Source organism: Hyperoodon ampullatus (genome assembly GCF_949752795.1).
Source record: "Hyperoodon ampullatus genome assembly, chromosome: 2".
Classification (NCBI taxonomy): domain Eukaryota; kingdom Metazoa; phylum Chordata; class Mammalia; order Artiodactyla; family Ziphiidae; genus Hyperoodon; species Hyperoodon ampullatus.
Genome location: NC_136915.1, coordinates 141,941,632 through 142,085,810, shown reverse-complemented (window position 1 = coordinate 142,085,810; position 144,179 = coordinate 141,941,632). Strand labels below are relative to the sequence as shown.

Here is a 144,179-nt window from a genome sequence, read left to right as displayed (position 1 = left end):
CTGCTTCTGTGTCTGGTAGGCGCCTTGGAGGGAGGGGCGGGGGGGAAATTCTGCTCTCCTGGAGGCACCAGCCCTCCCTGGACTTGGGGAGGATGATTACCTGCTGTGGCATGTGCCTTCTTCCCTCTCACTCTTTTTCCCCACTTCTGCCTCCCTTGCCTGAGCACTAGCTGGGCTCCCCTCAGACCCTTTGTTAACTTTAAGCTCTTCCTCTCCAGTGACAGGATTAACACTTGACAGTATTTTTAAAAAGTCGTCTATAGTAGATTATCTTTTCCTACAACCACATTCATTTTTCCAACACCCTGGAAGGTAACTGCTACATGATTTCTACCTTCAGGAACAAAATCCCTGGCGCAAAGTGAATCCTGGGGAATATGCACTCTTTGTCAGGAAAGATGTCATGGTACCTACAAGGGGGCATGATCTGCTGAAGGGAGAGGATGTGTGGGTTGATTAGCACCCAAGGCCAAGAGGAGCTGTCCTCCAAACACAACCAACACAGCTGGGCTCAGGCTTCAGGGTCAAACTATTACTTCCATTCGGTGTAGAGAGAATCATGACTGAATTGGCTGGAATAGACCAAAGTTTGTAGAGTGAACTTTCTCATACCTCATACCTAATCCATCTCTAAATCGCCTCTAAAATTCTGAGTTGAACAATGGCAGAGAAGATATAGGGAATGAATGTAAGAAACTCTAGATAATCTGCATGGTGGGCTGGCTAATTTCCATTCCAGGCTGACCTCTTGGATATGCTTCTCCGTCACCTCTCCTTGTTGAGCAGCTGGCTTCTAGTCAAAGTACACAAGGCCATTTAATTATTAATCTGAGCAAAACAGTACTAGGAAAGTTAAACTGTTGAGTGTGTGTCTATGTGTACACATGTGGATACTTTCTGGATTATCTGGCTGTTTTGTTTTTCTGTTTACCTTTCTGGGCCCCTGTTCCTCTCCATTTGTGGAGATACCTGTAAGGTGACTATGACCAACAGTGAATTCTGAAGAGCTTTTTGGTCCCCCACTCCTTGGATGTATGTGGAAATGTTTGTCAGCTGTAGAGGGCTCATGGACACAAGAAGTGACTGACCTCAACCTTTGATCGGACTGTGTATCTGTGACCAGGAAAAAGTTCAGTGTTTGTGTTTGATGATGGTTTTATGCCCTGCTGTCGGTAGAGAGTACTTTATAGGGCTTGCCGATGGCCCAGGGCTCCAAGAACTATCATGATTATTTAGCCAACAATTTTAATGAATCTATATAAACTCACTCTATTTTTATATTAATAACAGGGATGGAGAAGTTGGAAGATTAAATATAGAGGAGAATGGGTTTTAGTTTCACCGCTCAGGGCCACTGGGAAGTCTTTTACTGAATTAGATCCAGCCTATTCTCATTATTTCCTTCTTCCTATGGCTGTTATTCTTTCTTTTTCTTCCTTCCCTTCCTTCCTTCCTTCCTTCCTTCCCTCCCTCCCCCTTTCTTTCTTCCTTCAACATTTATTGCATGCTTAGTATGTATCAGACACAGTGTTAAGTGCTGGGGATACAGAGATGAATAACACATGGCCCCAGCTCTCCTGGAACTTGGTTTAGTGGGGAGGCAGAGACACATCATTTCAATACAATGGGACAGGATAGAGGTAAGCTCAGTGGAAAGGCCCTAAATCCAGCTTGACTTGGGAGAAATGGCAGAAAGCTTCCTAGAAGAGAAAACTGGATGATTGATTAGGAGTGGGGATGCGGGAGAAGCAGGGCCCAGGACCTTTACCTGGCAGGCCAAGCCATTCATGTTGTTCAGGAGCACTGGACAAAAGAATTGGGATGAAGGACTTTGGGGCTGTGGGTTTTCCATGGATGGATGACAACAGATTTTGATGTCACTGGGTATGGTTAGGACCACGTGGGCAGGGTAGAAATGATGCCTCCTTCTACTCTGGTAAAGTACAGGTGACCCACGCATGAAGTACTGGATATGATCCAAGGTGCCTGCTCAGATAGCTGACCCCAGAGAAGCCTGGCAGACATGAGAGCTAAAGTGAAGGAAAGATCACCGTTGAAGGCCAATGCTCAGGAGTGAAGAGTTGTGTAAGGGTAAGTGGGCAGGGTAAAGAGGTATGGATGAAGATCAGTGCTCACCAGGGCAGGACAATGAGGGTTGGAGAGGTGGAAGAGCACTCCTGGCCTCCTAACAAACAAGGCCTAACTTGTGCTGTGAGTTTTACTGGGAGCTCAGGGCACAGGAGGAGTTCTTCTGGCCAGTAGTCAGGCAAGTGGCCACCACAGTTCTTCTGCTCTCCAAGGGCAGAGACCTATATTGGCTGCTCCACAAGATACAGAAAGCAAGAGAGCTTTTATAATCTCAGAAACATGAGAGGCAGTCAATTACAGGAAATTGAATTCCTGCTTCTTGGAGGTCTCAGCCTAAGAGTAGAAAGAGCACTTATAAGCCAGAGAGCTATAAGTATCATGTCCAATAATATCAACTGCAGTGATATTAATACCACTGTTGTAGTCAGTGTTTCCTCTGTGGCAGAGTGTTTCATGTATATTTAATTTAACCTTCACACGATTATAGAATGATATATAATGATAGAAGGTATTATAATTCACTCATTTCATAGATGGGGAAACCCAAGTTTGGAGAGGTCATAGGCAGGGCATCATAGAATCACATTCGAACCCAGATCATTCTAATTCTCGAGCCCTGATCTCAACTGCTCTCCTTACTGTGAATAAATATTCCATGCAGCCCATCCTTGACCTGACCACTGGACCACAGCCCATCAGAAATGGTGAGGTAGAGAGACCCTAGAGACTGGTGACCTGCATTTCTACAGCACTACTGGTTGTTATGAAGATGCATAATTTTTATTTATTTATTTATTTATTTTTTTGCGGTACGTGGGCCTCTCACTGTTGTGGTCTCTCCCGTTGCGGATCACAGGCTCCGGACGTGCAAGCTCCGCTCATGGGCCCAGCCGCTCCGTGGCGGCATATGGGATCCTCCCGGACCGGGGGCACGAACCCATGTCCCCTGCATCGGCAGGCGGACTCCCAACCACTGCACCACCAGGGAAGCCCAAGATGCTTAATTTTTAAATTTCAATTTCTTTAACTAATATAGTCTTAGTACATTAAAAAAATTAGTATTAGCCAAAAATATATGACTTAGGGGGGAAAATATGGATTAGAAAATGGACTCTATAGATTGTGTCCCCACAAGATTCATCTGTTGAAGTCCTAATCCCCAATGTGATAGTAACTGAAGGTGGGCCCTTTTGGGGGGGTAACTAGATTTAGAGGAGGTCATGAGGGTGGGGCTCCCATGATGGGATTATCACTCTTATAAGAAAAGGAAAGAGACACCAGAGTGTTCTCTCTCCTTTCTCCCTTTCCTCTCCCACACCCCTGTACACTGTGTAAGGACACAGTGAGAAGGTGGCCATCTATAAGCTGGGAAGACAGACTCACCAAGAACTGAATATGCCCACACCTTGATCTTGGACTTCCCAGCCTCCAGAACTTTGAGAAAATAGACATCTGTTAAGTCACCCAGTCTATAGTATTTTGCTATAGCAGCCCAAACGGACCAAATCAGAGGTTGATATCAGCAGTTGGGTGGACACGCTCCCTGTGTGTGTGTCCATGAACTAGATCCTCTTAGAGGGTTGTTGGCTGTATCTCGAGACCCCTCACTCTCCACATGACATTTGGCTGTTCTTTTTCTCATTGGTATTTATGAATAATTTATGCAAAAATGACTTTTCAAAACCTTCTAGGGAAAGTATGTGAGTTGCCTTATGATTCTTCAGCAGATGAGATGCCTGCCATCTGTAGCCCCCGAAGAATGAACGGGGAGATATGCAGGTGGTTCTCACCATGGAGGGGAGATCTGCACAAACCACCAGGCTGCCTGCCTGGCTCCTTGCTCTGGGTGTCTTTGATGGGCCTGAGGGAGGCACACCTCAAGTGTATTGCAGCTGCAGTCCCTCTGAACACACACCGGACTCCCAAGCTGTGTGGTCTCCCAGGAGTTTGCCACAAGGAGTCTGGTGTGTGTTCACAAGGACTGCAGCTGCGGTCCCCTTAAGGTGGTGGAGAAACGTGTCCTGTTAAAATAGATGAGTGGAGAGCTGTGGCTTGGGAGGGGAACAACAGCATGCCTCAGACTTCCTTAGCAGCCTGGTCCCCCCTCGCAGAGGGACCACACTGCTTCTCAACTGGGGTGGCCCATCAAATCCCCAAGTAGGAGGAACTTGCAAAGGTCATTCAGTCCAGCGCTTCTCAGTCTGTTAGGTACAAGTGTTTCATCTGGGAATTTTGTCAAAGGAGACATGCTTACTCAGTAGGTGGAGGGTGGGACCTCAGAGCCTGCATCTTTAACAAGCTCCCAGGTGAGGCTGATGCTGCATGTCTGGGGACCACCCTTGGAATAACAAGGATTTACTCTTTTCCTCTGTGTCAAGGTAGGATGAATTTCAGTGACCATCTCAGTCTAATAAGAATCTATCCTGCTGCAGAGAAGGAAATTCTCTTGTTCAGCAGCTTTCTTACCTTGTGGAAGTTCTTACTTAGCAAGGCCAAATCCCTTTAAGCAAGTCCTTTGAGGCCCTTTTGCCAAGTTCTGCTCTCCGTGGAGATGGAGCTCCAAAGTAGCCCTCTCTCGTATCATAATTCTTGGTTATTTAAAGGCTACTAAGTCAGACCTATTTTTAAAAGCACTGCTCCTCTCTCTGTTCTTAGGAAAGAAATTATCAGGGCACTTTTTGTGGTGGAATTGGCGTTTGGAAAATTCATGTAGCTGCCCATCCAGCTAGAACATCCTCGCACACCTGAACGCTATCCACTCCCAGTTTTCTCTAATAAAGAGGATGGCAGATGTTATGAAAGTCAAAGCCTGAAAGGAGAATAAAAATCTCCATTGAACCTGGGTACTCCTGTGTACTCCTGTGTACTACACCTGGGTACCACACTTATCAGAACCTGATCATTGTGTTGATCACAGGTAACAAAGACCTAGTTTGGGTTTTCTCTTTTCTCCCTGACTTTATATTTCCCCCCAATTGAGAGACCTGGAAGGAAGCAAGGATTTAGCCGTCTACCAGGACCAACCAGAGGAGTGTGAATCACCCACAGTGTGAATGAGAGTAAGTAGATTGTATTTTAAGTACCCAATAATCTGTGAATGGAGCCAAGCCACTGCCACCTCTGTTATAAATCCCTCCGAACTCTGTTTTCTTTCTGCCCCAGAAAGGTCTGCCATCAACTTTTTGTACTTTTGTGTGCCTTTAAATCAATGTGTTTCCTCTCTTATGGGCACTTGTATTTTTAAACCTTTTTCTGTGAGTAAGGAATGAGAAGATGTGTCCTTTGTGAAAGAGGCTAATGGTCTCCTGGTGACAGGTTGTGTTATGTACCCACCTGGAATGGCAGAGTGGGGCTGCTCAGCCATTGGCTGTGATAAAGAAGCCATGCCCCTTACAGGTTCACACTGATATCCACGGGGAGGGATGGACTCTTCCAGTAGAAAGTGAGGCTTCCAGGAGAGCCTGTGCAATTTGCAGGTTTCCAGAGCACAGGAGTACCCAGAAGTGTACTATTAACCTGACCCCACCCTCTGCAGAATATCCTTTGTCATTTCAAGGAGGTAAAATGAGACAACCAGAGGAGGGGAAGAGATGGAGACTTCTCCTGGTTTATTCTGACAGCCAGTGTGTAGGGTGCTCGGTGTGGGGAATATGACTCACCAGCCTTGGTCATGACTCTGGGCCCAGGATTCACAAGTGTTCCAAAATTAGCAATCAGCCTCGTACACCCACATAGTAAGACACTTCCCATTGAAAACACTCAACCAATGAGCAAATACATGGAGAAATGGAAGGTTAAAAGAGCTGTAGATTATTATAGCTCTTTTGGTTAACCTGGAAAATCTTTCTGGAGAACATAGTCCTCTTTGTTTTACCATTTATTACCGCTTCATTCATCCCTTCAAGAATTTTTTTTTTTTTTTGCTGAACATCTTCCCTGTGCCCAGCACTGTTCTAGACCTGAGGGAGGCAGCAATAATAAGGCAGTCCTTCCTCGTGTGGAGTTCACAGTTCAGTGGGGGACCCTTGGGCAAGTGATTTAAACTCTTACAGTTTCCTCATCTGTAAAAGGGGGATAATAATGTACCTGACTCATTGGATTCACTGGGTAAGGTATATACAGCACTCGTCAGAGAGCCTAACACTTAGCAGGCATTTAACTAATGTTAGCTGTTAGCTCCTGCTAAGAAACAACTGGTGTGGGACTCAGATTATCAGTGTGCTGATATGCCTGTTGGTGCCATAGTCAAATCTTCCCTCCCGGGAGCTTAGCACCTCAGCAGTGCCACAGCTAGAAACTTAGCTCCAGCGGGGATGGGACCACAAATGCTGACTTCGGCATAAGCCTCCACTCCACTGGACAAACCTCACCCTGACTCACTTGATCTAAAAGGAGCTGGGTAACCTGTTAGGGCTTGATGGTCATGATAATAATGCTGATGATAAAGAATCTGTATAAAGTATAACTCAAATGTATAGTCATTCATCTTATGAACTCGATTTTATAGTCATCATTCATTTCCTCTTTAGTATGGGGAGCCACCCATTCAGACAGCTGCACAATGAAATACAGTCTGGGAATGTCAAGGTGTGTCACAGGTCATAGTCCCATGCTGGAATGGGGAAAGTCAGATTGTAAAACCAGTGTTGCCTGCCTTCAGCTGATAAACACTGCTGCCTTCCAGGCCTGCAATTTCTCTAGGCCTCAGTTTTTTCCCTGGGTGTCCTCCTTGGTGATGTTTCTGGACACCTGCAGGCACTGATAGTTTCTGGCTGGGGTGTAAAACTTCTTACAGGCATCTGTTAACACAATCTCATGGTATTATCATTATGTGCATGTGAGTTTTTCAATAGATCCTAGTTCTTTCTATATTCCTGGTGATCCTTCCAAGGACTCCTTCTAGTTAGAAAAAGACAGAGTGGACCCCCCGCCTTCCCCAGTGAGGACCTAGCAGCTGGAGGTATGAGGAGGAGGTTGGCAGGCAAAGCCGTTTTGAGAAGGCAGCTTCAGCGTCAGCTTCCATTGTATGATTCCAGACAAGTCCCTGAAATAACTCTACCACTAGCCAGCCACTGAGCCCCATTGATAAGGGGCAAGTCTTCTTCCTCGGTCAAGGAAAAAAGGTTTAAACATACAGTGAGTGGTAAGAGTTGCTTTAATTAGCCTTGACAAGGGACATTAGATCATCTCTAAGATTCCTTCCAGTTCTGCAATTCTGGAATCTGAACAATCTTAAGCTGAAGAGAGTTTGAAGTGGGTTTGAAAAATCCCAGTAGAGAGAGGAGAAAAGAAAAAGTATTAGATGGCTTAGAAATTGAGGAGGGAGAGTGAGAAAAGCTTTAAGATTTTTCCATTTGGAGATCTGGTGCATTTAGAGTCATTTTTTCAACTCTGCTGGGTTCACCTTTCTAAAAGGCATGCCACTCTGAGATTTAAATCAGCTCACCTATCTGGCTAATGGTGTGGCTTGAAAGTGGCAAAAGAGCAGGTAATCCAAGGTCTGGCTCCTTTGCTGTGCCTGATACAACCTCCAGCAGACCCAATCTGCACATCCCTAATCTTTGTGATCCTGCAGTGACCTCCTTTCCAAAGCCCACTGAACAACTCCCTGTCCTTTTCCACGGTCTTCTCTCTATATCATGGTGTCATGGAGTCAGATAGGCCTGGCCTGAATTCCACAGATAGTTAGTTATGTCACTTGAACTGAGCTTCAGTTTTCTTACCCATAAGATGGGACCACCTTAACCTATAAGCTATTACAGAGTTACTGTGAGAATCAAATGTGGACAAACATACATGATCACACTTAACCGTTAATTGAAAAGCTTTTGAGTAGGAATTAGGTGCATGTCCAAGTGTGCCATATAGTAGCTGTGAGACCTTAAGCAAGTTACTTAACACCTCTGTGCCTCAGTTTCCTCATCTGTAAGATGGAGATAATAACACTACCTACTCCATTGATTTGAGGTAAGGATTAAATGAGTTGATATGTGTAAAATGCTTGGAACAGTAATTGGCAGGCGGCATGTGCTAACTGTTAATATCATTGTTATTATTATGCAACACACATGCATAATATCTGGCACAGAGTAATGCTAAAAAAGTACGAAATCCCTGTTCCCTGACACCTTTATTACTAAACTTGCTGCCGGTCTTCTGGAACTCCTTCCTCTCTAGTTGTCCTGCTTAGCTAAGCTTCTCTCCACCTAATAGGAAGCTGGGGCTTCAGGAGCTGCTCAGCAATCAGGCATTTGAGAACCATGTTTGGTAGCCCAGGTAAGTCAACAGGTGTGTCCAAAGGAGACCAAAGGGGTGAGAAGGTCCAACACATTTCACTGCCTTTATTGCATTATTTGTCCAGGGCTCTAGCCTCAGGGACACCCCAGAAAGGGAAACCAGAGTGTGTGACTTAGACTACCTCTCAGGAAGCAAGCAGGTGTGCTGCTTTCCTGGAGGGAGGAGTCCCCAAAGCAGATTGTACCCATGCATTTTGTCGGCTCTTGGCACAAGCCAAAGGAGGCTCTGGGTGAGCTTTGGTGGGGATGTTTTGCTAAGCCTGCAAACTGAATACAAGAATTCAAGGGACTAGGATACGAGATTCTAGCCCCAAGAATCTGGCTCTGCACACAGCACTAGGCTTCCACTTGGCAGCAAGGGCTGCTGGCGCTGGGCCATCCAGGGAGAACTGCTTCAGGAAGGCTGCGGTGGGGGAGGGGGAGCTGGGCTGCTAGCCCACTGACTACTACACTCGTCCAAACTGACTGTGCTGGGGCTGCACAGAAAACGCTCTCTTGGGACTTCCCTGGTGGTGCAGTGGTTAAGAATCTGCCTGCCAATGCAGGGGATACAGGTTCAAGCCCTGGTCCAGGAAGATTCCATGTGCTGCGGAGCAGCTAAGCCTGTGAGCCACAACTATTGAGCCCGTGTGCCACAACTACTGAAGCCCGTGCACCACAACTACTGAGCCCGCGTGCCACAACTACTGAAGCCCGCACACCTAGAGCCCGTGCTCCGCAACAAGAGAAGCCACCACAATGAGAAGCCCTTGCACCGCAACAAAGAGTAGCCCCCGCTCTCTGCAACTAGTGAAAGCCCGCACACAGCAACGAAGACCCAAAGCAGCCTTAAATAAATAAATAAATAAATAAATAAATAAATAAATTTACTTAAAAACAAAAGAAAATGCTCTCTCACCGATCAGCAGAAGCAATCATTGATCAGGCACTTACCGGGCAGGAGGCACCCTGGAGGGCACAATGGAACCTGAGGCCTAGCCCGTGCCTTCAAGGAGGTCACGACTCTGGTGGAAGAAACAGAAGTACTTAAAAAGTAACGAAAAATAGCAGGATATCTGAAGTCATCAGCTTGTCCTTGCAGATATCAGTGACCTGTAAGACTCTATAAATTCCTGAGATTCTAGGTAGAGCAAACCCTACTAGCAGAGGCATAATAATAATAATATCTGCTCAATACTGGACACACTTCTAAAGGCTTTTATATATTATGTCATTTAGTTTTCACAGTAGCCTTTTGTAGTTGCCCTTGTCATCCTTATTTTCAGATGAGGAAACTCAGGAAAAAGGAGGCTAAGAGATTAGCCTAAGATCACACAGGTAAGAAACGATCCAGGATCCAAACCCAGGCCCTCTGTCTCCAGAGACCATGCCTTTACCCTTCTGATTAAACTACCTGGAGCTAGGGAGGGTGAGCCCGTGGTCTCACGCAAGAAGGGATTCTTTTCTCTCTCGGATTGTAGGGAACCCACTGGTTACAGTTAATGGGGTTTAACCCATGGAGCTATCACCCGGCCTGCCCCTCATAAAGAGGCCACTCAGGTGTAGTGCATTCAACACCCTGAGGGAGGATCTACCTGCTCAACTAATTCAGTCACCACCCCAGGGCAGAGGTCTCCTGCCAGGTCCCATTTGGCCGGCCTCCAGATGGCTGCCTTTGTTGGGGAGGGGATACCAGTCCAATCAGTTGTGACCAGGATGGTGGGAGGTCATGTGGTACTGAGGAATCAAATGGTTCCCTGCAGCCTGAAAGAGCTTGACTAACACATGAACCACAAGGAAGCGTGTGGATGCTCTGCTTCCCTAACCCCACGGAATTGCTACTGGCTACTCACTTACAAGTCTTTAAAAACAAAAACAAAACAAAACAAAATATATATATACACACACACACATATATATGCACAAAGTATATTTATAAGATTGTTTATAGTAATGCAAAATAATACTATCCAGCCATAGGAGATTGATTAAATAAATTAAGGTGCATCCAAACAACAGATTAATATATAACTATTAAAATCATTGCTATACAAGCATATTTATTAACATAGAAAGATGTTTTCAGCATGATGCTAAATGTGAAGATCAACTTGAAAAACAAAACAGATATTCTGATCCTGTTTTCATAAGAAAAATAAAGTACATGTGTGTATAGAAAAAAATCTCATTTATATACACAAAATATCAATAGATGCTATCTTTGATAGGAAGGATTACAGATTGTTTAATTTCTTTCCTTTTTGATTATTTGTATTTACATTTTCTATAGTAGACTTTTTTTTTCACTAATAATTTCCGTTTATTTAGAGTTTATTCTGTGCCAGGAAGCACCAGGCTAAGTTATTGACACTATTTCACAGATACAGGGATAGTCTTGGAGCGTGTGAAGAATTTGCCCAAGATTAAGAGCTAACAATTGGAGGAGCTGGGGTTTGAACTCAGACAAACTTCAGAGGTGATAGATTCACATGACAGAACATTGGGAAAAGTACACAAGCGTATTCAATAGAAATTCACCCTTTTCCCCAAGTTCCCCAGCCACATATTTCCCTCCTCCGAGACATCTGCTTTTGCCATGCTGTGGATCCTTCCAGAGAAATATTTATACCCCAACATGTATGTATCACAATTTATTGACTAATCTGTACCACTGATTTGAAGTGTCACTTTTATGGTATAATAGGATCTTATATGTATGTATATTACTCTTTTCAGAGCTGATAGTGACATTATTACATTTATAATGCAATAAACTTATTTTCAAAATCTAATGGTATGTTAGAAATAACCTTAATTTTGTAAAAAGAGTCATCTCACCTTAAATATGAGAAAACAAAATGTCTGAATTTCTTCTTCTCTCTCCTCTTTGTCCCTCCTGCTTTTGGTGGAAAGCAAATAGTATTCATTGTGGAGAATGACTCTAGGCCAGTAGCTTACATTTGAGTCATGGCGTATAAGAGCTGGAAGGGATTTTAGAGATTGTCTAGCCCAATTCCTTGTTTAGCAGATGAGGAAACTGGACCCAGAGGCTTAGCAGGTTTTCTAAGTGCTTGGTAGCAAAACCTTGGCTGGAATCCAGGTCTTTGGACTCCCAGTTCAGGGCATTTTCTACACCATCATGCCAGACCTTTCAATTTGCCCATTAACACATAAAGAGGATTGGAGTCATTTGGTGTGGAGGTGACAACTCTAAGCATAGGACAGGCTTTTATGCTAATGATGGTCAGTCACTATTTTTCATCTCTACTGAGAAGCAAATATGGAAATTTGGGTTTAACTTACTGGTTAAACCCAAATTTAATAGTGAGAGTTGACATCTTAACACTATTTTCTGGAAATCTCCTATCCGAAAAGCTTATATGTGATCCCACATGAAGGCAAAGGCCAGCCCACAAGTCTCCTCCCCATATTCCTTCCTCTTCTTCAGTAGTTGGGTCATAAATGCTGCTTGGGATATTTTCACTCTTCTTCCCACCATTTATCTTTCTGGGAAGTAGAGTAGTGATAGCAATTCAGTCAGCATACTATAAATATTGCTCTTAACCCTTTGTGAAACTAACTTTGAGAGGCTGCACTGATAACATTACTTTGTCAACTTCCCTAGGGAATTCTTGGCATTAGCACAATCATATTAGTCAAGGCTTTTGGTTGCACACACCAGAAACCCCACTTGAACTAGTTTAGGCAAAAGAAGGAATACATTAGTTCATGGAATTCAAGGAAAGTTGAGTATCCTAACTAAGCAAAGCTCAGGCAAGCATGGAGCAAGGCACAGGAACCAATAGAACCAAAGACCTCAGGGCCAGGCCTTTGTCTCTGCCTCTTGTCTCTGGTTCTCTCTCATGGTTGCTTCATTCTCTTTCATGGCACAGGCTGACTCCACTTTCCATGGCCATATTTCCATCTGACAGTCTCCTTCGCCAGGGATGAACTTTCCTGATGATCTCTCCTTGTCCCAAGTTAAGAAATCCCATGGGAGGGCCAGTGTGGGTGAGCCACAACCAGGGTGCTGGGTCATATAAGAACATGACAATTCCAATGGGAATACATTGTTTGTCCAAAAGGAAAAGCAGGTCCCAGAAGACTGGGAGGTATTTTATGAGATAAAGATATCCTTCACCCTCTCCTTAGAGATAATGAGTTTGAGGAGAAGAGACTGAAAAACTAGATGGTGAGTGAGAATCCTTAAGATGTCAAAATAAAATTCTGGGGAGTAGGATCTGCCTGACCAGGGACATCCTTTTTTACAATGATCCACATCCAGTGGAAAAAAACTGTAGTGAATCTTCCTGGACTAGGCTTCCACAGAGACACACCTGGGTATTTTAGGACTTGAGACAAGTTTCAAGACCTGTGCTCCCTGCCTCTTCCCAACTCGCTCTTCAGAGAACTAAACCACGGGGGTAACAATCCTGTAATTTTAACTGTATTTATAAATCCCTGATCCTTTATGTAGCGCTTTTTTCTACTCTGCGCTTAGTCTGAATGTTGCTATTTTCACAGAGGAAATCAGAGGAAAGAGGCTATAATTATAGGTCAAACACCAGCTCCGGAAGCAACGAAGGCAACAGAGAGCCTGTGGCTCCCTGCCGTCTTCCGGGTTGCACCCTGGACATTTCCCCCCTCTTTCCTTGGGCCTAGGTCAGCTCTTCAAGTCTTTATCTCATATCTTTACTCCCTTTTGTTTGCCACTCCAGCAAATCACGAGCAGAAAAGGGAAAGTTAGAACTAAAAGTCAATGAATTAAAAACTGCACGATGCTTGGGCAGGCCTGTCTCTTGGAGATAATTCAAATGGAAAAGAAAAGAAAAAAAAAGCCACCATTTCAGGTCACTGGCCTTTTTAAACAGACTGCCGGCAATATTTACTCCTGAAATAGCACAGTCACATGAAATAAAACCGTGCTCGGTAAAGCCTGCAAAACAAAAGGACAGTTTACAGGCTGGCATGCTCACTGAGGGCCCTCTGTGTGCTGGCTGGATCAGGGCCTCTGCTTCCTGACTCTCCGGGCCACCTTCTGCCCAAGACCTGAGGGAGATCTGTAGGGGTCAAGGTCAGATTGCCTTGGAGACCCTCCTGGACTTTTTTCCCTTCAAAGAATTTGAAAAGGTAGCCAGAGGGTTGAGAGCAGGTTTGGATGTGGCAGATGTGGCCTCTACCACAGAACCAGTGCCCGGGGAGCCCAGGATGTGGCCATCAGAGGGACAGCTGCCGGTGGCGCCCATCACCCTCCCTCATGGTCAACTCTGTTTCCTCCCTCTCCTTTACCCCCTACTTTTTTATCTGTTACCTACCCACCTTCCCTGTCTCATCCACTTTCCTCCATTTTCCCCTCACTCTTTCTTCTATTCCTCTTTTGCCTTCTCTCCCTACCTCTTAATTCTGCTGGGGCCCCTCGTGGACCTTTATTGATTAGCCCTGCTGTGGCCTGGAAAGTCTAAACAGGCTTCCGGTTGCGGTTAATGGATGTGCGGTCACAGGCCAGGTCTGGGATCATGGTGAGACTCAGACCCTACTGAGGACTCAGGGGGACCTTCTCAGCCTCATTCTTCGAAAGTTTCCCTCTTAGTTGCCCAAGATTCCTTTTTAAAAATGCCAAAAGCTATTTTTTTAAAAAAGTTCTTTATATTTGTGAGTATGTTTTCTCAAAGGCTTTTAATCTTTATACCTTGGGATGTGGGCAAAGCAATTGACGAAACAGAAAAATAAAGCTGTTTGGTAACATGCCCCAGTCAGTCAGAGAACTCTGTTCCCTGCTCCTTGGCCTTCTATGCTTCAAAAAAGACAAACTGAGACCCATTGCAGATGCCAGAGAGGGGCCCTTCCAGAATCCAGAGTGAGAAGTATAACATTGGCCTGAATCCCTGGCTTATCAAACTTGAACACTTTGTTGACCATCAACTTTGTCACCCGGAATTTCATGAAATCGATTTCCCTGAGTATCTAAGTTGCTTACTTCACATCAGCAATCCAGAAGGTACCACCTTCATTTTCTTTTGCACACGCCAAAGTACATACAGTAAGTGGGAAAGAGCCAGAAACGTGTATAATGTGCTCCATTTTTTCAAGTGTTTTATGGTTGTAAAGACAATTAGTTTTAGGACTCCAATGAAGTCTATTGATCAATCAATCAATCAATCAATCTGGATCTCTCTATCAACAAACACTGAGTCTCAGCGCCATGCTACGTGATAATATATACTAGGTTCTGATATGTTTGTGGGAAAAGGGAACCTCCTGAAAGAGAGAGTAGCAGAACCTGTGTGCTTTCACTTCTAACAGTCAGCACCTGCGTCTCTATGTCAAAGGGCTGCTCTCAGACTGCAGGATGGCCTTTGCCTGGGGTCTCTGCCAGCTGAAGGGTCTGGACTCTACATACCAGGGGAGTAGCCCTCAACCAATGACTGACAGGGGCAGGGAACACACATCCCACTCTGAGGAGTGACATGCACCATCGCTCCCCTGTGGGACAGAGCTCAAGTTCCCCCCTGTGGGCACTCACTCATGGCTTCCACACTTCCCAAGTGCTTCTTTCCCACACTGCTACTGCTTTTTCCTGGGCACATCCTAAAAAATGACTTTCACACCAATTCTTGTTTTAGGATGTGCTTGTTTTGTCTTGGGCATCTTCCCACCCTGGTCTTTAGGGTCAAAGTAAATGAGAGACATGTGAGGGAAGAAGACCTCCTTCAAGTGCCAGAGAGAGACATCATTACAAGCTGAAGGTGAGTGGGGCCTTCCTAAAGGCCCAGGGGACAAGGGCAGCTCTCAGGCAGGAAGGGAGACCATGTCCTCACGTCTGCATAGGATGTGGCTCCAGTTCTGAAAGAGGAGGACTGATGGGAACTGAATGTCGTTTGATACCTTAAGGCTAGTGTTAGGGGGTTCCAATTCGAAGAACCAGAAGACAGAACTGAGGAAGGTGAACAGTATTCTCACAGGGAACAGAGGTAGCAGCTGTGAGGCACTTCTCCCAAGTGGCTTCTAGAGAGCAGGCGTCTGTGAGCACACTTGTGCCTGACTACACGGGAACCACCATCTGGTATGCCCAGAAAAAACTGAGAAAAGGAGCAAAGTACTGATACATATGACAACATGGATGGACCTTGACAGCAGGCTAAGTAAAAGAAACCAGACACAAAAGGCTACATATTGTATGATTCCCTTGACATGAAATATCCAGAACAGGCAAATCCATAGAGACAAAGAGTAGATTAGTAATTCACAGGGGCCGAGGGAGAAGGGAATGAAAAGTGACTACTTACTGGGTACAGGGTTTCTTTTTCAGCAGTGACAGTGTTCCGGAATTAGGTAGTGGTGATGGTTGCAAAACCTTGTGAGTATACTAAAAACCACTGAATTGTGCACTTTAAAATGGTAAATTTTGGGCTTCCCTGGTGGCGCAGTGGTTGAGAGTCCGCCTGCCGATGCAGGGGACACGGGTTCGTGCCCCGGTCTGGGGGGATCCCACATGCCGTGGAGCGGCTTGGCCCATGAGCCATGGCCATTGAGCCTGCGTGTCCGGAGCCTGTGCTCCGCAACGGGAGAGGCCACAACAGTGAGAGGCCCACATACCGCAAAAAAAAAAAAAAAAAAAAAAAATGGTAAATTTTGTGGTATGTAAATTATATCTCAATTTTTTAAGAAGGAAGGAAAGAATTAGGAAACTTTGGGGTGATAGAAGGATGGCCCGAGGTCCTAATCCACCAGAGCTACAAGCTAAAAAATTTTGGTTATTTACATTAATGCGCCTTCATCTGTTACCTGAATTGTTCGTCATTAGGCTGCTGATGATTGGGATCACTGGCGTTACATAAGCATTGAAGGAGGTCTGTACAGGGTGTCTCCTCTGTGTCTATTATGTAGTGGCTCTGCTCAGTTCCATATCTCTGTGAACTTCTTTAATACTTAGGGTCTCCACTGCCCAATATAGAAGGTGGGAGACATTTTTCTAATTGTTTCCTGAGTGTCCATTTCATTTCCCTAACTGCAATATAAAGTTTTTGAGGGTAGAGATTGTGTGTTTTTAGGGAATTAGGGATCCCCTCTTCTTTTCCTGCCCTAAGCTGAGCACCCATACGTGGTCCTTGACCCAGTGACCTTCTCATGCTGACTCTAAACTGGATATAGACCTGAGGCCTGGCAACAAGGCCCACCCTGTGTGACTCTTTGACTCTGGACAGGGCTCTATTCTATTTGCTGCTAATCTCCAGCTTCTTCTCCAAAGGTGTGGATGGTTCAGGGGTCCAGAGATTTTCCTGATTTCTATCCTGATACTTGGCATCATTTGTTCCCTTCAATGGGAAAGTGGGATTGATCTCTAGGGGTCATATGTCACCTGCTTCTTGGGTCACAATACATGCCAATGTGGAGTAGGCGGATTATGATATTTGATATTAAACTCTAGCAAAATTGAGGCCTAAGCAACGAAGCCAGTACAAAAGTCACTACAAGTTTTCTCTATTTTTTTAAATTATCAGTATTTTTTATTGAAGTATAGTTGATTTTAAATGTGTTAATTTCTGCTATACAGCAAAGTGACTCAGTTATACATATAATTCTTTTTTAATATTCTTTTCCATTATGGTTTATCATAGGATATTGAATATAGTTCCCTGTGCTATACAGTAGGACCTTTTTGTTTATCTATTCTATATATAAAAGCTTACAAGTGCTGCGGCCTTAGGAGTGTGGGCAATGTTCTCTATCTTGGTCAGAGTACGCTCACTATGTAAAAGTTTATCAGGATTCTTGAGATCGTGCACTTCACTGAATGTATGATAACTTAATTTTTTAACTTACAAATAAATACTAAATAAGTCCTAAAAAAAAAAAAAAAAGCTTACATCTGCTAACCCCAACCTCCCTCTCCATCAAATTTTCCCTCTCAGTGGAAGAAAACAGAAATTCCAATTAAAGTGTAGAATTTATCTCCCTCCATCCAGCTCCTCCTGTACTTCCTAAACTTTCTGGAATAAAAATAAATCATTTCTGACAGCAGTTAGTTCCCTTCTGCTCTGGGAAGCCCGGTCAGGAAGGTAGTTATGTCCCAGCAGTCCTTTGTGTGCTGTGCTGTGCACTGCAGCCCTCTGCCTCTCACTCCTCCACCTGAGAAACAGACTAGTACAGCTGGGCCTCCCCTCCAGGACCTGCACTTCATAGGGGTCTTCAGACACGCAGGTTGGCTGTTTACTGGAAGGCTGGGATGAATAGGAATGCCACTTCCTTGTTCCAGAGCTGGCAGATTGCCTGCCCCTCCTACTGGCTAAAAGCCAGCAATGGCCTGAGGTCTACACGTTCTCTCTGCAGCCACATTCTCAGCATCCCTGCAGCTGGGGTGCATCAGGACTCAGTGTTTCTGCCTCCCGAGGGAGTCTGTGTGTTTGTGTGCTTTATGTGTGTATTTGTGGGGTTTGTATATGTATATCATGGACTGGAGTATTTGTGTGTATGTATGGGTGTGTGTATTTTGGGAGTTGAGGTGCTAAGTATATGTAAAAATCAATATTTATTGTAAAACAGTCTAACAATAAAGAAAAATATAAGTTAAAAAAACCACTCAGTATCACCTTAGTGAACATTCTCCCATGTATCTCTCTCTCTCCGTACACACACACACACACACACACACACACACACACACAGATGAAATTTTCCATAAGTGGTAACCATATACTGGAAGGCTATTTTCTAAGCTAATGATAATAATTGTGAGTTACTGAGGGCTTGCTATGTGCCAGGCACCATGCTGGTCCCTTAACATGGACTAATCTCATCTAATCCTCATAACCATTCTATGAGGTCCATACTATCAATATCCCCATTTTACAGATGAGGAGACTTAGCCATAAAGAGGGTTAATAAGGTTAGCCTCCAGTTAGTGGTCTCACAGCTAGTAAGGGGGCAGAACCTGGATCTGGACTCATCTGATTCAGGAACTCTGCTCTTGACCATAGGGCCCAGCAACAGTAGGTAACAGAAGCCAGCAAGGGAGTTCATTCATTAATTCAACATTTACTGAGCGCCCAACATGGACTAAGTCATGAGGGTAAAAACATGAACAAGACACAGATCTTTTTGAGACTCAAAGTCTTGTGAGGGAGAAAGATGTGTAAATGAATCATTGCAACTCAGAGTAATGAGGCAGATTACAGAGAGAACAAAGGGGAAGCCATTAATACTATCTGGGGAAGTTATAGAGGTGACATTTTAATTATGTCTCAAAAAAAGAAAAAAGAGAAACTATTTGCAAGAGAGTTAAGGTGGGGGAGAGATAAGGGGTAAGGCTATTTCAGGCTGAGCAAACAGCATGTGCAAAGGTACTGGAAATCTCAAGTCCACGGTGTGACTGCAGGTAGAGTGAGGAAAGGGGGCTTGCAGATGGGAATGCAAACTGTAGAGGGTGCTCCACCGAGGAGTTCGGCCTTCATTGTATAGGCAGAGGGGAGATACGGGGGCTGTTTGATCACGGTGGTGTTTTAAATGGACAGCTCGACAGTGTCCTGCAGGAAGGTTCAGAGTGCAGCGGGATGGGAAGCAGGGATGGTAGTTATGTGTTGAGGCAGAAAAGCAGTGGTTCTCAACACTGTCCAGGAGCATCACCTGAAGAAGGAGCCTGGAGCTCAAGAGAGAAGTCTGGGCTGGAGAGATTTTTGGGAGCTATGAACATATGGGTGGAAAGCTGAAGCTATGGAAGTAGATAATGTTTTGATTCAGTTGGTCTGGCGTGGGGCTGGAATAACGTGAGGCTTTGAAATCTGCCCAGGTGATTCTAGTGTGCCCGCAAAGTTGGGATCACGTTAGTACAGGGTAGTGGTTATGAACAGAGGCTCTTGGCTCTACCACTTACCAGCAAGCAGGGAGCCTTGTGCAAGTTACTTGATATCTTTAGGCCTTCAGAAATTTTCTCATCTGTAAAATGGTAACTACCTCATTAGTTTGGGGGTTTCCCTGGTGGTCCAGTGGTTAAGACTCTACGATTTCATTGCAGGGGGTGCGGGTTCAATCCATGGTCAGGGAACTAAGATCCCATATACCGCGAGGTGTGGCCAATAAGTAAGTAAGTAAATAAATAAATAAATAAATAACGACCTCATTAGCTTGAAATTAAATCAGATAAGGTATATAAGGGTTTGAGCACTGTTCCTGGCACATAGTAAGAATTCAATACCTATTAGCTGTTATTATACTGCAGTGATTCTTGCAATTGCAAGAGAATTGGAACTAAGCCAAAGGAAGGAGAGATTGCAAGAAGAATATGAATTATAAAGACATTTTATAATCAGGGGTAGAAAGATGCGGCTTGATGAGCAATTAGATAGAGGGTGCGTGAAGAAAAGAGAAGAATTGAAAAAACTCCCCGATTTCAAGCTTGAACACCTCAAGAGATGGTGACACCATCTCTGAGTTTGGGAATGAAAGAGGAACAAGAATAGGGTACAAGGCAAGGGGAAGGGATAAGCAAAGTGTTGGGATGGAGCCAACAAGCTGGATTAGACATATTGAGTGCGGTGCCTGTGGACCACGCTGTAGAGACACACCTGGCAGGAAGTTGGAGCTATGGTCTGAAGTCAAAAGAGAGGTCTGGGCTGGAGATGTTTTTTGGGAGCCATAAACATATGGGAGGAAAGTTGTGGTGAAAGAAGTAGATAATGTTTCTCAGGGAGAATATACGAGTGAGACGAGATGAGGGCCAAGTCTAGAAATTCAAACGCCTGCATTTAAGGGGCAGGTGGTAGACAAGGTAGTCTGTCCCCCAAGAATGAGGTAGGGGTAGAAAGAATAAAGTAACAGGAATTATCATAAGGAAAGCACTAAGAAATAGCTGGCTGCAGGGAAAGAAATAAGCCTGGAATGGAAAGAAGTCTGGTTGAGAGTACTGAGCAAAATAACAAAATTTTTTATCTGGTCACTTTGATTCTAGGATGCTCTTAAAAGATTTTCAAGTTCTCTCACTTTGCCCACTCCTTTCAAAGGCATCTTTTCCTTCCAAATCGGGATGGCAGACCCTGGGGCAGGAGCAGTGGCACAAAGCCTTAGCCACGTCCTGCCTGGCGGCTGACCCATGCGGGGCTGCTATGAATCACTATACAGGGCACAGCTGCAGGCACACATTTTGTACACGGAGGACGTAGCTTGAAGCTCTCAGCATCCAGCCTGGGGAAGGCCCCTGCGGCCCAGCACTCCTCTACAGCTTTCTGAGACTCACAGAACCTAGCTGACCCTTTCCTCTATGTCTCTACCCTACAGTCAGGCCCCCCACTCCTCTCCCTCCACCAGGAGAATGTGTTTTCAAAGTAGCTCCTCCCCACGAAAGGTTTAGAGAACCAGATCACTCACTGAGCCCAGAGAGAGACCTCAGAAGTGGGCAGTGCTGGAAATCAGGTCTGTGTAAACGGCCGGTCCACCAAGGACTGTGGGAAAACTTTCTGAAGCTCTTGTCTGATTTTAGTGGTTCTCAAAGTTTGGACCAGCAGGATCATGTGGGAACTTGTTAACAATGTAGATTCTCAAGCTCCATCCCGGACCTACTGAGCTGGGAACTCTGGGTATGGAACCCCGCAATGCCCTCCACGTGGTTCTGATGCACGTTCAAGTTCGAGAGCCAGTATCCTGCATCATTAACAGAACTGGAAACACAAAGGTTAGGAATCTGTCTCTTTCCTCTGTCTCTCTCTCCGTAGTACACAACGCTGCAGACAGTAGAGCATAATAACTACTAATCAGCAAGTATTTATTGAGGATCTGTTATGTGAAAAACTCTTCATTACACTGAAGCCAAACACAGCACATGACACACACACGCACACACACGCACACACACACACACACACACGGAATTTCTCTTTGGGAGCTCGTACTTCCACTGGGAGGTAGTGGTACATACACATACAAAAGTTAGGTCAGGGACAGGGTAAGGCAAGGTGTAAGAATTGAAATGAGTGGGTTTAGATGATACCACAAGGAAGCAATTGGCCAAATGCAGAATGTGGGACATTCTACAGGACCTGGTTTGTTTATTTGTTTACTTAGGCAATGGCATGGGGGGAAAGGTGGAAAAATTGGGCTATTCTAGTTTAAAAGGAGTTTAGAGAGATCTCACAGGCATAACCAATGATGATGAGTAAGTGTGACCTTCTCTGGATCCTGATTAAAACACACCCAACTCTAAAAATGACTTTTTAAGGACAATTTGGGAAACTTGAATATAGACTGAGTAATAGATGATAAGAAAGAATTATTGTCCATTTTATTAGGTGTGATAATGGCATGCACAAAAATGTCCTTTTCCAAGATGCCTGCTGAAGTATTTGTGTATAAATTCACACCATGTCTAGAATTTGATTTAAAATGGTCCACCTTCCCCCCACACACACCAGCAAAACAAGGATAGATAAAATAAATATGGCAAAACTTGATGGCTGTTAAAGCTGGCTGATGAGTTCATGAGTGTTCTAGATGTGTTTGAAAGTTTTCATAATACAAGTTTTTCCTTGTAAATTGTTTAGTGAGTGTTGTAGATCTGAATGGATGAGAAGTTCAGATCTGGGTGCTCCAGGAAAGATTAGAGCCCTTGGAGACAGATTTGTGGAGGGGACGTTGCCAAGCACTTCCTTCCTCCCTGCCTCCCTCTCTCCCTTTCTAGGAGTTAGCATCTCCCACATACCAAGTGGGGTGTGGTATTAAAAGCAGCCCAACGGGAGCAGTGGGTGTCCTTTGGAGAGTGGGGAATTGCTGGGGAAGTCAGCAGCCAGACTGCAGAGGAATGTGGGGAATGCCAAGCTGCATGTCTGGCTGGACTTTGTGCTATAGGCAGTGATGAGGTTTCTGTGCAGAAAATGTAGTGATAAAATCTGTGCTCTGGGTGGATTAATTTTGACATGCTGCGCAGGATGTGAGCTGGAGAGGTCTGGTGGGGGCTGTTACCGAGGTCCAGGCATGAAGAAGTGATAAGGGCTTGGACTGTACAGGAGTGACGGTGATGAGGGGCCAGTCGAATGACATTTCCAGATGAATCAAGGGACTTCCCTGGTGGTGCAGTGGATAAGACTCCATGCTCCCAATGCAGGGGGGCTGGGTTCGATCCCTGGTCAGGGAACTAGATCCTACATGCATGCCGCAACTAAGAGTTCGAATGCCACAACTAAGGAGTCAGCGAGCCGCAACTAAGGAGTCCGCCTGCCACAACTAAGACCCCACACAACTAACTAACTAACTAAATAAATAAATAAATAAAATTTTTAAAGATTCATCAAGAAGCAGCCAAAGGCTTCCCTGGTGGCACAGTGGTTAAGAATCCGCCTGCCAGTGCAGAGGACACGGGTTCGAGCCCTAGTCCGGGAAGATCCCACATGCCATGGAACAACTAAGCCTGTGCGTCACAACTACTGAGCCTGCGCTCTAGAGCTCTCGAGCCTCAATTGCTGAGCCCATGTGCCACAGCTGCCGAAGCCCGCGCACCTGGAGCCCGTGCTCCGCAACAAGAGAAGCCACCTTAATGAGAGGCCTGCTCACCACAACAAAGAGTAGCCCCCACTCGCCACAACTAGAGAAAGCCCGTGCACAGCAATGAAGACCCAACGCAGCCAAAAATAAAATAAATAAAATAAATAAATTTATATAAAAAAAAAAAGAAGCAGCCAAGTCTGCTGGTGATTATTTAGGAAGTTAGCAGGTATGAGTCAAAGATTAACTTGAATGACTGGGTAAATGGTGGTGCTGTTTAATAGAAGTGAGGAAACTGGGCTGATTTTGGAGATGAGGACGAAAGGCTGATTTCAAATGTGCAAAATCTGAGGTGAGGATAGAATAACCGAGATGAGATATATCAAACGATAGACTGTTCTAAACAATAGGCCGTTTCATGGGGAGGTAAGGAGACTGAGAGTCAAATAAATCGCCTGGTTAAGTAAATAAAGCCTGATGAAAGTTTGGAGACTAGAGTCTGAAAGAGAATATGGAAAAGTGACTGGCTGAGCAGAGATAAGAAGTGAAACTATGGGGAGAGTGGGTGGCAAGTGGGTGTTCCCAAGGTGCTAAAGAAACCTTGCTTTCGAAATCCTGCTCTCCTATGACCTTTGCTTCCTGTTTGAGATAGGAGGCCCTTCCTAGGGTTCCATCCGTCAGGCATGGCTCTAGTGGGGCATTCAGTCTGCATCTCAGTTGGATACTGATGGCTGAAGAAGGACACAGGGCATTAGGCTAGAAGCTCCTGGAGGGCAGGGACCCATTCTATTACTCCAGTCCCAAGCACCCAGGACACAGCATGCGCTTTCTGGAGATGCCACGGTAGCTGCTGGTGGGCTCCCAGGTCTCTGCCTCACAGAACTGGGGGACTGTTTGTCATGACTATTTAATTACTGGGCTAACAAACAAGAAAAAGAAAAGCCACACAGGGCAGGATTTCAAGACCAGAATTACTTCAGCTGCCTGTGGAAATAACACCAAGTTGTGCAACAAGACTTTTGGGGTGAAAACCACACATTTGATCTTGGTCTGACAGCCTGGCCATTTGTAAAACACAGCCCATTTTTCCTTTTTTGGAGTTGCAGATAGGACAGTGGTAAGACTGCTCCCTGGCCAAAAAAAGTCAAAGAGAGAAAGGCCCGATATTTTGTGACACTCCAGAAGCTTTGTGTTGGGTTCTCTTTCTGATTCTTTGTTTCCAGAAAATGACACCAAGAAGCCAATAAGACACAAGGTGGATTATCTTTTTTCTCAACTGCCTTCCTTCCTGCTAAAAACCTCTGTAGCTCATCCCCTCTTCCTTACCCTGCCCTTACCCCATCACAAACCCACTTCCGCCCCAGAGTCCTAGCCTGCCCACTAAACCCCAATTCTCCTCTGCCTCTGTGCTCCTCCTCCCACAGCTGCCAGCCCAGGGGTCACACCCAGGCAGCACGATCCTGGCCCAGATCCTTACCTCACTCAGCAGCCCTGGCCGGAGCTGGCACGGCCAAGATGGGTTACCTTGGGAGAAGGCAGGCAGCAGTGATTGGGGTTGTGGCCTAAGAGCACAGCCCATCTGGGCCCCGTCTTGCTATAATCATTTTAAATATGACTTCCTATTATTATTACTCTTAATATTCTTAATATACGAAGAAGAGCAACCATTGAGTGAGTACCTAACTACATGCCAAGCACCTTACAAGCCTTTTCTCACTTACTTAATCCCCCGGCAAACACATAAAGTAGGTGCTATCACCGTCCCCTTTTTAACCATTCATCTGTTGATGGAACTTAGGTTGCTTCCAGGTCTTGGCTATTGTAAATACTGCTGCTATGGATGCTGGGGTGCATGTATCTTTTCGAATTAGAGCTTTTGTCTTTCCTGGATGTATGCCCAGGTGCGGGATTGCTGGATCATATGCTAACTCTATCACCATCCCCTTTTAAAACATAAGGAAATAAGGTTCAGAGAGCTTAAGCAACTTGCCAAAGACTGGATAGCAACCAAGTGGCCGTGCTGGGATGCAGACTCAGATATGCCTAATTCCTGATCCCCTGCTCTTAAGCATCATGACACGCTGCTTGAAAGGCATTTAGCTCAACTTATTCCCACCCACTGAAGTGGGGAAGACCATTTCAAACAGGAAGGTATTTTGGGGAGGAAGCTGGTCACCAGGGATCTGGGATCAGACTGCCCCAGAAACCATAGGGACCTGTAAGTGGTCATCTGCAGGGAAGCTTGCTCTTTCTCAAGTTTGCAGTCACCATGCTCCAGCTTTGCCAGGCCTCTGGGCCCACATCCTACTTGGGCGAGTGGTAATAGGGCCAAGGTCACAAATCTGATTCCTTCGTGGGCCAGTTCACTTCCATCTATCTTGTGGCCACAGATGGTACTCTGAACTTGGGCCAGCATTTCTAAAGTGTACACCACTGGATGAAATGAAAGTGGCTTAATATAATCCTCTATTTTAAAAAATAAATCATAAAAGCATATGCCTTACAGATGGATGGTCAAAAGTTACAGCCTTATATAAAGATAGTTTTCTATTTGCAATAGAGACCTCGCATCTCAGTGAATCCCAATCCCTGAAAGGCCAAGCTCTAAAATTTACTCCTTTTCCCCTAAAAGGTATACAGAGAAATTATAGAGGTGTTCTAACCCTGTTGAGATATCAAATTTTGTTTAATTGTTCTGAGCTTGTTGAGGTCATGACACACCACCTCCTGACATCCCAGAGACAGAAGTGAAATCTCTAGTGTTCAGTAACTCAGCACAGATCTGGTACGGGGCTGGGTATACAGTGGAAATGAATAGCTACAGAGAAAGCCATACAAGTTGGCCTCTTGCAGCTATGGCTGGAGACTGTGGGGACTGTGCGTTGCCAAAACAGGCTCCAGACTAGCGAAGGAGGTGAACTCTACTGTGTACACAGCACTACAGTGGGCTTGGTGGAGAGCCAGGGCCATCTTCGGAACCTCAGCCTGAGTAGGGGAAGCAAAAATAAACATGGAAACATGTACCTCAAAACATAGCGCACACAATGATGAGGGGGGCAGAGATGAGAAGGGAAAAGAACCAAGTGGGTTTAAAAAAGGAACAGATTTCCAAAAAGAGGTAGAGCAAGGAGCCTGGGGTTGAAGAGTTCCAGCCTAGATGGAGAGAATAATGTGCCCCTGTAGGTGGACACAGGGCCTAGGTCAGAGAGGGCTTCTGGAGCTCAAGGCTTATACCCAGGGGAGCACTGGAGATGAAGTCAGCTGTATTCTGTGGCACCATGCCAATGCCAGCTGGTGGGCATGGTTTTACCCCCAATCTATACCTAATTAATTAGTTCATCAATATTTATTGAGCTTCAGTAAGTGACTGGCATTGTGCAAGACACCAGAAATATAATCATGGCTAATACATAGTCTTACCTTGTAAGAGCTTATGGTCCATAAGTCTAGTTAGGGAGACAGTAAAGCAAAGAGATGATTACAGTATCTTGTAATAGAGACAATGATAGAGATATGCCTGCGTGCTCAGAGATAACAGAGGACAGAGACCAAGCTCAGGGGTGTGTCAAGGATGGTGGCACCTGAGTTATCTTAAAGAAAAAATAGAAAATGGAAGTGACGAAGGTGGGAAGGGGCATTCTGAGAGAGAGTTCAGCATGGGCAATGCTATTGAAAGGAGAGAGCGCATGGGGAATTAGAAGTATTTAGGTGTGGCAGGGAGTGTTGGGAAATGAATTTGAAGATACAGGCAGGACTAAATGTCAAATCAAGTGTGCAATGGTAAGCATCTTGGGATGAAAGATTTTAAGGAGGGAAATAATGGTGTTAGATTTAATACTTCAGCAGTCAATAGTCATGGAGCTAGAGTGAGAAGATAGAATAGTTTTACGGAGAATAACTATAGCACCTCTGGGAATCCCCTGGCGGTCCAGTGGTTAGGACTCTGCGCTTCCATTGCAGGGGACATAGGGTTCAATCCCTTGTCAGGGAACTAAGAACACACATACTGCGCAGCATGGCCAAACAAAATAAAACAAAACTACAGTGCTTCTCCTGAATGCCCACTGGCTCTCCCAACACCCTTACTTCCCCCTCAACATTTCTCTTTTCCTTTTCCCCCTGTACTATTCAGTGCACACACCAAGAATGTTGGGAGGGTGTCCTGATTCTACTCCATTAAGGAACACGAGCAGGCCTGGTGTCGAGCTTACAGGCCTCCACGTGAAGGTCTAGAATTCATTCCAAGGTGCCCTTCAAAAGTACCCAGGAGACTGAGAAGCAATTTGCTAGGAAGATGCCTTCCAAAGTCTTACAGATATCTCTTACTTGCTGCTCCAAAATCCCAGGGAAAAGGCAGGCTCTAGGAGACAGCATGTTCATGATATTTTTGATATTAGTTCAGAACAATCTGAGAATAGGTAGTATAGGTAGATGGATGGATGGATAGATAGATAGACAGATAGATAGGCAGGAAAGCAAGTACTACTTTCGGTATCACAATCATATCCTGCTACCACTTTCCCTTTTCAACAGCTACCCTCTCTGCTGTAAGAACTTTAACCTATTTACATCTAATTATTTTTCCTCTAAAATGGTTAAAATGCCCATTTGATTTCTAAGACAAAGTGGGTATTGGGGGCATGGACTAACTTTTTAAATGGGCCTATTTCTTTCAAAACAGGAAGTAGCACTGGCCACGTTCATTACAAATCAGCATCAGAGAACACTTACTAAGTGCTTAATTATGTAATCAGATTTTGGCTTGGGGGCTGGAATAAAGTTAGAAAGAAAGAGAGAGAAAGAGACTGGCTGTACCTGTGTGGGTGAAAAAGAGAGCATGAGCAAGTGACTGAGATAGCTGCGTCCCTCTCCACGCATGCTGGCCTCTGTTAGTCCCAAGTCCTTGAGCCTGGGGGCCCAAGGTAACCAGCCTTGAGATGTCATATTTCCCCAAATCCAGTGATTAGGGACTCTTCCCTGGCGAGGGTCAACCTCCTTCCAGGAATGATTGTCATTGGGGGATCATGCCCAGTGACAACAGTCTAACTTTAGAATAATAGAATTTTGAGGAGGGAAGGCACCCCTGTATTTTGCGAACCCATGTGAGTTGGTACCCAAACTCATGCTGAAGTTAATGATAAGGCCTGAATCACGCCTATACTGTCTTCCACCATGTTGCCTCCCGTTCTCCTTGCCAATTCACCATCACCTTGGAGCCACAAAAATGCAAAACAAGCTGGAACCTTGTGTTGAGAGCTAAGCCCATGAGTCATAGTTGAACAACAGCTTTTTTCTCTCCACATTAGCTGTGTTTTTCCTCCACTGTAGCCCAAACAAGAATCAACCATGCCAACCATTAATGTCATTAGAACGACATTGGTTCATTCAATGGTAATGGAGTGCCTGTTATGGAGCAGGCACTGTTTGGATTCTGCAATGACCCAGCTAGTAAGTTGTCTTCTCCTAATGGAGTATCCAGGGGAATTTGTGAATGCAGAAGGCACCTGACATTCACTTTCAGGTGGTCAGCAAAGACTAAGGTGGAGGGAAGGATTTCCAAACATCTTAACTACCTGGGTGTAGTGAAGGCTCCCAGGGCAAGAGGAAGGAATTTCTGGGAATAAGCTGTCTGAGATCAGCAAAATAACTGATTGGTGAAAAATATATAGTTTTTAAAATTAAAAATTCAGAGGATGGGATAATCTTTACACCTGAAATAACTGAAAAGTGAATTAGTAAATTATATTTTGGTAGCAAGTAATTTGCCCAGAAGCCAGAAGGAGGAGAAAAAAAATTAAAACTTGTGAAAGACCATTTAAGAATCAGGGTGGATGGTTTGAGAGTCTCCAAATTTAGAGGCTTATGGAGATGTAGAACCTCTTATTAGAGATTCCAAAAAGAAGGCTGGATCAACTAAAGAGCAGTATTTGTACATAAATATACAAAAGTTTTCTTTCCATTATCACAGAAAAATGAAAATCCTAAGTTGAAAGTGCTCTGTAAGTATTCAGGAGCATAAATACAAATAAATCCCACACCTGGACAAATTTTAGTAAAACTGAAAAATATGACTTTCAAAAGCCAGTAGAGATAAATGGTAGCGTAGCCTAAAAAGAAGTGACTATCAGACTCAGAGCAGATTTCTTATCAGCAACAAAAGTTAGTAGAAGACCCTGGAAAAACACCTTTAAAATGATGAGGAAAGATAATTGTTAATATAGAATTTTATTCCCAGATAAACTACCATGCAACTTTGAGCAAAATAATTATATTATAAAACATACATTAGGAATGTTTAACATTTACAAGCAGTCTCTAAAAGAACTAATAAAGGATTTATTCCAGCAAGAGGACATGTGAATTCAGAGGAAAGGCATGAGGCAAAGGAAACAAAGCATTTGTTTTTCTTGTCAATGAAAAACAAGTGACATTGCTGTGGTGGTTAAGCTGTACCACTTTCAAAAATGCCAGATGCCCTTGAATTCAGTAATCTTAATATTTCATCTCATACTCCCTACTTTAATATACTGTTTTTAATTTCACTAAAGGAGAAAATTATATTTTCAAGTACAGAGACCAAAAATTTTTTTGGCAAGAACATGCTTATAGAAATTTTAAATGACCAGAATAAATCAATTATATATAGACACAATGTACCAAGGATACAAAAACACTCTTCAAAAAAATAGTTATAAAACATCAGGGTTGCGGGGAGGAGGTAGAGGAAATACAACCATCAAAAAACTGAGAATGGGGAGAACTGTTGTATCCTGGACCCTGCTCTGTCACAAAACCAAGATCACTTTAACTGCTTAACCTACAAAATAAAGGTTTGAGGGACATCAACATTCTTGATCCTTGACCAAAGGAGTTTTTAATCTAAAAGATCATTAAGGTATCTTTCTGCTCTATTATTTAGCAAAAATTATATAGCAGCCACAAGTATAAAATCTTAGCCTTGTAATATATATGAATTAAAGTTTTAACTGTTCCAAAAAAAAAAAAACTGATTGGAATGAGAACTTGTGTCACTTTCTAAAATTGGACCTGGCTAAAAATAGCTGTTGGAGGGACTTGGGAAAGAAGGAGCTTTACCTTGAGTTCTAGGAATGTCCCACAGGGTGGGTTTCCACTTTGCTTCCTGACCTCTGCTCTGTCCTTAGCTACCACCTCTGCCTTTCTCACTCCCACACCACTTCTGTTCTGCGTTTTCATGCTTATCGCAAACTTTTGCTTAAAACTTCCTCTCTCCAGTGTTGCTCTTTGTTCTTTGTAGAGGATGCTTGAGTCTCCTGAGTCCAAACTCAAAAAAAGTTTCCCCTAATTTTTTCAAATGTTCCCACTTGTTGACCAAATATTTTTTGAGCAACTATCATGTGCTGTTGGGGAATTCACAAATTATTAAACATTCACCCTGCATGATTAGTTTAAACAATACAAAGTAATATATGATTCAATGCCAAATACACACAATGGGTGGGGGGTATTTCAGGAATTTAGAGGAGAGAGAGAGATCATACTGGAGCTGGAGTCCACAATGAAGGCTTCATAGAAAAGCAGGCCTTCAGTCTAGATGGTAAGAGGGTGGAACTAGGGAGGTTCAAAGTAAAGCAAGCTTAGGGAACAAATACTCGCAGGAGGAATTTCATGGTAAAGAATAATAAAAATATGGGACTTCCCTGGTGGTTCAGTGGCTAAGACTCTGCACTCCCAATGCCGGGGGCCCAGGTTCTATCCCTGGTCAGGGAACTAGATCCCACATGCTGCAACTAAAGAGTTAGCATGCTGTGGACAGGAATAAAGACACAGACGTAGAGAATGGACTTGTGGACACGGGGAGGGGGAATGGTAAGCTGGGACGAAGTGAGAGAGTGGCATGGACATATATACACTACCAAGTGTAAAATAGAAAGCTAGTAGGAAGCAGCCGCATAACACAGGGAGATCAGCTTGGAGCTTTGTGACCACCTAGAGGGGTGGGATAGGGAGGGTGGGAGGGAGACACAAGAGGGAGGAAATATGGGGATATATGTATATGTATAGCTGATTCACTCTGTTATAAAGCAGAAACTAACCCACCATTGTAAAGCAATTATACTCCAATAAAGATGTTAAAAATAATAATAATAAAATAAAGACTTAGCATGCATGCCGCAACTGAAGACCCCACGTGCTGCAATGAAAATCCTGCGTGCCGCAGCTAAGATCCAGCTCAGCCAAATAACTAAATAAATTAAATATTAATAAAAATAATAATAATAACGTTTAACAACTAAAGAGTACTTTATGATTTGCAACTTCTTTCATGCACACACTATTGAATTTAAGAGCGGTGAGTTGATACAACAAGGTCCTACTGTATAGCACAGGGAACTATATCCAATCACCTGGGATAAACCATAATGGAAAAGAATATTTAGAAAAGAATGTAGGGACTTCCCTGGTGGCGCAGTGGTTAAGAATCCGCCTGCCAATGCAGGGGACATGGGTTCGAGCCCCGGTCCAGGAAGATCCCACATGCCACGGAGCAACTAAGCCCGTGCGCCACAACTACTGAGCCTGCGCTGTAGAGCCCACAAGCCACAACTACTGAGCCCACATGCCACAACTACTGAAGCCTGCGCGCCTAGAGCCTGTGTTACACAACAAGAGAAGCCACTGCAACGAGAAGCCTGCGCACTGCAACAAAGAGTAGCCTCTGCTTGCCGTAACTAGAGAAAGCCTGCACGCAGCAACCAAGACCCCATGCAGGAAAAATAAACAAACAATAAATAAGTAAACTTATAAAAAAAAAATTAAAAAGAATGTATATATGTGTAGAAAAAAATCTAAAAAAGATTGGATTTATGTATATGTATAACTGATTCATTTTGCTGTACACCCAAAACTAACACAACATTGTAAATAAACTCTACTCCAATTAAAAAGAAAAAAAAAAAGAAACCTAAAAAAAAAAGAGTGGTGAGCTGAGCCACATTATGAAACTTCTGAACAACAGCTAAGATGTGGAAGATTCAGCAAGCTTGTGGTTGGGCAGTCACCTCCTGTCAAATAATTCTGCATACCTTATCTCATTTAATTCAGGAACTAAACTTGTGAGGTAGATGTTTTTATCACTATTTTACAAATGAGTAAATTAATGGTTAAGAAACTTCTCAAGGTCACATAGTTAATGAAACAACAATAGCTATTACACATGGTAATTACTATGTGTCAGATACTATTTAACAATTCTTATAACAACTCTATGGGGTAGAAACTATTGTTATCCCCATTCTTCAGATGGGAAAAACTGAAGAATGGAGATGTTAAGCAACTTGCCCGAGATATATAACTAAGAAGTGTCAGAGACTAGACTTGAATTTAGACTATCTGGGTGTAGAGCCCAGTCTCTGAAGCCTCTACTCTAGAGCAGAGCTGCCAATAGAAATATAATGAAAGACACAAATGTGAGCCACATATGTAATTTTTTTTTGACTGTGCTGCATGGCTTGCAGGATCTTAGTTCCCTGAACAGAGATTGAACCAGGGCCCCTGCAGTGAAAGTGCCAAGTCCTAACCACTGGACCACCAGGGAATTCCCTACATATGTAATTTTAAATGTTCTAGTAACCACATTAAAAAAATAAAAAGAAACAGGTAAAATTAATTTTAATAACACATTTTAAACCAAATATTTCAAACTATTATCATTTCAATATGTAATCAATATAAAAATTATGATATATTTCACATTTTTATGTGAAATCTTCTAAATCCAGTGGGTTTTTTCTAACTTAGAGCACATTTCAATTCAAATGTTAAATTTTCATCAGAAATATTTATTCTGTAATTATATTTCATAAAATTTATAGTTAAAAAATTAGAGTTGTATACCCAAATTATTCCTAACTTACTGAAAAGTTTTCCAATGATTGAACTGAGTTCCAAACACCACTCTTTTAATATTTTCATCTGTATTGTCAGACTTGGTTTCTTTATTTTAGAAGAAATGATCTGACTTTGAAGCAAATCCTATCAGTTTCAATTTTTATCTAAGTTGAGTAATTCACTAACTCTTCTGTCAACCCAGTATTATTAACATTAAATTCAAAGAAGTATTGCATAAACTGAAAAGCAACTATGAATTCATTGAAATTAATAGTGTTCTTCATATTTTTATTTTCGGTTTTGTAGCTAATTTACATAAAGCTCTTGATTACAATGAAACTCTTCTGTATATTAATTCATGTTTGAAAAATGTGTTAAATTGTTATTATTGATTATTACTATGGAAAATTTCAATTTCAACATAAACTCTTGTACATTCTAGCTAGATCACAAATACATTTTTCCTTTCCTTGGAACTTCAAATTTAGCTCATTTATATGCAGTATGATATCAGTGAGAAAACATAAATCACACTACTATCTTTTTGTCTTTGATTTTGAATATTTGGCAAGTATTCCTTTCATTTCAAGAAAATCTTTAACTCGAATTAACAGTACAATCAATCTTTGTAAAGGTCCTCCACTACTCAACCAAAGAGCATTGGAAAACAACATGATCATTACATTCACTTTCTTCTATTTCTCTCTACAATTCTATAAGCTGATGATTCATAGCATAACATACATAGAAAAATTTTAACAACTATATCCATGGCACTGTTCAGAAAACTGAACACAAATATCTTCATATGTATCATATAGGAGGAATGAAGCAATAGAAGAAAGATCCGTTCTTTGCTTTAAAATTTCAATAAATCCAGACTTCCAACATAGTTGGAGAACTTTTCATTGTAATGGAAACTACATTGTTCATACCTGGCTGAAGTCTTTCTTCAACAGTTGTAAAAGACTCAACAGTATCTATACCAATGAGTTCAGTTTTTAGGCTGCAAAATAAGGCTTTTTTTTTCATGAGTTTGAAAATCTTTTGAGATAAAACACATCCAAAGTATTAACTGTGCAGTATCTCATATCACAATTACTTTAAAGCTGAAGAAAGCCCTTGCAATTTTTCAAAAATTGAACCAATTGAATTTTTATATGGTTAGAAAGATTTTGTATTCAACAAGCAATTATTTAGTACCTTAATTGAATAGATTTCACTTTTTGTAAAGAATATCTTTTCAAGTTTTTTTCTTATATGAAAACAAAATTTTTTAAAACTAAAATAATAATTTATTTTATTATCTCTCCATATAAAAATAGTTTTAATTTCTGTGCAAGAATCCAAGTCATCTTATAGCTGGCCAAAATTATAAGCTCAGATTCTGCTAAAATTTGTTTTTAAAATGTTTGTTGGACATTTAATTTTAATTTCAAGCAACTAATATTAATTCTCTTTGGTCTGTTAAGAGGAAACAGTTTATCAAATTCACTATGTATTTCATGAAAATATGTCTTAATATTGTCCACTTTATTATCTTTAAAATTATTTTTTACAAAACGAGCAGCTTTTTCATTTGCTTGGCTGCAGCAAATTGCAGTTGCCATTCATTTCAAAATCTGCAACATACCTTCTTCCAGTCTCTTTTTTTCTTTACTATTTTAGTCGGAGTACTTACTAGCTTCTGCATCTCTACTCAGTTGTGTGTCAGTAGTATGCCATCATTTTAAATATTAAAAATTTCCCATACTTATTTTTAAATTAGAAACAATTTATTATATCATAAATAAAATTAAAATAAGTATTTCAATTTCAATACTACTTATGATTTACATACATATTACTGTAACTTCCACTGTCTGCATAAAATAGTCAAATAAACATAATCTTACTTTACAAAAATCATTCAACACAGTCAATCCATCGAAACCAACTAGATCAGAGGTATGTTTATGTGTGTAACTAGGCACACACCCAACACATACACTATAACAATATTTTCCACAATATGCTTAATAGGAAAATGATTTACAGTGCCTCAGGTTTTAAATTAAAATTAAATAAAATTAAAAATTCAGTTCCTCAGTCACGCTAGCTACATTTCAAGAGCTCAATAGCCACAGGTAGCTAGTGGCTACCATATTGGACAACACAGCTCTAGACTGTCTCTCAGCAGCAGAATCAGACTTATGATTCAAACCCTAATTTGAAATCCAGTATGCCTTTATTAACCCCTTCTTGCCTCTGAAGCCAGGAGCTCTTGGCTGCAAGGAGACATCCTGTGGCCTCTCAAGTTCAAACTTGGGTTAAGAGAGCCAGCATAAGTTTTGAACAACCAGGACTACAGGCATGTAAGAGGCTGAGGGAACAGGTGTGGGTCTATTTGGAAGCAAAAGGAAGCAAATGAAGCATAAAGCACTTCTAATGGTCCTCGTTCAGAGACCCAACAGAGAACTGGGCTCAATAAAAGCAAGATAAAGTAGGGAATAACATGAAGCCCTACACATAGGAAGCTTTGGGAAGCTGAGGGCCAAACTCACATCTGTTTAATGGTGAGGAGGCATGATCCATCCCTGTGGCAATCTAACATAAGGGCTACTTGGATACCAATTTCACTAAAGATGTCTGTCAGAGGAGTGATGAGATTCTTGGATTTAAGGAAGCCACTCTGGAAGCAGTGAACTTCAGGATAGACTGGATAGGGAAAAGAATGGAGTGTCAAGGGAATTCCCTGGGGGTCCAGTGGTTAGGACTCTGTTCTTTCACTGCTGAGGGTACGGGTTGATCCCTGGTCAAGGAATTGGGATCCTGCAAGCCGTGTGGCCAAAAAAAGAAAAGAGGGAAAAAAAAATTTTTTTAAGAAAGTTTTTTGTTTGTTTGTTTGTTTGTTTTGCGGTACGCGGGCCTCTCACTGCTGTGGCCTCTCCCGTTGCGGAGCACAGGCTCTGGACGCGCAGGCTTAGCGGCCATGGCTCACGGGCCTAGCCTCTCCGCGGCATGTGGGATCTTCCCGGACCGGGGCACGAACCCGTGTCCCCTGCATCGGCAGGCAGACTCTCAATCACTGCGCCACCAGGGAAGCTCTAAGAAAAAATTTTAAAAATAAAGAAAAAAAATTTTTTTTAAAAAGGAGCTTCAAGCCCAGGTCTGAGATGATTGTCGTCAAGAAGTAAGGTATGGGAACAAGGAGACTAAAAAAAATTTTAAAGTGAAGAAAGTTGGAGATGCCACTCCACCCTTTTTTATTCTCAAGAGTTCCTCTTCTTACTCTGTGATATGTCTGCATCTTTGGTATTTGGGTTCTCCAGAGGGCCCACCTCTTCTCCTTTAATATGTTTCTGTGTTTGTGTCTCCTAGGCTGGTTTCTACTTTCCCACATCACATTGTACAGTTTCCTCCAATTTACAGATCTTTCCTCCTCCTCCCTGGACTAAGCCTTCAGGTACTGGTCCATTCAGAAAATCACTCCATTATTGAAAAAATTCAGAATGCATTTTCTATCTCAATTGATTTTTACCCTTCTTGGGGTTTGTTGAATTTCTTGAATGTATGGGTTTGTGATTTTTATCAATTTTGGAAAATGTGCCGCCATTATTTCTTCAAATATTGCTTCTGCTCTCCCCACACTCCTTTGGGATTTCAATTACACTGTCTTACACCATTTGATATTTTCTCATGGGTCACCAAGGGTTCCAGGTTTCTTCTCTGTAGTATGGATAGTTTCTGCTGCTATATTTTCAAGTTTATGATCTTTTCTTCTGCATTGTTTGAGCTGCTGTTAAGTCCATTTGGTAAATTTTTCATTTCAGATATTGTACTTTTCAGCTCTAGAAGTTCCATGAGGTTCTTTTTTATAGTTTACATTTCACTCCTCATTATTTTCATGTTTTCCTTTAAATTACTGAGCACATTATAGCTCTTTTACAGTTTTTGTCACCTAATTGCATAACCTCAGTTTGATCTTTTTTAAGCTTTGTTAGGGAAGATCTAACCCTTACTTTAGGGCTTTACTTTAGGGCTAGTTTAGCCCTACTACATAGGCATGCTCCCTCTAGGGTCTCTTCTAAAAGCCACAAGAGTTCAACAAGGTCTCTCCATTCTGCCTGCTTAGAACTTGAGTGTTTCCCAGCTCAGCCCAGGAATTTGTTTAACTTTTAGCAATCTAAGAGTTCTCTTTCCTGAGTCTCATAGAGTTATACCTTATGCAGCTTAGTATTCAGCTTAAGACTCAAGGGGACTCAACATTTCTTTCTCTGTATACCTCCCTCTTCTCTGGTACTCTGCCTCAAAAATTACTGCCACCTCAGCCTGCCCAAACTCTGATCGTTTTGCCCTCATTTTAGCAAGACTGTTTTGTCTGCTCGGATCCCCCCTTCTTGTGATCTGGAAAGTGCCTCTAAGCTGAAAGCTAGGAATATTGTACATATCACTTCATTTGTTTCTCTTCTCCCAGGAATCACAACACTGCGCTCTGTGTTGTATGATGAAAACAATTATTTCACGCATTTTTGCCCAAACTTTTTGTTTACTGTGACGGGGAAATCCAGTTTCAGTTTATTTTCATGTCTGGAATTGCAGGTTTCTTCATCATGATTTCTTTTTGCACTGCTAAAATTGCTCTTGCTTAAGTCAATAAAAATATTTTTCTGTACAAGTCAAACTGTCTTCTAACTTTCCTCCCTGATGTCACTGACAGCCTATTACTTCCTTTCTCCCCAGGGATCTAAGGAATTGCATTTCCCTTGTTTTTGTTTTAGCAACCCATCTGTTCTTCTAGTTTTTACTCTGCTGGTGCTACGTCAGTGTCACTTTTCCTGTGGGTGGACATCTCTAGAGTGGTGGTTGAGGCTCTTTTTCTTCCCTCTAGCTCCTTTTGGGGGATCCTTACTCTGGTGCATGAAGGGTGGCAGTCTGTCTGCTGGCTGGATCTAACACATGTTGCAAAGGATTCTCTCCATGTCTGGATTTCCCCTTTTATAAGTGCCGAAGTATCAGCTCAATCTCACCATTTTCAAAATACAGAGACCCTACTTTGTTCACTCTGAAATTAAAAAATACATATATATAAATATATTATTTACTATGTACATACTGTATAGAGAATAACATAAACACCCACCAACCCAATATCCAGCAAAAAGGATGTATAGATAAAGCTTTACAGATATAGGTATAACCCTCACTCTACCCCTCCCAATTGTGTTCCCATTCCTATCCTCCTTCCAGGAAGTAAGAAGCTTCTGATTTTGATGTTTTTAATTCTCATGAATATAATGCTATTTATTATTTAGGAATATAGATAGATACATAGATAGATATGGCATGAGTGTTTGTATATATAACTACATATATACTCTCTCCATACCCCTAAACAATAACATTTTACATGTCTTTAAGCTCTACTCATTCATTCAGAGTTATAGCTTTTCTGAGCTGCAGTGTTTGGACACAGCAGAAAAAACAGACACTCAACAGAACTCTATTTACCAGGGGCTAAGAGGTCTCCCAGTAGAGTGGTTACCTTAAGGGACAAAGGAGCCAGTACAATTGCTTGACCCAATACACAGCCTTGGTCATCTTGGGGGAGGGCCAATTCTGGCTACAGCAAGGGTTTGCCATTTGGTTTTATTTCTTGAACTCGTGGCAGAATTCTGGGGAGAAAAAAGGGTTACAAGGAAGAACCGACAGTACAACTACTACTGATGCTACCACCACCACAAGTACCACCACCAGATCTGTCCCACATGCCTAGTATTAGTCAGGCACTGTGGTAAGTGTTTTTCAAAGAATTATGTCTAATTCCCCAAGCATCCTCAAAGTAAGTTTTTTTGTCCTTGTTTTACAGATGAAGAAACTCAGGCTATGAAGACCTTAACCATCCTGAACACAGACAGACCCTCATCCCAAGCTTTAATGAGCATCTTCATTTGGAGAGTCCACAGACATGTTAGACTCAACATGGTCAAAATTTCTCTCTACCTGTAGCCTCCTTTATTCCCTGAGTTATTATTCCCTGAGTTAATAGCTGGAGCAGTAATCCTCTTACATCCAGGTTTGATCAATCACTGCCTGCTCCTAAGTCTTCAATAGTTTCTCACCCTGCCATTCAAAGTACTCTACACTAGGCCCCCAACCTATGTTCCAGCTTTATCTCCTGTTACTCTATACTCCAGCCAGACTAAACTACCTGCTGTTCTCAAATATGCCACACATTTCAGCAACTTTGCTTATGCTTCTCTTTACCAGAATGTTCTCCCCCTTTCCTCTACATATCTACCCATTGAAATTCTGTGCATTTTTCAAGGTCAGTTTTTTTTTTTTTTTCTTTGCGGTACGCGGGCCTCTCACTGTTGTGGCCTCTCCCGTTGCAGAGCACAGGCTCCGGATGCGCAGGCTCAGGGGCCATGGCTCTCGGGCCCAGCCGCTCCGCGGCATGTGGGATCTTCCCGGACCAGGGCACGAACCCGTGTCCCCTGCATCAGCAGGCGGACTCCCAACCACTGCACCACCAGGGAAGCCCTCAAGGTCAGTTTTAAATGTCCTGCTCCTCCCTGTCATCTGTCCTTCACCTCCCCGCAGGATGTTATTTTTCCTCCTTTAATTCTAATTGCATTTTTTCTGTACATCCCTCGTCATGACTGATTCTCTGTGCATTGGACCTTTCTTCCCCATGAAAGCGTAAACTCCAAAGAAGCAAAAGCTATGTCTCCCTCATCTTTGTTTCCCTAGCACCTCCTAGCCCATAGAAGGAGACAGTGCTGTAAATCATTGAATTGATAGAGTTCTTTCTCTCTGAAGAAGACCAGTACTCAAAGAATTCATGTTGAAATATGGAGTCTAACATGTGCAAGGACTGGAATTGCATCCTCACAAGGTTGTGGTCATTCTCCAGTCCTATCCCATATCCTTGACCCTCCGTAAGCTGAAATACAATCACTAATTCAGTGTGAGGGAGTGGGACTGAGCTCCTTAGGGCAAGAAGAGGTCTTAGCCAGTCAAGAGGCTGGAGAAGCTGGAAACCTTACACAGGCTTTGCTTCAAGCTGGAGAGATCCTCAGTTGGTAGATAGATTTCTTCCTCTGTAAAGGTATCATAAAGAGATTTTGTCATAGTTTTGTGATTAGGATGGTGGTTAGGAATTAAGGACAGTGTGTGTGTGTGTGTGTGTGTGTGTGTGTGTGTGTGTGTGAGAGAGAGAGAGAGAGAGAGAGAGAGAGAGAGAGAGATGGTGTGTCCAGAGGAGTCACTGAGCCCTATTTGTGAATAGCAAGGGCTGCCTCATTCCTGATCCCTGACCCTCTGCCACAGCAGGTACAAGTGGCTGGGCCCTGCTTCTCTCCTGTGCACTCCTCCTGTGCGTTTGGCACCAGAGACCGCTGAGACACATGACAGGCTACACATCTTTTGCCCATTTGTTTCTGTCATGATTTTTTTCTCCTTAAAGAGGAAAAAAGAGGCTTGTGTTGTTTGTGTAACTTCCTTCTTTGCTCTGGCCTACTCCAGGCTGTCAGCCCAGTCTAGTCTTCATCTTTCCCCAAATTAATATACAACATGTCATCACCTCTTTTTAAAAATAAAGATCCAGCTCTCCACCTCAATGACCTTAAAGAACTATTAACTCGACGTGTCTAACCTCAGCGTCATCTTTGCTTCCCCTTTCCTTCCTTCCTCTGGCACTCCTTTCGTCTCCCTCCCACAGAAGAAAACTGGCTTAGCTTTTGAACCTTTTGGTTAAAGGCCCATGTTGTCAGCCAGTTCAAAACCTTGGCACCCTTTGTAATTCTTCCCTTTGACTTGCCACCCCCCATTCATCAAATCTCTTGGGTGTTTCCTTTGTAATGTCTTTCATATCTATTCCCAGGGCCATTTTTAGTTTAAGCCAGTGATCATCAAGGAATGGGGGATGGGGATGGGTGGGTGGGGGTCTGGATTGTCACTTGGAAATTTTTTCAAAATACCGTATAGCTTAGAAAAGCTCCACAGGTGCTGACACACACTGCTCAGCACCACTCAGTCAAGTCCTTCTCCTGGACACCTATCCTCACCTCCAGCTAATCTTGCTGGCTTCCACTTTACCCACCCAGTACTCTTAAAACATTGCTTTCCACGTGACATCTTCCATTCAAATGTGCTTTGACGTCTCCCCACTGACCTCAGCATAAACTCCAAACTTACAGACACTCCATAATCTGGTACCATCTTCTTTGTCTGCTGTTACCTCAAAGTTTTCATACCAAACTCCCTTCACCTTCCTGATGTATCCCCTTCTCTCAGGGCTCTGTACCTTAAACATCTCCTTCATGCTTCTTGAAATAAATTCCCCTTTCTGGGTTTTCCTGACTAACTCCTTTTTTAAAATTTATTTATTTATTTTTGGCTGCATTGGGTCTTTGTTGCTGCTGAGGGGTTTTCTCTAGTTGCGGCGAGCGGGGGCTACTCTTCACTGCGGTGCACGGGCTTCTCATTGTGGTAGCTTCTCTTGTTGTGGAGCACAGGCTCTAGGCACATGGGCTTCAGTAGTTGTAGCACACAGGCTCAGTAGTTGTGGCTCGCGGGCTCTAGAGAGCAGGCTCAGTAGTTGTGGTGCAGAGGCTTAGTTGCTCCGTGGCATGTGGGATCTTCCCGGACCAGGGCTTGAACCCATGTCCCCTGCATTGGCTGGCGGCTTCTTAACCACTGCACCACCGGGGAAGTCCTGACTAACTCCTTATGTTCTTCAATTCTCAAATCTAGAACCTCTTCCTCCAGAAAGGCTATCTTGCTCCCCACCCCATAGATTCTGCTTTCTTCCTCTATGCTTACCTTTGACACGGCACTTATTATACTGTCTATGGTGGTTTGTGAGTTTTTTTGTTTTTATGTTTTCATTTTACTTTCCTTTCCAGACTCTCTGAGGGAAAAACCCGTTGTTGTTGTTTTTTCTATCCCCAGAACCTAGAGCAGAAAATCGCCTATAATAAGCATTAAATGTTTGTTGAATGACTGAATGAATGCACCTTTTCCAGCTTTCTCTCCCATTACCCCTCCAGAAATCACCTTCTCTAGGAAAGACATCTAAAACCCCCTGTACATGCCTGTACTTCCCCACCCGTGTGCCTTCACACCCTTCCTTCACTGACTGGTGGGCGGCAATATCAAGTAGTGGGGGAGGAGGAGGTGGGCATAATAAGCTGGACACTTTGTGCTGGAGAGATGTGTAGTAAGTAGCTGGATGGTGCTCTCCCCTAACACGTCTACTTTTCTTTACTTAGTTAATTATTCCCAATCCTCTGGATCCAGCTAAAATCCCATGTCTTCCACCTCAGCATGAGCATCACCTGTGAACTCCCTTGGACTTCGTTGTCTTGGCTCTCATCAAATACTGTCCCAAATGAGAAGTTATCTTTCCCTGGGCTTATGCCTCATCTCTTCCCCTAGAGCTCGTGCTCCCTTAGGGTCAAGACCACAACGTTTAGCCATAGGCCGTGTTCATAACAGGCCTCATAAATTGGTGATGGTGCTTGTTTGGTCCATAGCATGACCAACCCTCCTGGTTTGCCCATACATGTATGCAATAATACCATGTTTCCTCTGGTGCATATTCCCTGCTTTGTTTCCATAGTTGAAGTTTAATTGATGTGAGCTCTCCCCACTGACGGTGAGCTCCATGCAGGCAGCCTTGTGTCACTCATGGCTATTCGTCAATCACCTGGAATGAATCAGGCATGTTATAGGAGATTAATGAATATTTTTTGAGTGAATGAATAAGAAACATTGGGCACCATTATATCTCTTGATAATCTAATTTTCCTTCTAGGTAACAGGACTTCAGAGCTCTACATATACAAAAATTTTAAAGTGCTGGGCATCTTATGGCAGTGACAGTCCAATCCATTCAATTTCATTTTTGGTGAATGTCTTTGTACAGAGTGAATAAAGAGAGCTTGAATTTTCACTGATGTTTACCAGAGAAGAATAGAGGACCCCAGAGATGCTAGAATACAAAAAATTGCTCCTGGACATGACAGAAGTCACTGGGACCAAACTCCCAGGGGAATAGAGAGGAGTGTCACACAGATGAGAGGGACTTTAATAGAGAATCTTGTTTGATCTCTTTTTGCCAGATTCTTTATATGAATAATGCTTAGTACACAGTAGGTGTTAAATTTATGGTGATGATTATATATACACACCCAGAGACACACACAGTTTTTTTAAAAAAACTGTATCCTCTGGTATAGAAGTCAAAGCTTAGCATCTGAAAACACTGGAGAGTTTCCAGTTCAATAATTCCTGAAAATCCCATAGTACTACTAGTATTGCTTCTTCAAAGCATAGACACCTCCTGATATTGAAGATACAAGGTCAATTTCTTAGATTTTCAAATTAATTATTTTCGGCAAGTTTGAGCCAAAATAACAAGCCAATAAGAGAGAACGTATTGCTGGCATGCAGCCGCTAGGTATGTTAAGACAGGGACTGCTTCGAAGCTTACTACGTGCTTCCTCCAGGCAGGTGAAAGAGGAAGACCACTTATAGGTTTATATAAAATCTGCCTATGAGTGGAACATTAAAGAGCCATACAGTAGTTTTGTAATCACTGCCCCTCAGTATATACCCAAAGAGCAGTCCTGTGTTGAATTTAATCTTTGCTTTTCTTTGCCCATTCACCTCCAGGTCAAATTCTGACAAGGTGTGGCAAAATATATTCTTCTGTTGCAATGGAATTTTTTCTTTTTCTTTTTTTTTTGGTAACATATTGTGTGAAATAAGTAAATTCATTGACTGAGATACGGAAATCTTTTTTTTTTGGCCATGCACCTTGCAGGATCTCAGTTCCCCAACAGGAATTGAACCCGGACCATGGCAGACCACCAGGCAATTCCCTGGAAATCTTTTTAGTGATGAAGAAATGTGGGAAATTAGTTTCTTGAATGGCAAGTATTCTTTTCTGTTGTTGTTCTTATCCATATGAAAACTTCATTTTGTTTCAAGGTTCACTTCAAGCATTACTTTTTCTGTTAAATTTTCTCTGACTCTCTCTTCACAAACCAAATTTGCTCTTCTTTCCACTATGTTTACACAACACTGTAGGGAACATTTAGGGTATAGTCTTTGATTTGTTATGCTGTCCGTCCTCACTAACTTGTAAGGTCCATGCTTTATTTATCTCTTCATTCCTAGTGTCTGGCATATTACCTGGCACATAGAAGGCACTTAAAAAATACTTGCAGCGTTGAATTAAAGAGTGGAGAGTTCGCCAGTATCAGTCTTTTAAATCCCACTCTGCAAGGACAAGAGGATACTGCATGAGCTGAGCCCCTTCAAACTATATCTTGGTTCCTCATCTCGTATACAGGTAGGATTGGGCACACCAGGGGTTACTGAACATTTATGATTGCAGCCCACTTAAGATGGGGCAAAAGATCTCACAGCTGTGGAAAAAGGATTCAGAGATAATCATAAAGTATAAGTGTACCAGCATGTTTTGGGGGGATTAATAATACCTCTGCTGTACCAATAGCTCACATTCAATCATTCTGCAAGTCCTATGTAATCCTCCTCTAAAAAAGTCTCCAATCTAACCATCTCTACCGCCACTGACCTAGTCTAAGTTCTTGATTGACCAAGACAATAGCCTGTATAATAGGCAGCAACAAACCGATTTAATAATAACAAGCTTAACTGAAAGCAATTTATAATTAAAAGCAAAAATGGCAGCAATTGAAAACCATGACTACGGATCTTGTGCTGTTAACAAAGGACCCTTCCTGAAAATTGCAGGAATTCCAGTCATCTCAGTGTGTACTTGTGCTTGAACAGTGGCCGGAAAGACAACACAGAATTAGAGTCCCTGAAAAAATCTAGAAAAACGCTGAGTTTAGTTTATGAACCAAGTGCCTATAAGCTTTGACAACTTGCATAGTAAGTTATTGGTCAGAAGATCTCATTGTACATAGAAACAAAAGTCTCCTGTAAGATATATAAAAAAAAAAAAAGGACTTTCCAATTTGGATCAGTTTGAAGGAGGACCTTCTTGGTCTACCTGGGGTCAGGTACCAACTTGACTTGATTAGCATCTAAGGTCCCTTCAACTTTCATATTTTGTTGATGCATAGCATGTATATATAAATATCTGTTACATGATGAATTAATGAATAAATTAATGAATGAATGAATAGGTATGAATAAACCTGTAAGAACTCTGGAAGGTTCATTGATGGATAGAGTAGTGGTTTTCAAACTTCTTCAGGTGATAACTATAAATCATGTAGCTTTTGGTGGAACATCTAAAAATGTGAATTTATTAAACCTTAAGGAAGTAAACCTATTCTATCTCTGGAAGCACATATAAAAATCTGATAGCATTGATTCCCTCCCAGGAGGGGACCTGGATTTTGGGAGACAGAAATGGGAGTGAGACTTTTCCTGTTACCCTTTCATTCTTTCTGAATTTTACATAATTTGAATGTATTTAAATAAAAAGGAGTGACATATTAAAAATTAAAATTTTTATGATAAATCAGATACTACCTTGATTTAGATTCCAGTATAGTAAAGCAATAGAAAAGAATCAAACTTTTAAGAAAGATGTAAGGAAGAAATTTTATTTTATTTTATTTTATTTTTTTAAATTTGGAAAAGACCACTACTATTTGATTCTGCAGATAAAACACATTTGTTTGGTGTTCTGTTGGAGCACAGTTTGGGTATTATGGCTCTTAAGGAAAGAGAACGTTGACAGCCAAAACTTTACTTGGACATGCTTTAGAGAATTTCACAGTGATTTGAAAAGAATACTCTCCCTGATGCACTCTTTAAAAAAATATTTCTTCTATTATTCTTGAAATTTAAAGCATAAATAATATACTCAGCCAACAGAGGTGCTGGAATTTTTTTTTCCCCCTCGGATGCACTCTTTAAACCATTTAAAGACTGTGCTTTTGCTTTGTGGATATTGTTGTCTCACGAATTACTTATTTTCTCCAGCAAGCTAGGTATTGTGAATAAAAGAATGAGATCACTAAGCATATTTATGCTTATGGACTAAGGAATTCAAGTCATGCGGGGGTAAAGTAAACCAAAGAATTTGCAGTGATGAAGCCTTGACCTCTGAATCACGTATGGGTCTTCACATATGGGAAAAGGCAGGAGTTATACAGCATGGAATCATCCTTGACACTCTTCCTGTGTCAGAATTACATACAGATCAGCACTGAGATTGCAGTTTTCTGTTAGATGATTATTAGTGAACAAATCTCTATTTAGGACCCAGATACCTTATTTACTTAAGATAGTAAACGGAAAATAAATGTTCAATAAATACATTGTCTATAAAATTATCATGTGCAAAATATTCACTTTCCCAAGTGCTTTGTTTTATGAATCACATTTAAAACTCATGTCAGCGTTGTAAAGAAGGCTGGTTACTTATTTTTTTCTGATAAACAAATGTGGAAACTAAGACTCGGAGAGGGTGAGTGACTTGACTGGCCCAAACTATTGATAATTAATAAAGTCAGGCCTTTTGATTCTTTGGCTATGGTATTTTCCATCTCCCCCAAAATGTTTGGTGACTTCAACATGGAATGCCATCCTTCTCTCTTCTTAGGGTTTGACTCACTCTTTATTTAAAATTTTTCTCAAAATTCTTCTCCAAGAGGCTCTTTCAGAAAGCCCTGACAGTTATGCTGGTTCCAAGCCTCCCAATAATTTGTTTCTAGTATCTATTTGCTATCTGTTCTATTTGGTCTCTATTTTCCATTATTTATTATCTATCATATTCCAGTATGAATTTTAGCTTTATTGGTGTGCTTTCTGCTATTTATTTCCCCTTCTTATCCTATATAAATGATCTTTATTATAAATAGTACTACCCTTGACTTTTAGACATTTATAATCTATCCTAAATAAAATCCAGGTGACTAGAAAATAGTAGTTTCAAACTTTTGTGTGCATAAGAATGACCTAGGGAGCTTATTAAAAGTAGATGTCTCCGTGTTTTTCCCATAGGTTCTGATTCTGTGTGTCTGGGATCTGCATTTTAAATAAGCACCAGGAATAAGCACCTCAGAGGATTTTGATGCAGGCGATCCAATGATCATGCTTTCAGAAACCTTGTTCTTGAGAACTAAAAATTAGACTGTTACATACTGCATGTCTATCCTTTGTTCAGTAAAAGATACAGAGGTATAAAATAACTGAGTTCTTCCTCTCTTAGTGTTTACAGACTTCCAGGGGAGAAAGAGCAGAGTGCCTGCCATCTCTGACATTATATGATGACAGACCGTGTGAGTGTTATAGATAATAAATGCTATAGGAATGTAAAGAAGAAAGGCATCCCTTTTGACCAGATTATCATGAATGGCTTCATAAAAGATAGGGGTTGAGCTAGGGTTAGAAAAAAGTTAGGTCTCAACAAGATGGGGAAAAAAGTGGATTATTTCAAGATGTTGGAGCTGAGGGTCAAGGAAGCACTATACTTTTAGGGTATCAGTATGTAGAATGATGTGTCTAAATCGAAAAAAGAGTTTGTGTAGGGACATGGCACGATTTATGCCTGGAAAGATAGCCACGAGTTAGATTGAGAAGAGCCTGGAATTGGAACTTTATTCTGTAGGTACTGGATGGTTCTTCACACGTGCCAATAAGATAAATGTGGCATTTAAAAAGACGGATCTGGAAGTGAGTTTGAAAGCCCTGAACTATATTTGGTGGGTTGGTTGTGCAAATTGTAAGGAAGGCTTGGTTTGAACGTTTGTGAAGATAGATTCAACACGATCTGGAACTTGATTTGATGAGGAAGGTGTCAAAGACGCTGCTGAGGTTTGAACCTCCTTGACTAGGAGGCTTGTGTACGATTTCACCACTCAGTGAATGTAAGGAAGGAAATATTTTAAAGTAGTGTTTGGTTTTAGATCTGGAATCCAACTTCCTACCCAAAGTTGGCATCTTCGGTACATACGCATCAGATAGTTTTGCTTAAATATATGTCAACCATTTTAATTTTGTAGAAGGGAAGAGGTCTGGGGCTCGTGGGAGAGAAATGGAGATTGGGGTCCGCCAAACCGCAGAGAAGACAGACTGTTCAGCTCACTTATTTTTATTAAGCATCATTATACAGAAAGCGCCACACAAAAAAACTAAGATGACCAGCAGTCCCTGTCCTTAAAAAGTTTAAAATCTGGATGGAATCTACAGGGGATCCCAGTAAGAGTAAATGGCAAGCCCTCAAATCCACAAACCACAGATCAGCCAATTTTTACTCTTTCTGTTGGAGCAGCTGAAGGCCTCCAGCTGAAGAAGAGTGAAAATTAGTAAGATACTAAATTGGGAATGAGAAATCTCTTCCTGCAGGGTGTGGATCTGGGAAACTCTTTTCAGTAGTGGACGCCAGACTGCCCAAACTCGCGCTAGAACAGCTCTCAGGAACTGCAGTGCTACAGCCACCAGAGAGCTATAAATTTATCCCGTTAACTTCCAAGTGCGCGGCTTAGGGCAAGCGAGGCTCCAAGGCCCGCCCACAGAGGCCAGCACCTCGCTCTGATTGGACAAGTTCATTTCCTCGCCTTCCTCCGCGGGACTACTTCAGCCATCAATCACACTGCTTGTTCCACCCCTACCAGGCCTTTACTCCACCCCTTTTCAGTGACGTAACACCTGGCGCTCTTTCGCGCCCCAGCCCTCAAGCGCTCTACCAGTCGCTTCAGTTCCTCATTGGCCAGTAGAGAGGGGAGGGAAGGATGGGCGCAGTCTATTTTGTTCTCTAGACTCCCTCCTCTAGTTTCCCGGTCTTCTCATAGGCTGTCAGGAGCGCAATTATAGCCTGGAGCTGTCGCGCAGGCGTGCAAAGCTGCTCGCTGGTGGAGGAGCACCTCCCCTCAATCCTTAGAGAGTTTGTTACACTGTTGTGACGTGAGAGTGGCACTCCGCTTGTCATCCTCACTAACGATTGGCTGTGGCCGAGGTCCGTCATACAACCACGCCCCATTCCTCTGCCTAACCTCCCAGTTTGATAGCCCTTGCAGGAGGCCAAGCTTCACCCCGTTGCTGCCGCTTAGCCCTGCGATTGGCTGAGGGAGCTGGCATGCTTTCCCACCCCTTACTCCTTCCCGGGCCTCCGAGAGGCTGGCGGGACCCCGCGGAAGTTGTCAGTCAATCTCCTCCCTCCCCATCCCCCGAGCGGTCCCTCCCCCTGGCCGCGCGCCCTAGCGCGCGCGCACACACGCACTCACACTCCCCCCTTGCCTCTACCCAGCACCTTCTCAAGTTGTAGCGGTCGCCCGCCAGGGGTTCTCTGTTGGCTGCGGAAGGGCGCGTGGGGGAGGGGGTTCGGACTGCTCGGCGCTTCGAGGAGCGAGTGTGTGTGCGCGCCCAGGGCCGGGGCGGCGGTTCACCGCCCCGGGATATGAGGGGTCGGCGCTGACAGGGAAGAGCGGACACCGCGGCGGTGGCGACAGCGGCTCGGAGGGGACCCGCGATGGCAGCGCCTCGGGAGGAGGCTCCAGGCAGGGCGGGCTGCGCTAGCTGCGGCCACTGAGGTGCTGGCGGGCCGGCCGGCTGGCGACCCGGGCTGCAGGGAAGAGAGTCGCTTTCGACGTCCGCACCCCAGTGTCCTCGCCTCAGTTGTCTAAACTTCGGGCTCCCGTCCACCAGCCCTCCGAACTCGGAGTCAACAACTTCTTCACCCCCCCCCACCCCCGCCCTCGCCTCCGTCAGCCCCGGGAGCTCGCCGCGCGTCGGGGACCAGGAACCTCCGGCATTGAGATGTGGCCGTGAGGCGTCGGTGGGCGGCGAGGAGAAGCTCGGCGGCGCCCGGGAGCGGGAGGGCAGTGCGGCCGGGGGAACGGGGCGGAGGGGCGCGAGCTCTCGGCGCCTCTCCCCCGCCTTCTCCTCCTGCCGCTGCCCGTTCCGTGCAAGCAGCAGCCGGAGCTGCCAAGCGCCAGGGCCGTGGTGATGTCGTCGTCGTCGCCGCCGCCGGCGGGGGCTGCCAGCGCCGCCATCTCGGCCTCGGAGAAAGTGGACGGCTTCACCCGGAAATCGGTGCGCAAGGCGCAGAGGCAGAAGCGCTCGCAGGGCTCGTCGCAGTTCCGCAGCCAGGGCAGCCAGCCGGAGCTGCACCCCTTGCCCCAGCTCAAAGGTAACCTCCGAGGGCGCAGCCCGGGGAGGAACGCGGGCGCTCGCCTCCGCGCCGCCAGAGTCGTTTCTTCATTTCTTTCTGGGGGTTTCTTCTGCCCAACTGGGGCTCGGAGTGTGTGAGTCGCGTTCCCCATGCTTCCTTGGCGTCCTCCCACCCCCTTTGATTCAAACAGGTTTGCTGTTAAGAGCCTTGCTTTTCTCACTTCTGGGTTCACCTCAACTCTTCCGGTCTTGGAGGAGGTCAGCACCCCTCCCCACCTGCGCGCTCTTTTAGCTGCCCTTGCGACTGGAACTCTCCTCTTGCGTCCCGAGGGGTAGAGTTCTTCACTCTTCTTCCCCGAGCCTTGCCCTTCCCCATCTTGCTTTAACAACCTGTCTTACGTTCCGACCTTCCCTTTCTGAGACCGGCCTCCTCCTTTCGGCCACCCTTAGCCAATCCTTTACTTTTCCAACTGTAAAGCGCCTGTACGCACTCTCTCCCTAACTTTCCTTCCCATTGATAGTTCCTAAGAGTCTTACAGACCAGGAATCCTAATGCAAACACCGGTTAGGAGTTACCTGGCCTTCAGATTTATTTATAAAGAAAAAGCCTAAAAAATCTGACCAGTGTAGTGTCTTACTTACTGGGTCATTAGATTGAAATGTTCCCTTTAGCCCAAAGAATAGAAAGACTTAAAATACTTTATCGTCTGAGAAGATACACACGGTAAACTTGGAGAGGTGTTAAGGAGTAGATAGTGTCGCTTTGCAATGGAATGGGAACTTAGTTCGCCAAGCAGTGATTCCAGGGACTTTGTAGGTTTGTACAGTAATTCAGATTGGTATCCGTGTCAATGCCTTGCAGGAGAACTTGGCACTCCTTTTGGCTCACTCCTTTTTCCCACTAGGTTTAGAGGATTAAAAAAAGAAAGAAAGAAAGAAATTGGTTCCTGGTGTTCTAGTTTATTCTTTGTGGATTACTGCCTTTTAATTTTATAATTTTAATGTCTTTGCTTTTTATGAGATAGGCATCATCATGGAACAAGATGATAATGGTCCTAAACATTCGAATTTTTTTTTCGACAAAAGAAACCTGATAGAAATCTAGATCATCTGTTTTGCAAGGCCAGGAAATGAAAAGTTCATACTGAAATAGATAAATGTTCAGCAGGTTTTTCTATCAGTTTGAAAAAGCTCCAGCATCCCCTTTAAGGCCAGTCTGGTTCTGATTTGTCTTTGGGCCTATGAATCCAGTCTTAGTTTGGCTAAGAGTCTAAAGAAAACCCCAGCTCAAATCACAGTTGACCTGCAATAGCTCTGGAACCCCATTCAGATCCTACACTGCCCTGCCTCTTGGGGTGCTTCTAAATTAAAGACATCCCACAGCCAGAATCAAACTGACTTTTTTTTTTTTTTTTTAAATATTTTCTCCCATTCTTTTTTTTTTTTTTTTTTTTTTCTTTGCGGTACGCGGGCCTCTCACTGCTGTGGCCTCTCCCGTTGCGGAGCACAGGCTCTGGACGCGCAGGCCCAGCGGCCATGGCCCACGGGCCCAGCCGCTCCGCGGCATATGGGATCCTCCCAGACCGGGGCACGAACCCGTATCCCCTGCATCGGCAGGCGGACTCTCAACCACTGCGCCACCAGGGAGGCCCCAAACTGACTTTTGAAAGAAGGTTTTATTTAAGATGTGTAGCCTGTGGTACTGCATTTATCATTTGCTATTTAGCATACAAAAATTGTGAAAATTTACATAGCATAGTCAACAGTAGACCACAATGGTAGGCATTGCCAAGACTAATTCTTGAGTGATGTCATAGCTATAAAAGAATATCGTCTTACCTATTAGGACATTGAACTACTATTCATGAATTTTAAATTTTAAACTTAACTAAAACATAGATATTTTCACCTTTTTAATTTTTTTTCATTAAATTGGCAAATTATTTTTGCAATTTGAAGGTTTGGTGCTAGTGTTTTTCTTTCATGTTTCTTTAATTTGCTTTTTAGTAAGATGTTCCTTATATTGTCTTTTTAATATAATATTTACTTATATTTAATAAAAATAATTGAATATTAGATATATGGTTGCTTCAAGTCAGGAGATGCAATTTGAATATATTTTGTTTTTAAAAGCCTAGCAAAAATATGCAGAGTCAGTATTCATCCAGGTTTCATGGTGTATAGTTCAACAAGTTGAAGGTGCCATTGAATGTTTTATTTATAGTATGTTGCTCACTAGTAGAGAAAAAAATAAAATTGGAACTTTAATTTTATTCTATGTTTTACATGAAAATATAGTATTCTTTATAAGGAAAGTTACGTATTCAGGATAAATTTATGTAAATTTAATTGAGGAATAAGATTCTTACTTAGATTACCCACTAGGAAAAACTGGTTTTACTCCAGATGCCAAAATGCTTGAAAAGTGGTTTTTTAAAAATTCAGTTGCTTCACTTGGTACTTTGGCAGTGTCTTTGATACCACAACGTTGAGTGCTTTTTCTGTCAGTAGTAGTTTTTTCCATTTGTGGCCTTAACAAAAACCAGTGGAAAGCCCTGTAATACATGTATGAAAGAGAATTTTTCTTCCTGCTCTGAAATATAATATTGCTATGGAGTGATTCAATGTCTGTAGCCATCCAAAATCTTTTAAGTGTTTATGCCAACCTGCTTATGTTACACTTTGTCCACATGAATCTAAACTGGAAAGGTGTCAGCTATTTTCCTTAAAGCATGCTATGGGTAAAGAGTAACAAAATAATCCCACTTTTTAATCTATAAGAAGTTTATTCGTGTGAAATAATTTAGTAAGTGGGTTGCAGGATTTTAATGGTGAAAATGTTCAGAGAAAATTCTGTTTTATTACAGAAACTATTTAAAAAACAAGCCTTGTTAAAAGGATGTTTTAAAAATGAGAAACTGTTATGTGGGTCATCAAACTTAACTATCTTATATTTTATAGCTTAAAAAATTTTTTTTTCCAAAATACTTGAAATTTCTTATGTTAATTCCGTAAGTTCCTCTGAGAACTAGGTATTAGAAAATAAAGGTAGGAACATTCTGTCAATCATTTTTTTCTGTATTTAAATTTACATTAGTATAGTACTTAATTTTTCTACCTTAAACTTTTCCTCTGGTAACCAACAGTTAGGAGACTTCTAACTTTTAAAAAAAATCAGTTAATTGGAAGCTTTTCAGTCTGATTAACCTTTTTTGTGTAAGTCTCTAGAAGGATTGGTTTGGTAAAATAGTAGATGCCATACAGTTATATAACATTTAGCATTTACAAATTAATTTACACTTTTCTTTATATTTTTAAATTACAAAAACAGTATTGCTCATAATAAGTGAAATAGTCCAAAGTTGTGTAACATCTTATCCCCGATATCCCTTGCTTTTTCACACCTAAGGTAATATTATGACAATCCATAGCTCAATGTATTTTTACAAAAATTATATTTCATTGTGTTATCCCAGCAACTCTGTGCAAGACCAATATTGTTCCCAGATGAGAAAGCTGAGGCTTAAACAGCTTAGTTTCAGGCCTGTGATTACTTATCTGGATGGTGTTGCACCTGACACCGGTACCCAGGTTAAATGATTTCAGTATTTTTGCTGTTATCCTGCTTTATGAAATTTGGGCAGTATGATAGAGTTGGGTCATTGGGGTCAGCCCTGGGTCAAAGGTAAAATTTTAATCTTTCTGAGTTGCTTTCCTTATCTGTAAAATGGGGATAATACCTTCTATCTCCCCAGGATTTGGGGGATTAAGTGAAATAATGTAATTAGTGCCTAAAAATAGGCAAAGAATGTTAGTTCCCATTCTCTTTGATATTTGAAAATCCAGATCAAAGGTATTTTCTAAATGAAGGATTCACATAAATTGTAAACTTTGCTAGTGTACTTAATGTATAATTTGTTTATAATCAGTTTTCACATATTCTTTATGCGAAATGAGGTGAAGCTGTAACATCAGCATAAGTGTGGATGTGGAAATAGGGTAGAGTGACTATTTAAAATATTGAAAGTTGTAGTTAGAAGTTTTTTATCAAGCAGAGAAATTGAATTAACCAGTAAAATTGTATAGATGTGCATTTCTTATGGGAGACAGCCAGTAAATGGCAAAGAATAGAATGAAACTGGATTTGAGATTGAAGTCCCCTTCAGATGAGGTAAAGAACTTACCAAGTTTCCTCAGTTTCTTGGTTGGTATATTCTTAGAAGCTGGGTCCCACTGGAGGTATTGAGTCCAGTAACAGTGGTGCTCATTTGAAGTGCTTTGCTTACCTATAGGGAAAAATTTTTTTTTGTTTTTCTTGATGTATGTGGTCTTTTAGGGTATCTGGAACAAGAACAATGACACGACTTGAAATTTCATAACTAACTTAACTTTTTTGTGCTGGTGAGGGACACTACTGACTCAACTTTTAAGGTTTATAGATTTCTTTCAAAATTAATTTCATTCCATCTAAACCCAAAACCCGTTTTAGTAATTGGGGTGGCAATAAAGGAGAGTTGAAATTCGTCTGAATATGTTAAAAATGTTTGTTTACAAAGGGATATAACATTTTACCTATTTTAGGACTGTCTTCTGGAAGTAATATTATATTTCTTCTGGTAGACTTACATTTAAATTTTTAAAAACTTTTTAAGGATATACTTCTAGAGAAATTAATATAGTGTCTGTTGCTGGCCTTCACATGAAGGAAAAACTTCCATTTAAGTCTAACTTAACATCTTCAGAATTCCTATTTAGGGTCAAATTTCTTTTTCCCCCAATGTTATTACCTCCTCTGATTCTTAATTGAATTTTGGATCCTTTTATGAAGTGCCTGTAAAGTGAGAATCCAGTAAAATGTATTTAAGTAAAATAGTGTGATCACTGGGATAGAGTACCATCCTGTAAATAGTACACTTAAACTGTCTTCCTGTATCATTGATGAGTCACAGTTGCTTTGGGCTAGTTGTTTAACCCCTTTGGCCTTCAGTTTACTCATTTTTACTTGTAAGAATAATATTTTCCCCTAATAAAATCACAAAAATGAATTAGTCTTTAATGAGGTATTGCCTCTCTTTGGATGACAAAGACAGGTTTATCAACAAAAATCATAGATTTGGGAAATAATAGATTTTCGTGTGTTTTTAAAATTTTAACTTTTTAAATTGTAAAAAGCTGGGGATATAAAGTAGCTTATTTTTATTTTATGTGTTTAACAGTGTTCTCAACCTGGCTGTGCACTTAGAGAGTTTTAAAAAACATCAGTGCCTGGGTCCTACCCTCAGGTGATTCTAAATAAATTGGTCTAAGGTAGGATGCAGGCATTTGTATTTTTGAAAGCTCCCAGGATGATTCTGATATGCAGCCAGGGTTGAGAATCACTGGTTTGGCATTATCTGTCTATTGATTTAATTCATTAATTGAGACTTTGTCCTTTTCTCTGGATACTCGCGGCTCATTACCCAGCCTGTTAACATTTCCTGCCCTCACTTCACCTCGTGCTATTTACTTTTCACTCTCTTAACTTTACTGCCCCCTATGGCTAATCAGCTACTTTCCTGAAGGGGGATAGTGCTCTTGGATTCTGGAGTTTTAGGTGTGATGAGTTGATTCTATTGGATTTTACTGTAGTTATCGTAATTAAAACTCAGCTATTATCCTTTGATACAAGGTGGTCAAGTTTTTTTTTTTCTCTCTGTGATTTTCGGAGCTGTGGCTGAGCTGTCAAGTAAAAGCGAGAACATATGATAGCAGTTTGCCTAGTTTTAATCCCATCATTCAGAAATGTAAAGCTGATATTTGCTATATGTTCACAGCGTTGTTCTGCCTCTTGAAGATTTAGAACTAATATTACTAGTGTATATGTTGACTATTAGGTGTTGAACAGATGAGATATTGTTGATCATAACTGTTTTTGGTCATGCCTTGTATTTATTTAGCATCAAGTAATGTTTTTCTTGTGGTTGCTTTGACAGCACATATCCTAAAACTGAAACTATTGAAGATTAGCATGATTCCTGCACAAGGATGACACACAGATTTGTGGAGTATTCCAGATTTTTGCAGAATAAACAGGGCATTTTAGAAAGAAAAAGAAAAAGAAAAAAGAAATGTTTTTCGTCAGAGTGTTTTTACATCTATCATCTTAATCTTGACCACAGTTTTTTACTGAAGGTAGGGCAGCAAGGACCTGGGGCCACTTATATTCCATAACTCTCTTTTGTCTTTGGCCTTTCTGCTAACCAGTTTGAATGATACCTGTATTTGTTGATTTGTTGTGCTGAGTCAGTGTCAGTTATGAAGTGATGTTCTCCCTCCAGAATGAGATGGTAAAATTTTTGTGAAAGCAGAAGTCATCTGTGTTTTCATATCCTATTATAGTACCAAATACAGTGTCCTGTGCATAACAAGTGTGGTCATGTAGGCGGAGTCACTGTTTTGATTAAGAAATTACCTGTTGGCCCTCCCTCTACACACATTCCCCATTATTGACTATGCTTCCTTCAGTGGTGTTCCGTGCTATCTACCACCAGGTTGGTTCTCTTCTGTTTTGTGTTTTGTTTTAATATATTTGTGCCTAAATCTGATTCAAAGTTATGTATTTTGGGTTTTTAATACCATGATAATAAATAGTAAATGTAGGTTTGAAACAAAGGATTGTTTGCTGCTGTATTTGTGCTTTGCCAGTGACTGGTTTAAGTGACGTGTAACATTATTGATAGATTTATTTCTAGGAAAGGTATTGTGTAAGGTCTGTGTGGAAAAGTAATACTGGGTTGACTTCCAGATGTGGACAACTGTATATAAATATTGGGTAAACTGAAATAACTAGTTTCCAGTAGTTTCTAAATTTGAGGCTCAATTTTTATTTATAAGGATGTCCTTGAAGGAGATGAAAGGAACAGATTTTAAATATATAATTACTTTCAGTGCATTATTATGTAATAGGGAACCTAAATGCTTTACTGAAAGAGTTTTACATGACAGGCTAGGTTTATGTGAAATAAGCTCTGCTTGTCTGGGCAGGATATTCACTAATGAGCAGTTTCAAACCACTTTTTATATATATCTTTTTGAACTTTTCCTTGAAGGAATTTGTTTATGTGGGTTTTTCGTGTAATGGTGAATTTTAGAAATCCTGCAATTTTGATCAGATTTCTTAAATCTATTAGGATTTTTTTTTGTAGTTTGCCAAATATGATAGGTTCACATTGTAAAATTCAGAGAACCTATTTCTAACTTGGATACTGAAGGCAAGGGATTTCCTGGGAACTCACTCCTCCTACTGGAATGGTGATGCTAATTGCATTTACTGTAACATTATTGTGATGTTATATCTAGTTGAGCCTTCCAGTGCTGAATGGGACCTCAGAAGTCATTCTGGTTTAGCTTTCATTGGGAATGAGTTTCACTCTTGTTCTAAATAAATAGCCATCTTGTCATTTCATCAGAAAAGCTTTCTTTAAGGTAGGGAGAAGAAGTACAGGGTTTTTAAGCTCTTAGATACTCTCTCAGATTTTGCTTAGTTAGTGAGGAAACTGCATAAACAATAGTTAAAAAGATGTTAGGTGTATGAAACTAGAATTTCTTAATGACTGGGCTTAACTTGTAGTACAGGATAATAAAATATTAAATATAGCTTCAAAAATGATACATTTTCTCTTTTTAATTGGATTTGCATTTGATTCTCACTCATTGATAACGGATATTCTAGAATTATAGCTGTTACCAGAAGATGATGATTATTTGAACTCATAGTTAATCCTGTGCCTCTAAATTGATAAAGTCAAAAGGATGAGACAGTTTTTGTCATAAGCTCTGAATTTTGATTTAGCAAAACTGGGTGTTTTTTTAAAGCACAATTTTCCAAACAGACTTTTCTAAAGATAAACATCTGTTGAAGTCATAAGTAAAATAAAATATAATTTCTATAGGAATATATATTTGCTTTTTTTTTTTTAACTTTTACTACTGTTCTTCTTATAATTAGCCAGAGGAAAAAGATTTTGTTTGCCTGCTGTGAAACTAGATACATACATTGCTTTCAAAGTCTAGTACAGAAATATTTTCCTCTTTGATGTTCATCATGCTTAAATTTTAGGTGAACCATTGTAGAGATTAAAACTTTTACTCAGTAAAGTGAATAAAATGATGAATGCTTTTTCTTTCGAAATTAAATGTCTTTAGGGGCTTAGAGTCTGGTGGGATAAATATAGACATGTAAGCCAGTGGTTTCAATTAGAGACAAGTGCTGTGATAAGAGTAAGCAGTGAAAGCCTAGGGGAGTGTGTGAGGGACCCAACTCAGTTTTGGTATGTGAGGAGAGAGATCAGGGAAAGCTTCCTGGAGAAGGTGACAGGTAAACTGAGACCTGAAAGGCCAGAGGTGTTAGACCAAGACACATGGGTTCTAAGAGGTCCACCTAAAGGACAGTATGGGCAACCCCAGAGGTAGGTGAGCATAGCATATGTTGGGAACTGCCAGCAATATATGTGGCCGTGATAAAGAATATTATAATAGGGAACTGGCCAGACAAGAGACTGGAGCAACAATTAGTGTCTAGGTAACAGCCTTGATGCCATGTCCTGCACTTATTCCTGACAGTTGTGTGAAGAGTGTATTGGGAGATGAGAGTGAAGAATACCAGTTAATGCTGGCACAGTAATCCAGGCAAGAGATGATGGTGGCCTTATCTAAGTGGGGATAGGTGGTATCACAGGGGGACTTGGTGAGAGGGAAAAATCAGTGATGATACATTTCTAACTTGTGCAACTAGATGTATGGTAGCAATTTACTGAAAGGGAAAAAGAGTGGAAGATCTGATGTGGGAGAAGATAATGGTTCTACATGTGGGACAGGTTGAAGTGCCTGTGAAAATAGAAGTGAAGAGTCTAGTAGGAAATTAGATATTTGGGTCTGGAGCTAAGTAGAAAAATCTGGGCTAAAAATAAGAATTTAGGAGCTTTAGATTAAAGGTGGCATTTGAAGAGATGCAACTGCTTACTGAAAATGTATATAGAATGAGAAGAGGGCAAGGAATACCATCATTTAGAGGATGATCAAAGAAGAAGGAGCAACAGCTTGAGTGGAAGACAGGAGAGAGTAGAGACAAGGCAGTCAAGGGAAGAAAATATGTTTTTAATTGGGAGTGGGGTGGGGCTAGTAACAGTGAGAAGAGCTGCTAGCAAGTCAAATAAGAATGGAAATGTTTCCATGGGTTTGGTAGTCTTCAGGCAACATTTGTGACTCTAGAGGGGTTTCAGAGGATTGATAGACTTGAAACCAGACTTCTCTAAGGAGAAGTGAGGAGTGAATGGAAATTGGGAAAGCCAAGTCAGTAAGTATGGACATCTCTTTCAGGAAGCTTGACAATTAAAAAAAAAAATGTATCACTAGCTGCTGGGTGGAGAATGGATTGTAGCAGAGCAAGATTATTAGAAGGAGGATCAGTTAGGAGGTTGTTTTAATAGGCTAGATGAGGCATGATATGGCTGGGGCTAGGGTGGTAGCAGTAAAGATGGAGAGAAAGAGATGTATTCACAATATAACTAAGCCACGACTTGTTGATGAATTGTTTGGGGGAGATGGACAGGCAAAGGTAGGAGCCAAAGATGTTTCCCAGGTGTTTTAGCTTGGACAGCTGCGTTGCATAGGTCTACCACCACTGAGAAGGAATACATTAGAAAAAGAACCAGATAAAGAGGGAAAATCCAGAGTTATATTTCAGAGATTTTAAGTTTGAGATGTCTTTTGGAAACCTAGGTATAAAGACTTTTGGATGTGTGAATCACAGAGTGCCCATTGGTAATTTCTATGATTTCTAAACATTCATTAAAATATTTTCAACGGGGCTTCCCTGGTGGCGCAGTGGTTGAGAGTCTGCCTGCCGATGTAGGGGACACGGGTTTGTGCCCTGGTCTGGGAAGATCCCACATGCCGCGGAGCTGCTGGTCCCGTGAGCCATGGCTGCTGAGCCTGCGCGTCCGGAGCCTGTGCTCCGCAACGGGAGAGGCCACAGCAGTGAGAGGCCCGCGTACAGCAAAAAAAAAAAAAAAAAAAAAAAAAAATTTCAACGTTGTTTATTAGAAAATGTTCATAGTTTGGGATGCTGGCCACTTGGTCTTTTGGGCAAAATGGGATTATATATTCCCCATTCAGTGGAATGTCTGTGTATAAGACATTGTGCAATGGTAAGATGTCCTTGGTATATGTGTGAGGTGATTACAGAATTTGTTGGGACAGGTTCATGAGTAGGGTTAGTTACTTAATCGGCTGTTTTCTGCCTTTAGACTATAAGTTAGTTGGGACAGGTATGAGTAGGGTACTTAATCGGCTGTTTTCTGCCTTTAGACTATAAGTTAAGTGCACCAGGATCTGAGATCCATATCTCCTTCCCAGAATTTAGGCAGTCAGTACTTGTTTTTTTTTTTTTTTTTTTTTTTTTTTTTTTTTTTTTTTGCGGTACGCGGGCCTCTCACCGTTGTGGCCTCTCCCGCTGTGGAGCGCAGGCTCCGGACGCGCAGGCTCAGCGGCCATGGCTCACGGGCCCAGCCGCTCCACGGCATGTGGGATCTTCCCTGACCGGGGCACGAACCCGTGTCCTCTGCATCGGCAGGCGGACTCTCAACCATTGCGCCACCAGAGAAGCCCCAGTACCTGGTTTAATATTTATTGAATGAAATAATGAAGCAAATGCTATTAAATTGATTTAAAGAAAAATACCGTTTTGTGTCATGCAGTAATTCACAAATGTATAATGATTTATAATTGAGTAATAGTTTACATACAACCCCAAATTTAGCATTTTGTTGATGAAGAAACCAAAACAGGTAGGTTATATTCTTGCGCAAGTCATTTATAGCTTCATCTTCTCAATTGATTCGTATTGTCTGCACTAAAGCAAAATTAGCATGTTATTGTCTAACAGTGCAAAGGAGAAATATTTGTAGTTGAGAGCCTTACAAGAGAGATAATGATTTCTTTTAGGTCCTGGGCAGGTAGGCCAGTACTGAAAGTAGGTTTTTCTAAGACCCTGTAAAGCAGAGCATCTTTATTTTTTTAAGTCTTCTGGTATAAAAATGCTTCATTGATCTTTGCAGGTCTCCCTTTTAGCACAATTCTTCCCTTTTTTTAAAGTAATGTAAAGTTTTTCTGAAGAAGAAATTGGAGAACGGTTGTTTTATGAATGAGTACTGAGAAACAAGATGAAATGAACTTTTAATCACTCCGCACATTTGTGTCAGAGCTAGATTTATAATTTGGAGTCTCTACTCACTTAAAGTTATAATGATATGTAATTAGCAGCGTTGAGGAATTATGGAATTATTATGGAATATCAAGACTGATTAGATTCTACTTATTTTTGCTTCTCTGTTCTATACACAAGCTATGTACACACAGTTTTTGAAAACTTTTTTTTTTTTAAACTATGACCACATTAACAAAGCACTGTCTTCCTGATCATTATTTCCCAATTCAAGGGAGGAAAATAAATTGGGGCAAGATAACTGAGACTTGGATATAAAAGTCAATTGGGCCAATTCATCTATCACTTTACTGATTTTATTCTCCTGAAAACTGAGAAAAACTGAAATTAGACAATATGTCATCTAAGTAGTTTTCTACATACATTTGTGACTAAATTTGAATCCAAAGTGGAAATAAAGTAGCAAATGTAACAATGAATGCTTTTAAGGTGCATTTAATTTTCACAGTCATATTTCCTTCATAAGAAATTTCTATCATTCATGTAGGAGAGGTAAAATATAACCCAGGTTTTACTTAGCTACCAGATACCCAGGCACTGATTTTGGTATTTCATATATTTTGATAATTCTGTTTTTAATTTGAACCACCTGTATAAGCTTACACATAATCATATTTTGATATTTTGAGAACAACTTTTTTTTTTAAAAAAAGATCTAGAAAAGTAGCTTCTCCTGTGGAATAGGAATGACTGTTTTAGGATACAGTGCTTGCTGTGAGTCATGAGTGAGTCTCAGTTTTCATGGTTTTCCAAAATAAAGTCATTTAAAGACTATGCAGTGAGAAATGTCATATTCTTAACTACCCTATTTCTTGTATAATGGATTTATTATTTTTGTAAAAACTTACAGACTCACTCTTAAAAACAAGTCAATAGAAAGTAAAAATCCCCAAGCAGAGGAAACTTCTAAAATTTTGAACATCTTCCTATATTTTCCCATTAGTGAGATCATATAATGTATGTTGTTCTATAACCCATTACTTTCACTTTAATGGAATGCTATAAATAGCATGTTTCTGAAAGAAAAAAATCTATTTAGAATTGTTTCTGATTAAACTTTTTTTTTTTTAAATTTATTTATTTATGCTATGTTGGGTCTTCGTTTCTGTGCGAGGGTTTTCTCTAGTTGTGGCAAGTGGGGGCCACTCTTCATCGCGGTGCGCGGGCCTCTCACTATCGCGGCCTCTTGTTGCAGAGCACAGGCTCCAGACGCGCAGGCTCAGTAGTTGTGGCTCACGGGCCTAGCCGCTCCACGGCATGTGGGATCCTCCCAGACCAGGGCTCGAACCCGTGTTCCCTGCATTGGCAGGCAGATTCTCAACCACTGCGCCACCAGGGAAGCCCTGATTAAACTTTTTATTTTTGGAAATACTGAGTGAAATAATTTTAAACCTTGATTATGAAAATTCATTATGTTAAAAGGAGAGGAAATAACTTCTAAGAGTACTGGTGTTTAATTTTAGGGAGATTATACATGGATCTCCTAGAAAATCTGATTAAAGGAATCCATCATCTCAGAAAATATCATATACAATATTTTGTATATAATTTCAGGGTCCTTGGATTTGTAGCACCACCGGCATGCTGAAGCCCGTCTCTGGTCAGATGGAGGAGGGAAGTGGGTGGGTTGTTTTGTGGCCCTTAGGCCCTGCTCTAGAGACTTGAACCACCTTGTTAAAGTAGGTAGTCCTTTTCCTAACACAGTAGCAGGTGTTGCTTAGGAGTTGCAGGTAGAGTTAGCTGCAAGATGGAACCTCATCACAGCTATGGAAACCATCTATAAAGATCTGTTTTAACACTTCTTGTTCCCCAAGGGTCCCAAATGAAACGAAGATGCTTCTAAAAACCTTTATTTAATGAATAGATTTTATATTCAAATTGAATTAAACAGATGACACAATATTCCATTTATTCTTCTAGGAGACTTTTTCAGTATTCTGCTTCTCAAGGTTCTACATTCCAAGAAATCCATATAACATGCCCCACTAGCTCATCTTCATTTCTTGTTCTTACCTTCTTTAAAGTGGTTTTGATAACAAAAGGTAACATAATTTTTTGAAATAAAAATTGAACAGTATATTTTAACCCTTTTGTAGTATAGTAGTTGTGAATGTATCTGCATTTGAATGGTAATTGAGTAAAGCATGTAAATATTTATGCTCTTTAAAGTTTTAGATAGTACTCTAGGGGTTTTCTTAAAATGGTCTACATTTGCATATTAAAATGCATTATCAAACTGGTAGGGTTCATGTATTCAAATTCCTAAGATGTGATATCTACAATTTTTCCCACCATTTTCAAGTTTAATGAAATCATAGACCCTTACCTAAGTCATATTTAGTTACAATGCTGTGAATCATTTGTTAATAAACGTTTCCTTTGTTACCTTATAAAAGCTTGATCCTCTAAAGTTTCAAATAAAAGCTGATTTTAGACTCTTAGTTATTAATGTTCTAGGGGTATTGCCAAAAAAAGCTGCATGTCCTATATTCTGTGCCAGTTTCTTAAATTAGAATCTTGGATTGCATCCTCAGCGTGTCACTGTAGTGGTATTGCTGGGTTGCTATGATACGGTGCTTGTTCTGTAATTTGTAGCATGAATCTTATATGAGAGCCTACTTTAGATTTCAAATATGTGAGCAACAGTAATTGGGAATATGTTATCTTTTTTCTTTAAGGAAAATTATACCTATAAAACTGTTATTTCTGTTACAAATTATGATATCTAGTACTTCAAACTATTCTTAGATGTAAAATAGAGGATTAACAATGAACAACTTGAAATAATTTGGTTATCCCTAAGAAGTTTAGTTTATCACATTGACTTTTATGAAAATGGACAAGAAATGGAAGGCTTTGTGATAATGAATATTTTAAAATTTTAGTGTTCTTGATACTTGAGGTCTTGAGAGAAACGAATATAGACTAGATTTTCTGGTAAGATTCATTTGAGACAGTACTAGCAAAACTATATTACGAGGGAAAACTCAAAATTATCTTACTGTACTGAATTTAATATTTTTTATTCAATGAACTGTTCTTAAAACCAATACTACATAACCATGTTAATAAACTATTATTATTATCTCTTTATAAAAAAATTTTATTGAAGGATAGTTGATTTACAATATTGTGTTAATTTCCACTGTACACCAAAGTGAGTCAGTTATACATATATATATTCTTTTTCATATTCTTTTCCATTATGGTTTTTTTTTAACATCTTTATCGGAGTATAATTGCTTTATACTGGTGTGTTAGTTTCTGCTTTATAACAAAGTGAATCAGTTATACATATACATATGTCCCCATATCTCTTCCCTCTTGCATCTCCCTCCCTCCCACCCTCCCTATCCCACCCCTCTAGGTGGTCACAAAGCACCAGAGCTGATCTCCCGGTGCTATGCGGCTGCTTCCCACTAGCTAGCTAGCTATTTTACGTTTGGTAGTGTATATATGTCCATGCCACTCTCTCACTTTGTCACAGCTTACCTTTCCCCCTCCCCGTATCCTCAAGTCCATTCTCTAGTAGGTCTGCATCTTTATTCCCATATATGTGTTAGCATACGGTATTTGTTTTTCTCTTTCTGACTTACTTCACTCTGTATGACAGTCTCTAGGTCCATCCACCTCACTACAAATAACTCAGTTTCGTTCCTTCTTATGGCTGAGTAATATTCCATTGTATATATGTGCCACATCTTCCCTATCCATTCATCTGTTGATGGACACTTAGGTTGCTTCCATGTCCTGGCTATTGTAAATAGAGCTGCAATGAACATTTTGGTACATGACTCTTTTTGAATTATGGTTTTCTCAGGGTATATGCCCAGTAGTGGGATTGCTGGGTCATATGGTAGTTCTATTTTTAGTTTTTTAAGGAACGTCCATACTGTTCTCCATAGTGGCTGTATCAATATACATTCCCACCAACAGTGCAAGAGGGTTCCCTTTTCTCCACACCCTCTCCAGCATTTATTATTTGTAGATTTTTTGATGATGGCCATTCTGATGGGTGTGAGATGATATCTCATTGTAGTTTTGATTTGCATTTCTCTAATGATTAATGACATTGAGATTTCTTTCATGTGTCTGTTGGCAATCTGTCTATCTTCTTTGGAGAAATGTCTATTTAGGTCTTCTGCCCATTTTTGGATTGGGTTGTTTGTTTTTTTAATGTTGAGCTGCATGAGCTGCTTGTAAATTTTGGAGATTAATGCTTTGTCAGTCGCTTCATTTGCAAATATTTTCTCCCATTCTGAGGGTTGTCTTTTAGTCTTGTTTATGGTTTCCTTTGCTGTGCAAAAGCTTTTAAGTTTCATTAGGTCCCATTTGTTTATTTTTGTTTTTATTTCCATTTCTCTAGGAGGTGGGTCAAAAAGGATCTTGCTGTGATTTATGTCATAGAGTGTTCTGCCTATGTTTTCCTCTAAGAGTTTGATGGTGTCTGGCCTTACATTTAGATCTGTAATCCATTTTGAGTTTATTTTTGTGAATGGTGTTAGGGAGTGTTCTAATTTCATTCTTTTACATGTACCTGTCCAGTTTTCCCAGCACCACTTATTGAAGAGGCTGTCTTTTCTCCACTGTATATTCTTGCCTCCTTTATCAAAGATAAGGTGATGATATGTGTGTGGGATTATCTCTGGGCTTTCTATCCTGTTCCATTGATCTACATTTCTGTTTTTGTGCCAGTACCATACTGTGTTGATTACTGTAGCCTTGTAGTATAGTCTGAAGCCAGGGAACCTGATTCCTCCAGCTCCGTTTTTCTTTCTCAAGATTGCTTTGGCTATTCGGGGTCTTTTGTGTTTCCATACAAATTGTGAAATTTTTTGTTCTAGTTCTGTGAAAAATGCCAGTGATAGTTTGATAGGGATTGCATTGAATCTGTAGATTGCTTTGGGTAGTAGAGTCATTTTCACAATGTGAATTCTTCCAATCCAAGAACGTGGTATATCTCTCCATCTATTTGTATCATCTTTAATTTCTTTCATCAGTGTCTTATAGTTTTCTGCATACAGGTCTTTTGTCTCCTTAGGTAGGTTTATTCCTAGATATTTTATTCTTTTTGTTGCAGTGGTAAATGGGAGTGTTTTCTTAATTTCACTTTCAGATTTCTCATCATTAGTGTATAGGAATGCACTAGGAAGGAAATTTCTTTCCTTGTGCTAACTTTGGGGGTTTTTTGTTCTTCTTTCTCTAGTTGCTTTAGGTGTAAGGTTAGGTGGTTTATTTGAAATGTTTCTTGTTTCTTAAGGTAGGATTGTATAGCTATAAACTTCCCTCTTAGAACTGCTTTTCCTGCATCCCACAGGTTTTGGGTCGTCGTGTTGGCATTATCATTTGTTTCTAGGTATTTTTTGATTTCCTCTGATTTCTTCAGTGATCTCTTGGTTATTAAGTAGTGTGTTGTTTATTCTCCATGTGTTTGTATTTCTTACAGGTTTTTTCCTGTAATTGATATCTAGTCTCATAGTGTTGTGGTCGGAAAAGATACTTGATACGATTTCAGTTTTCTTAAATTTACCAAGGCTTGATATGTGACCGAAGATATGATCTATCCTGGAGAGTGTTCCATGAGCACTTGAGAAGAATGTGTATTTTGTTGTTTTTGTATGGAATGTCCTATAAATATCAATTAAGTCCATCTTCTTTAATGTATCATTTAAAGCATGTGTTTCCTTATTTATTTTCATTTTGGATGATCTGTCCATTGGTGAAAGTGGGGTGTTAAAATCCCCTACTATGATTGTGTTACTGTCGATTTCCCCTTTTATGGCTGTTAGTATTTGCCTTATGTATTGAGGTGATCCTATGTTGGGCGGATAAATATTTACAATTGCTATATCTTCTTCTTGGATTGATCCCTTGATCATTATGTATTGTCCTTCTTTGTCTCTTGTAATAGTCTTTGTTTTAAAGTCTATTTTGTCTGATACGAGAATTGCTACTCCAGCTTTCTTTTGATTTCCATTTGCATGGAATATCTTTTTCCATCCCCTCACTTTCAGTCTGTATGTGTCCCTAGGTCTGAAGTGGGTCTTTTGTAGACAGCATATATATGGGTCTTGTTTTTGTATCCTTTCAGCCAGTCTATATCTTTTGGTTGGATCATTTAATGCATTTACATTTAAGATAAATATTGATATGTATGTTCCTATTACCATTTTCTTAATTGTTTTGGGTTTATTCTTGTAGGTCTTTTCCTTCTCTGTGTTTCCTGCCTAGAGAAGTTCCTTTAGCATTTTTTGTAAAGCTGGTTCGGTGGTGCTGAATTCTCTTAGCTTTTGCTTGTCTGTAAACGTTTTAATTTCTCCATCAAATCTGAATGAGATCCTTGCTGGGTAGAGTAATCTTGGTTGTAGGTTTTTCTCCTTCATCACTTTAAATATGTCCTGCCATTCCCTTCTGGCTTGCAGAGTTTCTGCTGAAAGATCAGCTGTTAACCTTAGGGGGTTTCCCTTATGAGTTATTTGTTGTTTTCCCCTTGCTGCTTTTAATGTTTGTTCTTTGTACTTAATTTTTGATAGTTTGATTAATATGTGTCTTGGCATGTTTCTCCTTGGATTTATCCTGTATGGGACTCTCTGTGCTTCCTGGACTTGATTAACTATTTCCTTTCCCATATTAGGGAAGTTTTTAACTATAATCTCTTCAAATATTTTCTCAGTCCCTTTCTTTTTCTCTTCTTCTTCTGGAACCCCTATAATTCAAATGTTGGTGCGTTTAATGTTGTCCCAGAGGTCTCTGAGACTGTCCTCAATTCTTTTCATTCTTTTTTCTTTATTCTGCTCTGCAGTAGTTATTTCCACTATTTTATCTTCCAGGTCACTTATCCGTTCTTCTGCCTCAGTTATTCTGCTATTGATCCCTTCTAGAGAATTTTTAATTTTATTTTATTATTTTTTTTTGCGGTACACGGGCCTCTCACTGTTGTGGCCCCTCCCGTTGCGGAGCACAGTCTCCGGACGCGCAGGCTCAGCGGCCATGGCTCACGGTCCCAGCTGCTCTGCGGCATTTGGGATCTTCCCAGAGTGGGGCACGAACCCGTGTCCCCTGCATCGGTAGGCGGACTCTCAACCACTGCGCCACCAGGGAAGCCCTTCTAGAGAATTTTTAACTTCATTTATTGTGTTGTTCATCACTGTTTGTTTGCTCTCTAGTTCTTCTTTAAACGTTTCTTGTATTTTCTCTATTGTATTTCCAAGATTTTGGATCATCTTTACTATCATTATTCTGAACTCTTTTTCAGGTAGACTGCCTATTTCCCCTTCACTTGTTAGGTCTGGTGGGTTTTTACCTTGCTCCTTCATCTGCTGTGTGTTTCTCTGTCTTGTCATTTTGCTTAACTTACTGTGTTTGGGGTCTCCTTTTTGCAGGCTGCAGGTTCGTAGTTCCCATTGTTTTTGGTGTCTGTTCCCAGTGGCTAAGGTTGGTTCAGTGGGTTGTGTAGGCTTCCTGGTGGAGGGGACTAGTGCCTGTTTTCTGGTGGATGAAGCTGGATCTTGTCTTTCTGGTGGGCAGGTCCACGTCTGGTTGTGTGTTTTAGGGTGTCTGTGGCCTTATTATGATTTTAGGCAGCCTCTGTACTAATGGATGGGGTTTTGTTCCTGTCTTGCTAGTTGTTTGGCATAGGGTGTCCAGCAGCTTGCTGGTTTTGAGTGGAGCTGGGTCTTGGTGTTGAGATGGAGATCTCTGGGAGATTTTCGCCGTTTGATATTACATGGAGCTGGGAGGTGTCTTGTGGACCAGTGTCGTAAACTTGGCTCTCCCACCTCAGTGGCACAGCCCTGATGCCTGGCTGGAACACCAAGACCCTGTCCTCCACACGGCTCAGAATAAAAGGGAGGAAAAAAGAAAGAAAGAAAGAAAGAAGATAAAATAAAATAAAGTAAAATAAAATAAAATAATTAAAATAAAAAATAATTATTAAGAAAAAAATTTTTTTAATTAAAAATTAAAAAACAATTAAGTTAAAAAACACCAAAATTATAATTAATAAAACACCAAAAAATTAAATTAACACCAAATTAAAAAACACCAATTAAATTAAACACCAATTAATTAAAAAAACACCAAAAACGGACAGACAGAATCCTAGGACAAATGGTAAAAGCAAAGCTATACAGACAGAATCACACACAGAAGCATACGCATACACATACACACTCACAAAAAGAGAAAAAGGGGAAAATACATATATATCATTGCTCCCAACGTCTACCTCCTCAATTTGGGATGATTCGTTGTCTATTCAGGTATTCCAGAGATGCAGGGTACATCAAGTTGATTGTGGAGATTTAATCTGCTGCTCCTGAGGCTGCTGGGAGAGATTTCCCTTTCTCTTTATTTGTTTGCACAGCTCCCAGGGTTCAGCTTTGGATTTGGACCCGCCTCTGCGTGTAGGTCTCCTGAGGGCGTCTGTTCCCTCTCAGACAGGACGAGGTTAAAGGAGCAGCTGATTCGGGGGCTCTGGCTCACTCAGGCTCGGGGGAGGGAGGGGTACGGATGCAGGGCGAGTCTGCGGCGGCAGAGGCTGGCGTGACGTTGCATCAGCCCGAGGTGCGCCGTGCGTTCTTCTGGGGAAGTTGTCCCTGGATCCCGGGACCCTGGCAGTGGTGGGCTGCACAGGCTCCTGGGAGGGGAGGTGTGGAGAGTGACCTGTGCTCGCACACAGGCTTCTTGGTTGCGGCAGCAGCAGCCTTAGCGTCTCATGCCAGTCTCTGGGGTCCGCGCTTTTAGCCGCGGCTCGTGCCCGTCTCTGGAGCTCCTTTAGGCGGCACTCTTAATCCCCTCTCCTCATGCACCAGGAAACAAAGAGGCAAGAAAAAGTCTCTTGCCTCTTAGGCAGCTCCAGACTTTTTCCCAGACTCCTTCCCGGGTAGCTGTGGTGCACTAGCCCCCTTCAGGCTGTGTTCACACAGCCAGCCCCAGTCCTCTCCCTGGGATCCGACCTCCGAAGCCCGAGCCTCAGCTCCCAGCCCCCGCCTTCCCCAGCGGGTGAGCAGACAAGCCTCTCGGGCTGGTGAGTGCCGGTCGGCACCGATCCTCTGTGTGGGAATCTCTCCACTGTGCCCTCCGCACCACTGTTGCTGCGCTCTCCTCCGTGGCTCCGAAGCTTCCCCCCTCCACCACCCGCAGTCTCTGCCCACGAAGGGGCTTCCTAGTGTGTGGAAACCTTTCCTCCTTCACAGCTCCCTCCCCGAGGTGCAAGTCCCGTCCCTGTTCTTTTGTCTCTGTTTTTTCTTTTTTCTTTTGCCCTACCCAGGAACGTAGAGAGTTTCTTGCCTTTTGGGAAGTCTGAGGTCTTCTGCCAGCGTTCAGTGGGTGTTCTGTAGGAGTTGTTCCACATGTAGATTTATTTCTGATGTATATGTGGGGAGGAAGGTAATCTCCACGTCTTACTCTTCCGCTATCTTGAAGCTCTCCTCCTCCATTATGGTTTATCACAGGATATCGACTATAGTTCCCTGTGCTATACAATAGGACTTTGTTGTTTATCCATCCTGTATATAATAGTTTGCATCTGCTAATCCCAGACTCCCAATCCTTCCCTCCCCAACTCGTCCCTCCCTCTTTGAAAATACAAGTCTGTTCTCTATGTCTGTGAGTCTATTTCTGTTTTGTAGATATGTTCATTTGTGTCATATTTTAGATTCCACATACAAGTGATATCATATGGTATTTGTCTTTGTCTTTCTGACATACTTTGCTTAGTATGATAATCTCTAGGTCCATCCATGTTGCTGCAAATGGCATTATTTCATTCTTTTTTATGGCTGAGTAATATTCCATTGTATTTTATATATATATATATATATATAATATATATATATATATATAACACATCTTCTTTATCCATTCATCTGTTAGTGGAGATTCAGGTTGTTTCCATGTCTTGGCTATTGTAAATAGTGCTTCTATGAACATAGGGGTGCATGTATCTTTTCCAATTATAGTTATGCCAGGAGTGGGATTGCTGGATCATGTGGCATTTCTAGTTTTTTGAGGAGCCTCCATACTGTTTTCCATAGTGGCTTCACCAATTTACATTCCCAACAGTGTAAGAGGGTTCCCTTTTCTCCACACCTTCTCCAACATTTATTATTTGTAGACTTTTTAATGATGGCCATTCTGACCACTGTGAGGTGGTACCTCATTGTAGTTTTGATTTACATTTCTCTAAAAATTAGCGATGTGCCTTTCGGCCATCTGTATGTTGTCTTTGGAGAAATGTCTAGGTGTTCTGCCCATTTTTCAATTGGGTTGCTTATTTTTTTTGTTATTGAATTGTAGGATCTGTTTGTTTATTTTGGAAATTAAGCCCTTGTCAGTTGCATCATTTGCTAATATTTTTTCCCAGTCCGTAGGTTGTCTTTTTGTTTTGTTTATGGTTTCCTTTGCTGTGCAAAAGCTTATAAGCTTGATTAGGTCCCATTTGTTTATTTTTGCTTTATTTCTATTGCCTTGGGAGACTGACCTAAGAAAACATTGGTATGGGCTTCCCTGGTGGCGCAGTGGTTGAGAGTCCGCCTGCCAATGCAGGGAACACGGGTTCGTGCCCCGGTCTGGGAAGATCCCACATGCTGCGGAGCAGCTGGGCCCGTGAGCCATGGCCGCTGGGCCTGCGTGTCCGGAGCCTGTGCTCCGCAGCGGGAGAGGCCACAACAGTGAGAGGCCCGCGTATAGCAAAAAAAAAAAAAAAAAAAAAAAAAAAAAAAAAAAAAAAAAAAAAAAAAAAAGAAAACATTGGTATGATTTGTGTCAGCGACTGTTTTGCCTGTGTTATTATCTCTTATGTGATGGTTTTGAATTTTCATTTACATGTTCCGTGAAAATTTCTAATTTAGTATTATAAATTAGTATAGGCAACATAAAGACAAAAACGAGGGTATTCTAAGCATCCATTGTATATATTGTACATTTATGGTGGAATGAAGTTTATGTTATTTTTATGTGTATTTGATCTTTAAACTACAATTGATCTTTAAACTTTTACTCTCTTTCAATAATGTCTTAGGTATTTGATATGAAAGTATTTTAGAGACCAGGACTGGACTAAATTTTTAAAACACATTTAGTTAGATATAATTTATGTACCATACAATTCACCATTTAAAGTATACAATTCAGTGGCTTTTGGTATATTCACAGATATGAGCTACTATCACTACAGTCAATTTTAGAACATTTTCATCATCTCAAAAAGAAATGCCGTACTCTTTAACTATTACCCCCACTATCCCCTCATCCCTCCCACCCCTACCCTAAGCAATCACTAATCTACATTCTGTTTCTATAGATTTCCCTATTCTAGACATTTTACAATAATGGAAGCCTATAATGTATGGTCTTTTGTGACTGCTTCTTTCCACTTAGCATAATGTTTTCAAAGTTTGTCATGTTGTTGTGCATATCATTACCGCATTCCTTTTATGACCAATTAATACTCCCTAGAATGGCTTTAACACCACATTTTATTTGTCCATTCATCAGTGGATGAACATTTGTGTTTTTTCCTCCTTTTAGTTATTATGAATAATGCTGTTATAAATATTTGTGTACAAGTTTTGGGGTAGACATATGTTTTCATTTCTCTAGGGTATACCTACACCTAGGAGTGGAATTGCTAGGTCATGTGGTAATTCTGTGTTTAATCACTTCATAAACTGCCTCACAGTTTTCTGCTGCAGCCCCACCATTTTACATTCTCACCAGCAGTGTATGAGGGTTCTGATCTTTCACATCATCACCACACTGTTATTCTGACTTTTTGATTATAACCATCCTAATGGACATGAAGTGATATCTCTTTGTGGTTATGATTTGCATTTCTCTAATGACTATTGATGTCAAACATCTTTTAATGTGCTTATTGGCCATTTGTTACACCTTCCTTGGAAAAATGGCTCTTCAGATCCTTTACCCAATTTTTTAAAAATAAATTTATTTATTTATTTTTGGCTGTATTGGGTCTTTGTTGCAGTGGGCAGGCTTCTCATTGCGGTGGCTTCTCTTGTTGCGGAGCACGGGCTCTAGGCACACGGGCTTCAGTAGTTGTGACACATGGGCTCAGTAGTTGTGGCTCGCGGGCTCTAGAGCGCAGGTTCAGCAGTTGTGGTGCACAGGCTTAGCTGCTCCATGGCATATGGGCTCCACACACATCCCAGACCAGGATCGAACTCGTGTTCCCTACATTGACAGGCGGATTCTTAACCACTGCGCCACCAGGGAAGCCCCTTTGCCCAATTTTTAATTGAATTGTATGTCTTTTTATCATTGAGTTGTAAGAATTCTTTATATATTCTTGATATAAGTCCCTTTGTCTTTTCACTTTCTTGCTGGTGTCCTTAGAAGCACAGATGTTTTTAATTTTGATGAAAACTCCAAGTTAGGGGCTTCCCTGGTGGCGCAGTGGTTGAGAGTCTGCCTGCTGATGCAGGGGACACGGGTTCATGCCCCAGTCCGGGAGGATCCCACATGCCGCGGAGCGGCTAGGCCCATGAGCCACAACTACTGAGCCTGCGCGTCTGGAGTCTGTGCTCCGCAACGGGAGAGGCCATGATAGTGAGAGGCCCGCGCACCGCAATGAAGAGTGGCCCCCGCTTGCCACAACTAGAGAAAGCCCTCACACAGAAACGAAGACCCAACACAGCAAAACTTAGTTAATTAATTAATAAACTCCTAGCCCTAACATCTTAAAAAAAAAAAAAAAAAAAAAAAAAAAAACAACTCCAAGTTATCTTTTTTTTCCCCTTACTGCTTTTGGTGTCATATCTAAGAATCCTTTCTAAATCCAAGGTTATGAAGATCTACCCTTATGTTTTCTTTTAAGAATTTAATGGTTTTAGTTCTCACATTTAGGTCTTTGACCCATTCTGAGTTAATTTTTGTATGGAATGTGATGTAAAGGTTAAAATTTACTCTTCTGTGTGTGTCCCAGCACTATTTGTTGAAAATACTATATGTTTTTCTCATTGAATGGTCTTGGTTCCTTTGTTGAAAATCAGTTGGCACATGATTTTATTTCTGGACTCTTAATGATATTCATCTGTCTATCTATCTTAATCAGCACCACACTGTATTGATTACTGTTGCTTTGCAGTGTGTTTTGAAATGGGGAAGTATGAGTCTTTCTACTTTATTCTTTTTATGTTTTATATCTTGCCTTCCCAACCTGCCTCTAAACTCCTGAAGGCAGTAAATCGTCTCTGACTTTCAGAATTAACCCCAAAGGATTGGTTTTCAAGATTGTTTTGGATATTCTTGGTCACTTGCAATTGCAAGGCTTAGGTTATTGATTTGTGATCTTTATTCTTTCTTATATAGGCATTTACAGCTATATTTGTCCCTCTAAATACTGCTTAAGCTACATCCCGTATGTTTTGTGTCTTCATTTGCATTTGTCTCAAAGTATGTTATGATTTTCCTTTTGATTTCTTCTTTGATCGACTAGTTATTTAATGCTGTGTTGTTTAATTTCCTCTTATTTTTGAATTCCCCGAATATTCTTTCTGTTTTATCGAGTTATAATTTTATTCCATTGTGGTCAGAGAACATGCTTTGTATTATTTCTGTGTTTTTAGATGTTTTGAGGTTTGTTTCATGACCTGGCATATGGTCGGTCCTGGAGAATGTTTCACGTGCACTTGAGAATATATATGCTGCTCTGATAGGGTGGAGTGTTCTATAGTAAATAAAAATTCTGTAGTGTTCTTTAGAAGTCTGTTAAGTCTAGTTGGTTTATAGTGTTGAACAAGTCTTCTGTTTCCTGTCAATTTTCTGCTTCAATGTTCTATCCATTATTGAAAGTGAGATATTGGACTCCCCTGGTGGCGCAGTGGTTAAGAATCTGCCTGCCAATGCAGGGGACAAGAGTTCGATCCCTGGTCTGGGAAGATCCCACATGCCTCGGAGCAACTAAGCCCATGCGCTGCATCTACTGAGCCTGCACTCCACAGCCCGCGAGCCACAACTACTGAGCCTGCGTGCTGCAACTACTGATGTCCGTGCATCTAGAGCCCATGCTCTGCAACAAGAGAAGCCACCACAATGAGAAGCCCATGCACTGCAAGGAAGGCTAGCCTCTGCTCGCCACGACTAGAGAAAGCCTGCATGCAACAACGAAGACCCAATGTAGCCAAAAGAAGAAAAAGTGAGATACTGAAATCTCCAACTATTATTGAGTTGTCAGTTTTTTCTTCATGTATTTTGGCATTGTGTTAGTAGGTGCAAATATCTTTTTAATTGTTTCATCTTGCTGATGAATTGACCATTTTATCATTATAAAATGGCCCTCTTTGTTTCTAGTAAATTTTTTGTTTGCATTAAAGTCTGTTTATCTGATATTAGGATAGCCACTCCAGCTTTCTTGTGATTGTTTGCATGATATATCACTTTACATCCTTTTACTTTCAATCTGTTTATATCTTTGAAGCTAAAGTATATCTTTTGGAGACAGCATATAGTTAGGTCATTTTTAAAAATATCCAGTCTGACAATCTCTGCCTTTTGATTGGATTGCTTAATCCATTCATATTTAATGTTATTGATATGGTTGGATTTATGTCTGCTATTTTATTTTTTGTTTTATATATACATCATGTCTTTTTTGTTCTGTATTTTCTCTTTACTGCTTTCTTTAACATTAAGTTTATATTTTCCAAGTCAGCATTTATGTTTGTTTAATTTTTTTTCACTGTATCTTTTTTAGCTTATTTTTAGTGATTGCTCTTGGGCTTACCATATGCATATTAATTTATTGGAATCAACTTCAGATTTATATTAATTTAGTTCCAGTGAGATAATAGAATCATTACTCTATATTCCTCTATTTCCTTTTCCTCCTTTTTGTGGCATTATTGTTATACAGTTACATTTATTGATGTTACAAACCCAATCATACATTGTTATAATTATTGTTTTACCATAAGTAGTTATTTCTTTAGCCCAGTACAGTTTTGCTCCCACCCACCTCCTTTGTACTGTTACTGGCAAATATATTAGGTATCTATATGTTAATGACCCAACAATACATTGTATACATATTATTTTATACAATTTAAAATATCAGTTAAGAGGGACTTCCCTGGTGGTGCAGTGGTTGAGAGTCTGCCTGCCGATGCAGGGGACACAGGTTCGTGCCCTGGTCCAGGAAGATCCCACATGCCGTGGAGCGGCTGGGCCCGTGAGCCGTGGCCACTGAGCCTGTGCGTCCGGAGCCTGTGCTCCGCAACGGGAGAGGCCACAACAGTGAGAGGCCCGCGTACAGCAAAAAAAAAAAAAAAGAAAAAAAATCAGTTGAGAGAAAGAAAAAATATGCATATACTGTCTTTTATAATTATATAATTACCTTTACTCTTGCTCTTTGTGTGTGTGTGTGTGAATTTGAATTACTTTCTGTAGTCACTTGCTTTCAGCCTGAAGAAATTCCTTTAAGGAAGGTTGGCTAGTGATAAATTCTCTCATTTTTTTGTTTATCTGGGAATGTCTTTATTTTGCCTTCATTTTTTAAAGAGAGCTTTGCAGGATTTTTGGTTGATGGCTTTTTCTTTGAGCAGTTTGAATATGTTATTCTGCTGTTTTCTGGCCTCTACTGTTTCTGCTGAGGAGTCAGCTGTTAATCTTATCCCTGTACAATCTATTTGTTTTTCTTTTGCTGCTTTCAAGATTTTCTCCTGTCTTTAACTTTCAGCATTTTTACTATGATATGTGTATTTGTGGATCTCCTTGAATTTTTCCTTCTTGGAGTTTGTTAAGCTTCCTCAATGTGTAGGTTAGTGTTATTCAATAAATTTATTTGTTAATCAATAAATGTCAAACCTGAAGATGTCCCAAGAAGCTCTGTTCATTTTTCTTCATCTTGAATTTAAGCTTGAACTTTCCCATGCTCTGTTGAAAATGAAGTCTTTGGAAAGAGACATGGCTTGCTTCCCCCCTATCCCACTGCCCCAGGCAAAATCTCTGAGCCAGGGCTCTGGAGCTGGTGGTGGGGAAAATGACAGACTTCTCTCTGAGGGACAACACACTTTAGGAGCTGAACGTGAGGTGGAGAGGGGGCAGTAGCCTGATATCTTGGCTTTTCCTCTTCCAGTATGGAACCATAGCATTACAGGCCAAGACTAAGGTAATCGGGGCTCTAGTATTCTCAGTGAGTGGTTCTTCACCAAAAATAGAGTCTCTGTCCCAGAAATACAGGTTGGGCAGAAGAAGGGAGCCCCTCTTTTCGACTACACTGGCCTGGAAATTGGCCTCAGCAACAGGTAGCTGTGGGCAGAATGAGAAATGCCAGCATTCTGCTCCACATCTGAAGAAAGCTGTCTGACTGGGAGCTGGAGGTAGAGGGAGCCTTGTGTTCTCTCTTTTTTTTTTAAATTTATTTATTTTTTACTTTTATTTTTGGCTGTGTTGGATCTTCGTTGCTGTGCGCGGGCTTTCACTGGTTGTGGCGAGTGGGGGCTACTCTTCTTTGTGGTGCACAGGCTTCTTATTGCGGTAGCTTCTCTTGTTGCAAAGCAGGGGCTCTAGGTGTGTGGGCTTCAGTAGTTGTGGTATGCAGGCTCAGTAGTTGTGGCTCACGGGCTCTAGAGCGCAGGCTTAATAGTTATGGCACATGGGCTTAGTTGCTCCACGGCATGTGAGATCTTCCCAGGCCAGGACTCAAACCTGTGTCCCCCGCATTGGCAGGCGGATTCTTAACCACTGCACCAACAGGGAAGCCCCAAGCCTTGTGCTCTTGACTGCACCTCTCTGGAGTGGAATTTCTGCCTACTGAGCTGGGAGGAGGCTGTCTTGGTTCAGATACCAAGACTGGCTTTTCTTACCAAATTTTCATAGATATTCTTGGATAGATGTTTCCTCATTTACTTTTTTGCCTTAGGACCATTTCCAGAGGCTTTAATTAAAAATGGTTTTCATCAGCTTCACTGGAGAGCAGGTCTGTGGAGCTCTTAACCTTGTCTTGCTAAAAGTTGATCTCCCTGTGGACTAAAAATTTAGCTGCTTTTATAGTGAAAATTAGTACTTTACAATTATCTAGGATTTCATAGCTTACAGGTATGTAATAATGCCAGTAAATTTGAAAACTTAGAGGAATTGGGAAAATCCCTTAATAAACAGCTTTCTCAAACTGACACAAGAAGAAACAAAAGTCTAAATAAGTCATATCTATTTAATTGAATCCTCATTAAAAACCCTGTTTTTAGGACATTATAAAAAAAGATAATTACAGACCAATATCCCTTATGAGCATAAACGGAAAAATCTTATACAAAAGTATAGCAAATTGAATTTAGCAACATATACATAGGATGATACATCATGATCATGTGGGATTTATGCCAGGAATCCAAAGCTGGTTTACATTAAAAAACGATTTGCTGAATAAATAAAATAAAATAGAAAAATCATATCATTACTTCAATATAAATAAAAAAGTAGAAAATTCCTTTTCTGTATAGTTACCTTCTCTCTAGTACTTTTCCATACAAATTCCAGCCACCTCAGTAGCCCTGATCTACACTGTCTATTTAGCTCAGTAAGGCTGCTGGCTATTTTGAAGCTATATTGCTTCTCCCTATGCTGCAATCTGGAAAGTGTTAACAGGTAGAACTGGTGCAATTATGGGACTCACTCTGTTTTCCTTCTCTCAGGGATCGAAGTCCCATACTGCCTGATTTTCAACATCTGAAAACAATTATTTCGTATTTTGTCCAGTTTTCAGTAGTTTACTATAGGAAGATTAATCTGCCAGAAGCAGAAGTCTCGCCCACACTTCTTGTCATCCTTATGCAATGGGTATGAAGTGATGTATGGCATTTCATACATAAATTCATATGTATAGTTTATATAATACATATTTACATTTTTCTCCTTACCAGTGTGGTTAAATATCTTTTCATATGTTTATTGGTCAGCTGTGTTTCATGTGCCCTTCTATAGGTTTATTTGCCTTTTTCTTACTGATTTATAGGTTTTTTTGTGTGCATCTCTGGATACCATCCAGAGTTGGTTATAAAACGCTTAAATGTTTTATAATTTTTCTATTCACTTTTAGTTCTCTTAGAATTAATTTTTATAAATGATGTGAAGGAGGGAATCTAATTTTTTTATATGAATAGACAGTGGTCCTTGCATAATTTATTTTAAAATTCCCCACTGACTTTTTTAAACACCAATTCTATTATATTTTAACCTCCTATGTATGTACACTGGCATGTTTCCAGGTGCCTTATTCACGCCCCCCCCCCATGGTCTTTTTGTCTATTCCTGCACAATACCATTTAATTTTGTTTTTTAAAAATAATTTTATATATTTTATTTACTTGGCTGCATTGGGTCTTAGTTGTAGCACACGGGCTCAGTAGTTGTGGCTCACAGGCTCCAGAGCGCAGGCTCAGTAGTTGTGGTGCATGGGCTTAGTTGCTCCACGGCATGTGGGATCTTCCCAGGCCAGGGCTTGAGCCTGTGTCTCCTGCATTGGCAGGCGGATTCTTAACCACTGTGCCACCAGGGAAGCCCCCACCATTTAGTTTTAATTACTATATGTGGTAAGATGACTGTTCCCTTCTTCATCTTAAAAATCATCTTGGCTATTCTTGGCTCTTTCTTTTTCTTTTTTTCTTTTTTTTTTTTTTTGTGGTACGTGGGCCTCTCACTGTTGTGGCCTCTCCCGTTGTGGAGCACAGGCTCCGGACGCACAGGCTCAGTGGCCATGGCTCACAGGCCTAGCTGCTCCGCGGCATGTGGGATCTTCCCGGACCGGGGCACGAACCCGTGTCTCCTGCATCAGCAGGCAGACTCTCAACCACTGCGCCACCAGGGAAGCCCTGGCTCTTTATTTTTCCAGACGAATTTTAAGATTAAGTCTTCAAGTTCCAACAAAACACCCTGTTGCAATCCAAACTTTATTCCCTGTATAGAATCATTGGGGAAGATGTTGAATATTCTCATCCATGGATACAATGTATGTTATTTACGTCTTCAATATATTTCTTAAAAGTTTTATAATTTTCTTCATAAAAGTCATTTTTGTCCTTTGTTAGACCTCTCAAATTACTTGCCCCTGGAACCCAGTCACCGTATTATGAGGAAGCTCAGGCCACATGGAGAGGTCACATGTGGGGGTTCTGGCACTAGCCCCAGCTAGTCCTTCAGCCAAAGGCCAGAATCAACTGCAAGACATATGAATGACTGAGTCCTCACATGAGTCTAGTCCCTAGCTTTCTAGTTTTCTAACTGAGGCCTTAGACATCGTGGAGCAGAGATAAGCTGCCTCTGCTGTGTCCTATCTGAATCTCTGACCCAAAGAAATCGTGATAGATAGTATAATAATTGTTGTTTTAAACCACTAAAGTTTGGGATAATTTATTATTAAGCAATAGAAAATTAATACACCAGACATCATTCTGATTATGGATTGGTTTCTCCTGTAGGTCTTCCTAAGGTCTAATTATATTCTAATATAATAAGAATATTTTAATATAGTACATGGAATAATTTCTCATCCTAAATGAATAAATTTGCATTTATTACTGTGTCATGAGCTTGGCTAATTTATATTTGTATTGTGTGTAAGAAGAAACCATGTATTTGCATGTGTAAGGCAGAGGAATAAATTCAGACATTGAAAATTCATCATGAACACCATGAGAAACATACCCATGTGGTTGAGAATGAGAGTTTTCACATTCCATGATATTTCTGTAGTCAGATACAGTTGTACAATGTTAGAAAACCTGAATTTGTCTTAAATACCTCTTGATTTGGTGGTACAGTCTTTCTAAATATGTTTCGTAGACTGACACCAAGAGAGTACAGTGTAAAACTTCCTTATATTTTTCTAAAGACTCTAATTTACTTCAAGAAAATTCTTACGAAGTTTTCTAAAAACAAATGAGTCAGTGTGATCAGCTAGGCTATGTACTCAACTACATAGGTATTATTTTTCTCAAATAGTTTATTTGTGAACCTTGAGGTCTCTCATGACGCCAAGGTATTTCCAGGAAGAATCCACCTTGGAAGTCACATAGCCTCACTTTTATGACCCAGACTTGGAAGTCATGTAGCAGCACTTCTGCAATACTCAGTCTGTTCCCTAGAAGCAAGTCACTTTAGTCCAGCCCACATTCACAGGAGAAGTAGACTCTGCCTTTTGAAGAGACGAGTGTCAAAATAATTTGTGGACTAATTTTAGAACTACTACACTTGATAAGCATGGAATTAGAACAAGGGAAGTTTTATAAATATTTAATGGTATTAGGCTTAACATAACCTGATTCTCTGTCTCACAACAGAGGATGTAGTCGTGTTTAATTGTCCTGGTAGACTTAAAATCCTTTGGCTAAAGCTTTTTACTCATTGGGTAGTGTTTGGATGGGCATTGTCTTTATTTGCTTCTGCAGAGAATGAAGAAGAATGATGGGAGAGTGCATCCCAACCAGTGCATGTGCAAATAGGCCATTTGGGGAACTTTAAGTATCAGTATGAACGGAACATGGGATGTAAAGGGGGGAATGATGGGAAATGAAGTTGAAAAAGCAGTGCCCCTCAGTTTCTCCTCCTCTGCTTTTACCCTCACCTTTTGTCATCTTTACATTTTTAAGGCTAATAACATTTTCTGTAGCCATAATTAAGTTTTCTGTAAATTGTAAGTTAATTCTAAAAGTTGAAAGCCAGTGAACAACGTCTATATTGTGTGACTGTGTAGGCTTCAGAGCTGCATAATGTAATTATATTTCCTTTCTTATATACTTTTTTTAGTATTTCCTGGAGTTTCTAATTGTCTTTTTTTTGCATCTTTAACATACTCTTGGTTTTTTCCTCCAAATCTTCATGTGATAAGATATCCTAATGATTCTGCTTTAGAGACCACTCTCATGGGGCCTTCTTTCCTCCTGCTCTAAACTGATCCACTTGTTCTCTAGGCCTGCTTTCTTGAATTTCCCTAATTCCTGGATTCCATTCCTTTCTCTTTCTCCCTATTGCTACATCATGTCCTCAGAATTTCCTATGAAAGGATATGAGGGTGCTAAGTTTTCCAAGTATTTGTATGTCTGAAAATGCCCTTTTTGAACCCGTATACTTTATTGATACTTGGCTAGTTACAGAGTTCTAGATTGGCATAAGAATTCTAGTGGCAGAGCCCCATTATATTCTGGCATCACTCTTGCTGATAAGAAGTCTGATGGAGATCTGCCTCTGGTTCTTTTTTGAGCGACTTTTTAATTTGAAAGCTTTTAGTCTTTTTTCATGGGCATCTGAAATTTCGGTGTTAACTAAATTATCCCTTTGTTTAGGTTTTTTTCCCCTGCTGATTTAGTTTTTTTTCATGTTATAGGCTTTCCTCGAATATCTGGTGATCCTTTATAATCTATTGATATGTATGAGTGAACAAAGCAAAAGTCACTTCAGAAGTTGGATGGGATTTGTTGACCGTCTAGTTTTGTTTAGAGTAATCGGGCAGGGAACTAGTTAAAAGCTAGAATGTATGAATATTTCTCTGGGACTATTCAGTTTCTTTAGGGAAGAACTTTCCAGGTTTTGTTTTTGTTTTTTTTTTTGTTTCTTGGGTTTTCTTTTTGTTTTTGTTTTTGCCTGGAGCATGAATGCTTCACTGTCTTTTGGAGTGGGGTAGTAAACTGCATAGCACATACAGATTTATGTCATCCCTCCTATTTTCAGTTCACTTCTTAATCCGTCTTCTATTTCATCTGGTGTTTCTAATCTGTAGTTCTGTAGGAACCTCACCTGTAATACCTTTTCTGTTTATTCTAGGATGTGAGTTCCTCTCTTTTGGGTTTGTCACTTACCACTTAATGTCCTTCGAATATTCCAGAAATTTGATTGTCTTTTGCCTGGGGGGACCATTCTTCTATTCTCTTTGATATTGTGGATTTATCCCTCCCCTCCCTCCCTCCCTCCCTCTCTCTCTCTCTCTCTCTCTCTCTCTCTCTCTCTCTCTTCCTGGTCTAATCTTTTAGAGCAGGGGTCCCCAACCCTGGGCCTCAGACGAGTAATGGTGTGTGGAACTGGGCCGCCCAGCAGGAGGTGAGCGGCAGGCGAGCAAAACTCCCCATCTCTCGCATTACTGCCTGAACCATCCTTACCTTACCCCCAAACCCCCCACACCCCCCGGTCCGTGGAAAAATTGTTTACCGTGAAACCAGTTGCCAAAAAGGTTGGGGACTTCTGTTTTAGAGTAAAGGGAAGGAGATAAACAAATTTACGATTTTTAAGTATATGCATTGTGATCTATAAGTGGGTAAAGATTTAGAAGATAGCTATTAAAAGAACAGTTGATATTTCAAAGAGAGTAGTCTTATATAATACTTGTTTTCCTTGCATTCTAGGTGATTTGAATCCCAGTTTTATTAGGGATATTCTTTGTGATATTGGGCATGCTATGTAGTGTGGGATCATATTGTACAGCAGTGGTTTTCAGGTTTTTTTTTTTTTGACTGAAAACTACAACAAGAAACACATTTTACTTTACAACTCAGTTCTCATATAATGTTTCATAAAATAACACTCTTACATGTAATATGCTGATATTTTATATTTATTTTAAGTTCTGGTTGTGACCCACTAAAGTTATCTTATTCTACCCACTAATGCATTGCAACCCACACTTGGAAAAACAGTTCTATCGAGCAGTATTTTTTTTTTTTTTTTTTTTTTTTTTTTTTTTTTTTTTTTTTTTTGTGGTACGCGGGCCTCTCACTGCTGTGGCCTCTCCCGTTGTGGAGCACAGGCTCCGGACGCGCAGGCTCAGCAGCCATGGCTCACGGGCCCAGCCGCTCCGCGGCACATGGGATCCTCCCAGACCAGGGCACGAACCCGTATCCCCTGCATCGGCAGGCGGACTCTCAACCACTCGAGCAGTATTTTTTAAAGTGTGACCCAGATACATGATCAAGTTGAGTGTTGAAAAAACTTAACAATTTAGAGATAAGAAGGAAAAATCTAGCTGGGCTTTTGTGAGTTTTAAAAGTTGTGTTAACAATTCTCCAAAGATGAAATGCCTCACTTCCCTAGAATTATCTTGATTCTCTCTCTGCCTAAAAGGCATGGATCTCAACAGTGGTGAGAATTCTTGAGTCCGATCAAGTTTCAGTCATAATAATAAAATAGAAGACAGTTAAGTTTTTAAAGAATTCATCTTTGAATTCTTTGAGAGGGCAGACAGCAGAAGCAAGAAGAACTACAATCCTTCAGCCTGTGGAACAAAAACCACATTCACAGAAAGATAGACAAGATGAAAAGGCAGAGGGCTATGTACCAGATGAAGGAATAAGATAAAACCCCAGAAAAACAACTAAAGTGGAGATAGGTAACCTTCCAGAAAAAGAATTCAGAAGAATAATGATAGTGAAAGAATGGAGGCAAAGATAAGGAAAGATGCAAGAAATGTTTAACAAAGACCTAGAAGAATTGAAGAACAAACACCTAGAAGAATTAAAAAACAAACAAATGGAGATGAACAATACAGTAAGTGAAATGAAAAATACACTAGAAGGAATCAATAGCAGAATAACTGAGGCAGAAGAACGGATAAGTGATGTGGAAGACAGAATGGTGGAATTCACTGCTGCAGAACAGAATAAAGAAAAAAGAATGAAAAGAAATGAAGACAGGCTACAAGACATCTAGGACAACATTAAACACAACAACATTCACATTATACGGGTCTCAGAAGGAGAAGAGAGAGAGAAAGGACCTGAGAAAATATTTGAAGAGATTATAGTCGAAAACTTCCCTAATATGGGAAAGGAAACAGCCACCCAAGTCCAGGAAGTGCAGAGAATCCCAGGCAGGACAAACCCAAGGAGAAACACGCTGAGACACATAGTAATCAAATTGACAAAAATTAAAGGCAAAGAAAAATCATTAAAAGCAACAAGGGAAAAAATGAAAAATAACATACAAGGGAACTCCCATAAGTTTAACAGCTGATTTCTCAGCAGAAACTCTATAAGCCAGAAGGGAGTGGCATGATATATTTAAAGTGATGAAAGGGAAGGGATTTAAAGGGATGAAAGGGAACCTACAGCCAAGATTACTCTACCCAGTAAGGATCTCATTCAGAATCAACGGAAAATCAAAAGCTTTACAGACAAGCAAAAGCTGAGAGAATTCAGCACCATCAAACCAGCTCTACAGCAAATGCTAAAGGAACTTCTTTAAGTGGGAAACACAAGCGAAGAAAAGGACCTACAAAAACAAATGCATAACAATTAAGAAAATGGTAGTAGTAACGTACATATCGATAATTACCTTAAACGTGAATGGATTAAATGCTCCAACCAAAAGACACAGGCTTGCTGAATGCATACAAAAACAAGACCCATCTATATGCTGTGTTCAAGAGACCCATTTCCGACCAGGGAAACATGCAGACTGAAAGTGAGGGGATGGAAAAACCATATTCCGTGCAAATGGAAATCAAAAGAAAGCTGGAGTAGCAATACTCATATCAGATAAAATAGACTTTAAAATAAAAGAATGTTACAAGAGACAAAGGAGGACACTACATAATGATTAAGGGATCAATCCAAGAAGAAGATATAATGATTATAAATCTATATGCACCCAACATAGGAGCACCTCAATACATAAGGCAACTGCTAACAGCTCTAAAAGAGGAAATCGACAGTAACACAATAATAGTGGGGGACTTTAACCCCTCACTTACACCAATGGACTGAGCATCCAAACAAAATTAATAAGGAAACACAAGCTTTAAATGACACAATAGATGACATAGATTTAATATTTATAGGACATTCCATCCAAAAACAGCAGATTACACTTTCTTCTCAAGTGCGCACAGAACATTCTCCAGGATGGATCACATCTTGGGTCACAAAACAAGCCTCAGTAAATTTAAGAAAATTGAAATCATATCAAGCATCTTTTCTGACCACAACGCTATGAGATTAGAAATAACTTACGGAGAAAAAAACATAAAAACACAAACACATGGATGCTAAACAATACGTTACTAAATAACCAAGAGATCACTGAAGAAATCAAAGAGGGAATCAAAAAATACCTAGAGACAAATGGCAATGAAAACACGACGATCCAAAACCTATGGGATGCAGCAAAAAGCAGTTCTAAGAGGGAAGTTTATAGCAATACAAGCCTACCTCAAGAAATAAGAAAAATGTCAAATAAACAATTTAACCTTACACCTAAAGGCACTAGAGAAAGAAGAACAGACAAAACCCAAAGTTAGTAGAAGGAAAGAAATCATAAAGATCAGAGCAGAAATAAATGAAATAGAAACAAAGAAAACAGTAGCAAAGATCAGTAAAACTAAAAGCTGGTTCTTTGAGAAGATAAACAAAATCGATAAACCATTAGCCAGACTCATCAAGAAAAAGAGGGAGAGGACTCAATAAAATTAGAAATGAAAAAGGAGAAGTTGCCATAGACACCACAGAAATACAAAGCATCCTAAGAGACTACTACAAGTAACTATGCCAATAAAATGGACAACCTGGAAGAAATGGACAAATTCTTAGAAAGAATTAGAAAAAAGTCTTAGAAACCTTCCAAGACGGAACCAGAAAGAAATAGAAAATATGAACAGACCAGTCACAAATAATGAAATTGAAACTGTGATTAAAAGTCTTCCAAGAAACAAAAGTCCAGGACCAGGTGGCTTCACAGGTGAATTCTATTAAACATTTAGAAAAGAGCTAACACCCATCCTTCTCAAACTCTTCCAAAAAATTACAGAGGAAGGAACACTCCCAAACTCATTTCTATGAGGTCACCATCACCCTGATACCAAAACCAGACAAAGATACTACCAAAAAAAATTACAGACCAGTATCACTGATGAATATGGATGTAAAAATCCTCAACAAAATACTAGCAAACAGAATCCAACAGCACATTAAAAGGATCATACAGCATGATCAAGTGGGATTTATCCCAGGGATGCAAGGATTCTTCAGTATATGCAAATCAATCAATGTGGTACACCATATTAACAAATTGAAGAATAAAAGCCATGTGATCATCTCAATAGATGCAGAAAAAGCTTTTGACAGAATTCAACACCCATTTATGATAAAAACTCTCCAGAAAATGGGCATAGAGGGGACCTACCTCAACATAATAAAGGCCATATATGACAAACCCACAGCAAACATCATTCTCAATGGTGAAAAACTGAAAGCATTTCCTCCAAGATCAGGAAGAAGACAAGGTTGGCCACTCTCATCATTATTATTCAACATAGTTTTGGAAGTCCTAGCCTCAGCAATCAGAGAAGAGAAGGAAATAAGATGAATGCAAATCGGAAAAGAAGAAGTAAAACTGTCACTGTTTGCAGATGACATGATAGTATACATAGAGAATCCTAAAGATGCCACCAGAAAACTACTAGAGCTAATCAATGAATTTGGTAAAGTTGCAAGATACAAAATTAATGCACAGAAATCTCTTGCATTCCTATGCACTAATAATGAAAAATCTGAAAGAGAAATTAAGGAAACACTCCCATTTACCATTGCAACAAAAAGAATAAAATACCTAGGAATAAACCTACCTACGGAGACAAAAGACCTGTATGCAGAAAACTATAAGACACTGATGAAAGAAATTAAAGATGATACAAACAGATGGAGAGATATACCATGTTCTTGGATTGAAAGAATCAATATTGTGAAAATGACTATACTACCCAAAGCAATCTACAGATCAAATGCAATCCCTATCAAATTACCAATGGCATTTTTTACAGAACTAGAACAAGAACTCTTAAAATTTGTATGGAGACACAAAAGACCCCGAGTAGCCAAAGCAGGCTTGAGGAGAAAAAATGGAGCTGGAGGAATCAATCTCCCTGACTTCAGACTATACTACAAAGCTACAGTAATCAAGACAATGTGGTACTGGCACAAAAACAGAAACGTAGATCAGTGGAACAGGATAGAAAGCCCAGAGATAAACCCACACACCTATGGTCAACTAATCTATGACAAAGGAGTCAAGGATATACAATGGAGAAAATACAGTCTCTTCAGTAAGTGGTGCTGGGAAAATGGACAGCTACATGTAAAAGAATGAAATTAGAACACTCCCTAACACCATATACAAAAATAAACTCAAAATCGATTAGAGACCTAATGTAAGATTGGACACTATAAAACTCTTAGAGGAAAACATAGGAAGAACACTCTTTGACATAAATCACAGCAAGATCTCTTTTGATCCACCTACTAGAGTAATGGAAATAAAAACAAAAATAAACAAATGGGACCTAATGAAACTTAAAAGCTTTTGCAAAGCAAAGGAAACTGCAAACAGAGAACCATCAGAATGGGAGAAAATATTTGCAAACGAATCAACGGACAAAGGATTAATCTCTAAAATATATAAACAGCTCATGCAGCTCAATATTAAAAAAACAAAAAACCCAATCCAAAAATGGGCAAAAGACATAAATAGACATTTCTCTAAAGAAGACATACATACACATGGACAAGGAGCACATGAAAAGCTGCTCAACATCACTGATTATTAGAGAAATGCAAGTCTAAATTACAATGAGGTATCATCTCACACCAGTTAGAATGGGCATAATCAGAAAATCTACAAACAACAAATGCTGGACAGGGTGTGGAGAAAATGGAACCCTCTTGCACTGTTGGTGGGAATGTAAATTGATACAGCCCCTGTGGAGAACAGTATGGAGGTTCCTTAAAAAACTAAAAATAGAATTACCATATGACCCAGCAATCCCACTACTGAGCATATACCCACAGAAAACCATAATTCAAAAAGACACATGCACCCCAATGTTCATTGCAGCACTATTTACACTTGCCAGGTCATGGAAGCAACCTAAATGCCCATCAACAGACAAATGGAGAAAGAAGATGTGGTACATATATACAATGGAATATTACTCAGCCATAAAAAGGAATGAAATTGGGTCATTTGTAGAGATGTGGATGGATCTAGACCCAGTCATACAGAGTGAAATAAGTCAGAAAGAGAAAAATAAATATTGTATATTAACACATATATTTGGAATCTAGAAAAATGGTACAGATGAACTGGTTTGCAGGGCAGGAATAGAGACACAGATGTAGAGAACAAACGTATGGACACCAAGGGAGCAAGTGGTGTGGGGTGTGGTGGTGGTGGGATGAACTGGGAGGTTGGGATTGACATGTATACACTAATATGTATAAAATGGATGACTAATAAGAACCTGCTGTAAAAAAAAAAAATTCATCCTCCAGTCAGATTTTAACTGTTATGTGTTTTGCAAGACATATCTGTTTTTCAGATAATTCCTTGATTGTGTAGCTTTTCTTGCATCTTTAATACTTTACATGAAGAGCTTTTTATATTGAGGATTTAATAATATTTTTCAGAAGAGTACTTTTAGTAAATCCTTAGCTCTGATATTGTTAATGAAGAGATGCATATAAATATGAATATAATATATTGGTGTTTCAGGTCTGTTACATTCTATTCTTAAGTTGTGATTAAGTTTCTTTGAAGCAACATAAAGACTTAAGACATTTAAGATTGTTGAATATGCTATATTATGATCATAAATGGTGGTCTGAATTGCTCCCAGATCAATACTTAGGGGGAGGTCAAGATATGCTAATAGGTTTATGTATAGGACTGGGTTTTTCTCTTTATTTATTTATGTTTATTTTAATATTTATTTATTTGGTTGCTTGGGGTCTTAGTTGTGGCTTGTGGGCTCCTTAGTTACCACATGTGGGCTCCTTAGTTGTGGCAGGCAGGCTCCTTAGTTGTTGTGGCATGCGAACTCTTAGTTGTGGCATGAATCTGGGACCTAGTTCCCTGACCAGGGATTGAACCAGGGCCCCTGCATTGGAAGTGCGGAGTCTTATCCACTGCGCTACCAGGGAAGTCCCTCTCTTTATTTAAATGGCTGTCACTAGGATCTTAAATGCTCATCCCGTATTTGCTCACGATTCATATACACATTTTGGAAGAAATTAATATTTATTTGAAATAGGAACAGTGTCATCTTTCCAAGAAGACCAGATTTAAACTGCTCCAACAAAATTTTGGGGTCTCCTATAATTAATTTCAGAGTGACTAGCAAATACTGTGTTGTACTTGGGGCATGTTGCAAAACAATTACATTGTCAGCATCCACCATTCCAGTTGCTATATGATGTAGCACTGTAAGGTTTTCTGAATTTTTCCTGTGAATTAGTATGTTTCCAGGGGTATTTTTATTTTTGAACCTCTAAATGGAATTCTGATGGATAATATCAGTTAATATTGCAGGGAGAATCCCAGGCAAGGAAGTTATCACTATAGGAATCAGAATGGACATTATTATCCACATTGAGAATGGCAAGTGGATAATCAACATAAGCCTAGTAAAAATAGCCAAGTAAAAACAGCATGTGACCTAACTGCCTAAAAGTAAGGCATTGCCATACTGAAACACCACTGAGTGTGACAGACTTCATTTGCAGGCATGCTTGTAATGGGGAAGCTGAAGTATAAAGTGGTCAGTGTAGATACTGTCAGTGCTTTTTACATTTAGTGAACAGAATTTTTTTTTTTTTTTTTGGCTGTGTTGGGTCTTAATTGCTGCACACGGGCTTTCTCTAGTTGTGGCAAGCGAGTGCCACTCTTCGTTGCAGTGTGCGAGCTTCTCTTGTTGCAGAGCACGGGCTCTAGGCGCACAGGCTTCAGTAGTTGCAGCACGCAGGCTCAGTAATTGCAGCACACAGGTTTTAGGGTGCATGGGCTTCAGTAGTTGTGGTGCGTGGGCTCAGTAGTTGTGGCTCGCGGGCTCTAGAGTGCAGGCTCAGTAGTTGTGGCACACGGGCTTAATTGCTCCACGGCATGTGGGATCTTCCCGGGCCAGGGATCAAACCCGTGTCCCCTGCTTTGGCAGGTGGATTCTTAACCACTCCACCACCAGGGAAGGCCCTAGTGAACAGAATTATTACCCATTCTTTTCCTCACAAAGTATTTATTATTCATATTTATGAAATATAGCCAGAATGTAGTCTGATCTTTTTTCAGCTTACTGAAATATAGTTTTTGCTTTTTGTCTCTTTTTCTTATAAGAAAATTCTGAAAATTGATGTTTCAGAAAGGTGCCTAAGAGTTGGGATTATATTAAACATCGACAAGTGTGAAATATTTTATAATTTTTTAATGATAAAAACAATGATCTCATCTTTTCTTACTAGGGTAACCATTATAAGAATGTTTTCGATCTATATGAAAAGGTTGCTTGTCTTGAACCTAGAAGCAGGCCAGCCAACAGTAGACGACAGGAGCATTCTCTTCTTTCACTTAACCTTTTACAATCTGATCACCTCTTCCACCACTGTTTTACCTTAGTTGCCAAGCAGCTCAACACAAAGTGATTAAATATAGCAGTCAAATATCTTGTAATATCTGTAGCTTTCCTGCTTTTAATTAATCCTGATTTTATTTTTAATTGTTCTCCTTATATTTAATCTTGTAAGTGCTCTCAAGTTCTTTTTGACTCCAGGTTATATAGAGAATAGATTGTGTGTATATGTGTGTGTGTGTGTGTGTGTGTGTGTATACACATATATATATGGTAAACAACCGTACCTTTTACATTTGTTTATCGCCTGATAGCATTATTTTTTAATGTTTTGTATCTTGCCTTCCCAACCTGCTTCTAAGCTCTTGAAGGCAGGAAATCATCTCTAACTTTCAAAACTAACCTTAAAGGACTGCTTTGAAAGTTAAATAAATAGACATAGGAAACAGAGTTGTATTTGGCATGAAGGAAGCGCTAATGTTAGCAGCATTATGTTTTATTATGTAGCACAGTAGACTGTTCAATAGAACATGGATTACCTACAGGAGGGGTTAGGTAGGAAAAGATTTTTCTATTCCCTAATACCTAAAAATAATTGAGGTTTGGACATTTCTATTTCAACTCAGAGCCAAAGAAGTTGAAATGTTAACTGCTTTCTAAATATATCTAATGTTTGGGAAAATTCAGATGTGACCTGTTCCATCCAAATATTAGGTAATGCTGGGATATAATTCTGGAGGAGAAAGCAACTTCAAAGAAATCTTTAGGCTAAGTAGCGGATTACTGAATGGAGAAGCTATGAAAAACATTAATTTCTTCCCAAGGAGACTCAAGAGTTAGGTGCCCAGAAAGAGAAACTTTCTAAAAAAAAGAAAGAAAAAAAAAGAAAAAGCAACTTCCTTTTTATATATAACATGTTCCTGAATCTACTGTTTGTCAGTCTTGAAAATCATTTTGTGTCTTTTAACATGTTAGCTGTAGGCTACTAGCCTGTCGTGTAAGAGAAAAATGCCTTCCATTTGTATCTACTTTGACATATATGCACTCACCTTCATGATCATTATCTCATTTAATCCATTTAAATCAACCATCAAGGTAGGGTATTGATAACAATGGTCATTGTTATAAATTCTTAAGCATAGATATGTTGTAATAATTCACTATTTATGCCAGCTTTGATATGCAGCCTCTTTTCCTTGTACTATAGCCTATTTTAATTCAGTGCATAATCTTATTCTTCAAATTCAGAGTTTTTTCTACCATCAAATACACATTTGTTGGCTCCTTATATACCCTATGCTAGAAGTAAAAGAGATAAAAAGGAAAGCCTGCTCAGTGAATGATCCTTGCCCTTGAGGAACCTGAATTCTTTTGATGAGTGCTAAAAGAAATATTCATTAAGTACAGGCCCAAAGTTAATGCATGCTCAAGTGTATGATTGAGATTGTATTATAGATGTCCAGAGAAGGGAGGGATCAGTTTATCCTGATCTACCTAAGGGAAATTTGGTGGAGAATGTGAGATTTCAGTTTATTCTTAAAGGATGAGTAGGATTCAGAAGCATAGGGGAGGAATCTGGTAAGGTATTTCAGGTAGGGAAGAGTCTGAACAAAGATACGGCCTTTGGAGAACAGAGAGAGGAGTGATTTCACATAGAGAAGGTGGTTTGGAGGTGGAAGGAGAGAATAGCGCTGGCTATCTAAGGTGATCTCTGATTGAACTGGGATATTGTGTGAGTTTGTATTTTTTTAGCATAAGGAAAAAAGCTTAAAAATATTTTAAAACTCTCTTAAACTGAGTTACCTTCTAAAGGTATGGCACCTATTTCCCCAAACCATCATTATAATGGAATTTTACTATATATAGATATGTGTTATAATAGACAGTATAAAGCTATACAATAAGGATGAAGATATATTTATAAATAGATAGAGATATTACTGAGTAATGGAGAGAACTATGGGGATTTCTTGTACAGTGTGAGTTGAGTTTTTTTTTCTTTTTTTTTTTCACCACAGAAAATATTTAATAAATCCAAAAAATGGAAAGAAGAATATAATGACAGAAGAGTTTCTGTCTCAGTTCTCTGAAACTGAGTCCCCCATAGGAAACTGGTCCCAAAAGTTCTTGAGGGTTCACTGAAGAAACCAGTTTGCTAATGTTTTTCATCCTTTCAGTGTTCAAAGGTGTAGAACGACTCCTTGCCCTTGTCAGTTTAAACAGTCACATCTCCGTCCCCCAAAGGTTAAGAGTCTGGTGCAGATCCATAAAAACGGGGGAGGGAGGAGCGCTGGGGAAGGCCTGTCACTTCAGGAGGGGCTCCACCTCTCCAACGGCAGGAAGAGAAGGAACCACGCAGGCTCCAGCACCTCGCTCCTGCAAATGCATAATCCGGTCACATGGACAAATTCTTACAGCCCAAATTATCACCCACTTCTCTAATGTATAATACATACCCAATCCAATAAGTTTAGCCTGATTAGGAAGCTTACAAAAAGGACAGGTGTCCATCTTCTAGTTTTTCAAGCCAAGTATTTGTATTAAGCAGACGTCTATTTAGTAATTGAAATAAACTAAATGCCAATCTTAAGTGGATACCTTTTTTTTTTTTTTTTTTTTTTTTTGCGGTACACGGGCCTCTCACTGTTGTGGCCTCTCCCGTTGCGGAGCACAGGCTCCGGACGCGCAGGCTCAGTGGCCATGGCTCACGGGCCCAGCCGCTCCGGAGCATGTGGGATCTTCCCGGACCGGGGCACGAACCCGTGTCCACTGCATCGGTAGGCGGACTCTCAACCACTGCGCCACCAGGGAAGCCCAAGTGGATACCTTTTTAACTTTAAGGGAGAAAACACCAAGAGAATTTAAGAAAAAGGCCGTTTAAGATACAGCTAACTTCTCAGGGAATGAGCAGATTCTCCTTAGAATAACTGATGGTTGTTTTGGGATGAACTAGTATAGTGAATTATGACTGGTAAGATTATATGCAGTATGTATGCCGGATGGTGCTTCACTCTCACCCGCAATAGAATGAGGTTTAATAAACTTATGGGTAAAGATAACTGTTTAACAAATTACTTGGTATTGAAAGTAGTTGCAAATTTAATGGTCTTTTTTTAAAAGGATACATAAAAATGTTCCCACAAAAGAACAGTTCGAATAAAGGTGTTCTTGAATCAAAAACTTTATGGAAGTGATCATCAAAAATGTCATGTACTCTGTCAATATTACATGAACTCTGATGCCTATCTTAGGATTGTAGACCTTGGCTTTCATGTAACAGAGAGCCATTATTGATTTTGGAACATAGAATGTTATGCAAATTCTTTGTAAGTGTGGCACTACCACAGAAGAAGTTGCTGCTGGCATAGCCATAAATGGGTTGCAGCAAATTCAAAATTTTTTTAGAATCTTTATATTTTTACTTCAAAAGTCATGTGAATTTTATTGTTCTTTATAATACATATATGTTTGTTTTTTTGTAAAATTATGTTTTAAGTTATTGAACAAAATTGACTAATCAAAAAGATATGCTGTATTTGTCTTTTTTGTGTGAGTGGGCTTAGGGTATCTGACCTGCTATATTTTAGCAGTACCTTATCTAGCTCAGCTTTTTAAGGACAGCACTTGAATATAGCTGCAAAGTAATTTCACTTGGTTTCCTACCCCAGAGGAATTAAAAAGCATGGGCATCCTTGGTTAGGTTAGCATCTTTGTGAAGATTTCTACCTCTATCTTTATATAAAGCAGGCATTGGTTTTGAATGCAGGAATACTGTTGTATACTATGAGCTCAATATCAGTATTGGAATACATGATTTTTAAAAATTTAATCTCAGTAGTTCAATAAACAAATAATTGAGCTGAATAACTGAAGGTCCTTGTTTATAGATTTGAAATTCAGAAGTGAAATTTCATTACTTTTTGAATGTTGCAAACAAAAAGATTTAATACATTTGTTAGAATCAAATGATTATAATGTGCCCATATTTTTATACTCAGTAGAAGATAAAACAATAAACATTTACTGAATGCATGTTGTGTGGCAGGTACTGTGTTAGATAATGAGAGGGCGGAGGGAGGGGGAGAGAGAGAGAAAGGGAGAACACTTGTTTCCTGTCTTTGGGGGCCTCGTAACCTAAGAGTATAATACATGTGAAATATAACTGCCATATAGCACAGTAAATACTACAGTAGAGATAGCACCTAAGATACATTTGGGTAAATGTGGATTAAGCAACCATTTTAGCTTCAGTGCCATAGAGAAAGCTTCTGAGAGTGGAATATGCTTATGCTGAAACTTAATAAATGGGGAGAGTTCTCAGGGTGGAAATGTGGGAAAAGGGCATTCCAGGCAGAGGAAATAGTGTAAAATCTTCAGGAAATTGCAGAGAGCATGATTTAACCAAAGTGAAGGTGCATGCTAGATAGTGCTGAGAGATGACTCTTGGCCGTAGGCAGCTTCATTTTGTATACAATCCTAAGGAGTTTGAACGTCATTCTGTAATTTTTGGAGGATCATTGAAAAGTATTGAGTATGATCAGAATGATTCTCATTTTAGCAAGATTTTAGCTTTTGAAGTAGTTGAGAGGATAAATCAGGAATCGCAGGTTATGGCCCCAGGCAAGAGAAGCAGTTAGGATGTCATTGCTGTAGTCTAAATGATGAATGTGAGGGCCGTTAAAGTGGCAGAGGGAATGACAAGAAAAGGATAGATTCCAGATAAATTAAAGAAACGGAATCAATAACATTTAATGATTCATTGTGGGTAGTGAGAGAGGAGGAAGATAGAAATTCATGTCTGGTGTGAATAATGGGATTAGATGGGTAAATTTCTCACTAGATTTTTGAGAGAAGTTTTACTTTATGTATGTGAATAGCTTCTACAAAATTGGTAAACATATGAAGGTAACTTCTGAGTAGGTCATTTCTAAGTTTCTCTTTATTTTTATTTATAGATGCCACTTCAAATGAACAACAAGAGCTTTTCTGTCAGAAGCTGCAGCAGTGTTGCATACTGTTTGATTTCATGGACTCTGTTTCAGACTTGAAGAGCAAAGAAGTTAAAAGAGCAACACTGAATGAACTGGTTGAGTATGTTTCAACTAATCGTGGTGTAATTGTTGAATCAGCGTATTCTGATATAGTAAAAATGGTAAGCTTCTAGACTTAAGTTCCTCAGATTTATATAAATTCAAGTAAGATCTGAGGTGTAATTATGATTTAATGAGACTGATTTTTAATAAATATACAATAATTAATGTGCTCAAAAGAATGTTTTTTTAAAATAGTCCATTTGAAAGATTATCCATCCGTTTCAATGATGGTGTCATTGCTTTATAATAGTTTGGGGATTCAGTAGCCACAATGGCTGGTGGCTACCACATTGGATAGTGCAGATCTAGAGCTTAGGAGAAAGATATAAGCTCAAGATCATACAGATTGATAGATAATTAATGTGCAGCTGAATAGTTGCGGAGAAAGAACATCTAAAGGGGGAAGAAAAGACCAATGAAAGACTATGGGGCTCTCAGCATCTCAGCAGGGGATAAGAGAGTCAGGTCTAAAATAAATCTTATTTAGGACATTTTGATATCATATATGTAGATTCTATAACACTGAATTTTAATCAAAACCTGGGACCTTAAAGAAGTTAAATGATGTAAACAAAAGTTTGAAATATCTGATGTGAAAAATATTGAAGTAAGGTTGTTTAGGATACTGTTTATTAATTATTTAACCATATTCTCCATCAAACTGTAGAAATTTGTTTCGGACTTGTGGTTTTTGTATTTTGGTGCATAACAAAATACAAAAAATTCATTTGGAATAATTAGAGTCACTGAGTACACAATTTAAGCTTAAATGTTGCTTATAGAAGGTTATAGCAAGTGTAATCTAAGCTATAAACTATACAAGTTAGTTGCCTTAATTTCTTTCCCTGTGCCTCATATATGTTCTGGGGGAAGTGCAAAATGTGTAAGAAAGTTAAATTTGACCCTAATATACTAGTTGAGTTTTCTTTCATCATATTGTACTAGAAGACCAATTAAAAGGACTTAGGACATTTTGGTTAGTTTTTTTCTTTTTAAAAAAGAAAATAAAAGCCTTAGGATTTTTTTTAAAGATTATGTCTAGAGAGAACATTAATCAAAATGAAATTAGCTTCCTCAATTCCACAGATAATTAAAAGAGACAGTTTGAGAATATAAGTATTGATTATTGATAGACTTTGTATTTTGTTCTTTGTTTTGTGTTTGTCATTAAAAAATGTTCAGGGACAAAATGCAGTATTTCCACTTTATTGATTTCAAATGGTTTGTATTCAGGAATTTTGAAAATCCTAGGGAAGATATTTTTATCTCTCTAAAGTTGTTGCCTCAGATATTGAAAGTACTCAAATATTTGAGTCAAGTTATTTTGTAATTTTCTATTTACTAATAAATTCTGAGATTTAATTTCTTTTCCCAAGTAAAAAGATGTGTGTGTTTTGTCCTTTTTTTTTTTTTTTTAACTTCTAGGTACTTAATTTCTAGATAAGAAGCCAACTCACCCACTTAGTTCTTTAAAGCTCTTCTGTGTATTTGCTGTATACAGTTAATTTTATTGGTGGCTACAAGGTTTAACTTTTTCTTTTACTACCAACAATAATAAGTATGATTTCAAAGGCAAATTATGCCCTCCTATGGGATATATTGTTCTCTCTATGACTTTCTGCCACTCTGTGAAATTGATACTTATCAAACTATTTATTGGCTCTGCCTTCATATACTGGCTTTGAGTTCTAGCAAATCAAATTCTGGATTATAACTTTCTAAGTCTTATGGTTATAGTAATTGACTGTTAGCAGTTATTTGGATTACCATAGATGCTACTTCATAAGAATGGTTGGGAATTTGCTTGCACCACCAAACAACGCTTGTCTCATCCTCTGTTCCCCAAATAATTTATCTTAAATGTCCAACCCCTCAAAATTAGGGCCTTACATATTTACTAAACCATTTGGTCTGTCAGTCTGTTCATCATTCTTCAGCGAATTTTGAGTTGGGCTCACAATCCATCCTTTGCTAGAGAAAAAGGTTATGTAGTTTACTTTGGTACTAAGACAGACAATGTGAAAGATGAAGTTATAACCTAAAATGAAGACTCTGAAATGAAGAGTCTCAAAGCATACCCTTATTCCAGAGAGATTAATATTTTTTTAAAAAAATGCTCAGAGTTAATGAAATACAGTAAATTAAGTCATCATGGGGTATTATAACTATGTCTGTAATGGCAGTGAATAACTATGTCTGTAATGACAGTGAAAGTATTCTACCCCCATCCTCCTCTTCTTTAGCGTGGTGTGTATGTGTAAGAGATATTTTACCAAACTCTTGGGTTATAAGGTAAGTAAATGGCTGGGTTAGAATATGGGGGGAGTTGTGGAAAGATAAAAAGAATCAAGTTAGGGATAGGGAGAGTTAGGAACTTTATGCTCCGCCCCCCCACCCAGTTCCCTCACATCCTCTTTTTTTTTTTTTAAAGCAAAACTTGGAAAGAAAAACTTGTGATTTAAGGAAGAGGAGTCTAGAGGTAATCTGTACAAAGTTTGATGTCTATAGAAGTCAGAATTATGGGACAGAGAAAAGAGAGAAACAAATGGCTGCCTTCATATCTTGAAGAGATTTATAGGTTTTGAACTAAGCTTACAGCCACAACTTAACCTTTTTCTTAAATAAAGTTATCTTAAAAATATTTCATTTTGCATTTTTAAATTCAATTAAGCAACAAAAACATATGTTTATGTTTATTTAGAACATGATTCTAAATTTATTTTTCTTTACAGATCAGTGCTAACATCTTCCGAACTCTTCCTCCAAGTGATAATCCAGATTTTGATCCAGAAGAGGATGAGCCCACACTTGAGGCCTCTTGGCCTCACATACAAGTATGGAACATAACTTTGTATTGACAATTTTTACATTTATTATATTCTGCTGAAATCACAGAACTCTGTTTTAGACCTGAGTGTCTATTTAAAGTACTGGACTTTTAATATGTTTTCTTAACATTTTCTTTTCTTAAAATATTGCTTTTCACTTTTTTTATTGTGGTAAAACACACTTAACATTTACCATTTAAACCATTTTAAAGTGTATTCCATAGCATTAAGTGCATTTTTAATGCTATGCAACCATCACTACTATCTAGTTCCATAACCTTTTCATCACCCCAAATGGAAAACCCCTTTGTCATTAACAGTCACTTCCCATTCTCCCACCCCCACAGCCCCTGGCAGCTTTTCATCCACATTCTGTTGGATTTGCTTGTCCTGGATATTTAATATAAATGGAGTCATATAATATGTGGCCTTTTGTGTTTGGGTTCTTTCACTTACCATAATATTTTCAGGGTTTATCAGTATTGTAATGTATCAATATGTCATTCCTTTTAATGGCTGAATAATATTCCATTGTATGGACATAGCACATTTTGTTTATCCATTAATCAGTAGATGGACATTTGGATGGTTTCTACCTTTTGGGCGTTGTGATTAGAGCTGTTAAGAAAGTTACACATTCATGTACAAGTTTTTGTTTAACCTCTGTTTCCTATAGGTTTTGATATGTTGTGTTTTTGTTTTCATTCATTTCAAAATATTTTTTGATTTCCTCTGTGATTTATTTGGCCCATTAGTTATTTAGGAATGTGTTTAATTTCTACATATTTGTGACTCCCAGATTTCTTTCTGTTATTGATTTATAATTTTATTCCATTGTGGTTGTAGAATATACTTTGAAGTTTTCAATCCTTTTAAATTTATTGAGGCTTCTTTTTATGGTCTAGCATATGGTTTATCATGGAGAATGTTTCATGTGTACTTGAGAAGACCACGTATACTGTTGTTGTTGGGTGGAGTGTTGTGTTGAAATCTCTTAGATATAGTTGGTTGTTTAAGTCTTCTGTTTCTTTGTTGATGTTCTGTCTAGTTCTGTCCATTATTGAAAGTGAGATATTGAAGTCTCCAACTATTGTTGTTGAATTGTCTGTTTCTCTCTTCAGTTCTGTCAGTTTTTGCCTCAGGAATTTTGGGGGCCCTATTGTTAGCTGCATATGTTTATAATTGTTTTATCTTCCTCTTGGATATGTCCCTTATCATTATAACTTTAATAACAGTTTTTGTGTTAAAGTTCATTTTTTCTGATATTTACTGTCTAACTGCCACTGTCTCACTCTCTTTTGGTTACTGTTTGCATGATATGTCTTTTCCATACATTTACTTCTTATCTGTTTGTTTCTTTGAATCTAAATTGTGTTTCTTGGGAATTCCCTTGTGGTCCAGTGGTTAGGACTCTCCACTTTCACTGCTGAGGGCCAGGGTTCAGTCCCTGGTCAGGGAACTAAGATCCTGCAAGCTGCACAGTGTGGCAAATAAATAAATAGTGTTTCTTGTAAGCACCATGTAGTTGGAACCCTTTTTTTTTAAATCAATTTTGACAATCTCTGCCTTTTGAGCAGTGTTTAATTCATTTACATTTAATGTAATTACTGATAAGGTAGGATTTATGTCTTCCATTTTGCTGTTTTATGTCTTATATCTTTTTTGTTCCTCTATTCCTCCATTATTACCTTTTGTATTAAATAGGTATTTTCTGTTGTACCATTTTAATTCCCTTGTTTCTTTAACTATATTTTTTTGAGTTACTTTCTTAGTAGTTACCCTAGGGATTACAATTAGCATCTTAAAATGATCTAGTTTGGTTGAATACTAACTTAATTTTAATAGTATAAAAAATTTTGGTCCAGTATACCTCCATTCCCTCCTTCTTCCTTTGTGGTATTACTGTCATACAAATTAGATCTTTATGCAGACATAAAATAGCATCTTACTGCACTTCACTTTATTGCACTTTGCAGATATTGCATTTTTTACAAATTGAAGGTTTGTGGCAATCTTGTGTTGAACAAGTCTATCAGAACCATTTTGCAACAGCATTTGCTTACTTCATGTCTCAGTGTCACATTTTGATAATTCTTAGAATACTTCAGACTTTTACATTGTTATATTTTTTTATGGTGATCAGTGATCTTTGATGTTATTATTACAAAAAGATTACAACTTCCTGAAGACTCAGATGATGGTTAGCATTTTTTAGCAATAAAGTATTTTTTAATTAAGGTATGTACACTTTTTTTAAACATAATGCTATTGCATACTTAAGAGACTGTAGTGTACACATAACTTTTATATGCATTGGGAAACCAAAAAAAATCATGTGACTTGCTTTAGTGCAATATTCGCTTTATTATGGTGGTCTGGAACCAAACCTGCAATATCTCCAAGGTATGCTAATACCTTGTACACTCATTAACACAGTTTTGTAATTATTGCTTTATGTGGTTGTCTTGTAAAGCAGGAGAACAAAAGAGTTATAAATAAAAGTACATTTATACTGTGTTTTATATTTACCTATGTAGTTACCTTTACCTCTTTATTTCTTTCTGTGGATTCAAGATATATATGGTGTCCTTTCATTTAAGCCTGAAGGATTCCTTTTAGTATTTCCTGTAAGGCGCAATAGTATTTCCTATTTGTCTGTTGATCTGGGAATCTCTTAATTTTCCCTTCATTTTTGAAGGAGAGTTTTGCTGGATATAGAATTCTTGGCTAACTGCCTTTTTCCTTCAACACTTTGAAGGTGTCATCCTATTGGTGCTCTGGTGTCCATGGTTTTCTTGTGACAAGTCAGCTATTAATCATATTTAGGATCTTATGTATGTGATAAGTTATTTATTACTTGCTGCTTTGAAAATTTTCTTTGTCTTTAACTTTCTGTCTGTTTGATTATGATGTCTCTAGATATGCATCTCTTTGACTATTCTAGTTGGACTTCAGTGAGCTCCACTTAATAGTTCATTGTATAAATTAATACTTTTCATCAAATTTGGGTTGTTTTTAGCTATTTCTTCAGCTATTTTTCTTCATCTTTCTCCTCTCCTTCTGAGACTCCCATTATGTATATCTTGGTATGATTGATGGTATCCCACAGGTCTCTGAAGCTCTGTTCATTTTGTGTTCAATCTTTCTTTCTACACCTCAAACTAGAAAATCTCTATTGACCTTTCTTCTGCCAGCTCAAACTGTTTTTCATTGTTTTTTGTGAGACAGCAAATTTACTGAAGTCCTCACTCTGCCATTGCAAAAGTCCATCTCTGTAGCACATCTTTTTAGTTGAGACTGAGGGAGGGATAGTCTTCCTGCCCTAATGCCATTGTGTGACAACTCACTCCTCATAATTATTGGAAAATTGGTAATAAAAATTTATTATATAGATTGGTTCAAGATGGCGGAGTAGAAGGACGTGGTCTCACTCCCTCTTGCAAGAGCACTGGAATCAAAACTAACTTCTGAACAGTCATCAACAGGAAGACACTGGAACTCACCAAAAAAGATACCCCACATCCAAAGACAAAGGAGAAGCCACAATGAGACGGTAGGAGGGGTACAATCACAATAAAATCAAATCCCATAACTGCTGGGTGGGTGACTCACAAACTGGAGAACGCTTACACCACAGGAATCCAACCACTGGAGTGAAAGTTCCGAGCCCCACGTCAGGCTTCCCAACCTGGGGGTCTGGCAACGGGAGGCGGAATTCCTAGAGAATCAGACTTTGAAGGCTAGCAGGATTTCATTGCAGGACTTCGACAAGACTAGGGGAAACAGAGACTCCACTCTTGGAGGGCACACACAAAGTAGTGTGTGCATTGGGACCCATGGGAAGGAGGAGTGACCCCATAGGAGACTGAACCAGACCTACCTGCTAGTGTTGGAGGGTCTCCTGCAGAGGCAGTGGGTGGCTGTGTCTCACCGTGAGGACAAGGACACTGGCAGCAGAAGGTCTCAGAAGTACTACTTGACGTGAGCCCTCCCAGAGTCCGCCATTAACCCCACCAAAGAGCCCAGGTAGGCTCCAGTGTTGGGTCTCCTCAGGCCAAACAACCAACAAGGAGGGAACCCAGCCCCACCCATCAGCAGACAAGCGGATTAAAGTTTTACTGAGCTCTGCCCACCAGAGCAACAGCCAGCTCTACCCACCACCAGTCCCTCCCTTCAGGAAACTTGCACAAGCCTCTTAGATAGCCTCATCCACCAGAGGGCAGAAAGCAGAAGCAAGAAGAACTACAATCCTGCAGCCTGTGAAACAAAAACCACATTCACAGAAAGATAGACAAGATGAAAAGGCAGAGAGCTATGTACCAGATGAAGGAAGAAGATAAAATACCAGAAAAACAACTAAATGAAGTAGAGATAGGCAACCTTCCAGAAAAGGAATTCAGAATAATGATAGTGAAGATGATCCAGGACCTCAGAAAAAGAATGGAGGCAAAGATCTAGAAGATGCAAGAAATGTTTAACAAAGACCTAGAAGAATTAAAGAACAAACAAAAAGAGATGAACAATACAATAATTGAAATAAAAGTTTCAATTTTCATTTTTCAACCTCTGGCAGGTTCAAATTTCAACCTCAGGCAGAAAGTTTGTTAAGAATTCATCTTGAGAGGGCAGACAGCAGAAGCAAGAAGAACTACAATCCTGCAGCCTGTGGAACAAAAACCACATTCACAGAAAGATACACAAGATGAAAAGACAGAGGGTTATGTACCAGATGAAGGAACAAGATAAAACCCCAGAAAAATAACTAAAGTGGAGATAGGCAACCTTCCAGAAAAAGAATTCAGAATAATGATAGTGAAAGAATGGAGGCAGAGATTGAGAAGATGCAAGAAATGTTTAACAAAGACCTAGAAGAATTGAAGAACAAACAGAAGAATTAAAAAACAAACAAATGGAGATGAACAATACAGTAAGTGAAACAAAAAATACACTAGGAGGAATCAATAGCAGAATAACTGAGGCAGAAGAACAGATAAGTGACGTGGAAGACAGAATGGTGGCATTTGCAGCTGTGGAACACACTAAAGAAAAAAAATGAAAAGAAATGAAGACAGCCTACGAGACCTCTGGGACAACATTAAACGCAACAACATTCGCATTATAGGGGCCCCAGAAGGAGAAGAGAGAAAGGACCCGAGAAAATATTTGAAGAGATTATAGTCGAAAACTTCCCTAACATGGGAAAGGAAATAGCCACCCAAGTCCAGGAAGCACAGAGAGTCCCAGGCAGGACAAACCCAAGGAGAAACATTCTGAGACACATAGTAATCAAATTGACAAAAATTAAAGGCAAAGAAATATCGTTGAAAGCAGCAAGGGAAAAAACGACAAATAACATACATGGGAACTCCGATAAGGTTAGCAGCTGGTTTCTCAGCAGAAACTCTACAAGCCAGAAGGCAGTGGCATGATATATTTAAAGTGATGAAAAGGAAGGGATTTAAAGGGATGAAAGGGAACCTACAGCCAAGATTACTCTACCCAGTAAGGATCTCATTCAGATTCAACGGAGAAATCAAAAGCTTTACAGACAAGCAAAAGCTGGGAGAACTCAGCACCATCAAACCAGCTCTACAACTAATGCCAAGGAACTTCTTTAAGTGGGAAACACAAGAGAAGAAAAGGACCTACAAAAGCAAACCATAACAATTAATAAAGTGGTAGTAGTAACATATATATCGATTATTACCTTAAACGTGAATGGATTAAATGCTCCAACCAAAAGACACAGGCTCGCTGAATGCATACAAAAATAAGACCCATCTATATGCTGTCTACAAGAGACCCACTTCAGACCTAGGGACACATACTGACTGAAAGTGAGGGGATGGAAAAACATATTCCTTGCAAATGGAAATCAAAAGAAAGCTGGAGTAGCAATACTCATATCAGATAAAATAGACTGTAAAATAAAGAATGTTATAAGAGACGAGGAAGGACACTACATAATGATCAAGGGATCAATCCAAGAAGACGATATAACAATTATAAGTATATATGCACCCAACATAGGAACACCTTATTACATAAGGCAACTGCTAACAGCTATAAAAGAGGAAGTCGACAGTAACACAATAATAGTGGGGGACGTTAACACCTCACTTACACCAATGGACAGATCATCCAAAATGAAAATTAATAAGGAAACACAAGCTTTAAATGACACAATAGACCAGATAGATTAAATTGATATTTATAGGACATTCCATCCAAAAACAGCAGATTACACTTTCTTCTCAAGTGCACATGGAACATTCTCCAGGATAGATCACATCTTGGGTCAGAAATCAGGCTTCAGTAAATTTAAGAAAATTGAAATCATATCAAGCATCTTTTCTGACCACAACGCTATGAGATTAGAAATAAATTACAGAGAAAAAAATGTAAAAACACAAACACATGGAGACCAAACAATACGTTACTAAATAACCAAGAGATCACTGAAGAAATCAAAGAGGAAATCAAAAAGTACCTAGAGACAAATGACAATGAAAACACGATGATCCAAAACCTATGGGAGGCAGCAAAAGCAGTTCTAAGAGGGAAGTTTATAGCTATACAAGCATACCTCAAGAAATAAGAAAAATCTCAAATAAACAATCTAACCTTACACCTAAAGGAACTAGAGAAAGAAGAACAGACAAAACCCAAAGTTAGTAGAAGGAAGGAAATCATAAAGATCAGAGCAGAAATAAATGAAATAGAAACAAAGAAAACAGTAGCAAATATCAATAAAACTAAAAGCTTGTTCTTTGAGAAGATAAACAAAATTGATAAACCGTTAGCCAGACTCATCAAGAAAAAGAGGGAGAGGACTCAAATCAATAAAATTAGAAGTGAAAAAGGAGAAGTTACAACAGACACCACAGAAATACAAAGCATCCCAAGAGACTACTACAAGCAACTCTATGCCAATAAAATGGACAACCTGGAAGAAATGGACAAATTCTTAGAAAGGTATAACCTTCCAAGAAGAACCAGGAAGAAACAGAAAATATGAACAGACCAGTCACAAGTAATGAAATTGAAACTGTGATTAAAAATCTTCCAACAAACAAAAGTCCAGGACCAGATAGCTTCACAGGTGAATTCTATCAAACATTTAGAGAAGAGCTAACACCCATCCTTCTCAAACTCTTCCAAAAAATTGCAGAGGAAGAAACACTCCCAAACTCATTCTATGAGGCCACCATCACCCTGATACCAAAACCAGACAAAGATACTACAAAAAAAGAAAATTACAGACCAATATTACTGATGAATATAGATGCAAAAATTCTCAACAAAATACTAGCAAACAGAATCCAACAACACGTTAAAAGGATCATACAGCATGATCAAGTGGGATTTATCCCAGGGATGCAAGGATTCTTAAATACACATAAATCAATCATTGTGATAAACCATATTAACAAACTGAAGAATAAAAACCATATGATCATCTGAATAGATGGAGAAAAAGTTTTTGACAGAATTCAACACCCATTTATGATAAAAACTCTCCAGAAAGTGGGCATAGAGGGAACCTACCTCAATGTAGTAAAGGCCATATATGACAAACCCACAGTAAACATCATTCTTAATGGTGAAAAACTTAAAGCATTTCCTCTAACATCAGGAACAAGACAAGGATGGCCACTCTCATCACTATTATTGAACATAGTTTTGGAAGTCCTAGCCTCGGCAATCAGAGAAGAGAAAGAAATAAAATGAATACAAATTGGAAAAGAAGAAGTAAAACTGTCACTGTTTGCAGATGACATGATAGTATACATAGAGAATCCTAAAGATGCCACCAGAAAACTACTAGAGCTAATCAATGAATTTGGTAAAGTTGCAGGATACAAAATTAATGCACAGAAATCTCTTGCAGTCCCATACACTAATGATGGAAAATCTGAAGGAGGAATTAAGGAAACACTCCCATTTACCACTGCAACAAAAAGAATAAAATACCTAGGGAGACAAAAGACCTGTATGCAGAAAACTATAAGACACTGATGAAAGAAATTAAAGATGATACAAACAGATGGAGAGATATACCATGTTCTTGGATTGGAAGAATCAATATTGTGAAAATGACTATACTACCCAAAGCAATCTACAGATTCAGTGTGATCTTTATCAAATTACCAATGGCATTTTTTACAGAACTAGAACAAAAAATCTTAAAATTTATATGGAGACACAAAAGACTCCGAATAGCTAAAGCAGTCTTGAGGGAAAAAAAGCGGAGCTGGAGGAATCAGACTCCCTGACTTCAGACTATACTACAAAGCTACAGTCATCAAGACAATATGATACTGGCACAAAAACGGAAATGTAGATCAATGGAACAGGATAGAAAGCCCAGAGATAAACCCACACGCCTATGGTCAACTAATCTGTGACAAAGTTGGCAAGGATATACAGGGGAGAAACGACAGTCTCTTCATTAAGTGTTGCTGGGAAAACTGGACAACTACATGTAAAAGAATGAAATTAGAACACTCCCTAACACCATACACACAGAAAAACTCAAAATGGATTACAGACCTAAATGTAAGACCGGACACTTTAAAACTCTTAGAGGAAAACATAAGAAGAACACTCTTTGACATAAATCACAGCAAGATCTGTTTTGATCCACCTCCTAGAGCAATGGAAATAAAAACAAAAATAAACAAATGGGACCTAATGTAATTTAAAAGCTTTTGCAAAGCAAAGGAAACTACAAACAAAACGAAAAGATGGGGCTTCCCTGGTGGCGCAGTGGTTGAGAATCTGCCTGCCAATGCAGGGGACACGGGTTCGAGCCCTGGTCTGGGAAGATCCCACATGCCATGGAGCAACTGGGCCCGTGAGCCACAATTACTGAGCCTGTGCGTCTGGAGCCTGTGCTCTGCAACAAGAGAGGCCGCAATAGTGAGAGGCCCGCACACCGTGATGAAGAGTGGCCCCCGCTTGCCGCAGCTAGAGATAGCCCTTGCACCGAAACGAAGACCCAACACAGCCATAAATAAATAAATTAATTTAAAAAAAAACAACGAAAAAACAACCCTCAGAATGGGAGAAAATATTTGCAAAGAAATCAACAGACAAAGGATTAATCTCCAAAATACAAAAACAGCTCATGCAGCTCAATATTAAAAAAACAACCAACCCAATCCAAAAAAGGGCAGAAGACCTAAATAGACATTTCTCCAAAGAAGACATACAGATGGGCAAGGAGCACATGAAAGCTGCTCAACATCACTAATTATTAGAGAAATGCAAATCAAAACTACAGTGAAGTATCACCTCACACCAATTAGATTGGGCTTCATCAGAAAATCTACAAACAACAAATGCTGGAGAGGGTGTGGAGAAAAGGGAATTCCCCTTTTGCACTATTGGTGGGAATGTAAATTGATACAGCCCCTATGGAGAACAGTATGGAGGTTCCTTAAAAAACTAAAAATAGAATTACCATATGACCCAGCAATCCCACTACTGGGCATATACCCAGAGAAAACCAGAATTTAAAGACACATGGGGCTTCCCTGGTGGCGCAGTGGTTGAGAGTCCGCCTGCCGATTCAGGGGACGCGGGTTCGTGCCCCGGTCCGGGAGGATCCCACATGCCGCGGAGCGGCTGGGCCCGTGAGCCATGACTGCTGAGCCTGCACGTCCGGAGCCTGTGCTCTGCAACGGGAGAAGCCACAACAGTGAGAGGCCCGCGTACCATAAAAAAAAAAAAAAAAGACACATGCACCCCAGTGTTCATTGCAGCACTATTTACAATTGCCAGGTCATGGAAGCAACCTAAATGCCCATCGACAGACGAATGGATAAAGAAGATGTGGTACGTATATACAATGGAATATTACTCAGCCATAAAAAGGAATGAAATTGGGTCATTTATAGAGACGTGGATGAATCTAGAGACTGTCATACAGAGTGAAGTTATGTCAGAAAGAGGAAAACAAATATCGTATATTAACACATATATGCAGAACCTAGAAAAATGGTAAAGATGAAGAGGTTTGCAGGGCTGAAATTGAGATAGGTGTAGAGAACAGATGTATGGACATCAAGGGGGGAAAGTGGCGGGGGGTGGGGGAATATATTATATAAGTAGGACCAATTCTTCCATTAAACCTTCCCAAACTAATTCTATCTAGCTCTAACTGCTTCCAACATTCCCCTCAAATATGTGACCTTAATGTAATATCATCTAAGGTTCACTCAGTTGAATCACATTGGCACTACCACATTTGATACTTCAGTAACTAGAACCCTTTAGATAAGATTCAGAGTAGAACATCTTACACCTCTTATGCTGTATTATGAAAACTGTTACAAAAGTTCCATTATAGCTATAAAATATACTTACATGTGTTTAGAGTTTCTTTTGCACATGCTCTTATATAGCTAGTCTTTATGATGATTGGTTTTTTTACTATATACATTAGGTTTTATTTTTGTTCCCCAGAATGTCTAATTAAAATACTCTGAGAAGACTCATATGACACCTTCAGTTTACAGATATTTTCTTATTTTCAAAATAAGCAAAGCTCTGAGGGAGAAAGTGAAAGTAACTCTTGCCTAATGCTTTAACTATAATGACTTTAATATTTTTTTATTGAGCTGTAGTTGATTACAATATTAGTTTCAGGTGTACAATATAGTAATTCAAAATCTTTATAAATTACACTCCACTTTAGTTACTGTAAAATGTTGGCTGTATTTCCTGTGCTGTATCCTTAGAGCTTATTTATTTTACACATAGTAGTTTGTACCTCTTAATCCCCTATGCCAATCTTGCCTCTCCCTGCTTTCTTCTCCCTGATGGTAACCACCAGTTTGTTCTCTGTATCTGTGAGTTTGCTTCTTTTTTGTTATATTCACTAGTCGGTTTTATTTTTTAGATTCCACATGTGATATCATACGATATTTGTCTTTCTCTGTCTGACTTATTTCACTTAGCATAATACCCTCCAAGTCCATCCATGTTGTTGCAAATGGCAAAATTTTCATTCTTTTTTATGGCTGAGTAGTATTCCATTGTGTATATATATATCTTTTTTATCTATTCATCTGTTGATGGACACTTAGGTTGCTTCCATATCTTGCCTATTGTTTTTGTTTTTCTTTTTGGCCGCACCATGTGGCATGCAGAACTTCCCTGACCAGAGATCAAACCCATGCCCCCTGCCGTGGAAGTGCAGAGTCTTAACCACTGGACCATCAGGGAAGTCCTTACCTATTGTAAATAATGCTTCTATGAACATTGGTGTGCATGTATCTTTTCAAGTTAGTGTTTTTGTTTTCTTTGGATATATACCCAGGAGTGGAATTGCTGGGTCCTATGGAAGTTCTATTTTTAGTTTTTTGAGGAACCTCCCTAATATTTTCCACAGTGCCTGCACCAATTTACGTTCCCACTAATAGTGCACAAGTCTTCTCTTTTCTCCATATCCTAACCAACATTTGTTATTTGTGGTCTTTTTATAATAGCTATTCTGACAGGATGACTTTTGTATTTTTACGATAGTATTAGTGACCTAAAATCTGCAGGCAAGCACAGTGAAGTGTTGTTCTAGGGAATTGAATGTATTTACCTACATATGACCAACAGCATTATTTATGAGACTGCTGATCATTTTTACCTAATTATATTACATATACATCATCTTATTTAATATCTATAGTAAAACTATAAAGTAGGTATTGTTCATATTTTTATAGATAAGCTTAGATGAAGCTAAAATAGATTAAGAATCCTGCCCAAGATTATACAAAAAGTGGTAGAATAAGATTTACAACAAAAGTGTTACTCCAGAGTCCTTGCTCTCCATTATTAAAAGCTTTACTGCCTCCCCTAGATATCATGTGTGGCTCTAAAACAAGTATATACAAATTCTTATGAAGTTTAATTAATACCTTTTAAGCTTCATTAAGCACCAATAATTAAGCACCAATCTCCCACTAGCTATCACTTCTTCTTTTTTAGCCCTCATAAATTACCTTTTAAAGGTATAATTATACAGGTACAGATGTGCCTTAGTTAAAGGGAACAAAAGTTTATATATACACATTCTAACAAGAGATAAAGAGAATTAGTATCATTACAAAGTATGGTGAAATGGAAATGATTCTGGTGACAGACCTCTACTCAAATCCCAGTTTTGATAACTTTTCTACAGAAATGGCCTTAGTTAAGCTGTTAAATTTCTCTGCATCCTCCTTTATGAAACTGGCCTAAAACAGGGCCTTGTAAGAACTGAATGGGATAACATCTGAGTGGAATCTAGCACAATTTTTTAAAACTGTACTGTTTTCTTTGCCTTCCCATTTTTTTAAATATATACTTTTGATATTTAGGAAGAGGTATATATTTTTTTGTTATGGTTACCTTTATGCTGATACCTTTAAATGATACCCTTGGTTCCCTCTTTTGTAGTTAGTTTATTGATTCTCAGAATGAACAATATTGAAGGTAGTAAGTAGTCTTTTCTTCCCCCACTTCCTTCCTCTCTAGCATCTCATGTAAAATAATAATAGCCTTTTACTTTCACAGTAAATACTTACATGTCAATTCAGAGCTTCTTCTACTTCCCATACTCTTCTCCTTCCCCTCCTCCAACTCCCTATTTCTGATAGTTGTACATAGTTAGAATATATAACTGATTTTGTACTATTCTGTCACCTTTATGCCCAACACTTGTCATTAGTTCTACAGGTAATATATTTAATATTTACTATCAATCCTTATGAAAAGTTTCTCTGACCATTTCTTGGTAATTTGAAGCTCATTCTTTAGTAGAAGGGCTCATGGGAACACTACTTCCTGAGTTGTTGCATGTTTCATCTCAGTTTGTCTCTAGCATTTATTTATTTTTTTTATGTTTAAAGGTCAATTTGAATTGATATAAAGTCCTTGGTTCAGCGTCTTTCCTTAATTTCCTTAAGTACCTTAAATATGTTATTCCATTGTCTTCTTATTTCAGTCTGATTCTTTTCCTCTTATATTCTTGCTCTTTCTGCCTGGATGCCCAAAGGATATTTTTCCTTTAATGGCCAATTGGTTTGTTTTTGTTGTTGTTGTTTGGTTGCATTGGGTCTTTGTTGCTGCGCACAGGCCTTCTCTAGTTGCGTCGAGCAGGGGCTACTCTTCACTGCGGTGCATGGGCTTCTCATTGCAGTGGCTTCTCTTGTTGCGGAGCACGGGCTCTAGGCGTGCCAGCTTCAGTAGTTGTGACTCAGGGGCTCTAGAGCGTAGGCTCAGTAGTCGTGGCGCACGGGCTTAGTTGCTCCTCGGCATATGGGATCTTCCTGGACCAGGGCTCGAACCCGTGTCCCCTGCATTGGCAGTGGATTCTTAACCACTGTGCTACCAGGGAAGTCCCGCCAATTGCTTTTCTTGGTCTATACATAAGTGTTGATTTTTCTACATCAGTTTTCCCAGTTGAATAGTGTTCTTTTGCTGTAAAAAAAAAAACCCACTTTTATTTCTGAAAAGTTTTCTTCAGTAATACTTTTTAGTATTTCTTTTGTTCCACCACATTGTTTTCTTCTTTGGGAATACCTGCTATTCATATGTTGGCTCTTTGCTTCTGTCTATATATATCACTTTCTCTTGAAATCTTTTTGTTTTTCTTATCTCTTTCTTCATTTTGTTGGATTGTCTTTAATTTTTCTTTTTTCCATACTAATTTTCATTTTTCCATTACTCTGGTTGAAGGGCAGACTGAAAGAATCAATATTTAGTTTTTCCAGCTTCAGTAGTAGAGACATGCAGGGGAAAGGGAATGGGTGTTAGATTAGCTAAGCAACAATGCCTGCCACAGGCTTGAACCATTGGAGGCAAGAGTCTATCCTGAATAAAATGAAAAGTGATAGATTTGTTAATGACAGTAGGATGGATAACATCAGCTATTTTCTACATAGTTCCTGGGAGATAGAGAGGAACCTTGCTTTTATATATGGGTGTTCGGTGTTGCTTCAGATTATATTGTTTGTTTGTTTTTGGCCGCACTACATGGCTCACGGGATCTTAGTTCCCCAACCAGGGATTGAACCCAGGTCCTCAGCAGTGAAAGTGTGGAGACCTAACAACTGGACCACCAGGGAATTCCTCCAGATTGTATTGTTTAGTTTTTATTTTACGAGGACTTATATTTATTAGTGCCATTTCATTCTATTTTTATTATAAAAGATGAGAAAGAAATTTACATTCTAAACTATTTGGGACACTTTAAAGCAATAGTCTGCCTCATTATTTATTCACTCTGTCTAGCACCTATACATCCAAATAAACTGAAAGAGGAATCCTAGGATTAATGTAAACTGATAAAAATTTTTGAGATTTATCAGCACATTAGAGCTTATAGAATAGAAAATCTGAAGTGGTAAACTACGTTTTAATAGCACTGCATAGGGTTCATCTGAAATTTCATGTCATAGTTGGTATAAAATTAGTGATAGTAGGTTTAATGATGCAAAGGTTTTAAAAGCATGAAATTCTCATTAGCCAGTAAGTTATATATATTTTTAATCACATGTAGTTGGATAACCTGAAAAAAAAAAACTCAGTCTTTGAATTTTTAAAAACAATTTTTCCATTAAGATATTTTTATATGCCCTTGGGAATTAACAGTAAATATGCAGCCATATATACAGTGTGCTTTCTGTTTTTCACTGGTATGATTTGAAGTTTCACTTAAATTCACTGGAACTAGTGGTTCTTAACATTTTAGGAGATGGTGAGTTACTTTCAAAATATGATTTTTTAAAAATGAGTTTTCTCTCAAGACAAATTCATAGATACCCAAGAAATATTACATAGCCATGGTCTTCTGATTAAAAGGCTCTGCTCTGGATATATATGTTTATAGTTAAAAATCTTTCTAGTAACTAAAATTTGGTATACAGTTTTTAAATTTGGCAGTCAGATGGTCTGTTAAATGCGAAGTGAACTGATTATAGGATTTGTCAGTAGCTACATCATTATTTAGTCATACTTTTTTTAGAGTGGAATGTTAAAGCTGTTCTGATGAATGAAATTTTAGAGAGTGTAGCACTGAGGAAGTTTGCTCAATGAAAATTTCTTTCCTTGTTGTTAATATACCTTGAATCATGTCACCTGGAATTTTTTTTTTGTACTAAAAGTTTACATTTTACATATAGCTTATCAGGTCTTTGATGCTAGAAATTAATTTGCCAGGATGAAAAATAAACATTAAATTTAGTTAATGAGGGGAATAATCTCAAGTAATTTCAGACCTTTCAAATTTTTGTTTCTTCAAACTTTTTGTGAATTTTCTAAAAAGGTGCTAATTTACAACTTCTTTTTACTTTTTTTTCCCACACTGTAATGGAAATACTAATGAACAATGGAATAAATGGAAGAAAGAACAAAAGAAAGGCCATTTTAGCACTGGGGATAGTGAATTGGCCATATCTTTTAATTTACTGAGTATTATATGATAATTATTGATGTAAAACAGCTATAAGTTATTTTTAAATTTTCTTTCCTAAGTATTATTGCTTTGTATTTATTGAAGACCAACAAGATAGTAATTTTCTATATACCTACTTCTAGATAATTATAGAGGCATGACTGCTATACTAACCTGGAATACAGACAGGTTATGTAGTATTTTTATTTTCTTTTATCAACTATCTTCTTTTTTTTGCACAGATAATTAAGATGTAATTATGTAGGATACTGAATAGAACACAGACCTTTTTAGGATAACTTGATTTGAGGAACTAGAGGCTCTTCTTTATGATCTGTATAAGTAGAAATTTAAAGTGGGGACATATATATTTTATAATGTACACCTTCACATCCAAATAGCTCTTGACCAGATGCTATATTTTAAATATTTGCATGTTCTAAGAATCAAAAATTATAAGGATTATGACTTAATGCTTATACACAGAAATAGAAAAGGAACATCTTTTATCCTTATTTTAAGGTTGAGAAACATTTTCATTACTTTGACCTTTTTAATTGTAAATAGTGATTTGTTATTAATTATCTTTTTAATTATTATGGTTAAAAGAGCAGCGGAAAAATAGGCTGATCATATTTAAGCTATTCAAGGTTTGTGCAGAATATGTCCTATTTTTAAAAGGAGAAAAAAAAAACAACCCAGATTCTTATAGAACTAAGATTTTGTTAGTGTTTGCTATGTCCCAGGCAGTGTTCTAGGCACTTAATATCCGTCATTGAATTTAGTATACGTTAATTCTTATATAAATTCTTTCAAATATTAAATCAGTTTTTAAAGCCCCGTTTAAATTATCTTCCTCTCAATGGAGGTGGGAAAACATTCAGTCAGCATACTCCTTAAAAAAGAGCCTTCGTGTATTTGTAAATCATTAAAGTTGCTTTTAAGTCTGCCTTTCTAAGCCAAACATTTCTAGGTCCTTTAGCTTTTTCTACAGGTCTTATTTTCAAATACATTAATGATCTATGCTGTTTTGTGGTGTACCTTCTAAAATCTTTTATTGGTAAAGACCAGAATTTTATGTATTTTATTTTAACTGCCTTAGAAAGGACACAGTACTGAATAGAATGCTAAGATTATCCTTCTTTCCTTACACTTTTTAGTTATCTTTCATCTTTTAGGGTATTTTTTGGATTAAAGGAATAGGAGGACCTTGAACATATGTGAAGATTGCCATTTTATTAGAGAAATAAGCCCATTGCTGAAAGTATCTATTGTCCCTTTGCAACACTGTTTGTTAGGTTCTTGGAGCAAATTATTTTTTCATGTGGAAGAACACAGAGAAACTTTAATACAGAAATACAAATACAGTTTCTCAACTATGATTTTCATTCATTCGGCAAATATTTATTGGGCATCTGTTGTGTTTCAGGCATTATTCTAAATATTGGGGGTAAAGCATTGAAGTAATAAGCAAACTGTCTTACACTCTAGGGGAAAAGAATAAATAATACTATGTCAGGGTGTGATAAATACAAGAAAAAAAGTAATGCAGGATAAAGGGTATAGAGAGAGTGACAGTGGGGGCGGGGTACAGTTTTATAGAAGCATGGTCTTAGTTGTGCCATATTGAAGAATTTTAGCTCTGTAGGTCACTCGTGTTTTTCGACCTCTGTTTGGGATTACTCAACATGTATTTAACCTTTTGTCATCATCTCTTCAGTGGTGCTAAGCTGATTGCATAAAAGCTTTTTGCTACTCATCTTGACTGGTCACTTAATTAATGTTCACTGTGTCAGGTAAGTGATGCAGATGAAACCTGTGTAGGAAATGATATGTCATATCTGTGATAGGCGCAGGTTTCAACTGTATATGTGATTCAGAGGATTCATTTTGATCTGGAGCTTGATGTCATGTAAGTCTCCCAAAAGACATGCTATTACTGTTAAAACTAATAAGCCTTAAGCCCTGAATTTCTGGTGTACATCTTAAGAGGTAGAATATACAGGCGAATGCATGCCATGCTTGACTCAGGGCTAACTTGGCCCCTCCTTACCACAGCTTTTAACTTGGAATCTGCATAAAGAGTCTTCTGATTTCATACCCACCAGCCCCTACGCTACACCATCTTCTTCTTGAGACATCTACCTTTCTTATAAAAGCCCTCCTCTTTCTTCTCGATTTGTCCAAAATCACACCTAATGCAGGGCTCAAGTTTTATGTCCTCCTTAAAACTTTACTGTTGACCTTATTCCACAGTGATATAGCCCTTTTCTAAATGTCTCCTGAACTCATAGTTTGTGCCATATAGTTTTTGTGTATATACCATTTTATATGTTTTTATTTTTGTTACTTCCCCAGTACGTGAATGAGCTTTTTGGAGCTTACCTGCTATCTATTCACACTAAACACAGTTAAAGGAAAACTTGTTTCTTCTACCCTCAACATTTCTGACACCAAATATATAGATTTTCCGCACCAAGAAATTCTTCAGTTCTCTGTGAACATCAACTGGGTGTCCTACAATTTATTCATTCTGACACTAACTACCCAGAGTTAGCAAGGACCCCAGGGGTTAAGGGCTCAGTCCATCAAGACTGGGGTCTTGCCATCACTGCAGTTGGCATTCGAGAGTCTGGGCCTCCCATACTTCTGACTAACTGGCTATAAATCTGGGGTTACCATGACCCACTCTTCTGGTTCAATAATTTGTTATAACAGCTCACAGAACTCAGGGAAACACTTTACTTACTGTTACCACCACTTTCCCCCCTTGGTGTCCATACATTTGTTCTCTACATCTGTGTCTCAATTTCTGCCCTGCAAACCAGTTCATCTGTACCATTTTTCTAGGTTCCACATATATGCGTTAATATATGATATTTGTTTTTCTCTTTTTCACTTACTTCACTCTGTGTGACAGTCTCTAGATCCATCCACGTCTTTACAAATGACCCAGTTTCGTTCCTTTTTATGGCTGAGTAATATTCCATTGTATATGTGTACCACATCTTCTTTAACCATTCGTCTGTCAGTGGGCATTTAGGTTGCTTCCATGACCTGGTTATTGTAAATCATGCTGCAATGAACATTGGGGTGCATGTGTCTCTTTGAATTATGGTTTCCTCTGGGTATATGCCCAGTAGTGGGATTGCTGGATCATATGGTAATTCTATTTTTAGTTTATTAAGGAACCTCCATACTGTTCTCCATAGTGGCTGTATCAATTTACATTCCCACCAACAGTGCAAGAGGGTTCCCTTTTCACCACACCCTCTCCGGCATTTGTTGTTTGTAGATTTTCTGATGACACCCATTGTAATTGGTGTGAGGTGACACCTCATTGTAGTTTTGATTTGCATTTCTCTAATAATTAGTGATGTTGAGCAGGTTTTCATGTGCTTCTTGCCCATCTGTATGTCTTCTTTGGAGAAATGTCTGTTTAGGTCTTCTGCCCATTTTTGGATTGGGTTGTTAGTTTTTTTAATATTGAGCTGCATGAGCTGTTTATATATGTTGGAGATTAATCCTTTGTCTGTTGATTCGTTTGCAAATATTTTCTCCCATTCTGAGGGTTGTCTTTTGGTCTTGTTTATGGTTTCCTTTGCTGTGCAAAAGCTTTGAAGTTTCATTAGGTCCCATTTGTTTATTTTTGTTTTTATTTCCATTACTCTAAGAGGTGGGTCAAAAAAGATCTTGCTGTGATTTATGTCAGAGAGTGTTCTTCCTATGTTTTCCTCTAAGAGTTTTATAGTGTGCGGTCTTACATTTAGGTCTCTAATCCATTTTGAGTTTATTTTTGTGTATGGTGTTAGGGAGTGTTCTAATTTCATTCTTTTACATGTAGCTGTCCAGTTTTCCCAGCACCACTTAATGAAGAGACTGTCTTTTCTCCCCTGTATATCCTTGCCTCCTTTGTCATATATTAGTTGACCATAGTGCGTGGGTTTCTCTCTGGGCTTTCTATCTTGTTCCATTGATCTATGTTTCTGTTTTTGTACCAGTACCATATTGTCTTGATTACTGTAGCTTTGTAGTATAGTCTGAAGTCAGGGAGTCTGATTCCTCCAGCTCTGTTTTGTTCCCTCAAGACTGCTTTGGCTATTCAGGGTCTTTTGTGTCTCCATACAAATTTTAAGATGATTTGTTCTAGTTCTGTAAAAAATGCCATTGGTAATTTGATAGGGATTGCATAGAATCGGTAGATTGCTTTGGGTAGTATAATCATTTTCACAATATTGATTCTTCCAATCCAAGAACATGGTATATCTCTCCATCTGTTTGTATCATCTTTAATTTCTTTCATCAGTGTCTTATAGTTTTCTGCATACAGGTCTTTTGTCTCCCTAAGTATTTTATTCTTTTTGTTGCAGTGGTAAATGGGAGTGTTTCCTTAATTTCTCTTTCAGATTTTCCATCATTAGTGTATAGGACTGCAAGAGATTTCTGTGCATTAATTTTGTATCCTGCAACTTTACCAAATTCATTGATTAGCTCTAGTAGTTTTCTGGTGGCATCTTTAGGATTCTCTATGTATATTATCATGTCATCTGCAAACAGTGACAGTTTTACTTCTTCTTTTCCAATTTGTATTCCTTTTATTTCTTTCTCTTCTCTGATTGCCATGTCTAGGACTTCCAAAACTCTGTTGAATAATAGTGGTGAGGGTGGACATCCTTGTCTTGTTCCTGATCTTAGAGGAAATGCTTTACGTTTTTCACCATTAAGAATGATGTTTGCTGTGGGTTTGTCGTATATGGCCTGTATTATGTTGAGGTAGGTTCCCTCTGTGCCCACTTTCTGGAGAGTTTTTATCATAAATGGGTGTTGAATTTTGTCAAAAGCTTTTTCTGCATCTATTGAGATGATCATATGGCTTTTATTCTTCAATTTGTTAATGTGGTGTATCACATTGATTGATTTATGTATATTTAAGAATCCTTGCATCCCTGGGATAAATCCCACTTGATCATGGTGTATGATCCTTTTAACGTGTTGTTGGATTCTGTTTGCTAGTATTTTGTTGAGGATTTTTGCATCTATATTCATCAGTAATATTGGTCTGTAATTTTCTTTTTTTGTAGTATCTTTGTCTGGTTTTGGTATCAGGGTGATGGTGGCCTCATAGAATGAGTTTGGGAGTGTTCCTTCCTCTGCAGTTTTTTGGAAGAGGTTGAGAATGATGGGTGTTATCTCTTCTCTAAATGTTTGATAGAATTCACCTGTGAAGCCATCTGGTCCTGGACTTTTGTTTGTTGGAAGATTTTTAATCACAGTTTCAATTTCATTACTTGTGACTGGTCTGTTCATATTTTCTGTTTCTTCCTGGTTCAGTCTTAGAAGGTTATACCTTTCTAAGAATATGTCCATTTCTTCCAAGTTGTCCATTTTATTGGCATAGAGTTGCTTGTAGTAGTCTCAGGATGCTTTGTATTTCTGCAGTGTCTGTTGTAACTTCTCCTTTTTCATTTCTAATTTTATTGATTTGAGTCTTCTCCCTCTTTCTTGATGAGTCTGGCTAATGGTTTGTCAACTTTGTTTATCTTCTCAAAGAACCAGCTTTTAGTTTTATTGATCCTTGCTATTTTTTTCTTTGTTTCTGTTTCATTTATTTCTGCTCTGATCTTTATGATTTCTTTCCTTCTACTAACTTTGGGTTTTGTTTGTTCTTCTTTCTCTAGTTCCTTTAGGTGTAAGGTTAGATTGTTTATTTGAGATTTTTCGTACTTCTTGAGGTATGCTTGTATAGCTATAAACTTCCCTCTTAGAACTGCTTTTGTTGCATCCCATAGGTTTTGGATCATCGTGTTTTCATTGTCATTTGTCTCTAGGTATTTTTTGATTTCCTGTTTGATTTCTTCAGTGATCTCTTGGTTATTTAGTAACGTATTGTTTAGTTTCCATGTGTTTGTGTTTTTTCTCTGTAATTGATTTCTAATCTCATAGTGTTGTAGTCAGAAAAGATGCTTGTTATGATTTCAGTTTTCTTAAATTTACTGAGGCTTGTTTTGTGACCCAAGATGTGATCTCTCCTGGAGAATGTTCCATGAGCACTTGAGAAGAAAATGTAATCTGCTGCTTATGAATGGAATGTCCTATAAATATGAATTAAATCTCTCTGGTCTATTGTGTCATTTAAATCTTGTGTTTCCTTGTTAATTTTCATTTTGGATGATCTGTCCATTGGTGTAAGTGAGGTGTTAAAGTCCCCCACTATTTTTGTGTTACTGTCGATTTTCTCTTTTAGAGCTGTTAGCAGTTGCCTTATGTATTGAGGTGCTCCTATGTTGGGTGCATATATATTTATAATTGTTATATCTTCTTCTTGGATTGATCCCTTGATCATTATGTAGTGTCCTTCCTGTCTCTTCTTTATTTTAAAGTCTATTTTATCTGATATGAGTATTGCTACTCCAGCTTTCTTTTGATTTCCATTTGCAAGGAATATCTTTTTCCATCCCCTCACTTTCAGTCTGCATGTGTCCCTAGGTCTGAAGTGGGTCTCTTGTAGACAGCATATATATGAGTCTTGTTTTTGTATCCATTCAGCAAGCCTGTGTCTTTTGGTTGGAGCATTTAATCCATTCATGTTTAAGGTAATTATCGATATGTATGTTCCTATGACCATTTTCTTAATTGTTTTGCATTTGTTTTTGTAGGTCCTTTTCTTCTCTTGTGTTTCTCACTTACAGAAGTTCCTTTAGCATTTGTTGTAGAGCTGGTTTGGTGGTGCTGAATTTCCTTAGCTTTTGCTTGTCTGTGAAGCTTTTGATTTCTCCAGAGAATCTGAATGAGATCCTTGCCGGGTAGAGTAATCTTGGTTGTAGGTCTTCCCTTTCATCACTTTAAATATATCATGCCACTCCCTTCTGGCTTGTAGAGGTTCCGCTGAGAAATCAACTGTTAACCTTATGGGAGTTCCATTGTATGTTGTCATTTTTCCCTTGCTGCTTTCAGTAATTTTTCTTTGTCTTTAATTTTTGCCAGTTTGATTACTATGTGTCTCAGCATGTTTCTCCTTGGGATTATCCTGTATGGGACTCTCTGCCCTTCCTGGACTTGGGTGGCTATTTCCTTTCCCATGTTAGGGAAGTTTTCAACTATAATCTCTTCAAATATTTTCTCGGGTCCTTTCTCTCTCTCTTCTCCTTCTGGGACCCCTATAATGCAAATGTTGTTGCATTTAATGTTGTCCCAGAGGTCTCTTAGGCTGTCTTCATTTCTTCTCATTCTTTTTTCTTTATTCTGTTCTGCAGCAGTGAATTCCACCATTCTGTCTTCCAGGTCACTTATCCGTTCTTCTGCCTCAGTTATTCTGCTGTTGATTCCTTCTGTGTAGTTTTCATTTCAGTTATTGTATTGTTCATCTCTGTTTGTTTGTTCTTTAATTCTTCTAGGTCTTTTTAATTTTTTTATTTTTTTTATTTTTTATTTTTTTTTGCGGTACGCAGGCCTCTCACTGTTGTGGCCTCTCCCGTTGCGGAGCACAGGCTCCGGACGCGCAGGCTTAGCAGACATGGCTCACGGGCCTACCCACTCCGCGGCATGTGGGATCTTCCAGGATCGGGGCGCGAACCCCTGTCCCCTGCATCGGCAGGCGGACTCTCAACCACTGCGCCACCAGGGAAGCCCGCTTCTAGGTCTTTTTTAACCATTTCTTGCATCTTCTCGATCTTTGCCGCCATTCTTTTTCCGAGGTCCTGGATCATCTTCACTATCATTATTCTGAATTCTTTTTCTGGAAGGTTGCCTATCTCCACTTCATTTAGTTGTTTTTCTGGGGTTTTATCTTGTTCCTTCATCTGGTACATAGCCCTCTGCCTTTTCATCTTGCCTATCTTTCTGTGAACGTGGTTTTTGTTCCACAGACTGCAGGATTGTAGTTCTTCTTTCTTCTGCTCTCTTCCCTCTGGTGGAGGAGGCTATCTAAGAGGCTTGTGCAAGTCCCCTGATGGGAGGTACTGGTGGTGGGTAGAATGGTAAATTTTTTAAATTTTATTTATTTTGTCCATTTATTTTTGGCTGTGTTGGGTCTTCGTTGCTGCGCTTGGGCTTTCTCTTGTTGCAGTGAGCAGGGACTACTCTTCATTGCAGTGTGCACATTTCTCATTGCGGTGGCTCTTCTTGCTGCGGAGCATGGGCTCTAGGTACATGGGCTTCAGTATTTGTGGTGCTCCAGCTCAGTAGTTGTGGCTCGCAGGCTTTAAAGCAGAGAGACTCGGTAGTTTTGGCACACGGGCTTAGTTGCTCCGTGGCATGTGGGACCTTCCTGGACTAGGGCTCGAACCTGTGTCCCCTGTATTGGCAGGCGGATTCTTAACCACTGTGCCACCAGGGAAGCCCTCATTATATTCTTAATTCATACTTAACATTAAATATTAAGTTAGATAATAATTAGACCAGATAAGCATCACTCTTTTTGCATAGTTGGGCAAAGATGAATCAAACCAAACAATATTTACTCAGATCTCAAAACTGTTGTTAGCCTTAGCATATTATTGAACTCACTGCAGTAAAAATTTGCTGTTCTGTGGTGAATGATGGAGCTCAGATCTGGTAATGCTTTTTGTATGTTGTGAGGTCTGTAAATTTAGTGTAGCAATTTTCCCCACCTCCTGTCTATATTGTGGCCTAACTGGCTACCTAAATGTTTATTGAATGACTATTTTTACTTTGGGATCTAATCCTCCTTTTTTGTTTTTAGGGTGCCAGCTTGATATGTTGTTTAATAGCTAGTAAATTAAGGCACATTTTGGGCTAGACTCCTGCCTTTTATAGCTATTAGGTTACCATAGAAAAAAACTTCAGTGTTTTTGCCTTTCTCCTTGAAAGATAGATGTAGGTGTGATGTAGGTAAGTTGAACTAAACATTACTTTTAATTCTGATTTGTGGTAGCAAGTGAATATTTTGCTATTACAATAGTCCCCCTTTATCCACGGTTTTGCCTTCTGCAGTTTGTTACCTGGGATCAAACGCAGTTCAAAAATATTAAGTGGAAAATTACAGAAATAGACAATTCATAAGCTTTAAATTGTGCGCCATTCTGAGTAGCATGTTGAAATCTCCCATCAAGATGTGAATCATATCTTTGTCCAGCATATCCAGCCCATTAGTCACTTAGGAGCTACCTCTGTTATCAAATCGACTGTTATGGTATTGCAGTTCTTGCGTTCAAGTAACCCTTATGTTTTACTGAGTAACAGCCCCAAAGTGCAAGAATAGTGATGCTGGCAGTTTAGACATGCCAAAGAGAAGCTGTAAAGTGCTTCCTTTAAGCAAAAGGTGGAAGTTCTCAACTTAATAAGGAAAGAAAAAAAGCATATGCTGAGGTTGCTAAGATCTATGAAATTCTGAGGAAGGAAAAAAAATCGTGCTAGTTTTGCTGTCACACCTCAGACTGCAAAAGTAATGGCCACAGTGCTTAGTTAAGATGGAAAAGTCATTAAATTTGTGGTTAGAAGATATGAACAGAAAATAGGGTTTGGTGCCATTTGAGGGTTCAGTCATCCAGTGGGGGGTCTTGGAACTTAGCTCCCATGGTTAAGCAGGGAATACTGTATTTTTAAGATGTTTGGCACTTTTTAGTAGAAGGCTTGTTAGGACTTCTAGTTTATTCACTGTGGTGCACAGACATTTCTTGCTGAGCCCTGTACTTACATGATTTGGTTCATTACTTCCCAAGTGTGGATAAGATATCCTGGTTTTGATTTAATTTTTTCCCACTGTAGTTTTATAGAAAGACTTGAAGTTTTTCTCTTTTTTTAAATTGATATTGATACACTGCCCCTTATAATTCAGTTTACTCTTACCTGGAGGTTTCTGATCCTGCATTTAAGGAACTCTGGAGATTAAGCTGAGGTAGGTTAGTGGTCCCCTGGAGAAGGGTTCCCGGTGAGTATGGAGCACAAAATAGTCTTCTAAATTAAATATTTTATAGGCATCTGGCTCCTGTAAGTTAATATTTTCAATGAATGATGCAACACAATAAATAAATCCCAAAATCTACTAGCTTAGGAGACCAAACTGTGCATATATATTTAGTTTTTTAAAAACTGTTACCAACTCATGACATTTTTTAATGAGATCTGAAATATCCTTACTAAATTGGTAAGGGAGGTATGTTTTTGGTATGAAGTAATGACTTAAGGTAAAATTTTATAGGCATCATCTTAGCTTTTATTTCACTTTGTCTTGTAGTTGGTGTATGAATTCTTCTTAAGGTTTTTGGAGAGCCCTGATTTCCAGCCTAGCATTGCAAAGCGATACATTGATCAGAAGTTTGTACAACAGGTAAGGAATTCTGATGTCTTAAATTTTTATATTCATCTTAGCAATGATTTATTAACTTGTGATTAAAATAGTGTTTCAAAACTTTAAGGATTTCTGTTTAACAGCACTTAATATTCTTGCCAGGCAATGAGAATAAAAGTAAGTAGCTTTGAGAATACAAGAGTATTTTTTAATCAAGGGTGGCCTTCTATTGAAGTCAATCAAATTATCCTATCCAATCCTAAATCCTCATAGTTGTTTTATAAAGACCATAAAAGCAAGCCTTTATGGAATATCTAACTTAGAAAATTTGGTATAACTAGGGAGGAAACCTTTTTTAAAATCTTTAAGTCTTTGAGCTTGAACTTGACATATGGTTCTAAGCACTATGACTTTGAAATGACAGAGGGTGGAAAAAATAGAAATGGAATTATTGTTAGAAGTTTGGGCTTTATGCTCCTTTCTTATCATCAAGTGTCACTTACCTTTCCTTTTTTTTTTCCCCCTTCCCATCTTAGGCATTCTAGCCACCCAGTTCCTAAACCACAGATAAAATGGGATCTTTAAGAAGAAAAGGAGATAGAGTTAAACATATGTGATACCTTCTTTCTTTTTATAAGTTGATTATTAGTTGGTTTTTGGGGATCCTAAATACTCAAAATTAGTTTCTCAGAATGTGTTTATTTTTATTTTCAAAATCTTTTCAACAATTTAAAGGTCTCTTTTTAACTATGTGGTCTTTGCTGGCCCTAGACAAAATTGTGAAGTAGACCAAACCTCTCTGGGTACATTTTCTCTTTTGAAATACTTATCTGTAAGTTGGGTCTCATTAGGAATTCTCCTCTTCTAAACTAATTAGCATTTTAAAGAAAGGTAGGAGATGGGTGGAAGGGTTGTAATGAAGTGCTGAGGCCAGGATTAAAGATCATTACAAGGACGTTTGCTACCCTCTTCCCACCATTGTGTGTCCCCTAGAATAAAGATTATACAAGCATGAGTTCCACATATTTGGAGTTCATTTTTGGTCATTTCCTGTAACTACCATATAAAGTATTTTGACTAGTAGCTGTGAAGTATTGATAAGTGAAGAACATTGTCAAGAATATGTCCTTCAGCCATTCAAGTAGTTCTTCATAAACTATGAAGAAATATTAGGTGTGTGTTAACAGTAAAATGTTAATTTCATTTCAATAACAAGTTAAAAGCAGTCAGATTAAATGGAGCTATGTTATTTTGGTCATTGCAAATGAATGCATGTTTATTTCCTTCTGTAGCTCTTGTGTGCTACAGAAGGAATACAGTGTATTAAGGCACTTTAGTAGTGCCACGTTAAATTGTATTTAAGATAATAGCAGGTTGAGTGGAACAATTGCCTTAGGGCTTCCTCACTCTGGAGCTTGAGGTGTTTTGGCTGCTATATTATTCAGTGGATTTGAGGGGGAACAAGAAGAAAACTGGTAGGGTAGGACCCATTTTCTACGTTCTACTCTAAGTGCCTGAATTATCTGAGAAGCCAAGGCCCAATAATTTGTTTATAGCAGTTTATATCACTGTGATTTCACAGATCACTGCTCTGAGGTATTCTTAGTGTGTTGCTTCATTCAATAAATATTACTATGAGAACTCTCAGCTTTTGTATTTTGAAATTATTTGATTACGTGGTAAGTTTAAGACTTAGAAGTACAGGAGAAAAATCTAAAGTATAAATTTGGACGTTTATTATTTCAAGAGAAGAAAACAAGTGTGTAGTTCCAGGTTTTGTTCAAATCATAGGATTTCAGAAGGAGGAAGCTAAGAATTATTGAGTGCTTTTTATGTGCCAGGCACTGTCCTTATATGCTTTTATATAAAGAGCTAGACTATATCCAAATTCACAGAGCTAGAAAATGGCACAATCAGGATTTGATTATATTTGATTATATATAAATAGATTGTAAATTTGATTATATAAAATAGATTGTTTTATTTAGATTGTAATATTTCAAAATAACTTATTTAAATAGATTTGACACTTAGCTGTCAACTGTTCTCTACTATTTTACGTTGACCCTGAGGATCAACTTGTATTACATAATGTTTGTTCTTGAATTAGACATAGCGACCTTAACAATTAAGGGTTCCTTTTATTAATTTCAAAGCATATCTTCCAAGTAAACCCAACATCAGAGCTTGGATTTGAGTGTCATAAGTGAATAGTTTAGCTATTTTAATTAGAATAATTTAAAGTGACTTAATTAGGTATATTAACATAAATTCTCATACTCTGTGGATATTTTTTGCTGGAGCCGCATGCAGTACTTAATAATCTAGCAAACAACAAATGCAAACTATAAGTCAGACACTTTAGGGTTATATAAATGTGACTAAAGTCATCACTACTCTCAAAGAATACCCACTCTTGTAGAAGAGATACACATGTAAACAATTACATATAATTCAAGACAGAATGGAAAAAGAACTTAAGCTTCAGAGCATGCCATCATGACTGTAATTATCAATCCCAAAGTACAGAACATAAAATTCCTTGACAACTTCATAGGTAATTGTATTCTATAAAGAGAGGTTATTGTATATTTTTTCCTAAGAAAATCCAGTGTTTCATTTAAAATACAGTAATACTTTTTTTTGAAGAATTTCAGTTTCTTTACCATTTTAAAATGGAAATTTGAGCTTTTGACTTTAAATTTTTCAAAGATCTCTTTGTCCTGCCTCTGCTGAAGAGTTGTGTAAAGGTGTAGGAAAATGCTGATTTGGCCAATTTGAACTGGTTTAAAATTTTTCAGCCATTTGCTAAGCTGACTTTAAATAAAAATCTGTAGTCTCATCTTTTATTTCAGTGTTATTTCATGAATGATTTTCTCTCTGTTAGCATATACCTACCAATATTTTACCTATTAACTAAATATTAATTTTTGAGCTGTTGGCATGGTGACTTGAATGTTTTTAGTGTAAGATCACACAAAAAAAGAAGCCTTATTTAGTTTGTATAAATTTTCCTAGTAAACTAGAAATACGCATTTGTGCATGTGTATTTTTTAAACTTCATTTATTTAACAATTTGCGGTCTACAAGCTTAAGATTCTGTATGTAGTTTTGACATACTATAAAAAAACATTAAAAAATCTCTCACATTTCAACACTTTAAAATTATGAGCCATGTTTAGTAGTCAGGAGTAGGTCAGCATTTTAAAATGAGTGGCAAGGCCAAAAAACAATATTCCACTTCTTGAAGTGTTTATATTATTTATTGTGTGTCATTTTTCAAAATGAAATTAAAAAAATACTCCATAAGCTTTTCTTTAGTTTCATTATTTAGCAAGAATAAAGTCAATCTGATGAGGCAGAATCTTTTTAAAACTTTTAAAGCTTTTGTGGATTATCTTAAAATCAAAATTAGAATAGAGTGAAGTTTTAGCTCGATTATTTTTAAAAAGTAATTTCTCAGATTTTTTTTAAAGCTCCTGGAGCTTTTTGATAGTGAAGATCCCAGAGAACGTGACTTCCTGAAGACTGTTCTGCATCGAATTTATGGGAAATTTCTTGGATTAAGAGCATTCATCAGAAAACAAATTAACAACATTTTCCTCAGGTAAATTGGTTGTGTATTCATATACAGCACTTTTTATTCCCTTCCATATTTTCTTTTTATTCCAGTTCTTTTAGGTTAATTTTTTAAAATAAATTTATTTATTTTATTTATTTATTTTTTGGCTGCATTGGGTCTTCGTTGCTGCATGCAGGCTTTCTCTAGTTGTGGCGAGCGGGGCCTACTCTTTCGTTGAGGTGCATGGGCTTCTCATTGCGGCAGCTCTCCTGGTTGTGGAGCATGGGCTCTAGGTGCAGGGCTTCAGTAGTTGTGGTGCGCGGGCTCAGTAGCTGTGGCTCACAGGCACTAGAGCACGGGCTCAGTACTTGTGGCACACAGGCTTAGTTGCTCTGTGGCATGTGGGATCTTCCCGGGCCAGGGCTTGAACCTGTGTCCCCTGCACTGGCAGGCGGATTCTTAACCACTGCACCACCAGGGAAGCCCCTTTAGGTTAATTTTTAAAGTCTGAAACTTAGAAACTTAACTGATAGTATTTGAGTCATTTTTAGCCTGTTTTGTGGATATCATTTGATTGCATCTAACTTTTTCTTGTAACTTCTCATCTAAGTGGATAGTAGTAATGAAGACAGTTTTTAGTAGATAATACCGGTGTTACTGATGTTTAAAATTTATTGAGAGGAGAGTTTGTCTGGTTATCTATTTGAGCACTTGTTTAAAAAATTTTGTATAAATACCATTTAAATCAGTAGCTCTTGGCAGTATTTTCATTCGATTTTCTGACAAAGCTAATTAAATTTATCTTTTGACCACTTTATCAATGAAATCTATTGAGTAGTTGCTTCAGATTAGGAGATTTTGCTTTAATACCCAAATTTCAGGTTTGGTTTGTTTGTTTGAGTTGACAATGTGGCAAAATTAGGCTAGCATTTTCACACTGTAACAGTCAGAGATGAGAAATATTGCCTCCTCTAGAGAGAACATCTTTGTCCAGCTCTCTGTTGTTCTCTCTGGGGCCCTGCCCATCATTTATGGTATCTTCCCTGCCTATCCTGTCATCATTTGAGTCTATGACTCCCTACTTTAAAGGCGACCCTAATCTTAGAAAGCTAGTCAGCCTGTGTAGTTTAGGCTTAGAGAACTTCTGAATAAAAGTGGCTTTATTACATGAGTCCTTTTCTCTTAGAGTTGCCTATGAGTAGAGGTTTCCTATTTTAAAAAGTATTTCTTTGAGAAGACCCATCTTCCTTATAGTAAAGTAAAGTAAAATAAAATATTCCAGATGAAATTATATTGTTATCTTAATATATAGCAAATTTTAGCAAAAGTATATGTGGTTTAATAGGAAATAGACCTTCTTTTATAAGATTGCTAAGAAGTAACTGATTAGGGCAAAATAGCTTACAAAGAATTCATTCCTAAAGTGTGCTTGAACATTTCTTATATTTGCCCCTTAGATTTCTTTGTACCTTCCTACATCTTTTTCTCAGTTTAATTTTCTGATGTTTGATTTTTCTTTATATCTATCTTTATTTTAAATTTAGGTTTATATATGAAACAGAACATTTCAATGGTGTTGCTGAACTCCTTGAAATATTAGGAAGGTAGGTCAGTTTTTTGTTCTTTTTAAGAATTAAGTAACTTTGAATGCTTTATGTATTAAAATAGCTGGGATTGGAGAAATTATTTCATATTTTAGAGTTTGAATATATAGTATAAGGCATAGTTTCTCAACTGAATTCTTATTATAGCTTTTTAGGGGGTCAGCATATTAAAATAGTGCCATGCAAGACATCTGTTTCAGAATAGACTTGTGCTTTTGAAGCTGTGGCATATTTTATGCCTGATCTTGCCAGACTGCCTCAGAAACCTATAGGATCTGATTGGGAAGAGATGAAATAAGTTATAGTGAATCTTTGATGAAGTTACAGGAATTCTTGTTCAGATGTTGATAGATCATTCCTATACATCTGTTCTTTTTAGAAGAATCTACAGCCTTTGATTTTAGTTTATATGAACATTTTTGCCTTCCTTATTCACCACATAGCAGTATTAACATGAGAGAAGTTTAGACCCTCTATTTATGTTTAGAGAATGGTTTTTGTCTCCTCTGTTAATACTTAGAGAATGATTATGGAGAGAACTTAATTTCAGATCTTTCAATAAAGTAAGAGAAACTACCCATTTACTTCAGAATATATTGAAAATTCTAACAATATTGTGATATTGACTCTCCTGTGCTTTAGAGAAGAAAAATAAAGGCATGAATAAGTGATAGGCTTTATAGAAAACATGAAGTTGCTTACTGGGACATTAAATTGGCAGTCCTCGTTTTCTTTTGGGATCACTGAATGACTTAAAGAAGCAGACTTCATAGTGATAGTCTAACGTAGTTTGCAGATGAGTAAGTCATTCAACACCAGGACTGAAGCAGAGCAGTTCCTAGGTACTTGGGGATGTAATAACTTTTAGAAATAAAGTAGTAACTACGTAACCCTTCCCCTGCTTTTTTTTCCCTCCAGTATTATCAATGGCTTTGCATTGCCACTGAAAGCAGAACATAAACAATTTCTAATGAAGGTTCTTATTCCTATGCATACTGCCAAAGGATTAGCTTTGTTTCATGCCCAGGTAAGTTGCAGGAGATTTCAGGTGAAATGAATGTTGTTTCAAAGACTGATATAAAGGCAGAGAAACTGAGAAATATTGAGGTGGCAATTTTAAGTATATTTAAGCAATTTGCTTTTGTAAGTTGCCCAAAGCAAATTTTTACTGTATCATAATTTTTAAAGCATTATGATATTTAGTGTTCTTAAATAAGCTGAATGAACTGTAAGTATAGATATAGGAAAGATCAAGTTCTTTTCTGGTCCAGGCCCTGACCTAACTCACTGTGTGACTTTGATAAATCCCACATATCTGCAGAATGTTCCATCTAGCCTCAGTGACCTAGTTAGAGAATGGTTTTAGTTTCCTCTGTTAATACTCAAAGAATAATATCATATCAGCATATATGTTAGAAACATGCTGAAAAACTAAAATGTTAGCTCTAGTCTTACTTCAGTCAACTTTATTTATTTATCTGTGTATGTATCTATTAATTTAGTGTGCTATAGTTACACTTCTGATTTGTAAGACAAAGACAGTGCTTTTAATTCCCCAAAGAACTGGTCTGCCACCTAAATGATATCGAAAGATTGATATGTCCAACTACATTTTCTTTAATATTTCAGTTAACTTAATATTCAGAAGTTACTACTGAAAAAAGGACATCTTTTTTGAAGTAGAAGTGACTTGCACAACTATGAGTATATTCATTTTTATATATTGTGATAAAGTTTGTCAAAATGAGGTAGTTTTGTTAGCTAAATATAAAAATGCTGCATTACTAAATGTTATTTCATTCAGTGATATTTATAAACTGTCCCTTGTATTTTAGCTAGCCTACTGTGTTGTACAGTTCCTGGAGAAAGATACAACACTAACAGAACCTGTAAGTGTTTTACTTATTTTTATGTTTTTGGTCTACATTGTAGCATTTTATTTTAGCTTTCTTTATTCCCTTATAGAGTTACCAAACAGTAGTAGTAATATATTTTAAACTAAAATCATTTAGAAGAAGGAAAGTGAGGTTAATGTGTACTCAGAGAACAAGATTGGGATGGGGAGCTCTCATGAGTTATAATGTATGTCTTGAGTAACTTAAATGTAGATTAAAATTAATATATAGTAGTTAAGATGTATGAGGACAGGATCAAATGACTACAGTGAAATTTTATATACATGGTACCTTCAGTGATAGTCTTTTTAATCTTCATTCACCTTTTGAAAGTAAAACATAAAACATACTGTAAGGGTCCCAAAACTATTCCCTTGAGTTTTGTTTTTTCTTTAGAAATAGGATTTCCCCTCTTATTAACGGTAAACCACATGATAGGGATTGAAAACATTTCCTTGCCTTTGGTGATTAAGACATAATCTTGGAATAAAGATTGTTTACTTTATGAATCAACATAGCAATTCAGTCTTTGAATTCTGCTGCTTACTAATTGTCTATAATACAGAGATTCAGGAGAGAATAAAAATGTTATCATGAAAATTGAAGATTCAAGAAAAACAAAAGATAAGTTTAGGGAAAAACAGAAAAGGATAAAAACATAGAAAACAACATTTTAACCTTGGTGAAGTAAGTATTTTGAGAGGGTGTTTTCTAGGTATCCTAAATCTAAATATTTAAACTAAGAGTTCTTGAAGAATAGCAAGGGGTTTGAAGGATTTAAATTATATGATTTTCTTTATATTAGAGTTTTCTTAGACCAGAGGCACTTGAAAAAAATTATGTACTTAGTGTTCTCCCTTTGACTTGAGCTTTGTCTGTGTAAAGGAATGAAAGATATTTTTCCACTCCCTGATGTTTAGAGTTTTAGACTTTTTAGGCTTGCAGTTCTTTCTGGAAACAGCTAAAAACAGTTTTTAAAGACAAATAGGAGAATTAGAAGCCCAGTATTTACATGAAAACACATAAACCTCTAAAGTGAAGTAAAACTTAATGCAAATCCATGATAGCTCTCATTAGAATTGAGACAAAGAAAACCCATAACATGGTTCATGCTTGGTGAATAATAAACAGATATAAATATAATTAAGTTAATATGGAATGGATGGGGGAGACAGCTGATTTCTTTTTATAGAGTAAAAGGTTAGGGAGAGGGATGATGGCCGGACATTTGGCTTAGATGAGTTGGGTTAATAGAAATAGGAGCAGCATGAGGAGATAAAATGTCCAAGTTGACAAAGGAAAATATTTATCAATTCATAAAGATCTGTAGATACAGAGATCTTGTAATTTCTACTAATAGGCTATTCTAGCACCAAAATTAAGGCCATAGTACTTGGGTTTGAGCCCTAATACTCATTTTCTAGGAGGCTGGCATTCATATCAAAGCTTCCTACAAATTGTAAATAAGTCAGAGCTTTAGGTAGTTTATTACATTCTTTATGTCCCTAGATCTTCTATTGAAATTATTTTATTTTCCAAAATGGAAATGACTTTATTGTTACTTCCATTTATGAAAGTAATGTGTTAATTTGGTTCACACAAGACAAAATCATAAAGCATAATGTGGAGGAAGTTCCTTAAAATCTGATCCCCTAAAGATAACCATATAAATTGGTGAATATATTTCTATAAATTTTTTTCTGTACATATATTTATGTATAGGTTAAACAGTGGGACAGTGCTGACTAGGTTTTTTTACTTGTCAATATAATGTGGATATCTTTCCATATTAATCTGCTTCATTTTTTCACTAGTCACATCAAATTCCATTATATGGATTATCATAACATATTTAATCAATCCCCAATTCATGGACACTTGAGTTATTGGAGTTTTCATTGTTAGAAGCATGTTGCTGGGTGTGGGGTTGTTTTAGGGTATTGGAATTATTCTGTGTCCTGTCTGTAATGTTGGTTACAAAAAAAAAAATCTATGTGTGTATAAAAAACCCTGAGAACTGTACACCAAAAAAAGAAAAAATTTTACTGTATGTAAAATTTTTAAAAAGCCAAATTACTAAGGGGGGAAAGTGGTGGGGGGGATGGTGGTGGGATGACTTGGGAGATTGGGATTGACATGTATACACTAATATGTATAAAATGGATAACTAATAAGAACCTGCTGTATAAAAATAAAATAAAATAAAATTCAAAAAAATATAAAACCAAATTACTGAAGTTAAAACCATATTGCTGGGTCAGAGAGTACAGTGTGTGAAGGTGCCTATTTTCCCTTATCAGCCAGTGCTGAATATTGTTTTAAATTTTTGCTAGTCTAATAGGTATGAAATATTTTAATTGGCTTTTTTAAATTATTACAGCCATCCTTTTATATGGTTATTAGTCATTTGTATTTCTGTGTCCTTTGCCTACTTTTAAGCCTTTGCTTATTATATTTTGTAAATTTTTTTTACCCATTTGGAGTTTTCCTTTTAACTTTGAATATACTGTTTTTAATATTTGCCTTTTTAAAGAACTAAAAATTTTTTATGTAGTGGAATCTATTCATCATTATGGCTTCTGGCCTTGATGTCATGCTAAGTAAAATCCTTCTGCCCTTTGAGATTATAAAAATACTCTCTAGTATCATATTCTAGTTATTTTATGGATTTAGTTTTTACGTGTAAAAACTTTATTCCATCTATAATAGTTTCCTAGGGCTGCCATGACGAATTACCACAACCTTGGTGGCTTAAAATAACAGAAATTTATTCTCTCACAGTTCTGAAGGCCAGAAGTCCAAAATCAAGGTGTCGGCAGGGCTGCACTCCCTCCAGATGCTCTAGGGGAGATTCCGTTCCTTGCCTCTTCCAGTTTCTGGTGTCTCCAGGTGTTCTTGGCTTGTGGCTGCATCGCTCCAATATCACATTGCTGCCTCTTCTTCGGTCTCTCCTCTGTGTTATCTCTTACAAGGATACTTGTCATTGGATTTAGGGCCCACCCAGATAACTCAGGATGCTTTCATCTTGAGATCCTTAACTTAATTATATCTGTACAGACCCATTTTCCAAATAACTCACATTCATAGATTTCAGAGATTAGGACATGAACATATCTGTTTGGGGGCCACCATTCAACCCACTACACCATTTGAAATTGAAATTTTTGTGTGACACGGGTAAGGAATTGTTTTAGTTTTCTATTGCTACATAACAAATTATCACAAAATTTCGTGGCTTAAAACAACAAACATTTATTATTGCATAGTTTCTGTGAATCAGGAATCCAGGCATGACTTAGCTGTGTCCTCTGCCTCAGGGTCTCTCACAAGGCTGCAGTCAAGGTGTTGGCCAGGTATAGCATTGCATATAAAGTCTCAGATGAGGAAGGATCTGCTTCTGAGTTCACGTGACTGTTGTTAGCATTTGGTTCTTCAGATGCTGTTGGCCAGCAGCCACCCTCAATTCCTTGGTACTTGGGCCTTTCCAACATAGCAGCTTGCTTTATCAAAGCTTGCAAGACGAGAAGGCCCTAGAGAGTCTGCTCATAAGATGGAAGTCACAATCTTTTGTAAATTTCTCATGGAAGTGACATTCTGTCCCTTTTGCCACATTCTGTTGGTTAGAGGCAAGTCAGTAGGCCAATCCACGCTTGAGGGAAGGACTCAACTACACAAGAGTGTGAATTCAGGAAGTAAGGATCATAGGAGATCATTTCAGGAGTCTGCCTACCAAAGGAGTTCCTTAAAATCTGAGGAAAATTTTTTTTCTAACTGGTGAGCCACCAGTTCAAGTACCACCAATTAATTGACTAATTCAGCTGTTTCCCAGGAACTGAAATGCCACCTTTGTCATATATTAAAACCTCATATATACTTGAGTCTGTCTAGGTATTCCTCTGTGTCATATATCTTCTCTGTCAGTTTCCATGCTACTACCTTATTGTTTTAATTATTTTTCTCTGATTATTGTAACTGATACTTTGTTTTAAAAGGTATTGATTTTTACATATTTATCTTTTATCTGACCACAATTGAATTTTCCTACTCATTCTAGTAATTTTTCATCTTTTAATATTTAAGCAGTATATAATTATCATACACTTAGACAAATAAGTATAATTCTGATATCCCTTTTCAACATTATTCATCAGATTCTTATCTTACTGGATTGGCTCCAGAACAGTGTTCTTCCCCAGTTTTAATTTGGATGAGTGTTCTTCATTACTAGACAAGACCAATAACTAAATTTACTTAAAAGGCTGTCAGAGATTTATTTCCACAAAAGCACCAGGCCCAAATGGTTTTACTGCCAATTTCCAAGAGACCATTATATAAGTTGATTGCTGATGGTTTCTGATAAATTCTTAGTTCTAGCTTACTAAATTGTTATCAGAATATGTAATCAATCAAAAAATCAAGTAACTTCAAAATCTTTTGAGATGATCATACAGTTTTTTTCCCCCTTTTAATCTATAACTATAATGAGTTGAACCATCCTGGAATTTCTGGAATAAGTTATTGGGTAGGTAGCAGTATTCTGTTAATATACTGTTATATTCGGTTTAATACAGATTTTTGCAACTATGTTTACTTAAATTCACGATCCCTTGTTTTGTTGTATTTGGGTTATCAAGACTGTGCCAGCCATGAAATAAATTGGGAAGCTTTCTGGCTTTTTTGGGTGCTTCATAATGGTTTAAATAACAGGAATTATCTGTTCCTTAATTTCTCCCTAAAATAACCTCCCTTCCTCACCCCACCAAGTCATTATCTCATACTTTAATTTCTTAGTAGGAAGTAGCACTTACTATTAAAATTATTTTATTTATAAGTTTAATTGCTAACTTATGTTGGTCTTCCTGCTTCATGAAAATCAGGGACCTCCTTCTGTCTTATTCATCAGTGTGTCCCTGGCACCTAGAACAGTATCTGGTACAAAGGCACTCAATAAGTATCTGTTGAATTGGTAGAAGTCTAAAGCTGAGCAGAGTAAGGGGATATACATAGTTATTGAACACTATTGTTCTCCATCAGAATGAATATTGATATTATCACAATTATTTAAAATTTCCTGAGATTAACCAGATTCTTTGCTTAATTCATGCTAAATAAACTTTTCCCTTTTTTGCAGGTGATCAGAGGATTGCTGAAATTTTGGCCAAAAACATGCAGTCAGAAAGAGGTGCATTTCATTCAACAAAAACAGTGCATTTTATTAGAACTTCTCAATCTCAGGGCTATAAACCATGCTTCTTTGGGCTGGGTGTATCATCACTGCTACCAAGCGGGAGATGTTCTGTGGGGATTAGAGAGACTTGGTAGAATATCTGTACATCGTAGTAAATTGCATATACTATCAAGATTTTTTTCATCCACTGTTTAATTTGTAGGTTAACCTTCTCATTTGTGTTTTCTATATTAACATCATGTAATTTGTCATATTATGTTTCTTAAAAGAAAATTTTTTTAACCTAGGTGATGTTTTTAGGAGAAATTGAAGAAATCTTAGATGTCATTGAACCAACACAATTCAAAAAAATTGAAGAGCCCCTTTTTAAGCAGATATCCAAGTGTGTATCCAGTTCTCATTTTCAGGTATGATGTTTTCAGTGAAGCCATTTTTATTTTATACTATTACTTCTTTTCTCTTTTAGTTTTGACATTTCTAAATGTCTTTTTTTAGGTTGCAGAAAGGGCGCTGTACTTCTGGAACAATGAATATATTCTTAGTTTGATTGAGGAGAATATTGATAAAATTCTGCCAATTATGTTTGGCAGTTTGTACAAAATCTCCAAAGAACACTGGAATCCGTAAGTGTCTTTTATGTTGATTGTGTTATTTTTGTGTTTTTGTTTTTTTGACCTCTTTGTCATTTGATCTCATAACTCATACTTATGAAACCTGTACAGATTTGGAATTGATGCCAAGGTTAACATCACATAGTTATATTTTATTCTGCACTGAGTTTTATGAAGTTGTATGTGTGTCTGTATGTTCTGGGGTTTTTTGTTGTTTGGTTTTTTTTTTTTTTTTTTTGAGCAGAGAAAAGTTTATTGCAGGGCCAAGGAGAAGGGGTGGCTCATGCTCAGAAATCCTGAACTCCTGTATGTTCTTAATTTCTATTTAGAATTGCAAATCTAGGGACTGTCTGGTGTGACATTCTGTACCAGTGTGTGGTTAATCCCTGTTGGGGAGACCAACCCAACATCTGTAGAGGATGCACAGGCGACTGTGTGCTGCCAGTATCCAGTCTCACCTCCATAGCTGGCCTAGCCCAGGGAGAAGCTTCAGTGCTCAAGGTCACATCAGTGATGTTTAGATTGTATACATTCTAAATTCTGTAACATCCTTATCCTGTTTTTTACTTTTCTTCTTACAACTTACGGTAATTGGATCTTTTCCAACTTCTTTTAATGCTGTTACTCAGGGTTTGTGATAGTAGACTCTAGAGCAGACAAGAAGCTGACCATAACATTTTTAGGGTTTAATCTAAGCATGATACAGTGGGAAGGACTGTATCATGGAAGGAGTTTTTGAATCAGACCGACCATCTCTACTACCACTGGCTGTGTGACCTTGAGCAAATTACTAAACTTATTGAACTTCAGTTTGTCAGCTCTAAAATAGATTGACTGAGTCAGCTAGCATCTAACCCATTTCAGAGATGATAGTGTTACATTTCCCATCTGTTAGTAGCATCAGTAACCCAGCACTGGCTTGTTTTCATTTTAGGACCATTGTAGCACTGGTGTACAATGTGCTGAAAACCCTCATGGAGATGAACGGCAAGCTTTTCGATGATCTTACTAGTTCATACAAAGCTGAAAGACAAAGGTATTTGACATTTTTATTTATAGACTTATCTGTACATTTTAGATTAGTTGAATGTGATTCAGTCCAATAAGGTATTCTAAGTTAAAATTATGTTTAAGAAGCGAATTGCTGCAGTAGGATAAATTGAGAGATTGGGATTGACATATATACACTAACATGTATAAAATAGATAATAAGAACCTGCTGTATAAAATAAATAAATAAATAAAATTCAAAAAAGCCAATTACATTTAGCATTACAATTTGAATGTCTCTAATAAGTACTTTAAAGTCATTTCCAGGTAAACTCCTAATGGTTAGATTATGATCTTAATGTGGATCATAAATTCTGTTTATCTCATTCTGAGCCTTAGACTTTATCAGTATGATAACATCTGCATTGTGAAATACAATTTATGCTGAATTTTAAATACTACTTTACATAATTATTTTTACATTTATGAGAATTGCTTTTGTCCACATGGGCTTCCATAGTGAGCTTATTCTTCAACTGTTCCTTGCACAATAATTTGATAGTTTTTAAGCTTCACATTTTTTTTTTTTTTTTTTTTTTTTTTTGTGCAGTACACGGGCTTCTTCTCACTGTTGTGGCCTCTCCCGTTGCGGAGCACAGGCTCCGGATGCGCAGGCTCAGTGGCCATGGCTCACGGGCCCAGCCGCTCCGCGGCATGTGGGATCCTCCCAGACCAGGGCACGAACCCGCGTCCCCTGCATCAGCAGGCGGACTCTCAACCACTGCGCCACCAGGGAAGCCCTAAGCTTCACATTTTAACAAAGTGGTATTTTAAAGTCAGTATAGTTCCCTTTTGGGAAGAGGAAACTCACATAAGGGTATGCCTGTGCCTGAGTACTATTACTGATATTTTGTTCCTTGCAATATATATTTTAGTGAATAAATGGTCACACACATTAGCATTTAGGAACTTGGCTTAGTGATTACCTCTTTTTGAAAATTTCATAAATTACTACAAAATAATGTAAAAATCACTTCCTTCTCATATATTTATTCACTTTCAATAACTGCTGTACCTGAGCCCATTTATTTCTAATAAGTGTATTAACTATTCTGTTTGGAAAAGCTGATCTATTTTGACTATAAGTTCCTAGTCCTGGTTTTCTGGTGGCAAGTAGAGAAAGGATCTCTCTTCTTCAAGGCCATCCTAATCCATCAATAACTAACTCAATGCATTATTTCTTTTAAATAGCACCTTTCAGGCAGGAATAGAAGTTAGGTACATAGTTTGAGTCCCAGGAAGCAATGTGAAGAAGGAAAAATGCCTAGGATCATATGAAACTTATATTTGAAAAATGCATATTTCACATAACTAAGAGCGATCATTATATCTTACTGGCTGCGTAAGTCAGCACTTTTGTCCCCTTAAAGCATATGTAACTGCAGAACGGTAAGCCCATGGTTTTTTCACATGTTCAGATAGCCCTTCAGAATAGTTTGGTCCAAGTTATTCAGAAATGTTCTCTTTAGAACTGAAATTAAGTAGTTGAAGCAACATATTTTGAGTTTTGCTTTTTTAGAGAGGTTATTCAAACTTTAAAGTCTCCTTCTGACATGCAGGAGACAACACATAGTAAGACACAGACTGGTTGGCAGCTAGCGATGTGGAGCCAAAGGATATGGTGTGGCTTCCACCTGGAAATGGCTCCAGGCTGACTCGTGACCAGCACTTCAGTCTGTCGGCAAAAACCCACTGCAAGGGGTTTACTGCAAGAGGTGACTAAGTACTTTGCCAACCATAAAGCACAGATGCCACAGTCGGTGGTGGTGATAAAATGCAGGGAGGGAAGGCGAACGATAATTTTCAGTCGGTACAGGAGCCACACGGACGTGGTATTACACTTAGGAGATGAAGATGAGTAACGTGGTGCTCTAGGTAATATAAAGTCTCAAATGCTTTAGTAGAGGGATTTAAGTGAAATGTGAGTGAACAGTCCAGCCAACTGCCAAACAGCATGTTTCTTCAAGCTCTGAAATAAAAGTTTCTAACTACAAAAGTCTTGCTTTATTTACAGGGAGAAAAAGAAGGAATTGGAACGTGAAGAATTATGGAAAAAATTGGAGGAGCTAAAGCTAAAGAAAGCTCTAGAAAAGCAGAACAGTGCTTACAACATGCACAGTATTCTCAGCAATACAACTGATGAATAAAAAAAGCCTTCCACCTCCGTTGGATAGGTGGTTTTGTACACTTTTTTGAAATATGTAAAAATTATGAAACAAACCTCATCAGTATAATATAATTAAAAGGCCAATTTTTTTTCTGGCAACTGTAAATGAAAAAAATATATGGACTAAACATAGCTCTGTGCTATATCATGGCCATAGTATATTGTAACCTTTGTCTAATCATTGATTTGTGTCACTCTTCTGAAGTTTCACAGAAATGAATGAACTTTATCATCTATGATATGAGTGAAATAATTATGGGAGTGGTAAGAATCATGACTTGAATTCTGTTTTTGGTTGTGTTGCACATAGATATAGTAGTCTGCTCTGTATATTTTTCCCTTTGATAATGTGCTTTTCACATTGCCGCAGACCTTAGTTACATCCTAGGAAAAAGACTTTCCTAAAATAAAACTAAGGTGTAATTCTCATCCTTCCCTTCATCTCTCCCAGAAATATGACGGAGGGAATTACTTGCCCTAAGCCTTCCTTCATAGAGATATTACTGTACTCTGGAATTTGAGCAAAAACTTAAATTTCCAGGCTTTTTAAAGCACAAATTATAAATAAAAGCTGGGAAAGTAAACCAAATTCTTCAGATCGATCCTTATGAACATCCCCCTTCACCTGCAGCTCCCCAGAGCGCTGAGCACAGACTAGTGGGGGCAGTGCCGTGAACACAGCCTGCCTCTCAGTTCATTCCTCCTCTTCCTCCCAAAGGCTGAAGGCAGGGCCTTTCCAGTCCTCACAACCTGCCCTTCTCCAGTACCTCCTGATGCAGGGATGGAGGCTTTGAGTCCCACGGTGTGGTGATGCAGAGCGCTCATTGTCACTGCCTGGCTTTATGTAAAGGAAATGCAGTAGGCTTCCTCTGTAGGGTTCTGAAAAAGCTGACTATAGAGAAGTCGTATATGTTTCTACTTGGTCAAGTATTTTCTCACATTTTGTTATCAGAGTACCATTCCAATCTCTTAACTTGCAGTTGTGTGGAAAACTGTTTTGTAATGAAAGATCTTTATTGGGGGATTGAGCAGCATTTAATAAATCTATGTTTGTATTTTGCCTTACGTCGACTTTGCTTTTTTCAGCACTAAGGTTAGGCGCTCGGAAGAAGCCTGCCCCTGCCCCTACGTACATACATACGTGTATACAGAGAAAATTTTAAGGCAAATTGCAGGTTGTACACCAGTTAAAGAATAGGAAGATTGTGTGCCAGAGTCGAGTGTTCTAGCCATTTACCAAAGTATATCTGTTGTATAGAATTTTCACATAAAATTCTAAGTTCTAGGATATCCTTCCATCTTCCTTCATGTCCCTTTATGTTTGGAGGATGGGTTTAACTTACCTTAAATGTGTGTACATATGTACATAGTTTTAATTGAAATAGACCCATGGGATTTCCCTGGTAGTCCAGTGGTTAGGACTCCATGCTTTCACTGCCAAGGGCCCGGGTTCGATCCCTGGTCAGGGAACTAAGCTCCACATGCCGTGCTGTGCGGCCAAAATAAAATAATAAAATGAAATAGACCTAGGAGGATAACTAACTATCTCAAAATCTATAAGTAATAATAGCACTGTTTTTTTATGGGGGCAGGGAGATGATTGTTATAAAGTTTTCAACTACTGGTGTCTGCTTCTACTCTTTCACATCCATGAAAAACAACTCTAGCACACTATTCCTAGGTCACTGTGAAAGCACCTCGTTCTGCTTGCTGTGAAACCAGGAGAAACTCCTCTTCATTTCGGGACGTGGCTCCTATTTTACGATGCTCTCAAATGGCCGCCACCTCAGCCGTCCAGGTCCAGTGCTCTTGCCAGATGCTGTACACTCACCTAAGGCCGGCCGGGGGGATTTACTGACAACTGGGGGCAGCACACGGAGAAGGAAAGGGTGACCCTGCTACAGAACACAGCAAAAGGCAAGCCCCAGCCTCCCCAGAAGAGACGGTTGGGTCTAAATGTCTATTTTGTGGACGGTCTAGGCATACATTTCTTCCACTGAAGAGCAGCCAGAGTAGATTTTGGCAGACTTCAGCTAATAGTTGTTGTTGAAGAAAGAGCTAGAAATGCCCACTTCCTAATTAATTAGCTTACTCGAAAGCACATTCAAGAGGTCTCCCAACTTTCTACAGTACAGTTTTAATATGTTCATTGGAGCAAATTTTGTTAGCTATTTAATATTAAAGTGGTGTGTCATTTTTAGAGAGAATTTAAAAATACACATAACTGTTTTTCAATGCTGTTAATGTAAGCTTTAATGCCTGGCTTTGCATTTGCCTTACAATAAGATTTTATAGAGACAGGACCTAGGCTAAAGTTTGAATGTACCTGCTTCTGTGCCATAGAAAAATAGCAGGGAATATTTCCTTACACAAGTTCACTTTTAATAATTCAACCAAAAACCACAGTTTCTTGCTGCTAACTAGGTATGAGATTAAAATTGCCCCACTCATACATTGGAGTTGTTCTCTTCGAATTATCTAAAACCGGGTTACAAAATTGAAGAAATGCTACCAAGTCCTCTTTGGAGCAAAGGGCATGTAAATAATTTAAAACTCTGGAAATAATCTTCATAACCTTAAATCAGCCAATGGCTACCATGTGAAAAATACCCAGAGGTTACTCATCTCTGTCACAGGCTGGGCTGAAAGCTCTGAGGGTCATACTGAAGGCCCCTTTCTCAGATGGGTGGGGGGTTTGTAGGACAGGAAGAGCTAACACAGCTTATTCATGGGGCTTTACTGTCACTTCCTGACCACGTGCCATCTATTGCCTGCCCACCTTGCCCTTCCCTGGACATGGTCATGATGTACCTCGGGAGTCCAGACCTGTCCATCGTGGAATTTCAGGCTCACACTCCCTTTTATTTGGAGGTCACAGAATGAAAGCATACTGGTGCCTATTGATTTAGCAGATATGCATACTGGCACACTGATTCCTTTTGTATTAACCTAACTTTTATTCATCTATTAATGAAATCATCAAAATACACTGAGTAGGCACCTACTATGTACACATGTCCTAGTGTTTTTGTATGTTCATCATACCTGCATCAACCAATATTCTAGCCAGACAGGTCGGTGGCTAGTCAGTCCACAA

General features: G+C 39.0%; 1 protein-coding gene across 1 annotated transcript; it reads left to right on the top strand.

Annotated features, from left to right (window-relative positions):
- Positions 1-49,637: 49,637 nt before the first annotated feature.
- Positions 49,638-142,147, top strand: PPP2R5A (protein phosphatase 2 regulatory subunit B'alpha; the record flags this gene model as incomplete). Its single annotated transcript, XM_079698673.1, has 13 exons — positions 49,638-49,821; positions 96,352-96,548; positions 99,222-99,323; positions 124,952-125,044; positions 128,482-128,612; positions 130,112-130,171; positions 131,090-131,198; positions 132,007-132,060; positions 137,198-137,248; positions 137,542-137,661; positions 137,750-137,877; positions 138,800-138,901; positions 140,930-142,147. 13 exons carry the CDS (start codon positions 49,638-49,640, stop codon positions 141,060-141,062), a joined length of 1,464 nt encoding a protein of 487 aa, XP_079554799.1. The 3' UTR covers positions 141,063-142,147.
- Positions 142,148-144,179: the final 2,032 nt, after the last annotated feature.